General features: G+C 39.1%; 2 protein-coding genes and 1 pseudogene across 3 annotated transcripts; all 3 read left to right on the forward strand.

The window, feature by feature from the left end:
• Nucleotides 1-959: 959 nt before the first annotated feature.
• SLC38A2 (solute carrier family 38 member 2) lies at nucleotides 960-15330 on the forward strand. Its single transcript, XM_045553966.1, has 16 exons — nucleotides 960-1287; nucleotides 2364-2561; nucleotides 2850-2931; nucleotides 3080-3195; nucleotides 6145-6218; nucleotides 6318-6410; nucleotides 6541-6622; nucleotides 8331-8413; nucleotides 8841-8899; nucleotides 8996-9163; nucleotides 9563-9642; nucleotides 9744-9844; nucleotides 10401-10525; nucleotides 10877-11021; nucleotides 11136-11233; nucleotides 12301-15330. Exons 2-16 carry the CDS (start codon nucleotides 2446-2448, stop codon nucleotides 12397-12399), a joined length of 1521 nt encoding a protein of 506 aa, XP_045409922.1. The 5' UTR covers nucleotides 960-1287; nucleotides 2364-2445; the 3' UTR covers nucleotides 12400-15330.
• Nucleotides 15331-56299: 40969 nt separating this feature from the next.
• On the forward strand, nucleotides 56300-118698 carry SLC38A1 (solute carrier family 38 member 1). Of its 2 annotated transcripts, none has more exons than XM_045553967.1 (17): nucleotides 56300-57137; nucleotides 70332-70437; nucleotides 72894-73108; nucleotides 81395-81470; nucleotides 81761-81876; nucleotides 100091-100164; nucleotides 101597-101689; nucleotides 101975-102056; nucleotides 103111-103193; nucleotides 104719-104777; nucleotides 104896-105009; nucleotides 106266-106345; nucleotides 107967-108067; nucleotides 109994-110112; nucleotides 110674-110815; nucleotides 110918-111015; nucleotides 112670-118698. In XM_045553967.1, the coding sequence occupies exons 3-17, from the start codon at nucleotides 72987-72989 to the stop codon at nucleotides 112766-112768; spliced, it is 1458 nt and encodes a 485-aa protein (XP_045409923.1). In that variant the 5' UTR covers nucleotides 56300-57137; nucleotides 70332-70437; nucleotides 72894-72986; the 3' UTR covers nucleotides 112769-118698. The 2 variants fall into 2 exon arrangements, with proteins under 2 accessions (XP_045409923.1, XP_045409924.1); XM_045553968.1 differs by having other exon boundaries at nucleotides 56300-56795.
• Nucleotides 118699-138743: 20045 nt separating this feature from the next.
• LOC123640671 lies at nucleotides 138744-139482 on the forward strand (annotated as a pseudogene).
• Nucleotides 139483-144179: the final 4697 nt, after the last annotated feature.

The raw sequence follows: 144179 nt of genomic DNA on the forward strand, positions 1-144179 counted from the left end.
GGTCTTTGTTTCCAGCAAGGGAAGGACTCTTGCCTTTCCCGCAGCACCAAGTATTCCACAGCAAAGGGGCCCCCTAGTTGCATGGCTCAGCAAGACCACATCACCGCTGAAGGAAGGGCCAGGCTCGGTAGAAAGCATCTCAGGCCAGCATTCCAAGAAAGGCAGCGCCTGTGCAGAGGGGTGGCGGCGGGAATAAGTGAAACAATGTGTCAGCGAAGGGAAAACTGGGGACTGCTAAACGGCCTCAGAAGCGCCAGGCCCCCAATCGGGGCCTCCTTTCAAGAGGTCTGGCTTGCTGGACATGTGGCTTTCCTCCTAGTAGGGTTTTCCACGTCCATGCAAAAAGGATATCCTGAAACGGAGCTGCCAAGCGACCTAATCAGGCTAGTTTTGAAGAGTAAAAGCTGGTCGAGGTGGAGAAGAAAGAACGAGAACAGAAACCGACCATCAGGACAACGTTGCTGCCTTGGCCCACGTTGGCGAGCGAGAACCCCAACGTAAATCACAAAAACAACAATCAGGAAAGGGTTTGGTGGGCGGCATGTGTCCCCAAAGAGCCTTGATGTGTCCCCCAAAAGCAAGAACTGCTGGTGACTCGTACGAAAGAAAATTCGAGGGAGATGGCTCCTTAAAGACAATCGCATGTGTTGGGCACCAATTGGGGCTGAAATTAATATGTACAGGGAAGTGTCCGGGGGGTCGTTCAAGACTGTCCGGGAAGCTGGAGCGAGTGGGGTTTGGCTCAGCTGGAGGGTGGGGGGCGCCCGCGGGCGGGGCTGGGCCGCCGAGTCGGCCGCGGTGGGGGGGGGAGGAGGGCCGCGGAGCGCCGGGCCTTTGCGGGGGGAGGGAGAGGAGGGGGGAGGGAGGCGGGGCCTCGCGCTGGGCGGGCGGGGGGCGGAGCCCAGGTGGTGTTGATACACAAAGGGAAGGCACCCTGGCGCCCGGCCCCGCCCCCTGACGCGCCCGCCCGGATGCCGCTATAACCCGCAGCTCGCGGGGCTGCTCCAGAGCCTCGCGACGTAGCCGCACCGGAGCGCGTCTCCCGCACCGCCGCTGGCAGCCCGACCACGCGTTCCCTTACACTCGCACCTCTCCCTTGACACGGCGGACGCCGGAGGATTGGGGCGGCAATTTGCCATTTCCTTTTTTAATTAAAATTATATTTCTTGCCTATTGTTGGATTTGGGGGTTTTTTGGTTTGTTTTTTACGATTTTTATTTGACTGATAAAGACCCATTGAAGACGTGTGCGTGAGGTTTGCCGGATACAGGAGCGGAGACCACCGAGGTAACGCGTCCGGGGGACGTCTGTGCAAAGGGCGCGGGGCTCGGGTGGCAGTGGGGGAGGGGCGCTCGGGAGGGGCCGCAGCCCGAAGGCAGCTGCGGGGGCCGTTTCCTTTCGGGGCGGGCGTTTTGTTGGCCGGACCAGCCTTCGACCCTGGCTGGCTAGCAGACCCTGGCTAGCCACAAGGGGGTTGCCGCCCACGGGGCGGGGGGGCGTGCGGGGAAACGCGGGGCGAGGGCCGCGTGCCCGCCCGGTGCGGAGCCGCATCTTCCTGTTAGGGGGAGGGGAGCCAGCCCCGGTCCGCGGCTCTGCTGCGGCAAGTCTTATGACTGATTTGCATTAATAAAAAAATTATTAAGTTCTGGGGACTAGGACTCTGGGGGCGGCAGAAGTGGGCTTGGGTTCTTGTTATAGCAGAGGCCAAGATTAGGGAAGAAGGGTCGGGAACGTTTGACAACCGAGGATCGATATTGCATCAGTTTCCTTTCCCGGCATAGGAGGGGCGGGCCAGGCCAGGCACTCGCGGGCCAAATGCCGCGGACGGGTGTGCTCCAGGGCACGGGCGTGCGTGTGTAAACAAACCCTCGCCGCCGGGCGGGCTTTCGCCCCTTTTCGAGAGAACAGGGGTAGTGTCAGCACTTTCCGCGTCCTTGGGGGAGTGCTATCTACCTCAGAGGCATTTCCCCCTCTGGGGGCTCGGGGCAGTGCGAGGTTACGCGGCACTCTGTTCCCCACGCTAGCAACGGGGGCCGTGCGCCCCGCGTGCCCATGCACGGCCAGAGCGGCTGCGGGAAAGCCAAACAGAGCCCCCTCGCCCCCTCCGCCCAGGCTCGGGACAATGGAGAGGGTGCAATACTAAAACCACTGGAGAAGGGGCCGCAGTGGGATCATCTTTGTTCTCGGCGGCTCCGCCGTCTGTACTTTTCCGCCCCTCGGCGCGCCCCCGCCCCTCGCGCGCGGCTGGTACTTTTCCACTCGCCTGGCCGGGGATGAATCAGCCGCGCTGCGCCGCCCGGCGGCGTCACGTGACCGCGGCGGGCGGGCGCTGCGGTCCTGACGCGCCGCCTCTACCTTCGCAGGCGGCCGCGCGGCTCGGTGCACCGCCAAGGACAAAAGGAGCCCGGCGCTGTGAGCTGCACCCGAGCCCACCCAGTGCTCAGCATGAAGAAATCCGAAATGGGAAGGTTCAATATTTCTCCGGATGAGGACAGCAGCAGCTACAGTTCCAACAGCGACTTCAACTACTCCTACCCCAGCAAGCAAGCTGCTCTGAAAAGGTGGGAGAAGTTGTGCACTTTTTAAAAAAACGGCTTCTGCGGAGCGAGGGGCGGGGGGCGGTTACCTAGGACTCGACTTTTGTTGCTTTAATTTACTGTAGCATTTGGAGAGAGTGTGTAATCTCTAAAAGAGTATCCGGTTGTCTTGTAATGACAGTATCGTGGGAAAGTCGACTCCTAGCTAATGTTTATACATTTCAGTAAAGGTGTAACAGAATTACTGTGGGCGAGTGCTATTTTATATGAAGGCAACCAATTTACAATTACTTATGGGTATATTTTTTGCAGCCATTATGCAGATGTAGATCCTGAGAACCAGAACTTTTTACTTGAATCGAATTTGGGGAAGAAGAAGTATGAAACAGACTTTGTAAGTTTAAAATAATAACTTGTGTATCTGTGGCTTTATGGAGTAAAAGAATAGTTTTACTTTTAGATTTCAAATCTGACTTGCCCAAAGCTGGTTTTCTCCATTTAATTATTGTTATATGTTTGGTTATCGTTTTCCCTCTATGTAGCATCCAGGTACTACTTCCTTTGGAATGTCAGTATTTAATCTGAGCAATGCGATTGTGGGCAGTGGAATCCTTGGGCTTTCTTATGCCATGGCTAATACTGGAATTGCTCTTTTTATGTAAGTATGTGTAAGTAGTGAGTCTGCCATGCAGGGCAGTTAATATGATGGTAAAACATATTTTGGCTCCAGGAACTGAGTTTACAATTTAAGTAGTTGACTTAAAAATCATTTGCTTAAAAATAAAAGTACAAGAAACTGCAAAATCTCTTTATTCTACTACATGCTGCACAATATCAAGAAAGCCAATTTGATAGAAAAAAATAGGGTAACATTTAAAACTGACAAGCCAGAAATCTTTTAAGTCAATGGGAACACTGAAAACAAAGTTGTAACAGATAGTGAGTATTTAAAAAGAACTATTGATTAATCCAGGATACCTATAAATTTTCTTCTGGCAAAATCAGAAGCTAAAAATGTCAATAAGCATAGTGCCTCCAAATTGGTTTGGTAAATTAACAAAGTCTCTCCAAGGACCTGTGGCCCCTTACGTAAGGAAAAGAAAATTCTTATAAATATATAAGGTGTGGTGGTATTCACTTAGCTTGGAACATAAGCTTAAGTGTGTCATAATTTTCTAGACACTGAAAAGCAATCCGTATTGGGCTTTTTTTTAATGTTTGGGTTTGTTTTTTTTTCACATCTGTGTGATTGCCACATGCTGTGGCAAAAAAAAAAAAAGGAATATTTTAATAAATACATAAAACCCCCTAATTGCACAGTTAGAATTAGTTACTCCTGCGCTTTCCAGCATAAATACTTGAATAGGATTTTCGAGGTACAGAAGAAGCCTTTAGAGCAGTGGTTGTCAACGTTATGGGATCAGTGACCCTTGGAAAATATGATGGAAAAATATGTCTTATGACCTTATTTTGAGGAAAAATGCACAAAACAAAAATACATGCAGGTTTGAGCATGTATTTTTCAGGGATGTTTCTGTCATAGCCATTCAGTTTAAGCACCTGTGGACTCCTAGCTAGGGCAATATCTGTGTGGGATCGTGTAACTTAATACCTTCATTGCGCAGATGAAGAAACCACACGTACATAGCATGGAATTGTCCCTTTGTGACAGATGCGTTTTAGTTAGCTGACTGGTGCCTTCTACTCAAGTTATTTTTCTCTAGCACGATAGAATGTTCATGAAAAGAAAAGCAGACCTTTGCAAAGCTCTGCTTTGTGAAATTCCACACTGAGGTTAAGCCTGGCTTTGAGTAGTAGAAGCTAGGATTCAGTCTGGCTTGTTTCATTAGAATGAGGCTTTTTGAGACCTCTTGCTGCACAATATCAAGAAAGCCAATTAGATAGAAAAAAATAGGGTAACACTTAAAAATCCCTGAAGAACCAGACATTTACATAGAAAGAATCCTAGAATTTCAAAGTTTTTAGTGGGGAACTCGAATGGCATCACTGTTAAATGTTTGAAATCCTTCCTACCTCTTAGTATAAAAACTGGAGGTAGTTTTAATTAAAATACAACCAATGTGGTTATAGTACAGAATTCAAATGAGATAAAAATGGTACCTTTTGTTTCATAGTGAAAGCAAAATTCTGATATTACCGTTGTAGTCTTGGAATTATTTATACTTTAATAGGTGCTTATGTTTTTGATTAATTGTTTTAATAAATGGCTGAACAATATCAAGATTGCTAGTGAGTTTTTATTCATCAGTATTTTCATTATATTTAGAGGTATAGAGGTAAATGGGCCACAAGCCACATGGCTGCCACAGTTCACTTCACTGTGTGGCTAACCTTTTTAAGTAGATTCACTCTTGAGATTGAAAGTGACCTTAGAGGTTATAAAGTCCATTTATCCCTTGTCATTTCAGTGTAAGACATGGAGTACTTAATTTGGTTTAATTGTTCTTAATTAAACCAACAACTTTTTTCCCAATTAGTGGGGAGGCTGATACCTCACCTCAATCTAGACCCCATGAAACTTCTGGCATTAGAATGATAGCTTAATGTCACTCACTCAATTTAACTAATAGACCTTAGTTTCTTTGCTAGCACCTTTCTTGGTACTGTACGTAATTTGCCCATAGAGAATCAAAGTACATGTGACTGTCGCCTTGTTTGCTGGGTTTTCTGTGAGTTTCCCTGGTTCTTTTATTCCAGGGAATAAAAGTACTGTCTCTCTTGACTGTCCTGGGTAGAAGGAAAGTGAAGCTGGAAGAAAGGGAGAGAGAGAAAGGGTATGGGAGAGAGAACCCCTACCCTAAAGGAAAACTAGATGACTTTAGGTTCCCTTTAGTCCCTTTCTGTTATTCTAATTTTGTTTTTTCCTGCTCAGTCCAAGAGAAGGGGTTAAGGAAGGAGACAGACAGTTGTGCTAATAGCCTACTTGTTCTAGCACTGGCATTGTTTAACTTGTGACAATGCTGGGCCTGTATTCCTCACCACGGGGTTCGATGTAGTATATCATCACAGTGGTTAGTTCTCTGATTTGTGCCTACTTATTAGTAAAGCTTGTAGTGCCTGACACTTAAAAATGTTAGTATCGTTTCCCCCTTTCCATTCCTCTCCTTATCTGTATGGTCCATGCGGTCTCAAGACCTTTCCTGAGCCTATCTCAGTTGAACTTCACAAGAACCTTGTGGGCTGGGCTTAGTGGCGGGTATTACCAACATTTTACAGATAATGGAAACTATTAAAACGCAGAGAAATGGCAAGCATACAGCTAATTCTGTTGCCACCATCAAAATACAAGTCTCATAACTCCACCACTAGGTAGTTGGGCTTCCTGGCATCTCATGCTGTGTTTGGCTCAATGGGTATGTCCTTGCTCATAACTAATTATCACCAGAGACAATGCAAGTTTTTAGTGCCAGATGAGAGACAATGTTGACACTCCAGCTAGCAGGAGAGAAAATGACAGTTCTTGGGGGCATTTTGGCATAAATAGGACAAGTTCCGTATATAATGTTATTTAAACAACCAAAAAGTGTTGTCTTTGAGTAGAGCTGTGCTGGTTTATAACCCTGTGCCTTTTTCCTTCTCTCATCAGAATTCTCTTGACATTTGTGTCAATATTTTCCCTGTATTCTGTTCATCTCCTTTTGAAGACTGCCAATGAAGGAGGTATGTTAACATTCTTGATTTTTTTCTAAAACATTTTATACCTATTATGATTTTCTTCCTCTTATACTTGCTTCATGCTCCTGTGTTCTTCAATTGTAGGGTCTTTATTATATGAACAATTGGGACATAAGGCATTTGGATTGGTTGGAAAGCTTGCAGCCTCTGGATCAATTACAATGCAGAACATTGGAGGTAAGAATTTTTTAAAAGACAGTTTGGGTAGACTTATTGCTTATTTTGTAGCACACAGTGGTGACACGTGAGTTTTAGTGTCACATACCACATTTTGCACTTGTAATGGTATAATTTTGTTTTCCTCCAGCTATGTCAAGCTACCTCTTCATAGTGAAATATGAGTTACCTTTGGTGATCAAGGCATTAATGAACATTGAAGATACAACTGGGTAGGTGCTAAGTAAGGTTACTCCTAAGAAACAATTATAGTATAAAATGGTTTAGCTAAATTTTATCAAGGTTGGATACAAAATGATTACCAGTAGATTATGCGTAACTGTGTCTGTTGAAACTGACCAAGAAGTCCCCCATAAACTGATTTGAAGTTTTGAGAACAAAAGGCCAAAAGATACTAGCTAGCCCTGTAACTCTGGATATCTCATTTCTAAACTGTGTGAAAACAGGTTTTCTAGACCTTTTTGTCTTTATATTCACACTTAAGAAGAAATTATAGGTATTTAATATATAACCAACCTAAATTACAACTGAATCTTTGAATTACATTAAAAGTTAATCCCTGTCCGACTTTTGTAAGTTTGAAATTTTTAAAACTTAATCTGTTTAATGCAGAATATAGGTTGAGCATCCTTAATCCAAAATGCTTCAAAATCTGAAACTTTTTGAGTGCCAACATGATGCCACAAGTGGAAAACTACACACCTGACCTCATGTGACAGGTGCACAAAATTATTAAAAATATTGTGTAAAATTACCTTCAGGCCATGTGTTTAAAGGTGTACATAGAACAAATGAATTTCGTGTTTAGACTTAGGTCCCGCCCGCAAGATATCTTTTTATGTGTATGTAAATATTCTAAAATCTGAAACACTTCTGGGCGCAAGCATTTTGAATGAGAGATATTCAACCTGTGCCAAAAAATGTATGGCCATGTTGTGGAAACCTTATTCTTCTAGCACAATTATTCATCCCAATGGACTAACAGGTTTTATCTAAAACAAACATGGGGAGAGGGATAATTTACTTCCCAACTTGCATATAGTTCATTACCTCAAAATAGAAAGGTATGGTTATCTCTGGCGTGGCTTTAGAAGTTTAATTTAATAAGCTGATCTTTAAGTATTAGTTTTCTGTGGACTCTTGGTTGCCAAAGTGAATAGAAGGTAATTTACAGGGCAGTTAGTATTTGAAAATAGTAATTTAAAAGAGGGTCTAATTCATGATTACCTAAAAAGGAAAAGGCAGTGCTAGAACTCTCAGAGAACATAGGTAATATTTTCTGTCAAGTTCAAAAGGGATCTGTTGACTATTTTTTGAGTAAAGGGTGGTTCAAAGTGTCACAACATACTGTGGAAATCTGGAATAAGTCCTGGTTTAGGGGATTGAGTTTTGTATTTTTTGCCTATGCATTTTATCTAAGGATGAAAAAAATTTCGTTGTTGAAATGTTTAGTAAATATATTTGCTAACAAATTTCTGGGGAAAAAAACCTTGTTTTAAAATTTCCTTGTTTCTAGGATCAGAAATTGCATGCTAAAGCTATAACAGAGTTGGTGTACAATTTTTCTAAAAGTGCTTAAAGATAAGATTACTGGCTTTACAAAGCAGCTTTGTTCTCTATGTTAGTATCAACCCTTTAAGAAGCATTTTGTGTTATGAATCAGCTGGCAGCCTTCCCAGAGCGAACAGTAGGACAAAAGTTACACTGTTTCATACCCCATTTCTAACCTGAGTGAATATTCATCTAGCACATAAAGTTGAAAAGTTATTTCTGTCTTGAACAAGGGATACTTTTTCCAAATATGTCTTTTTTTGGTTTGTTTTCATATTTCTATAAAATGAGTCCTATTAGAACATGCGTATATTATTCTGAGGATATTTGTGATTGGTTTTCATCATGTTTCTCTTTTCTTTAATTCAGATTGTGGTATCTTAATGGTGACTATTTGGTCCTGTTGGTGTCACTGGTGCTCATTCTTCCTTTGTCGATGCTGCGAAATTTAGGTGAGCAAACCCATCTCTAAAGAGAATTGAAATGAACTTTTCACCAGCTAGTTGGTTTTCTCTTAATGGAAATTAATGAGAGATAAAAAGCCCTAAAAACATAGCTTTACAAGTTGCAGCTTGCAAGACCCTATAGTTCTTTCAAAATCCTAGCAGGATTGCTCCAAAGGAGCCAGAATATTTCATTGACATAATATCTTGTGCTTTGTAAGTAATAGTACAAATGATGGTTTTTATTATTTTGGTTATAACAAGTATATTTAAATTATTTCGTATCTTAGTGTTTAAGAATTAGAAATTTAATACTGCACCCACACTGTAGTGCCTAAACTCTTCCTAGCAGAATTGAGTGAGTTACTCAGTGAAGAAAATATATTTACCCTGAACCCATTTTATTAAACTAATACCGATATTTCCCCCCTTTTAGGATATTTGGGATATACCAGTGGCCTTTCCTTATTGTGTATGATGTTCTTTCTGATTGTGGTAGGTATTTTTGTTTTGTTTTGTTTTGTTTTTTTAGAAAATGATTTTTGTGTCATGTTATTCAGTTTTAACAAATGCAAAATAATATATTTTCAGGTGATTTGCAAGAAATTTCAGATTCCTTGTCCTGTAGAAGCTGCTTTGATAATTAATGAAACAATAAACAGCACCTTAACACAGCCAATATCTTTTCCATCTGATTTGGCATTTAACATGACTGAAGATGATTCTTGCAGACCACGCTATTTTATTTTCAACTCACAGGTAACTAAATATGTTTATTTTCACAAAGGAAGCTTTTTGGGAAGAGGGCAACCATTCACTGGAAATTTTAAAATAACTCCCAAGGGTAAAGGGAGGAGGGATAATAGGTGCTTTTTAGAAAGCATGTAATTAGTGAATTTTTGAAGACTGTGAAAAAGTTTTGGTTGTATCTTAAAATAGACTGAGAAGTGAGGTAATCATATGGTATTAATAATTGACACATTCAGAAGTTAGGATATTGATTATACTTGAACAGATTAGAAAAATGGAAGCTATTTATGTAAGGGAAACTATTTTAGACTTTGATTCTAAGATTTTATATACAATACAAGCTGTCGAACTGTGACACCACATGAATTTGTTACATCGGATATTAAATAGATCCTCACTTTTTTCCAGACTGTCTATGCTGTGCCAATTCTGACCTTTTCATTTGTCTGTCATCCTGCTATTCTTCCCATCTATGAAGAGCTGAAAGGGTGAGTACTTTATTTTTATATAGATTTGTTGGGGAAATTTTAGAGTACTGCTATAACTATTGCTAAAATACATATTTGAATTTTCTTTTGAATTTACATAGCCGCAGCCGTCGAAGAATGATGAATGTGTCCAAGATTTCATTTTTTGCTATGTTTCTCATGTATCTGCTTGCTGCCCTCTTTGGATACCTGACATTTTACGGTAAATAATACCTAGTTTATCCCCACAAAAATAAAAAACTGCTTTTCTATATAGAATTCCATAACTTTAAAAATTCAGTCTGTTTTGATATAGTTCATATTTGTGATGAGAAATTAAAATTAGAGCTTAGAATTCCCTGCATTGTATTTGATCAGTAACCTCCAGAATCCAGGTTCAAAAACACATCATTAGTCATCTGATGGCATATGTATGTGATGTTCTTGCCTTTAAATTCATCTTGCCTGTCCCCTCTCTCATCACTTTCACACTGTATTACACACACACAAACTGTAAGCCAAACCATGGGGTTTAGCTGATTAGCTCCTGTTGTTTTTAATGGGAATCATGTGGCTAAATCTCTATGTGGTATTTAGAAAAATTTTCCTTCAATGTTATTTTAATTGCATTAACCATAATTCCAAACTAATCTTATTAGCCTCTTAGTTTAGAATCATTTTGTGAGTAGCTAATAACTGTGGCACAAATTTCACTGAAAAATTTTCTACTTGATCGCCAGAGAAAACACACTTAAAGCTTTTTTGGTCTTTCCTCTTAGAACATGTTGAGTCAGAATTGCTTCATACCTACTCTGCTGTCGTGGGAACTGATATTCTTCTTCTCATTGTCCGTCTGGCTGTGCTAGTGGCTGTCACTCTGACAGTACCAGTAGTTATTTTCCCGGTAAGTAATCACCTGCCCTGCTTTCAGTAGAAGTGAGTTTTTAAATGTAAAGATTTGTGAGATTTTCATCATCTAGGGAAAGGGAAACACCAGTAGAGCAAAACCAAGTTGGTGATGGTTTTGAAGGGGCTTTTTAAAAATAAACTGTTGATTTTCAAAACATCCTGGGGCATTTTTGTGTCATTGAAGATACAGAATGATCTTTGTGTTCAGATGTTCAGAAAATGGCAGCAGAGGATTTTACTTTAGAAATAGTTGCTGTTTTAGATCTAGTCCCTATTACTTGGGCCTTCTTTTCATTAATTAAAGCTGGATTTTAAAAATTTATCATTTTATTTTATTTTTGTGCAGATCCGGAGTTCCATAACTCACTTGTTGTGTGCCTCAAAAGATTTCAGTTGGTGGCGTCATAGTCTCATTACAGTGGCTATCTTGGCATTTACCAATATGCTTGTCATCTTTGTCCCAACTATTAGAGATATCTTTGGTTTCATTGGTAAGTTTTAGAAAGTATCAAAGTTGATTCAAATACCAAGGATTTTAAGGTTTAAAAAAATTAATGACAAGTGATTCATTGAATTCTCAAGAAATGGTAAATGTTCTTTTCCAGGTGCATCTGCAGCTGCTATGTTGATTTTTATTCTTCCATCTGCCTTCTATATCAAGTTAGTGAAGAAAGAACCTATGAAATCTGTACAAAAGATTGGGGTGAGTGAAAGATTATGACTAGTAATATCAAAAATTCTCCCAGCTAATTTTAATTTTAGCCTTTTAGCTGTCACTTGATGTAGTTTTGCTGTTAAGTTCCTAGTAAACATACTTTACAGATGAAAGATTGGGGTGGGGAGGTGAAAGATAGCTTGTCATCTAAATAAATACTCAAGTTAATTACAAGAAAGTTATAAGATACTTTGGAGATAGGAATATAGATGATGAGCAGAGTAAGATGCTGACCCAGCTTTCAATATTTATTCAGCCAGTGTTTCTTGGACTGCCTACTGTGTGACAGGCACTAAAATGGGTACTGAGTGTATAAAAGAGAAAAAGATGGGCTGTTTAGTCGAATGAGGATATCTTCAAAGCAAAGCCGCAGCGGGCCTTCACTGCATCGTGTTCACTGTTATGTACTTATTCTAAAGTATAGTAACAGCTAATTACAAAGAATATGATGTGCTAACCACAAATAATATGATTCTGGTACCAGAATCCTGGTGGTGATACTTAGGAAAAAGACTGCTTTTCAGTCATTATTTTCCACCACCGTTCTGGTCTGATTAAAGAAGTAGAATTGTTTATAAACCAACAACTGTCATCTTGGTTTACTCAAAATTACATAGTGGCAGTAATGGAAGGGTAGGATTAGGAGTAAACTTACTCAGTGTCTCTTAGAAAGAGTTCTGGCTTTGACTCGGGCTGCATTTTAGGATGACTTGGGTTTGATTATGTGACTTAATTTGTGCTCTAAAAATTTGTTTAAAAAAACAGTCCAGCTCTATATGAAATACTTTATTCACCAAGAAAATTCCCTTTTCATTTGAGACAAAGGAATGAATGAAAGGGTGTGAAAGTTCAGAAGGCTTCAAAAGTACAGTTATTTTGCACTATAGCTAACTTGATTGCTTAAAACAGTTTATATTTAGCAAGTTGTAATTTTAGTTTAGTAGAACATTAGATAATAGAGGTAACTTCAGTAATTATGAGCCATTTCAAGAAGTAGAAAGAGGGATGTATGTTGTGTTGCTCGCTGACCAGTGTTCTCTGTGTGTTCGTTGCAGGCACTGTTCTTCCTGTTGAGTGGCATAGTGGTGATGATCGGAAGCATGGCCTTGATTGTTTTGGATTGGGTACACAATGCCTCTGCAGGCGGCCATTAACCTGCACCACTCACTCAGTCCCTCTGATGCCAGTGTTGAGTCAACTCAGCTACTATGAAATTTCACCTGTTTTCAGTTTCACTTCCTTTTGAAGTGCAGATTCCTCGCTGGTTCTTCTGAGTGCAGAATAAGTGAACTCTTTTTTTTTTTTAATTTTTTTTAAGAAACTTATATCTGTATGTTAGAAATGGATATGAACAACAAAACCACGAGTCTCGGGTTAAGGGAAGTGACAATTTTATTCCATTCCAGAGAATGGACGAACTCTTAACTTTTATGAAGCCACATGTTTGGCTGTATCATTGTTTAACTTGGATATTTTATGATTTTACTTGAATGTGCCTAATGGAACCATTCGATGTGAAAAACAATTCTTAATTTACAGCAAAGTATTGAAATAACCATTGAGAAAAACACTATTATTTTTTGTACCAAAAATACTTAAAGACCTCAGAAGCACTATTTTACTTTTAAGAAATTGCTTTTTTTGAACTTTATTCAGAAACAGTTGTCAATAAGTTCCGTAAAACAATTTCATTGGTATTTAAAAATGAATATTAGTATTATGAAATGATTTGCCTTTTTGTAGGCGTAATAAGCCAAATACTTTTTTACCCAAAATAATTTTTAGAGAAAACGATGTAATGAAAAATTGTACCGTGAATTAGGAGCATAGTTTTTTCATTTAAACTTCACCATTACTTAAAGGGTAATTGATTGTTGCTATACCAAATCAGATGAACTTGGTTCATCACTTTTCTTCTCTGTCCCCAAATAATTTGGTTCATTCAGACTGAAATGTTTATGTCTTCAACTTACTAGAATGGAAGCTAATGCAGATATTTCTGTGGGAAATAAAATAACTAATTTTGAGGTACCAAATAGTGCAATTGGGTAAAACAGGGTTTATTCAGTTGCATCTGTCTCCAGAGTTGTATTGACAACTCAGGATCTTTTTTTGGGCCAGCCCTTTTTTGGACATTGCTTCCAGTAGTGGAAAATGGGCATTTGATGGCAATAGGCCAAAACTATTCTATCCAGAGAGTACAACTTTTCAAAATGCTCATCTACTGGAAGTGTGAATTACTTGACAGTCTATGGCTTAGTTGTGTTCATGTTTGTCTACAGTAGAGGTCTAATTCACAAGTTACACCGATGTTTGGTATGATATAAGTTCTCTTTGTATAGGCCACTGGGTTTCTCGTGCAGGAAGTTTTTAAAAAACTCACTTGCACTGGATTGTCATCTCATTCTTGTACAACGTAGAATTATTTGTTTACATCCAACAGATGGTTAGCTTGGGAAAACAGTGCAACCTGAGTGTAAGTAGTTGTTTTGGTCCAACTGCATGTCAGCCCTTCCATTTCAATCCCATTTAGAAGTGAAAACATTACTTTGAAACTTGGCTTTAAGAGCACATTTATCGTACATTACAGTGTATGGTGAATATATTATTAAATAATGTGGTACTTTGCTCATCAGGCATAATGTCTAAGATCTAATATACATAATTCCATTAAGTGGTTGAGGGGAAGCAAATAATGGAATCATCAGTTGGTCATCTGGCTCTAAGGTTGTCTCTTAAACTAAACATTGTTAGGTAAGGGCCGGATATGTGGCAGACATGGTTTTTGTTACACATTCTTGTATTATATGTGACTAAATTTACAGACAAGATACATACGTAATTAAAGACCCTTATAGAACTGGAAGACGTCTTGTAGTGCTACATTGAGTGAAACCAATGGTCCATTTTTGTTTGTTTCTATGAAGATGAAATAGTTGGGGACCATCTAGAAATACGCAGTGAGAAGACAGATTCTACAGCACTGCTTTCATTTAATTGGGCTTTGGGCACTCCATTTGAATCCAGAACCTCACCGCTAGTTCAGACCAAGAATTGGCACTTACTTCTGCTTGAGTTCCTGGAAAGAGTTGGCTGACTTTGTACCTAAGACCTGCCAGGGAATACCAAGTAAAGACTTGTTTTCCACAGACTTTTTTTTTGGTATGGGAGAAAATACTGTGGCAACCAGGAAGGAATGAAAGAAAAAAAAGAATCCTCTTCTCACAGCAAGTCAATATGGGGAAGCTCCTTCAACCCTCGCATGTTTGAGGTTCAAAATCAACTGCCGAGTGGTAAATTCCAGTGCATGATTTTCTTGGAGCTACCTTGTCTGCCTTGAGGTTCCTGAACAGTGAATTCCCATTAATGAGCAGTCTTCAGTATTAAAACCACTGTCTTGTCACCTCATTTTGCATTACTGTCTTCCGTGGATGTTTCAGTTATAACTGTAATGTTATTTATAGAACAGCATTAATCCATTAAAGCTAACCTATTTTTCAATATTTATGATAATCTATGTACATATATTGTCTGTCCATATGTATTTGTAAATATATTGTATATAATGTCAGGTTTGGGTCTTGGGTTCAAGTGTATATATTCCTGTAAGTTTCTTAACTGCATTTTGATGAATTCATATTATGTATCTATAAAAATTGTCTCAAAAGTACCTACCTGTACAGAGAATTGAATATTAAAAAAATTGACCAATTATGTGTACAAACACTAAAAACAAAATATTTGTTTAACTTGTCCTTGCAATAAACCGAACATCAAATTTTTTCATGAAAACTTGGTGCAAGTTTAGATCTCTTATTTAAATTTTAAATAAGGTCTAAATTTTCAAAATGCAGTAGTTTCCAAAATGTGATCTAGTGTAATGAAATCAAATGTGATCTAATGTAATGAAAGACCTTTAAGAACCTGGGTATGTTAACTTTGTGTATATAGTGTAAATATCCCCACTGTACTGTTAGAGGCCAACAATTCTAGTATGGCTTGTTGGCAAAGAGTGCTACACCGTTTCAATGAAACAATGTATGTTTGTTTTAACTGAACTAAAATAAATACATGCTTAATCCTGAGTAGCATTCTTTTCTTTGAGGTAATGGGGTAAGCAGTATCTAAAGTAAGTTTGTATTATAAGAATAGTACCTTGCACTTAGGTATCCATATGTTAGTGATTATAACGATCAAGGAAAAAAATGGTCAGAAAAACAAGTTTGTTTTACTTGAAGTTCCTAAAGTTTCTAAGTACAAAAGTGAGAAGGAATGAAAAGTCTTGGAGAGTGGGGAGAAGATGCTTAAAGGCATCTCAAGGACCCAGACTCGGCCCTTCTGATGGAAATAAATAGACCAATAGTCATCAGAATCAACTGGACAGCTTTTTTAAAATGCAGCTTTCTAAAAAGCATGTACCTCCGTAGTCTGATGGCCTAAGTCTGGCTGGAGTGCAGCCCAAGGTCTGGTTTTTGTTTTGTTTCCAAAAGCTACTCAGGTGATTCTGATGCGTAGTTACAATTATGAGCATGAAATAGGCCTGGAAAAAAGTTGGATTAGTTCAGCTTTGGTGAACAACTCGTCACAGGAAATGAGGAGAGGAATTAATGGACAAGCTGATGCATGTATACCATGTAAGAGCATGGTTCACCTGAGTGACACCTGGAGTGGGGAGGGTTACTAAGAGACACAGGATAGTTCAGGTATGGCCTACTGATAGCTTGCAAAGGTTGGGGCTGTTCAAGTGAAATAACCAAAGCTGAAACAAAAAGAAGGAAAGGTACCTCAGGACAGCAGGTGTGCTCTGCAGTGTTTCCAAAGGCATGAAATTTCTCCAAGGCACTAATAGGCTGTTGCCAAAAATGGTCACATGAGAGAGAATTATTTGTGATTAGGAGATGCAGAATTTGCAACAAATCTAAATTGAAGAACGAAGGACTGTTGTGGAGTTTTCAGGTATTCACCTGACAAGCTTTAATTGAACATCTACCGTGTGTAACTTACATGTCCATGGGAAAGAGGGTGGGGTTATGTATCAGGTTCTAACAGAATCCATATACTTTGAATTAAGCTATTTAAAAAATGAACGGGAATGCCTATTTATTAATCTAAAATTACAAATATATGTGGTGGGTAGGTCCACTCAAGATAAAAATAATATAGTATGCTAACCAGGGAGCCATCTAGTCCCAAAAGATTTCCATTGAGCCTGAGGAACATTCTAGAAACATTTCTAAATGAAAAACCAGAGCTATTTGTCTTGACTTGGAAATTTACCTGGAGAGTTGGCTTAAGTTTCTAGCAATAAAGTATCCATTTAAATTAGTGTAAACAAAAATGGCATATGGATATAACTTATTAGAAGGAGCTTGGAATGCCTCAGAGAATCAAAAATTAAGCAGACTTCCAAAAGTCAAAAACTAGCTTTGTTTTAGAGAGCTCAATGACAGAAGTGTATGAAACTTCACGATAGAGCTGTGCAACTAGATTCTGAGCTTCCCATTTCTTCAGCATGCTTTCTCAAGAGAAACTGATTGGTCAGTAATAGGTCAGGCATCCACCCTGATCTATTCAAATGCAGTTGGGTGGGCAGGGCGACACAGTACAAACACAGATGCCAGGACCCACCCGTGTGGTTGAGAGAGTTCTCAGAGGAGGGCTACTATGGTCATGAGCTGGAAATAGGGTCACCAACTGTCCCGTAGCACTGAAAGTCATACATCGTGGGAAACCCTTTTGTCCCAGGAAAACTGGGATGCTTGGTAACCCTAGCTAGGAAGGTACCCAAAACATGTCTAATAAGCCCTGAGATGTTGATAAACTCGTTTTCTTTGGATTTCCTTTTTCTGGACTTCCATGCAGGACACCAACCTTCTTCTGTGACTTTGCCCCAACACGATGGATTATAGCTTCTTCGTGCAATGATTTTTCTAACTTCACCCCACAATAGTTACAAGCTTCATAGAAACAGATATCTGTCTTTTCATTAATTTATCTCCAACACTCAGTAGCAAATGGTACATAGGTACTCAATATAATTGTACATAGGTATTCAATATAATTGTTGAATGAATAAATATGCCCCTTATTTCATATAGTTTAGTTGAAGTGAGGCTCAAACTTTTAAGCAAGAATTTACTAAATGCTTGCAAGAGAAATACGGCATGTACCATGAAATGAGACATTTTGACTTAAAAGATACAGTGTCCTTACCTACAACCACAGGACTACAACAGGAAGGCTTTCCTAGCCAGCCCATAATCTGCCCTCCAGGTGGCAGAAGCCATCTTTAACCTCTACTACATAAGTGATTTTGTGGTGGCAAAGTCTAGTTTTCAAATCCTAGCCAGATTTGGTTGTCCCTCACATACTGCAAGAAGTAAGCAAGTCTGGTTGCTTACTCCTTATGTCTTCAAGGGAACCTTGGCCAACTCCTGGGAATGTGGCTCTTGTAATGTTCTTTATGTTAGTGGCTGTTGATTTTGTTATATTCGCCTGGAGCAATGGACCATGCTGTACTGGTTTGTTAGGTTGCTTTGCACAAACACTAAGATTAATGATGTGCACTTGGTTTTATTGTTGGGGTCCTGATTTTTGGTGGCCATGGATGGTTGCACAGCAGGGTATGCCTATGTAACCAACTCCCACCCCATAAAAGCCTTGGACCCTGAGACTCATTTGAGCTTCTCTGGGCAGAACCATTCCACACATGTCCCTATGGTTCACTGCCAGAAGCGAGTGCTCTTGTGTGGCCTTGGACAAGGAAGCTCTTGTCCTCTTGTGCTGGACCTCTCTAGACTCCACTGTTGCATATCCTTTTCTGAGCTTCTGTTCTGTATCCCTTTCTGTAATAAATGTTAGCAATAGATATTACCTGTAATTGAGCCTTGGGAGTCCTGGTGAATCAACAAATGAAACGTGTGTTCTCTTTTATTCTCTACACCATTCAGTTTATAAATCTCAGTGTCTCTTGGCTTCTTCAGGAAGAATCTATTCTCAATGAAAGCCCCAAAGCACTTTTACTATATAATGCTGGGGCTCAGGAGAATTAAATAGCAAAAGAGAGTTTTACATGGCACACCCTACTGCATGCAACTTTATAAAATCCCATTTATCATATTTTCTCCCGAGTACATCTGGCTGTGTTGTGAACCAGAGATCCTCTCTGTTGGCCCTTCCTCCCATACCATACACGGCCTGTCCCCTTTTCTCATGAGTAGTTCAACTCTGCCTTCACACCTTCCTATTCTTAGAAAAACAAAAGCCTTGAAGTTATCAGGGCGTACCTTCCTGAGATGACAGTTTACTGGCCATCTATTTTTATTTCCATTCTGCTCTTGAAGATCTCACTCCTACTCCCACCCTTTCTAAATGACTTCTCTAAGTATTCTTTCTAACTATTTACAGTACTTTCCCCGAAAGCAATTCTGGTAACTGAAACTTTTTTCATCTGATTATACTAAAAATATCTGCAGTAAAGCAGTAGATAAGTAGATAAAAGCAGAGCTGAGCTGGTTGAAACAGGGTCATGGGTGAGGTCTAGAGCCTGAGAGCTCAGCCTCCCAACCTCCTTCCACCTGCTTCATCCCTCCATTCATCCACAATGGCCCATGCGGTGCTGCTTTAACCTGGGGCCCTACAGAACATGGTTTGAAAAGTATGGCTCTAAATTCTTTCAGGAGAACAAGACCCCAAGATGACAAGATTCCTGCCAGCCTGAAGCTCAGCTATTGACTGAGTCCCCATTTTCTGAGAACAGCCTCTGTCCTTCTTGATAGGATGGCGGTCTTAGCCTCCTATCTACAACCCAATCATCTTTATCTCAGTACAACCCAATAACCTCAAGAGCAACACAAGGGTCACATGGAGGCTAGATCTCCTTGAATGTGAATGTGTTGCTGATACTCAAGTCCTCCAGGTATCTCTAAGGCAGAGCAGGTAAAGAAATCAGAGTGAATAATCCATCTCCTGTTCCCTAGTCAACAACAATGCCAGTACTCAGAACTGCCTTTGGATTGCTAAAAGAAAGCATAGTCTTTTTAAATAGGAAGGAAAAGACACCTTCAAGAAGAATGTGTTGACCTTAGGTTAGAAATAGTTCTGAAGTTCTTTAATTGTGTTTGACAAGTGATCCTAAACCAGTCCTCTGAATTATCTGTTTCTTGGGGATTTGCAGAATTATTCATGGATCCTAAATGTATAACTTAAACTTTCAAAGTTATGATATATTCTTACCAAAAATGTAGCAAAATCACACACCAATATCATTTTTTAAAGAGAGATATCCAGTCAATAATGCAATGCAAGGAACCAAAAATATCGAGGATGCCTATTTTAAGGATACAATTCCAACAACCAACTATTTATTTTTCTTAAGGGGAAATGTGCCCCTTAAGTTTTGGTAAATGATACATTTTCTTCCAGTGCCTCCAATTTATTATATCTTATCATGAAATCATGTTATGTTCCAAGCCAAAAATAAGCTGTATTTCTTTTTTATTTCCTTTCATTTTCTTTGTATTTCTCTTTAAAGTGACTAAAAGTCTCAAGAGACATGGAACTCATGGTTCACAACCCTTCTGCTTCAGATAGAGGAATTGTATTTTTAAACTGATCCCTAAATAGAAAGGTCCAAAGAAGGAAATATGCAGAATATGAAAATCTCTTCTCAAAACTCATGAGAGCTTCATAAATTTGGAAACATTCTTCTCTCATAAACTGCTCCCCAAAAAAAGGTTTAGTATTTACGGCCTGTGTTGAAGGCAATGAAGCAAGAGAATATTCCTTCTTTCTTGCTGAGGAGAGACTAGTGAATTATATTTTAAGCAAGCATACTTTCTTCTTTAAAAAACCACATACAAACAATGATACACCTAAAAGGTTATGGTTCCCAACAAGCAATCACAGATATGGCTGTAATATGTATGGCAGAAGAGTTAATAATCAACCACGCCAGTGATTGCTCCACACTGTCACTATGCCATACTGTTTCTGGGAAGTTCTCCCAGTCTCAGGGAAAGGGAATGACCTTGTAGTTGTGCAGAGATGGGTTCAAGTTCTGGTTTGCCATTACCAGCTGTGTGTTCTCCAGCAAGTTTCTTAACCTGTCTTTACCTCAGTTGGCTCACTTTTAACATAACAAATTTTTTTGACATAAAATTTAACATAACTCCCATGATTTAGTGCTTACCATGTGCTGGGTACTGCACTGAGGGTAATCACTACAATCTCCTGAGACAGGTACTTTTTTAAATCCACATTTTCCCAAAGAAGAAAGGAAGGCTCGTAGGTTAAGCCTCAAGTAACTTGCCTAGAAAGGGGAAGGAGGAAACTCAACACCCACTCCTGATCCTTTGCTATTATTGCATTCACTTTAAAACTAAGGATAAATATTAAACATCCATTTTCAGGGGTGTTTTGGATATTAAATGAAGTAACCAAGAAAGTACATTTCACTGTGTATATCACACAATGGAATATTATACAGCACTGAAAATGAATGAACCACAGTTCATTACTGCAATAAAAACTTGAACTAAAAAAAGCAAGCAAGTCCCAGAATATCACATACACTAGCATCATATCCTTTTTATAAAGTTCAATATCACATATACCTAGTATGATATCCTTTTTATAAAGTTCAAAACAACTAAAATGAAACAATGTCTTCATTAGCACATACATATTTGATACAGTAATTAAAGAAGGAAGCAAGGGAATGATATACATAACATTCAAGATAGTGGTTAGTTTGGGAAGAAGGGGTGAGGGGAGAATACATAGGCAGGTGCAAGTTACTGTCAATGTTCTAACGCTCTGGTGTTCATACAGGAAAGATGGAGAAATTGATAGACAAAAGAGGACTCACATGGATGAATGATGGCTTTGCCAGGAATGAGACTGATTACCCCAATTATGTACTTCTGAAGTCCATAAAAAAGTGACATTTACACAATCTGAACCATAGGAAATTGCCAATTTTCTATCTTTTTTTTTAACGTACAAAACTGGGAATTTCATATAGTTTGACCTAATACATATCCATAAATATTAATATCTTTTATTCACCCCTTCTTTAGCTTTCTTGGTATGATGAGGTGCCTGCATAATCCCACAGCACCCTGAACTCATCAGCTTTCCCCGGCCTGGGCTATGAGTCAGATAGGTGATTTCCAATCCCAATTATTGGCCCCTGTGTCCCAAGGACTCTATCAAAGTGACAGGTTCATCTAGGATGCTGAATAATTGTTGAATCAATGATCCTCAACATCTCAATGTGGTTCAATGGAAGAAGAAAAAGATTACATTTGGGTACAGAATAGGTCAGGAGACTAGGCACAGAGAGGTACATTAGAAAAGATCTCAGGCCCAAATGGTTGACTCTTTCTGGTGCTGTCCCTTGTAATAAGAGGGCATGTCAGAGGCAACTACTATCAGCAGTCTCTTGTGAATTCTTTGAGAGATACTAAGGTTCATGCTCAATTTTATATTATTTGCTGTGCTGCAATGCAACATGCTACTCGGTTTCCCTCCAGACTTGTGCAGCAATCCAGCCCCTTCAACTGCCTCATGCTGGTGATGCTTGCTGAAGTTAAAGGAAAGGCCTGTGTTCCAGTTTGATATAAAGCTGAGAGATGGCACAGTCAGGAGAAAAGACCCAAGTGAGATCAAGAATTCGGGAGGAACAGAAAAATAAAAGCAAAATAGAGACTATAAAAAGGAAAAAACCTTGGAAATGTGCAGAAATCTTGGGGAAGACAGTATTTATGGTAAGAGCTCAAGCTATTTTGACTTGCATACTAAAAGACAGAAAGATCCCAGAAGCCTGAAAACTTGAGGAGGCTTATTCAACCAATATTTGGGTTTAAAGGACCTAAAAATGATGTAGCAGGATTAAATGAGATTGTGTGAAGCATTTAGCTGAGCCCTGAAACATGGCAACCCTTCAATAAGTTACAGTTGTTGTCATTATTATTGATTGATTGCTTAGTATTTGCCAGAAGCTGGGAATACAAAGATATAGTGTCTTCAAAAAACTCAAATGCAGGGCCAGGCGTAGTGGCTCACGCCTGTAATCCTAGCACTCTGGGAGGCTGAGGCAGGCGGATGGTTTGAGCTCAGGAGTTCGAGACCAGCCTGAGCAAGAGCCAGACCCTGTCTCTACTGCAAATAGAAAGAAATTAGCTGGACAACTAAAAATATATAGAAAAAATTAGCCGGGCATGGTGGCACATGCCTGTAGTCCCAGCTACTCGGGAGGCTGAGGCAGAAGGATCACTTGAGCCCAGGAGTTTGAGGTTGCTGTGAGCTAGGCTGACGCCATGGCACTCTAACCCGGGCAAGAGTGTGAGACTCTGTCTCAAAAAAAATAAAAAAACTCAAATGCTGGTGAGGCTAACAGATAAGTGGACCATCAATTATCAAGCAGGGCAATTTGTGGAAACTGCAATAGAGGGACACGTAGGGTCTAAAGGAGTATGAAAGAAGGGTAGCTAACTCAGCAAGAGAGCTGGAGAGGTAACCCACAGATGTGTTTGAGCTGATAATCTGATGTGCTATGTATTCTTTTCCAAGAACAACCCAAATGCATTAAACTTCGCATATACTTTTATAACTGGATTGCAAACTGCAAAATCCTGTGCTACTAATAAAACACATCTTGCTGCATTACTTGGAACATCATCAAAAGGGTTGTTAAAAGAAAGTTGACAAGAATAGATTCATATTTAGAAAGATCTCTGGAGCAGCCTATATTACATGCTCAATAAATATTTATTGAATAAAAAGTATGAATTAATCTCCAGAAGTAAGTGATAAATAATTAAATCAATGCTTCATGCCCTGTCTTCACATTCAAAATTATGATGTACGAATGAATTCTATAGGCATTGGTGCAAATGGAGAGAGCATTTCTGGACTGCCCAAAGCCGGTCATATGGAAGAACAAGGAATCAAAGATTAATGAATCAAATGTTAACGAGTCTTTTTATGTATGCATATGAATAATTTTATGTGTATGAATGCCCTTCTCTCTACTAGTTCTACTTAGAGGGAAGCCTGGATGACTTTGTGGTGGAACAAAATGAAAGAAAAAAATAACCTCTCTTGGAAAGGCTTAATTATTGGTATCTAGGTAATAATATATGGTACCACTGGCAGCATATGCTTTGCTTACCTAAGACATTTGATCTTGTTATGTGTATCAAGACAGAATAAATTATGCTGTTTTAACAAAACATCCCAAATCTCAGTGGCTTAACACAACTACAGTTTCTTTCTCCTTCATATTATCTGTCCAATATGTGTCAGTAGGGTGGACCCCGGCCTACTGAAGCTCCATCTCAGCACATGCTTGGCACCTTAGCAGAAGAGAATAAGGTGAATTGTACTCTGGTTCTTAAAACTTCTGCTGGGAAGTACATGCATCTCTTCCATCCATATTTCATTGGTCAAAGTAAGTCACATCATTTTCTACCAGGTGGCAGAGAACTGTGATCCCAGCATGTGGCTAGAAGCAGGGAGAATCAGAATGTCTGTTGAAAATCTCTGATAACATCAAAGTCCACCCTTCAGTCATCAAATATTTGGTTCTCTCTCTCACCTGCATTCAAAATACACTCATCCTGAGGGAGATTACCCAAAAGTCTTCTCTGCAGCATCAAACTTAAAGTCAAGCATCTATGGGAGGTATGTGGTGGTTTCTGAATCTGGGGGTGATACCTCATTGTGTCTACATAAGGGCTGGATGTGACACCTTTTGTTCCAAATCCTGTGAACTAAAAAGACAAGTTATCCATTCCTGATATACTATACAATGGTGGGTCACAGGCGGGCTATGCCCTAAGAACTTCCATTCGTCATTCAGCAATTCTAAACTTCTGCTGGGCAACCTTAGGAGGACTTTCTACCTTGAGATGGGGTAAGTTCCTTCATTAGGCTCCAATTCTGCCCCCCTTGAAGGGATTCCTCAATCCACATACCTCCATAGCCTTTGAATGAACCCTCTATAGGATTCTTCTTTTTCTGATATCATTTTTAGCCTCATCAGAAGTGGGAATTAGTGCATGTGTCTTCCTTAGGGCTTAGGAAGATTTCTTAACCCACTGCCTACTCATAGAAGGTTGGGGCCAAGGCTTGATTTAAATTCTGAGCAGTCAGTTTCTCTTTTTCTAGGCTAGTGTTCCCTTTAGCAGTTTAACTGTCTCAAAAATCCAATATTCTTATCTGATTCCAGTCAGTTCCATGTGCCAATAGCCACATCCACAGTTCTTTTCCAGGCATATTTCTTCTTTTTATTCAAGCTTATTTTTTCAGATATAATTTGTAAACCATACAATCCATCCATTTAAAGATTACAATTCACTGTTTTTTAGTATTGTCATGCACCCCATATGACATTTCAGCCAACAACAGACCACATAGATGATGGTGGTCCTATAAGATTATAATGAAGTTGTAAAATTCCTATCACCTGCTGACATTGTAGCTGTCATAATGTTCTAGTGCAACACGTTATTCACATGTTTGTGGGATGCTGATGTAAAGAAACCTACTGTCCTGCCAGTCATATAAAAGTCTAGACGTGCACTTATGTACAGCACATAATACTTGATAATGATAACCAGTAACTATGTTACTGGTTTGTGCATTTACTATACTCTACTTTTTAATCATTATTTTAGACTGTACTTCTTATTAAAAAAAATAAGTTAACTATACAACAACCTCAGGCAGGTCCTTTAGGAGGTGTTCCAGAAAAAGGCATTGTTATAGGAGATGATGGCTCCATGCCTGTGACTGCCCCTGAAGACCCTCCAGTGGGACAAAATGTGGAGGTGGAAGACAGTGATAGTGATGATTCTGACCCTATGTGGGCCCAGGCTAATATGTTTTTGCTTTACTTTTTAACAAAAAAAGTTCAAAAAGTAAAACAAAAATAAAAATTTTTAAAATAGAAAAAAGATTATAGAATAAAAATATAAGGATATAAAGAAAGAAAATATTTTTGTATAGCTCTACAATGTGTTTGTGCTTTAAGCTAAGTGTTATTATAAAGGAATCAGAAAGTTAAAAAAAATTAAAAGGTTTGTAACATAAAAAATTACAGTAAGCTCATTTATTATTGAAGAAAGAAAATTTTTTTATAAATATAGTGTAGTCCAAGTGTACAATGTTTATAAAATCTACAGTAGTGTATGGTAATGAGCTAGGCCTTCACATTCACTCACCACTCACTCATGGACTCATCCAGAGCAATTTCCAGTCCTGCAAGTTCCATTCATGGGAAGTGCCCTATATAGGTGCACCATTTTTTATCTTTTATATTGTATTTTTATTATACATTTTCTATGTTTAGATACATAGATACTTGGCATTGTGTTCCAATTGCTTACAGTATTCCGTACAGTGACATGCTGTACAGGTTTGCAGCCTAGGAGCAATAGGCTACACCATACAGTCTAGGTGTGCAGGAGGCTATGCCCTCCAGGTTTGTGTAAGTGCACTCTGTGATGTTCCCACAATGATGAAATCACCTAAGGACGCATTTCTCAGAATGTATCCCCATCACTAAGCAATGGATGACTGTATATTCACAGAGCTGTGCAACCATCACCACTAATTACAGAACACTTTTCTCACCCCACAGAGAAACCCTTCAGCAGTCACTCTCGTTCCTCCTCACCTTTGCCCATCCCACCCCCTTCTATCCCAACCCCTGGCAACCACCAATCTACTTTTTGTCTCTATGGATTTTCCTATTTTTGACATTTCATATACATTGAATCATATAATACTGTCTATGGCCTTTGTGACTGGCTTCTTTCACTTGGCATAATATCATTAGTGTCCATTCATGTTGTAGCATACATCTGTACTTATTTTTTCCCATTTGTTTTTTATTTGTGTATATTCATGGGGTGTAAGTGCAATTTTGCTGCATCAATATATTTCATTGTGGCCTTCATTGCATATACATCACTGGAGCAACACACATTTGTACTTAATTTTTTTTTTGCTGCCAATTAATATTCCATTGTATGGATATAACACATTTTACTTATCCATCAGTTGATGGACAATTTGGGTTCTTTTTGTATGAACATATATTTTCATTTCTCTTTAGTCATACTCTTTTTTTCTTTTTTTGAAGTAGAGTTTCACTCGGTCACCCAGGCTAGAGTGCAGTGGCATCATCCATAGCTCACTGCAACATCAAACTCCTGGGTTCAAGTGATCCTCCTGCCTCAGCCTCCCGAGTAGCTGGGACTACAGGCATGCTCCACCACACTCGGTTAATTTTTCTATTTTTTATAGAGAAGCAGTCTCGCTCTTGCTCAGGCTGGTCTCAAACTCCTGACCTCAAGAGATCTTCCCACTCCTGCCTCCTAAAATGCTAGTTTTACAGGCATGAGCCACCACACCCAGGCTAATCATACTTCTTGAATTTACTATATTTCTTTGCTTTATTGTGCCTCTCTCTCTCTTCCCATTCCCTCTCTTAGTTGTAGTTACTTTGGGACTATCTTTGGTGAGAGGACTACATCTTTAGTTTTTTTTAACTTGAGCTATTTCAGCCAGTTAAAAAGATGTAGCAGGTGCCATCTTAACCCATAGAGAGGTTTTAACAATATGTCTGATGGATGTACCTTGATTTGGTCCTTGCTTTGGGGCTGAGTTGTTGTTGTTGCTGTTGTTGTTTTTTGTTTTTTGAGACAGAGTCTCACTCTGTCAGCCTGGCTAGAATGCAGTATCATCGTCATAGCTCACCACAACCTCGAACTCCTGGCTGGGCTCAAGCAATTCTCCCACCTCAGCCTCCCAGAGTGCTATGATTACAGGCATGAGCCACTGCTCTCAGCCAGGGCTGAGTTTTAATGGGAGCATTTCTTAATGCTACTTTTTCATGTTTGGGGCTCAGAAATGGTTGCCTCTTGCAATACCATAAATTCCCACATTTATGGAAATTCTCTATTCCCTTACCTGTTTTTAAATTGGCCAATTCTTTTTTTTTCTGAGTTCATCTATTTCTTATATTATCCCACCAAACATAGTCATTAGCAGCCAACACAGGTTATTAACATTCTATTTTTCAACCTCTTCTTCTAAGGCTACAGATTATTAGGAATGCGCTATGTCTTCCAAGTGTTCTCAATATTTTGCCACTGCATAATATGGATATATATCCTTTCATCCTCCAATAATAGTTTTCCACGCCACATGCTACCAGTCTCTAAGCCAGAGCTTCATTTTATGGAGATTCAATTAAAACAGAAATTTCTATGACATCCAAGATAGGCTTGGTTATGCTCTGATAAAACAAAACAAAAACAAATGAAAAAAAAACCCTCAGAATCTCATCATCTTAACTTTACAAAAATGTAATTCTTGCTTATGTTATGTGTCCAGTGCAATTCATCAGAGTAGTGAGAAAGTAAAAATTAGTTTGGACTGTACAAATCTGCCCCACCATTCATCAGATTAGAATAAAAGACACAGATAAAGCCAGCTGCAAAGTTAACAGGAAACAATATTTCCCCCCAAGGACACACTGCAGCTGTAAAGTGTCATAACAATCCACTTCTTTAAGAGGCTACTGCCTTATTCACTGAGCAACTTTGTTCTCTAAAATCGGAGACTTTCAGAAATTTAAATGATTTGATTAAAATTGTTGCTTAAAATTATATCAGTAAGAAGGAAACAATCCACTCCTCCTGAGGGATGAAAGTTACTCTAACACAGAGAAGCAATCTCCATTTACAGCCCAGGTGCAGAGCTTCAGATAAGGGGTTTCTTCTGCACACAACATTCCACATCTATCTTAACTTTCTTTTTTCCTGAAGAAAGAAGACCCTGGATCTAGTCTGCAGGTGGATGTGATGTGGACTCCTGTACACAGCCCTGTTTGGCTTTGAGCCTACCAAAACACTGCTCCATTGGAATTTCACCTAAACTCTACCCTTCACCCAAATTCTGTCTATTCTAGCTATCTTTCCTTTTGTTTGGTGAGCTCCCTCATGATTCTTTCAGTGTGTGTGTCTCCCTCATTGCCACGGGTCAACAAACATGATTTTGCCTGACAAAGGTTCATTTTTTAGTGGTCTTAGGTTGACGAGGGTGTTCAACTCATTATGAACTTTAGATGTCAGAGGTTCTATATTTCATATAACAAAATAATTACAGGTTCTTGTCAGGCACTGCCTTGACCCTAAACTATCCTAGCTTTCTGAAGTTGACTCCTTTCCTGGCAAAATGAAGCCAGCTGATCTAGGTAACACAAGCCCTCCCTCACAAAAGCCATGGGGTTTAGGAATAACAATGGCTAAAAGCTGAAATCTTAAATGCTTCAGGGTAACTTGGGTACCAGGCCATCCTTAAAAGTTCCACTGGTGCACAGCCAAGCTGTCCAAGGAGCCCCTTTCTGTCTCCGTCTCTCTAAGACACTACAACCCAGGATAGAGAGAGCCCTGCACTCTGTCCCAGATAGCTGCCATCTCTTAATAATATTTGAAGAATAAAATAGAAAGAAAGAAATTGTAAATATGTTGTCCTTTCCCCATTCCCCCATATTTCAGTGTGGTTACCCCTAGACAATAAAGAAGGAGTTCAGAAGTGGGTGCTGGGAGTTCACCTAAGAAGCCTTAGAGTTAGAGTCAGGGAGACACAAAGAGAAAGGGGTAGGGTATCAGCCACTGTCCCAGCAAGAACTGACAGGGGATAGTGAAGCATCTGGAACAAGCAATAGAAGGGAGCGTTATCACCTCTTGGTCTGAAAGAGCAAAAGGAGGGAAACGTAGAGCCTAGTGGAAGCTGGAGATGTGGAAGAGGGATCACTGGACAGGAGCTATGGCTGTAGAGGAAAGAAGCTACAGCCTGGATCACAAGAAGGCAAGGGTGAGGTGGGGGTGGAGATGGAGGGCGGGGTGCGGAGATCAGAAGAATAAATATCCCAGCCTCTTTGCTTTTACCCTCCAATCAAACTTCTGGTACTTCTCATCGGCCAAATCCAGCTGGGCTCCAAAAGGTAAGACAGCCCAGGAGATGCATTGGTGAAGGTCAACCTCTAGAATCACGGTTCAGAGTGGAAAAGAGAATATAATGGGCTATGGTTGGGGTGAGGCGAATGGGGACTAATCAGCACAGGTGGGCTGAGGAAACAAGGGGAAAGGTGGACTTGGGCAAACACATGAGATAGGAGCTACTGTCCACAGCTGACTTTTACGTGGATGCAACCCCTGCGCTGTCTGGGCTGGTACTTCTCTTGTTCATCAGGTCATGAATGGACTGATGCATTCTAAGACTTTCCTGGGGTGAAGGCAAGCCTCGTTTCTTCTTCTGGCCCATAGTCTTCTCAGTGAATCAGATGCTAGAGCTGAACAACACATCATCAGGAGTCTAGAATCTTTTTTTTAATTGAAATATAATTCACAAACCATAGATTCATTCTTTTAAAATATAAAATTATATGATTTTTAGCATATTCATAAGATTGTGCAGCCATCACCAGTATCCAATTTTAGAACATTTTCATCATATCTAAAAGAAACCCTATACCCTTAGCGGTCACTTCCCCTTCCTTCCTTTCCCCAGCTCTAGGCAATCACTAACCTAGTTTCTGTCTCTATGAATTTCCTGTTCGGGAAATTTCACATAAATGAAATCATACAATATGTGGCCTTTTGTTACTGGCATCTTTCATTTAACATAATGTTTTCAAGGTCCATCCATGTTGTAGCATGTCTTCATACTTCATTCCAAGACTGAATAATATTCCTTGAATGGATTTACTACATTTTGTTCATCCATTCATCAGCTAATAAATATTTGGATTGTTTTCGCTTTTTGGCTATTATGAATAATGCTGCTGTGAACATTCATGCACAAGTTTTTGTGTGCCATATGCATTCAATTCTTTGGGATATATATTAATACCTAGGAGTGGAATTTCCAGGTTATGTGGTGACTCTACTTTTAACTTTTTGAGGAACTGCCAAAACTGTTTTCCAAAGCGGCTGCACCATTTTACATTTCCACTAGCAATATTTGACAGTTCCAATTTCTTCATATCCTCACTAACACTTTTTATTGGCCATGTTTTTGATTACTAGCATCTTTTTTTTTTTTTTGAGACAGAGTGTCACTTTGTTTGCCTGGCTAGAGTGAGTGCCGTGGCGTCAGCCTAGCTCACAGCAACCTCAAACTCCTGGGCTTCAGCAATCCTACTGCCTCAGCCTCCTGAGTAGCTGGGACTACAGGCATGCACCACCATGCCCGGCTAATTTTTTTTTTCTATATATATTTTAGTTGGGCAGATAATTTCTATTTTTTTTTAGTAGAGACAGGGTCTCACTCTTGCTCAGGCTGGTCTCAAACTCCTGACCTCGAGCAATCCTCCCACCTCGGCCTCCCAGAGTGCTAGGATTACAGGCGTGAGCCACCGCGCCCGGCCAGCATCTTTTTTCTAATGTACTTGAGTTTCTACAATCAGATTATTGAGACCAGGCTCTGGAATATGCTAAGAATAGAGGTCTTGATGGAGTAAATGCATCCGACAGGGATTAGAGTCAGGGTAGCTGCACATATACTGGGCTTGCGAAGGTGATGAAGTTGATGACTTCTATACTTTGGGATGTATGCAGTGGCTATCTGTATTGGGAGGAGAGCCTATTAGCATCTCCCATTTCGATATTCTCAGTTATTTATTTTATGCCTTATGTTATTTGAACTAGTGGAAGTTCTTTTAGAAGTTCTCATGATTTGCCCCTCGTTCTTCCAGATACTTCTTAGGTGCTGGAGAAATTGGGGGTACTGGGAAATTCAGGAAAGTCATAAGGGAAAAAGATGTGGAAGCCAACGTACGGTGGGAAAAGTAGTATCTTATTGGCAAATCCCATATTGGCTCAGTACTCAGGCTGGCCCAGCTGTCTGTGAAATGTCTAGCAATGAATAGAGCTACTCTGCCAGGCCCATGCTAACATGCTCCATCAGTCTGCAAGTGGGAGGTGATTATTGAAGAGCTTTGAAAAATTTCTTCAAAACTGCATGCAAATGGGATAATGGAGAGATGAAGTCCATGGAGAGAAAAAGGATGCCTTGACAAGCTAAGTAGAGGTAGTGAAAATCAGGGCTGCTGTATGGAAGAACAGTCCATCATTTTGGTGAACTACAGATGTTAGAAGGATATGGGAGTGGCACTGTCAAAAATGAAATCTACCATGGAGAGTCCCAGGGTATCAGAAGCAAGTACACCTATTCCTTAGTTCCTGACCAGATGTCATGGGTGCTTACTCATTGGATGGGTTATATCAGAAGTGGGGCCACCAAGAGCGACTTCAGACTAAGGCAGAAGTTTTCAAGTGTGTCATGAAGACTCGTTGAGGGTATCCCTGGGTTCAGATGTCTCTAGTCAGAAAGGACAGGCAGCTGTCCCTGGAAAGTAGGGCCCTTTTGCCCTTCACTTCCACTACAGCCCTCAGGCATTGGTGGGCATGGAATTGTTTGGTGACACCAGATGGAAAGAGGGCTGTCTGGATCCAGGAAGGAATTATTTCATTTGACTTTACGGAGGTTGCCAAGGATTGACTCTGTCTCTCTATCTCTCTTAAATTAGTTTTCATTTTATTCTGGAGGTCATGTTCTTGGAGGAGCTAGCAATGGATTAGCTCATTATTACATATAATTTCTGATAATAACTGATAATAATACTGGTTGGCAGGCTAAGGAGATTTGTGCCATTATTTCTGATCTGTTTCGTAGATAAGAATTTATTTTTCTTAATAAGTATAATTAAATGTGTGATCCAAATAAGCTCTAAATCTAATCACACAATATGTATTTTCTGTGTAAGAATCTTATAATAGATTATTAAGAAATGATCCCTAACCCTAAAATACCAGTTTGCCATACCTGTGGAACTAAGAACATTGCAGAACTTAACGTCTGTCATATTACTTCAGTCTATTCTTTTACTTTAGCATATTGATGACATTGCTCATTTTAATCCTTAAAGAGGATCAGGTGGAAAAACAACCAAAAAACTCAAATTTGTTTTTAGAGTGGACTTTTATCACTGTCTGCCAGTTTCTCAATTTCTGGAAGAATATGTTGCTTAAATCAGTTGGGCACAGGAAAACAAGACTTATACACACTGGTATACACACTGGTAGAGAGCAGAGGTAGAATTTAGAAAGGGCTTTGCTTGAACTTCATTAGTCATTCTCTTTAATTCTTCATGTCAAATGTGTAATGCTGTTTTGGCATCACTCTTAATAATAAGAATTCTTCAACCTCTCCAGGAAGCTTTAAATGTTCAGAAAACAAACATTGCCTCCGAAGCTTCAACTGGCAAATGTAAATAGAGTGCAAACATTTTCATAATCCTCCAAGAGGGTTTGAGCAAATTTGTCATTAATGTTTTCCTGCTTTCCCTGGAAAACTCTGATTTCTAAGGTAAAGATGTTTTTAGAAAAAGTTGGCTGTATGCAAATAATCCTCAGGTTATTTATTAAAAGGCTATAACTCTTCTATGGAGAAATTATAGATAGATATGACGAAAAGAAAATTAGGATTGTTCTCTCAGAACCCAGTTGTGTTTTTCTTTTTCTTTTTTTTTAAACAGCTTCATTGAGATATGATCCACATACGATAAAAATTCACACTTATAAAGCATATAATTTGGTGGGTTAAAGTCACAGAGTTAAATACACTAAATATAAACATATTCCACTTTGCTTATTTATTCATAATGTCCAGGTGATGGACATTTGGGTTGTTTCCACTTTGGGGCTATTAAGAACAACGGTCCTGTGAACAATTCATGTACTAGTCTTTGGACATGTTTTCAATCTCAGTGATGCTTTAAATACACATTTGCATAGGTTGTTGACATGTGCTTTTTGCCTCTGTGTGCCTTCTTCTGAGGAAAAAATACTTTATAGTCATTTACATTCTCACATTCTGTCTTTAAGCCTGGATGAGCAAGATAGAAGGTAAGGGAGGTGAACGGGAGGTTGATCTGGAACCCCAAACACACTTTTTCTCATGCAGAATCAAGGGTGAGTTCACCAAGATTGTCTTGCAATTGCACATTTCTTTTTATTCTGTGAAAAAAATATATAATCAAGCAAACTAAGGATATATACACACATATATACCTTTGGATACATATGTACGTGTGTATATATACACATACACACGTAGAAATATACCTATGAATATATGTGTTGTATATATGTATATGTGTATATATAGGCTTTATCCAGACGCAAATAAAACATAATTGAGAAAAAAATTTTCAAATGTAAATATTAACTTTTTTTAAAGTAGTTCTTTTGAATATCTGATTTCCAAGTCTTTTAGAGAAAACCAGTTTCATACAACCAGGTCTTCAAAGGCTTTATTTTACCCTTGTTCTAAGAAGCCATATGCTCACTGAGGACAGTTTGTGGCTATAGGGTAAACTCAAGTGAAAGAAGGACATTTTCTGCTTGCCTATATTCTAAGTTTAATTGATGAATAATTTTTTCTTTTATAAAATATATAAATTCCTATTTTGCTGATACTGTCTAATAACCAATAAAACAATGCTCTGGGTGTCATTCTCACTTCCCATTGCAAAGTGAACTGTCTGTATTATGCTGATAAAGTCAACTCAGCAGCCGGCAGAATGGGAAAGAGTGAATACTCTGACTGTTCTGTGGGGCTTCTCAGCATAGTGACATGCATTGGCGCTTGTAGCTGTCAGACACCATGCACTGTATCCTTACATATGCATTTTGTCTTTAGTCTTCACAAGAGACCCCAGAGTTACTTATTATCTTCATTTCACAGATGAGTAAACTGAGGCTTAGAGAGGTGGAATAACTTCATAAAGTCACTCGTGGAGCTCGCATTCAAACCCAGGTCTTTCTGACTTTTTCAGATCTAACTCCAGAGCTTAAATCTCTATCCCTTCCCTTACAGTACCTTTATAAAGTTATGAACCTAAATAACGGCAAAAAAGAACCTATAAAACAATTTGCCAAAGGTCCTCACCTATTTAGAACTCAACTATTCGGCAAGCTCCTTTCCATAAAATAGAGCTGGGCATCAGGAAAGAAACAAAAAGGATGCGTTTTGTGCGTAAGTAGTTAAAATAGATTTTATAAACTCTATGCACTAAAATTCACATACATTGCTCATAGGATAATTCCTCAGGCTCTCTCTTTCAGTCCCTTTTTAAAAAATTGTGATAAAATACACAATACATAAAATTTACTATCTTAACCATTCAGTGTGCAATTAAGTACATTGAATACAGTGGTATTAAGTACATTTATATTGTTGTGCAACCATCGCCACCATCCATCTTGGGAACTCCTTTCATCTTGCAAAACTGAAACTCTATACCCAATAAACAATCATTCCCCATTCTATTCTCCCCTCAGCCCCCAACAATTACCATTATACTTTCTGTCTCTATGATTTTGACTGTTTTAAGTATCCCATAAAAGTGGAATCATACAGTATTTGTCTTTTTGTGATTGGCTTATTCCACTTAGCATAATATCCTCATGCTGATTGATTTCTCACGTGTTGAATGACCCTTGCATTCCTACAATAAATACCACTTGGTCATGGTGTATAATCCTTTTAATATGCTACAGAATTCAGTTTGCCAGTATTTTGGAAGGCAGCTATGCTTACCACTGTATCACCAACACCACCATTTGCCAGTATTTTGTTGAAGATTTTTGCATCTATGTTCATCTATGTTCATCAGTCTGTAGTTTTCTTGTAGTGTCTTTGGGTTTGACATCAGGGTGATACTGGTCTCAAAAATGCATTAGGAAGTGTTCCTTCCTCTTCAAATTTTGGAAAAGTTTGAGAAGTATTGGTGTTAGTTATTTTTTAAATGTTTGGTAGAACTCACTAGTGAAGCCATCAGGCCCACGGCTTTTCTTTGGCGGGAAATTTTTAATTAGTGATTCAATCTTCTTAGTACAGGTGGAACATCCTTAATCTGAAAATCCAAAATCCAAAATGCTCCAAAATTTGAAACTTTTTTTAACACTGACATGACACCACATGTTGAAAATTCCAGACCTGACCTCATGCAACGGGCTGTAGTCAAAACTCAGTCAAAACTTTGTTTCATACACAAAATTATTAAAAATATTGTACAAAATTACCTTCAGGCTATGTGTTTTTGGTGTACATGAAACATAAATTAATTTTGTGTTTAGACATAGATCCCATCCCAAAGATAGATCGTTATGTTTATGCAAATATTCCCAAATCCAAAATCTGAAATAATTCTTTCTGGTCCCAAGCATTTTGGATAAGGGATACTCAACTTGTAGTTATGAGTCTATTCAGATTTTATATTTTTTAGTGGTTTAATCTTAGAAGGTTTTGTGTTTCTAGGAATTTGTCTATTTCATCCAGGTTAACCAATTTTTTGTCATACAATTGCTCATGCTCTTATGATCCTCTTTATTTCTGTAGAATTGATAGTAATGTCCCCACTTTCATTGCTGAATTGAGTAATTTAAATATTCTCTCTCTTTTTCTTAGTCCATCTAGAACATGTGTTAATTTTGTTGACCTTTTAAAACAACTAACTTTTGGTTATGTTGATTTTCTCTGCTTTTTTTCTCCTCTCTATTTTGTTTGCTCTAATTGTTGCTATCTCCTTTCTTCTGTTAGCTTTGGGTTTAGTTTGTTTTTCTTTTTCTAGATCCTTAAGTTGTACAGTTATGTTGTTGATGTGAGATCTTTCTTGTTTTTCAATGCAAACATTTATAGCTATAATTGCCCCCTTGGCATTGCTTTCACTGCATATTATAAGTTTTGGTATGTTGCACTTTCGTTTTCATTTATGTCTAAGTATTAATACTTTCTAATGTCCCTTGTGATTTCTTCCTTGATCCATTGGTTGTTTAAGAATGTATTGTTTAATTTTCACAAATTTGTGAATTTTCCAGTTTTCCTTTTCTTATTTATTTCTAACTTCATTCTGTTGTGTTTGGAGTAGATATTTTGCATGGTATCTATTTTTTAAATCTATTAAAACTTAATTTATTGCCTAACATATGGTCCCATGTACATATGAGAAGAATGTGTATTCTGTTATTGGGTAGAGTGTTCAATTATGTCTGTTAAATCTAGCTAGTATATTCTGTTGTTTAAATCTTCTGTTTCCTTTCTTATCTTCTGTCTCATTATTCTCTCTTATCAAGAATGGGATACTGAAGCCCCAAATAATTATTGTAGAATTGTGTATTTATGCTTCAAATTCTGCAAATTCTTGCTTAACAAATTTTGATAGTCTGTTATTAGGTACACAAATGTTTATAGTTGTTATATCTTTTTGCTGTATTGACCCCTTTTGTCAACATACAATGTCCTTCTTTATCTCTTGTAAACTTTTTTGATTTAAAGTCTATTTTGTCCGATATTAGTGTAGCCACCCCTACTTTCTTTTAGTTACTACTTGCATCGGATATTATTTTCATCCTTTCACTTTCAACCTGTTTGTGCCTTGAATCTAAAAATGGGTCTCTTATAGACAGCATATAATTGGATCATCTTTTTTAATCCATTCTGCCAACCTCTGTTTTTTGATTAAAGAATTTAATTCATTTATATTTAAGTTAATTACTGATAAAAAAGGACTCACTTCTGTCATTTTGCTATTTGTTTTCTACATGCCTTATAGCTTTTATTGTTTTTTTATTTCAAAGTATTAAGGGGGTACAAATGTTTTTGGTTACATGGATACCTTTTGTAACACTTGAGTCACAGCTATAAATGTGCCCATCACACAAATAGTGTTCATTGTACACATTAGGTAGGTTTTTATCCTTCCTCTCCACCTCCTCCCCGCTGCTTGATTTCCACTAAGTTTTACATTCCTCTGCTCACGTGTGCTCATCTGCTAATTCCAGTTTAGGAGCGAGTACATGCAGTGTTTGTTTTTCCATTCTTTAGATACTTCACTTAGGATAATGGTCTCCAGTTCCATCCAAATTGTCGTGAAAGGCATTAAGTCATCTTTTTTTATGGCCGAGTAGTTCTCCATTGTATACATACACCACATTTTGTTAATCTACTCATGAATTAATGGGCACTTGGGTTGATTCCATGTCTCTGCAATTGTGAATTGTGCTGCAATAAACATTCAAGTGAAGGTGTCTTTTTGATAAAATGACTTTTTTTCTTTGTGTAAATACCCAGAAGTGGGATTGCTGGATTGAATTGTAGGTCTGTTTTTAGTTCTTTGAGGAATCTCCATACTGTTTTGCATAGAGGTTGTACTAATTTACAGTTCCACCAATAGTGTATTCATGTTTCTTTTTCTCTGCATCCATGCCAACATCTGTCGTTTTTAGACTTTTTAATAAAAGCCATCCAACAAGGGTAAGGTGATATCTCATTGTAGTTTTAATTTATATTTCCCTGATGATTAGTGACATTGAGCATATTTTCATGTGTTTATTGGCCATTTATCTATTTTCTTTTGAAAAGCTTCTGTTCATGTCTTTTGCCCACTTTTAAATGGGGCCATTTGTTTTTTTCTTGTTGATTTGCTTGAGTTCTTTGTAGATTCTGGATATTAGCCCTTTATCAGATGTATAGTTTGATAATATTTTCTCCCATTCTGTAGGTTGTCTATTTACTCTGTTGATTATTTCCTTAGCTGAGAAGCTTTTTAGTTTAATCAAATTCCATTTATTTATTTTTGGTTTTGCTGTGATTACCATTTGGTTCTTAGTCTAATTCTTTGCCTGGGCCAATATCTAGAAGAGTTCTTCCTACATTTTTCTTTAGAATTCTTATGGTTTCATGCCCTACATTTAAGTCTTTTATCCATCTTGAATTAATTTTTGTGAGTGGTAAGAGATAGGGGTCCTGCTTCATTCTTCTGCATGTGCTATCCAGTTTTCCCAGTACCATTTATTGAATAGGGTTTCATTTCCCCAGTGTGCATTGTTGTCTGTTTTGTTGAAGATCAGTTAGCTGTAGGTGGATGGGTTTATATCTGGATTCTCTATTCTGTTCTATTGGTCTATGTCTCTATTTTTGTACCAATATCATGTTTTGGTTATTGTAGCCTTATAGTATAGTTTGAAGTCTGGTAATGTGCTGCCCCCAGATTTGTTCCTTTTTCTTAGGATTGCTTTGACTACTCAGGCTCTTTTCTCATTCCTAATGAAGAGTAGAATTAATTGTGTAGGTCTGTGAAATATGATGGTATTTTGATGGGGATTGCATTGAATCTGTAAATCATTTTGGGTAGTATGGACATCCTTATAGCTTTTGAGTCCCTAATTTCCTGCATTACTATCTTCTTTTGTGGTTAGTTGTTTTTTTTTTTTGTAGTAAAACATTTAAATTCCTTTCTCATTTCCTTTTGTGTATATTCTATAGCTACTTTCTTTGTGGTTACCTGGGGATTACATTTAACATCCTAAAGTTATAACACTCTAATATGGATATATAACTTCAATAACATACAAAAACTCTCCTTTACATCTACATCACCCCTTTCAGTTGTTGATGTCACAAAGTTATGTCTTTATATATTTTGTGTCCAAAAACTAATAATTTTTTTAATGCACGAGAGTCTTACATTGTGTAGAAAACAAAATGTGGAGTCACAAACTGTTGTTACAATAATAATAGCTTTTATAATTATCTATGTATTTGTATTAATGGAGATTGTTATTTCTTCATATGACTTTAAGTTATTGTCCAGTGTCCTTTCATTTCAATCTACAGGACTCCTTTAGCATTTCTTGTAGAACAGGTCTAGTGGTAATAAATTCTTTTGGTTTTTGTTTATCTGGGAGTATCTTAATCTCTCCCTCACTTTTGAAGGACAATTTGATCTGATATAAAGTTTTTCATTGACAGGTTTTTCCTTTCAGCACTTTGAATATATCAGTTCACTTCCTTCTGACTTCCAAAATTTCTGATGAGAAATCTGCTAATAATCTTAATGAGTATCCCTTGTATGCAATGAGTGTGTTGCTTCTCTCTTGTTGCTTTCAAGATTCTCTTTTTGTCTTTGTCTTTCAACTGCTTGATTCTAATATATCTTGGTCTGGGTATCTTTGAGTTTATCTTCTTCAAAGTTTGTTGAGCTTCTTGGATGTTTATGTTTGTGTCTTTTACCAAATTTGGGATACTTTTTGCCATTATTTCTTCAAATATACTCTCTGCCCATTTCTTTCTCTCTTCTCCTTCTTGAATCTCCACAATGCATATGTTGGTCTGTTTGACGGTGTCCTACAGGTCCCTTACACTCTGTTCACTTTTCTTGTCTGTTTTCTTTCTGACCCTCAGACTAGATGATTTCCTTTGTTCTGTCTTCAAGTTCTCTGATCTTTTCTTCTGCCTACTCAAATCTGCTTTTGAATCCCTCTAGTGAATTTTTCATTTCAGTTATACTTTTCAGCTCCAGGGTTTCATTGGGGTTTACTTTTACATTTCTATCTCTTTATTGATATTTCCATTTTGTGAATGAATTATTTTTTTACTTTCCCTATGTATTCCTTTAGTTCTTTGAGCATCTTTTAGATATCTGTTTTAAATTCTTTGGATCTGATAGATCCACCATTGGGTGTTTTTCAGGGACAGTTTCTGTTTCTGTTGGTTCATTTTTTTTTCTTTTGAGTGAGCCTTAATTTCCTATTTCTTTGCATATCTAGTGTTTTGTTGTTGTTGTTTGAAAACTGGACATTTCAATTTAATAATGTGGTAATTTTGGAAATCAGATTCTCCCCCTTCCCTGGGGTTTGCTGTATTTTTGTTTTTTATTGTTGTAGGCTATCTCTGTGCTAAAGATAAGCCTGGGGTGTAAAGTTAAAGTATTCTCAGGTTTTTTCTGAACTATGACTTTCTAATTTTCCCTGCATATGCAGTTGCTTTTGAATGTTCTAGTCTTTAATAGCTGGTTCCAAGAGGGGAAAAAGAGAAAAATGAAGAAGAAAAAAGAAGGTGCCAGCCGTTTAAATACCCTGGAAGCCAGAAGGGAAGGGATTTGCCACAATAGAGAGAAATGCAGCAACGGTGGCTGCCTGACCCTTTGTCTGCCCTCCTGTGATCAGAAAAAGCAATCAGTGATCGGATCCCCAATATTTGGAGAACAGGGCCCTTTTTGCCCACCATGGCTCCCTCAAGCTGTATGCAAGCTGCTACAAGAACATGTGTACAGTCTCCTGCCAGGGGTGGAGATAGCTATTACTGCACTAAGAACTGAAATGGACCAAAATTAACTGCAATATACTTTCCAAGCCTTACCCTGGAAGTTGCAAGCCTTCAATGTACTCCAGAGTTCCAAAATAGTTACATCAGTCAGATTCTGCCATCGAAATTATTCTGTAGGTGGGGAGACAGATTCCTGGTGTTTCTTATTCTTCCATCTTCCCAGAATCTTCCATTCAGAGACTTTTATTATTATTTTACACACCATTCTGACAAGATTAAGCATCTGGTTTCCAAGCCCATAGTAAATCAGAAGAAGCAATTCAGAAAGAGGAAAGCAAGCAGCAACAGGCAGGCCCAATGCTTCACATATAATCAGTGGTGCCTAAAACATTGCTGTCCCTGCCACAGTGCCTGTGGTTTCAGCCATCCCTGCTCCACTTATGGCCGTTGCTCTGATGCACACAGACCACTGCCTGTCCCACCCACTCTAGGACTTTCTCACTCTCCAGCTGGTTGTAGACATCTGCTTCTCCTGACCAGATCTTTCAGAGAAAGGTTGCCCCAGCAGAGATGTTCCCCACGTGATACCTTTCTTCTCCTTCTCCTACTTCTTAATTACCACCTTCTCTTTCTAGAAGCACAGAAGAACACCAACTCCTCCCAGCAGGCAGACCCTGCTGTTGAGCCTGAACCACCCTGTCAGAATATATCCTTACTCAAACAGAATTCTTCCTCCAAGGCTCTCCTGAAATTTAATGTTTTTTTGTTTTTTTAGGGGAAGTTCTCTCTTTTACCATTAAAACTTTCTACACATCATGAGTGCTCTTTTTGAGCTGAATTCTAGTTTATTTCCACTGAGTTCCTGGGTCAATGCAAATGAAGAGATACAGTTGGGATCTAGACTGAACTTTCAAGGGAGTTAAATTTCTGGAACTTTCCAATACAGTTAGGAAGTCAGTTGGCCCAGATCATGCTGATGACCTCTAGGGGGCAGTGCTTCCTAATTCCACATGCCAGCCTATAAGAGACTTAGCTTTGGCTTAACAAGCATATTCTCACCTCATCATTAGCTTCTTAGCAAATTAGTGAGCCTTCACAAACACAGGCATACATGCACATGCATGTGTGTACATACACACACACACACACACACACGCACACACACAAATTAACTTTAATATTCAATCCTAGCAATGGTACAGTAAAACTATTACTTTCAAATGATGATGATATTGTAAATTGGAACATGTCTGGAAAGCAATATAGCAAAATGTTATAAGGAATCATCAAAATGTTCACTGACATAGTAATTCCACTAAATTATATAGTCTCAAGAGATAATCTAAAATGTGGGAAAAGCTATGTCCTGCATTATTTATAATACTGAAAAATAATAAGAAAATGAAAAGTCAACAATAGATTAAAGATATGATAGTACATTTATCTGATGGAATTATATATTAATATTAAAATAATTATTATAAAGTCTATGTAACAACATATGTGTGGTATAAGAGCTATGATTTATTAAATGCTTACTGTGTCCCAAACCATATATTGGATATGTTAATGGATATTATTTCATTCTGTTTCACAATAACCCTGTTAAGTAGGTGCTTTTCCTATTTAGGGCTCTCTTAAAACTTCTTCCTTCATGTCCCCAGCCCTCTTTCTCTCTCTCCTTCTGACCTCCATTTCCACTTACTAGGAAGAGAAATCCTCAAAGAAGCTCCTAGCTGACTCCAGAACTTGGGCTTTTAACCATTACCCTAAACTGTGTCCTAATTAATATGATATTAAACAGAAAAACAAAAAGAAACTAGATTTAAAAATTATTATACTCACTACAACTTAAACTTTAAAGATGTTGCCTCTAGAAAAAACTTAGAAGTGAATGCACAACATTGATGATGGTTGTCTTAGTGGAATTTTAAAGAGGTGATAATTTTTCTCTAAATTTTCTGTAATATAGTTTAATTATTCTTATAATATATGCATAAACATTTTAAGCTTCAAAATGAAAATAATTGGGTTCTCAAATAATGGATCATATTTTGCCTTGCTCTGAAACATTCCTTATGACGTTGTAATGTTTTCCCATTTTTAAAATAGGCTAAGCAATAAAAAATGTTGTGTGCAACATTTATGAAAGCAATGGTGATTAAACTTTAAACTTGTAGAGCTTAAGGAGAGAAATATTAGTAGTCTCACACAATCTCATCAATATGGTGCCTTATAGTTTCAATTTTATGTACATTGGCTCACTTGATTTTTCCAATGCCTGAAAGGTAGAACTTCAACTTTCTGAAAGTTGTCTAGACAGCAAATTCCCTAAAGGCTCAGTGCAGCCACAGCCATATTTATTGACTAGTCTATATGCCCCTGAAAAGGGCCACTAGGGTGCTTGACGTATGCATCATCTGACCCCTTGGCTCAGCTGGAAACACAGCTGCACACTGCAGCTGGCTGAGTCCCTCAAATAATCATCACTGAAAAATGCCGAAGAGGAAGCCTCTTCCAAAGATTTCTCCTTCCCCCCACCCCCTCTTTCTGTTCCTCTAGGCTGACTTCCCTTTTCCACTTAATAGGAAGAGCACTTCTATTTAATTGTTGCTGAACAATTAACAGCTGGTGAAAGATGAGGCACCTCACTTCTCTGCACTTAAGGCTCTCCCAAACGTACCAATAATATGGCAACTGTAGAAATCTTGGGGACTAATACTTCCCCTACTGGGCAAAAAACAAAAACAAAAACAAAAACAAAACAAAAACCTCAGCAGAAAGTGCAGCTTCAATTTAGACTTAAATATCTAACAGGAAAATCAGAAACTGTAAATGTCACTTTTCTTTATTAAAAGTATGAAATTTTTTCTGATTATAAAATTAATACTTAGTGTAGAAAAAAGTGAAAAAAATGTAAATGAGTTTAAAGAAGATCATAAAATCACTCTGAGTCCTTTCACCCAGGAATAGCCACTAATAGTATATTTTTTTAAATTCCTGGCCTTTAAAAAAAATCTGTGATATGTCTACTTTTTTCAAAATACATACATTTATATGCACTTTTTAATTCTGCCATTTGAGAATCAGACTGTATATACTAGTTTCCTGTTTTATTTTCAGTTAACATTACTTGCATCTTCCCATTTATTAAATATGCTATAAAATACATTTTTAATGTTTTATGCATAATATTATAACTTTAGAAACCATTCCCCTGCAGCTTTGTTGTAATATTAGCACCATCTGCCTCCTCTTCCTCTATTCCTTAGCTGCACTGCATCCTCATGGGCATTTAACACTCTATGGCTTCAATGAGAATTAAGCTCAGGAAGAGGAAAAGCAGGCCATCTGTGCAGGAAGGTAAACCAGTGTAAATTAAATGGGATGTGAAAAAAAGGCACTTATGCTCTTTAAATATGCGCTACTTGAGAGAAATGCTTACCTATGTACAGAACTAATCACTGAACACACAGGCTTCAGGTGAACGACCTGTTCTGAGTGTTCTTTGTTCAAAAAGCAACAGCCATCCTAATCTTCAAAATAATTTTTTATAGCTCCAAAATCACCCAAGAGATTTTGATCAAACCTTAAACATTTCAAGAATGTTAAGCCACACACAAAACAAACCTCCGTCTCTGGCTATGGTGCCATATTCCTCCCGGCTCTCTTGGACTTTTTGTATCCATCCAGAGCTGTTGGCTCACACATTGTCATCTCCTTCTCACTGGTGGGTTTTTGCTCCACCCTTTTTTCCCCCTCTTTCTCCCGTCACACATCTCTTCTTTGTCTTCACTGGAACACCTCTAGTGAAATAGTATAGTGATTGAGCATGTGGAATTTGAAGTCACCCTGAGCGCTGAACTCTGTACCAACCAATGCAAGTAACTTATCGTCTCTGTTTCTCGGTCTCCAATCTGACAAGGGGGAGGACAGTGCCTACCTCCAGCTCCCATCCATGTTGCCCTACCTCATGGGGCTGTTGTGAGGAGCACGTTGCTTTCCATAAAGCACTTTTAGGATAGTGTGCAGCACACAGTGAGCACTTGATCAATATTGCTATTATTATTTCTTCTGGAGGAAATCCCTAGATGTTTTCTCTGCTTTCATGCTCTCAATGCCCCCACAAGAATAATTATAGTTTCCTCTGTTGCCAGTTGAGTGCTTCCCATGTGCCAACTTTGGTCTATGCTCCTTGGTACATGTTTTATTTTTATTCCTCACAGCAATCTGCACACTAGACATTATCCTCCATTTTACAGATGGGAAAACTGAGGCTGGGAAAAGTTCCAGTCCATCTTTTACAATTTCTTTCAAAAATTGTAACATCCTTTTAAGTCACATTATTTCTTTGTTCAAATGTCTACAAGAGATTCTATTAACTGCCCCATCTTACTTCAGCTCTCCAGTCATGGTATTGGGTTAGTGCCTGTTAACCCATTCTCACTGCAACCCAACATGGCCATCCCAGCTCTATCCCCTGCCTTCTCAGCTCCAGCCCCGAAGTCCCCTTTTATTCTGCTCATGTGTCATCCTTTCCTCAATACTATTTATTTTTATTGTAAGACAAAGATTTTATCTTCACCTTCTCCCAGAAGTGACGTACTCTATTCTTGTTCATCACCCACATTGAACATCCATGAGTTTAACTATGCACACACCTTTAAAAAATCAGTGTATGGATAAATCAAGGATAAAATCAATCAATCAAGGATAAAATAATTGGTATATGCTGGTGGAATTTTGGAACAAACCATTATTATTTTAAGATTTTTTTCCAACAACTGACAAAGTTCAGAGGGCCGAGGTGGCCAAGCTGGCAGTGATGGTTTTAACATAGTGCTTCTCAGACTTCAATGTGCATAGCAATCCCTTAGGGAACTGGTTAAAAGGTTCCAGGTGATGTCAGTGCTGTTGATTCTTGAGTAGCAAGGGTTGAGCAGATATTCACAAGGAAGAAATAGAAGAATTAATTGAGGACCATAGAAAAATACTAACTAATAAAGAGGTAGAAAAACAAAAATAATCTACAGAAGACAAATATTTGTTAAGGAATAGGAAGATCCAAGGTTTTAAGGGATTTCAGGTATAAATTTGACAGGATATACTCTTCCTCTTTGATATTAACTCTAGACCCTAACTCTGCACTCCTCTCTTGCACCTCTCCACCAAAGAGTGTATCCCCTCCCCACACTTTCTGTTCACTTCTGTATTCCGTGTCCACTTTATGTTTAGTACTTTATGTTTAGCGTTCTTTAGAGGTCAGCAACTTTTACAGGTACCTGTGCAAAGTATTTAGGAAATGGTAATGAGTTGGAGAGGGAGGAAGAGAACAAGATCAGAAGTTAGAATTAGAGACTTTGGGGGAGTAGGATGGTCCAGAGCAACATCTTCTCCTAACAAAATCTGGGACAGATGGTCTGACAATAGAATGGCCAAAGTGAACACACATCACGTATCTGAAAATTGAAAGCACAGGGTGTATTGTCAAAACGCATACAGAGAATGGTTGAGGGCACTAGAAGTGCTTATGCTGAGAAGAGAAGACAAGACAGATGAGGGGTTGGGCAGTCGGGGGCTGGGGGCTACAGAGAGAATACAGGAGAAGCTGCTCTTGAATATCCAGAGCACATGTCACGTCGTGCAATAAACAGCCCCAAGAGGCTAGAAGACCCCTTATCAAGAAGTGATGATAGGAAATTATCATATGGAGGAATATTTTGTGGAGGATGATCATATAGAGAAATATGTTATGGAGGAAATTCCAGTGTTCCAGCTTGGACTGCTGAGTTTCTGTGATGCTTTCAAGATATGGCCTCCTGGTGAGGAGTGGGCTCTCAAAATGGTGCCATGCTGCAGCTGCTCGGGTTTTTGGAGGGTGTATTGGACCCAGCACAAACTCCCTGCTGAAAGCATACCATCACTTGGACTCTGAGGCAGCTCCCTATATTAGTCTCAGGGCCCATAAGGGCTGAGGGCCTCTCCCGTGGCTAGGACTGCAGGAGTCAACAGTGGGAACATGGACCTCTGGGGATCTCCCACTTACCCTTTCCCTGCACTAGGGAGCCTCTCCTGGCTCCTAGCCAATCCTGGCCGGACCAGCTGCCTTGCTTTCCTCTCCTTTCATACCTCAGATGTTCCCTGTCACTTCCCTGTTCCCTGCTGAGTTCTGGTGTTCTCTCTTAGATGTTCTATTTGATGTGTGATTATTTGTTTACTGTTTTAGTCCTTCTTTGGGGAGTGCCAGGTGCCTTTAGTCAGCCATCTTGAAGTGCCCCACACCCTGTATCAAGTACTTTAAAATGTTGCCATGTTTTCACCCTGTAATTCTACTTGTAGAAATTGATCATATGGAAATAATCAGAGATGGGGACAAAGTATTATACATACATATAAAGAAATGAAAATCTGAAATTAATGAGAATTGTAAAGCCATATGACAGAACATTTTGTGGTTATTAGAATTTATGTTTTGAAAAATTTTTAATGATATAATAAAATCACCATCATTTAATATCACATACAAATACAAAATCGGATATAATTTTGAATGTAAAAAACAACATGCACATAAACAAAATGATCTAAAAGTCAATAGTGTTTAACTATGGTCCATAAACATATAGATGGTTCTGGTTTTCTTCTTTAAATTCTTCATGTTAGCTACATTTTCCAAGTTTTCTACAGTGAGGGTAAATTAATTTTGCAAGTGTGTGTGTGTGTGTGTGTGTGTGTGTATTGAAAGAGTGAATGGGAGGTAAAGATTTATAAACATATATTATCTACTATTCTTTGGAGAAACCTGGCTCTTAAGCAGAAGAAAGATGAGAGCTATAGGTACAGAAATGTACAATCAAGGGAAATTTCCCCCCCTCTCTTTTCCCCGTCCCCATTTTCTCCTCTCCTCCCACCTTTATTTCTTTTTTTAATGATTGAATATTTTACAGCCAGTAAAGAAAAAAATGAAAACACAGAAGTAAAAATAAACTCAGGAGGAAGTTTCCAGAGGAGATGAGAATCAGACAAAGAATGCTACAAAAGGAATTAACATGGAATACATCCATTGGATGAATGAATAAACAAATGAACAAATGCCAAGCAGTAGGATGGTTTTCTAGCACTCTATTAGAAAGAAAGATCGGTGCATTTCTTTATTGATCAAAGGGACAATACAGGGAAAGAACTGTTGACTTCATTATTAAATTGATATTGTTACATGGTTCATGTCTGAACCACAGTATAATTCCTAAATAGTAGTTGTTATAAGAAGAGCAAGGAGAAACAACAGAACAAATTAACTTGTAACTCTTCTTTTAAAGCACAAAAGTTAATTAGACTCCATTTACAAATGTTCACTTCATACTGAGAATGTGCCTTGGAGAATGCCAGCACTTATCCAGATAATTCTAGAAGCAAAAACCATACTTGCTATAGGTGATTAGAGTTCTGAATTTTCCAGATAATTTGCATAAACTAGAAAACTGTTCAATTAAATATATTACTTTTAAAATACAGGCTGAGGTTCCTTTTTCTTTTTTTTTTTTTTTTTTTTGAGACAGAGTCTCGCTGTGTTCCCGGGCTAGAGTGAGTGCCGTGGCGTCAGCCTAGCTCACAGCAACTTCACACTCCTGGGCTTAATTGATCCTACTGCCTCAGCCTCCCGAGTAGCTGGGACTACAGGCATGTGCCACCATGCCCGGCTAATTTTTTCTATGTCTATATTTTAGTTGACCAGATAATTTCTTTCTATTTTTAGTAGAGACAGGGTCTTGCTCTTGCTGAGGCTGGTCTCGAACTCCTGATCTCGAGCAGTCCACCCACCTCGGCCCCCCAGAGTGCTAGGATTACAGGCGTGAGCCACTGCGCCCGGCCCTTTTTCCCTTTTAAAAATGACATTCAATAGGTACTTACTCTTCATGTTTTAAAATTGTAATTTGTTAACACAAGATTCCAAAAATAGCTATAGTTCCAAAAATTGCTATTCATTTGATTTATGTATATAGACCACTAAATTTTAAGAATTTAGCTAAATGTAAATTTGATATGTTGTATTTTTTTCAATTCTTTTTCCTTTTAAAGACCTGAAATTTAAGTTAAATATAAAAGAATTATAGCTACTTAACTGTAAAGACATTCTACTTAGTCATTCATTCAATGAATAATTATTGAACTTCTATTGCGTGCTAGGTGCTTGGAAACCATTAAGAACATGGCATCCACTCTTGTGAAGCTTTCAGACTGGTGAGGAAGACAGTCTCTAAATAAATCATTTTAATGTAGGGAAACATATAAGCTAGTTTGGGCTTCAGACATGGTCCCCTGAGGAAGTGATTTCTAAACTGTAGCAGAGAAATTAAGTGGCCAAGCGTGGATAGAGGGAGTCCAGTTAGGAGATGCTCATGGAAGACTCATGAAGGTGTATAAAGCAGACTGCAGTCAGAGAACATTGGAACTCTTGTTTAGATTAATAGATTGGTGGTGGCCCACACATCAGATGGCTTCCTGTCACTCACAGCACTCAGGTGTCTTTAAGAAGGTATGGAGGGATGACAATGGTGCCTTCATTGATTTGTCCCCTTTCAGCATATCTCAAGGTATTGCCATTTCTGTATGCTTAGTTGAGTGAATTTATAAATCATATCATCTGTTTTAACCTGTCCTCCCAAATGGACAATAGATTTAAAAGATTCCTCTAAATAAACTTCAGATTTAAAAAATAATAATAAGACAAGCATAAGGACACAGAAAAAGTAGAGCTGACACTTTCACTCCCAGTAAGAGCTCTTTGGTTGGCCACAACTTATGGTAAAGCAATGGCCATCTAATCAACTGTGAGAAGTCTGTCAGAACAAATTCGGAATTATGAAGTAGGGTTCCTGGGTTCACTACCATGAGCATTAATGACAACCCTCATCTAAGTGTACCTTTGTAGACTAACACTGAAAAGAAATAAATCTTTGTAAATTAGTGGACAGGACTGAGAAATGAATGGCTGGACTGGGAAGTGCAGCCAACGGGGCACTGCCTCCTTTAGGTCCCCATATCTCTGAGGGCTCTCTCCAGCTATGACAGCCACTAAATCCAAGAATCAAAATAACCCAAATTTGGAACCACACTTGTGAATTGCTGTATCGCAGAGTATTAAACTAAGATTTTAAAAAATCATAAAGTACATTGAATCAAATGTCTCCCACCAAAATGATAATATTTTAGTAATAATTAGGAATACATTTTTAGCAGTAAAATATTGTCAACAAATCTAAAATGTAAAATTCTACTTAAATTTTTAATATTTTGTGACTGCTTTTAATGCACCTATTAGGACAGTATATATATATATATTATTGTCAAATACATACATGTACATATTATGTTGGGTAGGTATAATCAAGATATTTTTAATGATGAGATCTGTTGCCCTTTGGAGAAAACTTCCCCAGGAGTGAACTGATGGAGGTTCATGCTCGTGATAGCAATGAGGATAGTGGAAAGCAAACAGACGCCAGAAGTATTTTGGAGGTAGAGTGATAGGACTGGCAATATTCCTTTGAAAATGCACATTGGATCATGTCCATTGCTCGTTCCTTTTTAAAACCCTCAGCATAAAAAAGATAGAATCCAAACAAGGGTCACGCCCTCAGGGAGCCTTCCATGACTCCCAGGTCAGCACACAGTCCTGTTACTCTCACAGTCATGCTCCTTTTCCTCAGAGCATTTATCTCCACCTGTAATTTCTTCATTCACTGGCAAGATCGTTTGAGTTCTATCGGTCTCTCACTCTAACTCCAAGCTTCATGAAAGACTAGCAGAATGCCTGGCACTCAGTAAATGTTAGTTGAAAGACTGAATTAATTAGATGTGAAGAGTGAAGGAAATGAGCCAAGATATCCCCATACTTTTAGCTTGAGCAACTGTGCCCGAGCTGGTGCCATTTCCCAAGATGGGGCTTACAGGAAGAGAAAAGGTTTTGGGTTGGGGAAAAAAAAACAATCAGTTCAATTTTGGACATGTTACATTTGAATCAAAATGTAACATTTTATTTTAGAAGCACATGCATGTGTGTATAAATTACTATACATATACATCAACAGAAGACTATCAGTTTTGAATCTTTGGTTAAAATTACCCACTTTGTGATTATGAAATAACTTTGTATGCCTCAAATACAACGAAATAAAGAGTCCTTTCAAATCAAGCGCACTGAATATTATTTGGTGTTTCTCATTTTAAAAACAATCCTTTAGAATGGAAGCCTGTTTTAGTAAAGCATGTTACTCTGAGTAATTCATAGGCTTCTTCCCCTTAAATACCATCAGTAGTAAAAACAAACAAATAAACATAAAAAAAAACCAGAAAAGAACCCCTTCCCCCTAAAAGCTACCTTTTCAGCAGAAAAGACAAAAACCATATCTCTGTTCAGCAAGACCTTTGAATCAAATAGCAACGCATCAAAGCACATCTCCAACATCCTAAGATGACCCAGCTCTAGTCCTGACCCGAGATAGCTCATGCTGTGCATTTGTGACTTGTTCCAGATATTCCTGTCTTCTGATCTTGTCATTTATTTTCTCTCATTTTCTTATCTATATTCTCACTTTCCTTGATGCCTTTCATCACTTCCCTGCTATCAATTTTGTTTCTCTTGGTCTTGGACGAAGATTCTTTTTCTGGCTGTATCACCATTGGATGCCCAAACTGATTAAGATAGAAAGTAGGAATTATCACCTTGGATCAGAACTGAGGAAAAGTCAGCCCTGCATCCTGTTTCTTAATGTATCTCTTAGGGCTTATGGAAGGTTTACAGCTTTCCTCAAGCCTACCCATCCGTGTATTTAATTTGGACTATCATTTATAAATTTATGGTATCACTGCTTTAAATGAATATTTTTAAACATGCCTTTTACCTTTACTTGACTGATTCCAAAGTCTGTGCCTGTAGCTTCTGTGCTATTAGGCAACTTTTTTATGTTTTCTTTTTAGGGTGCAGATTCCCAGAAGTGACACTAATAGTATCTAAGTGATTTCCTTATTGTCAAATTATTTTCCAGTAATAATTATTGATTGAATACTTAAGTTGTGAATTATTTTAAGTGCTTTACATGTATTAACATACATATTTCACATAATCTTATAAGGCAGGTATTATTATTTGCATTTTATTTATTTATTTATTTGATAAGGTCTCACTCTGTTGCCCAGGCTAGAGAGCAGTAGCATCATCATAGCTCACTGCAACCTCAAACTCCTGGGCTCAAGTGATCCTCCTGCCTCAGCCTCCCAAGCTGGGACTACAGGGGTGCACCATCATGCCCAACTGATTTTTCTATATTTTATAGAGACAGAGTCTTGTTATGTTGTTCAGGCTGGTCTCAAACTCCTAGCCTCAAGTGATCCTCCCACCTCAGCCCCCCAAGGTGCTAGGATTACAGGTGTGAGCCACCACACCCAGCCTATTTCCATTTTAAATATGAGGAAACTGTGGCACAGAGAATTTAAGTAACTTGCCCAAGGGCACAGAGCTCATAGGCTATGGAGCCAAGATGAGAACTCGGGAAATCTGGCCCCAGAGCCCACATTCTTCACCATTAAATTTGCTACCTCACAAACGTTTTACCAATTTACACTGGCACCATTAGTACGTACAGATGCTATACTCCATTCTAGAACAATTATATTTTTAATTAATATATTCTTATATATCCAAAACTTACCTTTCTTACTTAAAGTTAGGTTGAGAATTGAAGTGGAGGCCTAACTATTTTCCGATACCCTCTTTCTCCTCATTCCCACAGTGGGAAGAATGGGATTTGAAGAGTGGGCTTAACAGCTGCTTCAGTATGGAGTGAATATAATAAAATACTTTGTGCCTATAAACTCAGGCTTTGAAAATGCATTGCTCCATTCTTATTTCTGCAAATTGTGTAAAATAATAGCAGGTGTCATTTATTGAGCACTTATGCATAAAACCTTGTGCTTAAGAACGCTGTAGGCATTGAGTCATTTGATCATCAGATGGGTACCACTGCTCCATGTTGCAACAAGCTAGGGAGTTGCACTCACAGCTGACCCACATAATGATGCATGTCAGGCAAATTAGACATAAACTTCCAGGAGTGATCATTTGGCCATGGGTCCTTAGTTAATTTGAATGAATGTGACAGTATTGCCATATAGTTGTAGTACCTAATGAACTCCACTCCCAGCACTCCTAACAGATAAAAAATATATGTGACTTTACAAAGATGACCCAGGCCACAATCAGAGACAATAGACATTTTTAAAGAGGCTCATTCTGGGATTTCAATTTAAATTGTTTAGTGTTAGTAGGGGTTGTTGACCTCCTGACAGAACCAATTACAAATCTGGTGAGGTAGCATGTTCACCACGATGCTGGAAGAGGTGACAATAGCCCCTGTCACAGCGCTACCTACTGAGTAGGGTCAGGCCACATGGTGCCATGTATCTGCAGGAGGATGAACAAGACATCTGGGGACTCCTTTAACTGAAAATTTACTTTTTGTTGTCGCTGGTTCATTAACTTCCAGTGTCAAAATATTGTCATGTATGGATGAGATCCAAAGAACATCAAGGATGGTAAAAAAAGTTAATCAGGCAAAGAAATATGATTGCATCAGTCAAGAAAAACCAATAATTTTAAAGACCATTTGTTCTTTTAGGGCAGACCCTATAAATAGGAATAAATGACTGATTTCAGAATAAACGACTTATTTTCTAACAAGGTAGGGTTTGTTCATTTGATGGCTGTACTGCTTTTGTTACAAGTAGGAAATATGCAGGACACTTATTCTGAAATAACCCCACCTGCTGACTTTCCTACTTTTTTATCAATGTTAAAAATCAGATAGTCCTTTACAGATTAAAAAAAAAAACTATATTCAGGAAATAGTTGTGATTCTATTATTAAAAATTCTTGCACAAGAAGACTGCTGGTATCTGACCAGATGTATTTGGAAAGCTTTGAAACCCACAGAGGAAAGCCCATGTTCTCTGTAAGCACACAGCTGGTGGTGGCCCCTTCTGCAGCTGTCCTACTGGGCAACCCAGATGGGGAGCAAATGCAACCCAGGTGAGTACAGGGTGAAGCTGGGATGAGAGAAGATGTGGCTTAAGTTCAGGCTGACTCCTCTTTGGGGTACAATTGTTCTTTCTTTACAAAGCTGCCCCTCCTTCCTGGAACCACATAAAAAGAGCTTATGGGGCTACTAGGAAACTCCCAGGTGACCTAAAATTACCCAGTTCTCCTTTCACAGAATAAATCCTTTTCCTAACCTCAGAGTAGATACAGAAATTTTATTTTCTCAGTTCCCTAGAGCAGCCTATAATCAAACCTGCTTACATGTCCTGACTACCTTATTGCCATTTTAGAAATTTGCTCAATTGGAAAATGTCCACAAATAACATTAGATACTACCAACAAGGCCCTTGGACCTCACAAACCTATCACAGAGCAAATTGACTCTCTGTTATCTGGAAACAGGGCAGTGGTTCCCATCCGAAGGCTTGTGGCCTGAAACCCTTCCTACCTTCTAGCCCTCCAAAGAGGGTTATTCCAGAATTGGGGAACATTTTAGAGCCAGACAGAGAACCAGCTTTGGAGTCAGCTCTGGAGTCAAGATTTGGATGTACCAATTAGAGCTGTATAAACGTTGGATAAATTTCCTAACCTTTGAAACAGGGATTAGGAGTAAGAGACCATCTGCAAAGTGCTTAACCTTCTGCTTATCTCTCAGTAAGCACACAGCAAATTAGCGGAATCTACATCAGGATATCCCTGGCCCCCATATGAGACCAAAGCAATTGGGTTTAGGTGCCAAGCTACTGAAATGACCCCTGAAAGGAAGTTTCACCTATAAGCAGTCCCGGAGACAACTCACACTGAAGTTACGTGGCATTCTTCCTGAACACTGCCTCTTCCCCACCCCACCCTCCACACTAATCCTCCACACAGCAACAGTCCTTCATTACAGCATCTGTATCGATATTCACTCCAGTTCCAGGGTGTCAACTAAAATCCAGAGGAGGGGTGAAGATCCTTGCAAACTCTATTCCCAAGAATGTCTCATTGAAAATGGCTGCAGCACCATGGTTAAGGCTGAGCATGGGCTTTGAATTCAGACCTGAATGGGTATCATTCCCCCCTTCACTAATTACTGTCTTACGTGAACATGGCCAATTTAACCTCTTTGAACCTGCTTTTTTTGTCTATACAGAGAGAATAATACCTAATTGAGAGGTTGAAAGGATTCAATGAGATAACACTGACATGTAAAGTCCTTAGCTGGCATGTAATAGGAGCTCAATTCATAACTATTGATTCAATTCAAAAAGTGCTAGGTAACCACAGTCTTTTGGGTTTACCGAAAGTAGCAAGTAAGTTAAAACCAGCATCAAAAGATAAGCTTAAGGTCAGATTCTCTTTAAACAAACACTGATGAATAGACAGTCTGCCTTTAATAAACATTTTAACAGGCCTGTTGAGCTATGGCTCACAGTTTACTTACTTTACCCATTCAGATTTCTTACCTTATACACAAGAAGTTATTTGTGCCAGGCAAGGTGCACACTACTTAAAATCAGTAATCTTACACTAAATTAGCTTCCTCTGGTAAGTTAGGTAGAAAGAACCAGGTTTTTGTCGACCTAAAGAATATTACTACATTGTGTGTACTAGTATCCTCCTTTTTACAAATCGGGAAAACAGGACTAGGACAAAACTGAAGCAGGCAGGGGAGACGTAAGTGTCAGAAGCAGAAATGGAATGCAGGTCTGTCTTCCTGATCAGGCTGCCCATCCTTTTGCCCCTTGTTTGCACTGACCTTTCAGTTTCTCAGGTTTATTCAAGAGCATGCCTTCTAAATAGGGTTCCCAGGAAGCCATTGTTTAACTAATAGAGACCATTTACTGCCATTCGAAGGGACTAAGAATTTCAGTCAATTATGAGGAGTGTAAAATATGGTTGTCAGCTCGCTTTTCCAGAGGTGACAGCCACTCCGATAGTGACTACCCAGTCTGCCCGCTTGAAACACGCCAGGTGGATTAATTTTTGAATTATGATTCACCTCCCCTTTCCTGTTTTGATGAAACACGGAGTCTGAACCATCGCAGTTTCCACCCTGCAAATTCGCGCCATAATGAGTCTAATTGGCTGACGCGCAGGTGGGATTTCCTGTCGCCATTTTAAGGACACACAACTCCTCTGCAGGGAAGTGCCCAGTTAAAAGGGGCTGTGTCTGAAACAAAGAGTAAACACAAGGAGGGGAGACGGGCCGAGTTGCTCCAGCCCTCCTCTCCATCCTGCTCCCTCGCCCCCGCCGCCCCCCGGATCAGAGCGCCCCAGCTCGCTGGGCCCCGACGCGCGGGGTCCTGGCGGGAGTCACGTGGGGTCTTCTGGTCCCGCAAGAGCCGGCCCGGCCTCTTCGCGCCTAGGCAGGTGCGTGCTGGGAGCTCACCAAAGCCTTCTGGCCGCGTCACACCCAGGCCCCTCAAACCGAGTTCCAACAGGGCAGGTCTCAGGAAGGGCTGGCGAGGGCTGCGGGTGCGGGATCCGGAAGAGGGGAAGCGCCTCCCGCTGCGGGTTAGGGACAAAGGGTTTCCAAAGGTGCCCGCGCGCCCCGTTGCCCCGGCCACTTCGGCCCCCTTCCCGCCAACCCAGGCCGTTTGCGGGTGGTCCCCGGAGCCAACCCACCGCTCCGTCGCTGCTCGCGGGGCTGCGCTCCGACCAGCCACTCCCGCGGCCGTCCTCTCGCTGCGCCCTACCCACAATGCAACTCCCCTCGCTCCTCCGGCCCGGCGGGGCTCCGGCGCGCCCCAAAATGCAGCCCCTTCTCAAGCGCATTGTCCTTTCCGCCGCCGGTGCCCCTCTAGCCGCCCCCCCTCGATTCCTAAGGGTTCCCATTCCCCAGCTGGTGTCGCAGCTGGGTTCTAGGCACGCCGCCGGGCCCCGGGAGGGCGCCGGGCAGGTGCCCCGGCAGCGCGCAGCCTCCGCTCCCGGTGCCACCTCCAGTGCGCCCGGCACGCGCGCGCCCCGCAACCCCTCCCTCACCCCTTCCCGCTGCTCAATCCCCGCCAGCCGCGGTCGCTGCATCGTCCGGGAGCTGCGAGCGGGTGGCCGCAAGGCGCGGCCACCAGCAGTGACACCATGTGACGGGCACGGCTCAGTGACACGCAGCTTTGGTTAAAGAGCGGGCGCGCAAGAGGGGAGGAGACGCCGCGCGGGACGGGGAGGAATGGCCTGACTTTCCCCTTTAAACCATCACGAGCCATGGATACCGAAGGGCGACGCGGCCCCCAATAGGAGAATGAGTCGGCTTCGAGACCCTCAGCGCCCGCGCGTGTCGATGTAAGTGCGAGGCTGGTGAGCAGCGTGTGGGTGGGGGTTGGTGGTGGGGGGAGATTCTGATGCAATCGGCCCCGAAAGGAGGAGGAGAGCCAGGCGAGCGCGGGTTGGGGCAGCCACGCCACCCCGCCTGAAGGTCGCTGGGAACCTCCGCCCTTCACCTTCCTCGGAAATCCGCCACGCCACGCCAAGCCTCCCCGCCCAGCCCTCGCTAAAGGGGCCACCTTTTCCTGGCCGCCGCAGCCAGACCTTGACACAAAGGACATCAAACGGCCGGGGGTAAAAATCCCGGAAGGGCGGACACCTCAACGTCGCCTTTTGTCACCTTTCCCTTTATTTCCCGAGGTAAGGTGATTTTCCGTTCCAGGGAGGGTTGAAGGAACGGCAGCGGGGATGTTTTAGGTGTGAGAGGAGTCGGTAACGTAGAAATCTTCCCTGCGGGCGTGAAAGGAGGGAGAGCGCGGCCGTGTACGATGCGTTTGGATTTTGCTTTTAGGAAAGGAAAAGTCTGGGTCCCCTGTTCTTCCGCGAACGCACGCGGCAGCGCGAGGAAGCGCAAGGGCCCCCTGATTTCACCCTCGCGTGGGCTGTGGCTTACTTTTTTGGCCAGTTTTCATGGTGGCAGAGTGTGGTACTAAATTTAGTTACATTTTACAAGGGTCAGGGACCACCCAGGTCTGGAGGGAGAGTGCAGCAGACCTGAGTGCGCTACGACGTCCCTTTAGAGGGAATTTCCTGTGTCCGCAGGGCCCGGAGGAGAGCGTGTGATGTCCCCAGGGGTGCTGCGCGCGGCCGGCTAGGGAGCCCAGTCCGGGAGGATGAGTAAACAGGAGCGCATTTGCCTTCCCTGCCTCGCGCTCTGCCCTTCTGTGACACAGACGAGTAGGAGGATGCGGGCAGTGACTTACTGTCCTTTCCCACCCTGGAGAGGCTCTTTCCAAAATGAAGAGAGTGGCTAAGGAGGTAGTGCTTTTCCAAGAACCGGGGATCCACTTGAGCCGGCGAACAAAAGGCCACCGCTTGCGCGGACCTGGGCGCGGGTGGCACTCGCCTCCAGTCTCACCTCCTCCCCGCACCCCGCGACACCTCGGTCGCGTCGCTACACGTTGCCACAGGCGGCCTTAAAACTCGCTAGGTCTATGCCGGGAGGAAAGCGCGCCTTCGCCCTCGTGCGCGCCCTTCGCCCCCCAAATAATCCGTGGGCTTCTGAGTACCCACTGCGACCCCGCAGGTGACCGCGGCAGCCGTGGCGCGGCTTCTCTGCCAAATCGCCTGCCCTGGGTTTATGCGAGACTGTGGTCGGAGACTGCACAAGTGCATATGGCGGCAAAAGGAATTTCGCGGTAACCGCGTCACGCCATTCGCAGTGTCTTTCACAGGCTGCCTTGGGCTGGGGAAGGTGGTGCTACAATTGAGAGTCCTTTGTCTTGCTCTGCGGCGCGGACCTGGGGTTTTTACAACCCCGTTTCTCTGGGGAAACCTAACTGCCCCGTCAGGATCACGTACTTTCTCAGATGAGTCCATGGTGATGTATGTAGTAAGAGTGAAAGACGCCACCGCTAGGAAATGGTATTCATTTGCCCTGTGAAGGGGATTTGACATCTCTGCGCTAGGTTTTTACATTTTGCGATGTAAGGGGGAGAGGGGAATAAATTTATGGATTGCAGAATGCAGGGCCCAGCGAGGCTGTAATTTGTCACCTTGATAGAAGAAACTGTGCAGCAACTCGTGCTTTTTCTGACGTCAGAAGGACAACGGAAATAAAACCTGAGCTCGGTGGCTGGCTGGCCTCATTGTCAAACATCTCGAGCTGGGTGGGTACTCCTGAAATCTATGCACAACAGTAAAGTCGGGGCACTGATCTGGTATAGACCCCCTGGATTTTGGTTCCACCCCAGCGTCAAATGGTTTTGGTTTTCAGAGTCACTTGTATTCTCAGTGTGTCGCCCTAAGCAACCGGAAACCTGCCTGTTTGGGTTTGAGGTCTTAATTCGCTTTTATTTATTTATTTATTTATTTTTTCTAAATGTAGTCAATACATGTCTCCTACCCAGGGCTTACTGTGTGCCTGGTAGCAACTAACAAGATAAACTTCCAGCTTCTGTGAAGCTTCTGTTCTCAGGAGGGAAACAGACTGTATAAATGCAGGTGTATAAATTTCAGGTATTCTTAGTGCATTGAAGAAGTAAAATGGAATCATGTGATGGGGAGGACACTTGAAATAGAGTGTGACCCACTGGAAGGGCCCGTATGAGGGTGTGACATTTGTCCTGAGACCCAAATGATGAGAAGGAAACAGCTATTTGAATAATTGGGGTAAGAGATCCAGGGAAGGACAGCAAATATTAATATTATACTTACTTATTGCACTTTGCTTTGCCTATAATTCAGCAGATAAGATTAATATATTTTAAAGGTGCTTTGGAGTCTTTAAATGTATTCTCTTCCTTATGTATATTTTTATGTTGCTCCCAAAATTAAGGCTGTGTGATGAAAGGAGTACCCTGCTTAGGAGGCCTGGCATCTGGCTGTTGTTACTCTTGCCTTTTGTTTTCCCTGGGTGATACTTGAGAGAAAATCCTGAGCTTACTCCTTGTTCCCCCAATGTCCAGCACATAGTAGCTGCTTAATAAATACTTGTTGGATTGAAACCTTGGCCAAGCCATCGTGTTCACCTCTTTATGATGTTGTTGATCATCCCTTCTTTTCTGTATCTCATTATCTGTTCCCCTAAGTTTGAAATGTTATAGTCTTTTTCTACTCTGCCTCTCCTCTCTTACGACCCTCTCTACTTTTGAGCAGTGACCAGGCCTTTGCAAATACTCCTCACACCTGTCCCCTTGTCTCCATTCCCACTCCCCAAGTTAAGTCCCTGTCATCCAACCTAGACATGGCAATTCCAGTAGTGTGATGGGATACAAGATTCATGGAACAGATACAGAGAGGCCATGAAGAATCTAAGGGAAGAGGGTAGAGCACAAAACACGTGTTTAAGAGTAAAGTAGCCAATTAATGAGGTGTAACAGCTTTCCAGTTGGTAATTGGTCTCCTCCGTACCAAGCTCTGCTTCCCTAATTCTGTTTTTTTTGTTTTTTGTTTTTTGAGACAGGGTCTCACTCTGTTGCCAGGGCTAGAGTGCAGTGGTTTCATCATACCTCACTGCAACCTCAGACTGCTGGGCTCAAGCAATCCTCCTGCCTCAGCCTCCCGAGTAGCCAGGACTACAGGCTTGCACTACCACTCCTGGCTAATTTTTCTATTCTTTTTAGAGATGGGGTCTTGCTATGTTGCTCAGGCTGGTCTCGAACTCTTGGGCTCAAGTAATTCTTCTGCCTTGGCCTCCTAAAGTGCTAGGATTACAGGCATTAGCTATGGAACCTCACCCTGCTCCCTTAATTCAATCTTGACACTTCCATGAGATTTATATTTCTGAAACTCAGTTTGTATTTTCTAAGAACCTTGCTTCTAAAAACTTCTGGGGGTTTCTATTGCCTACAAAGAAAGTCTAAATTTCTTAGCTGGTCACTCAGGGCCCTTCACATTCTGACTCCTTGCCTCTTTACATCTTTTTCTGGTATTCCCATTCTCTCAATCCACCCTATGTCCTCCCTCTCACTTTTGAGCCTCAATACTTGTGTGGATTCTAGACTGGAATGCCTCCTGAAGTCCTCTATATTTGTGACGGCTTAATCCTGATGCAACTTTTCCACCTCTTGGAGGAAGTGTTGATGGATTATTTCATTGGCATTTTCATAAGGATTTGTTACTCCTTTACTTTTTGCTCTATTGTCACTCCAAATGGAGGAAGGCTAAGGGTTTAGGCTTTGAGTGAAATGTAAACATAAGATCTCCATTTAACCAAGGATCTTAGGCAAGGTGTTTAGCATCTCCAAGCCTAGTTTTTTTCATTTGTTAGATGGTAATGATGATGATAATGGCAGCGGTGGTGGTGGTACCCATTTTATTGCGTTATCCTAAAGATTTAATTTAGATAATGGATGTGAAGTGTTTGGCACAGTGTCAGCATTCCATATGTATTGAATTAAAAAGGACTTCAGGTTTCTAATCCCTCAGAGGAGGTGGAGAAAGTTGATCAGTAAAGTTCCCTTTACCTCTGAAATTCTATGACTATTTAATCTTTTAAAAATACTTTTCTGAAAATAATATCTTAATGCAAACTACCTAAATCTTTTTAGTTTCTGGGAAAATATGCATCTATAAAAGATGTTGTGGAGGTGGAGAAATGATGGGCATGGAAGTAAGCACATTCAAAATTGCCTTGATAGACCAGAAAAAGACACCTTGGTATGCTGACCCTAAATTGTCTTTTAAAACATTATTGAGCCAGATGTGGTGGCTAGTGCCCATAATCCCAGCTAATTGGGAGGCAGGCTGAGATGGGAGGATTACTTGAGGCCAGGAGTTTGAGACCAGCCTGGGCAACATGGCAAGACCTCTACTCTTAAAAAAAAAAAAAAAAAAATTTAATTAAAAAAATTAGCCAGGTGCAATGGCATGCGCCTGTAGTCCCAGCTACTCTGGAGGCTGAGCCCAGGAGTTTGAGCCCAGCCCAACAGTATAGTGAGATCACCATCTGGTGGGGGAGGAGGACTTATTTCTGAAATTTGATCACATATTCACTTATTTTCCAGTGATAACCCGTGTGTTAGGGTTACTTACTAATAGTGGAGAAGTTCAATGATTGGGGAAGGCAGCACAGTTTGGGGAGACTAGCATTGGACTTGCAATCAAGAAACTCTGTTTCAAATGAGGTTACTATGTCTCTTTGCCAAAAACTACCAACATACCCTTGGGCAGCTCATTTAATATTTTTATGCCTCATTGTCTCATCTGTCCAGTGCTAATAATAGTATCATACTGGAACTGCCTACCTTAGAGTTGTGAACCTACAGTGAGAACAGAGCCGAGACAATCCTTAAACAATAAAAAAAAAAACCAAAAAACTTTTCAAGATGATAGTTATCTGGTGTTAAGCACATTACTAATCTTCAGAGTTAGGGGATGGTTTTAGATTAGTGATTCTCAGAGCTGGCTTCACATTAGATTTACCTGGGGTCTTTTAAAAGCTGCCAATGCCCAGACTCCATCTCTAGAAATTCAGATTTAGTTGGCCTGGGTTGGAGCCCGGATATGGGAATTTAAAAAAACACAAAACCATGAGGGGTAATTCTGATAGCAGTGGTTTAGATTTAAAGCCAAGAAAACAAACAAAAGCAGAAATTAAATGAGACCTCTGTATGTTGCTTGATAGTCTTACCAATGCAAAATTATGAGCTTGACTGACTTTTCCCCCTGATTTTACTAAACCAACCAGTTGTTGACATCATGGAGCCACAGCCTCCGGTTACAATTTATAACCTGAATTTTCCCAGGCATAGAAGCCTGTCCAGTGATACAGCCAGAGACACATGAAGATTTAATGTGTGGATCTCAGTTTCAGTCTCTTAGCAGTGACGAAGATTGGAAAAGAAAGAGACAATGGAAAGGAAAAGGAAAGGAATAGGCTGTGGCTCAAGGTGTGGAAGGAAGAGGCTCTGAGGGGGAGGCAGAAAGGGCAAAGCACAGAGAAAACATTCTGTTTGATTTATTGAACTGGTTTTGTTTAGGTTGCAAATTGGTAGCTATAGGGCTAAATTAAGCCTGTGAGCATATTATATGTGATTTACGCTTTCTTTTAAAATTGTTTGGAGTTCATTTCCAACACTTAAATATCAGAATTTCACTTAAAATCTCAATTTCTGACATTTCTTGAAAGAAAACCAAAAGATCTGGCTCATTCCTACTGCTAGTTGGAAGGAAATAGATGGGACGTGTGTTCTCCAGTTCCCTGTGCCCAGTCTGCTTTGCTAATTCATCTTGCCTACCTGGACACTGGCTGCTTTTGTTTTTAAAGGTTAAGTAAATCTGTAGATCTTAACACTGGCTGCACATTAGAATGCCCGGGAGAGCGTTTAAATCATCCATGATTGGATCCTGTCCTAGACCAATTAAGTCAGAAACTGTTGAGTGTGGTGCCCCCCTTCTCTCTCTCTTTTTTCCAAAGCTCCCCAGGTGCTGCCTACGTTTAGTCAGAACTGAGGACTACTGGTCTACTAAGTCAACTATTCAAGAGATTTGCCTACCAGTCCATCTTCTTATCTTTGAAAATGATCCACTAAGAAATAGTGTGTGGAATCATTAATGCAGAGGACTTTAGAACTGGGAGGGATCTTTGAGAGAGCATCAGTTAACTCAACCTTCCTATGTCAAGGTGAGGAGGCAGAGATCCCAAGAGAAGAAAGGAATTGTTCAAGGACTGTAGCCATCATTTGGTATTGAATTATAAAATGTCTTTTATTACATTTTCTCCTTTCATATAAATGTACATTTTTACAGGTTTCTTTTTATAAATGATCTTCTCTACATGCACCACTTTATGGTGTTTTAAAATTCATATTGTTTCTGTTTTTCCTAGGGTATTTTGTTAAGAGTTAACTGTCATCATTTCCCTAGGGCTTCAAAACAAACCAACAAAACTGCTATCCGTCTCTTCTCCTTCTGGGATGAAAAATTAAAACAAAAAACCAACTGCCACCCATTGTTTTTAGTCCAACAGCAATCTTTGATCAGAAGCATCATTAGAACAAAAACATATACACACAAAGAAAAAGAATTTTATGAAAAGCTGGAATGTTCCAGGCTGTTTCCAACTCCATAAGTTTTCAGTAATTATTTAAATCCATTAATTTTTAATTGATGAGAAAGATTTTTAATTTTGTTGGTATTCACACTACTTTAATACACTCACTGTTCTAATTAAATTAAGCTTCAAATGTTTGTTGTTGTTTTTTAATGTAATATACAGCCTGTCCTACTATATCCAGAGTTACAGGTTGACTTCTTTAACTTCTGGAGTTTATTGGTATTTTCTGCCTTAAAAAAAAAATTCAGAGTAGTTTCAAAACATTTGAATATGGATAGGTTAATTCCAAGACATCATAGGCTAAGCATGTTGATAATAGCTATTTAAAAGATCATATAGCAGCCTGAAGAGAAAAGCCATTATGTTGTGGTGAGAGCAAGTGTTGGGGTACTGTGAACAAGATAGGACAAGATGGGCAATAGGAAGTTAGCGGCTTGTCTCCATGTCCCTTGCAGAAATGCCCATACTTATCCCCTGCTGAGCTTCCTTTAATGTAGGGCTTCTTCCTGGCACTGCTGACATGATGGGCCAGATAACCCCTTGTTGTGCATGGCTGTCCTGTGCATTGTATGATGTTTAACAGCATCCCTGGCCTTTCTCTACTAGATGCCTGCAGAACCCCCTCACTTGTGACAACTAAAAACGTCTCCAGACATTGTCAAATATCTCCTGGGGGGTGGGGAGGGAGCAAAATTGTCCCTAGTTGAGAATCACTTCTTTAATACAACTCTTTCTCTGGACTTGTAGAAATCATGCCAAGAATTCTTAAACATTCCAGGCATAGTGTCTGGGATATTAACGATAAGTACCTTCCATTTATATAGTACTTTGCAGTTTTAAACGTATTCTCACATAAATCTTACATGCCCAGATCAAATGTAAAGGAAATTAAGTGGCAGACTTAATGAAAACTCTGAGGTAGGACTATACGTGTTGCTTCATGTTCCCATTTTTGCTTTGTTTCCCCTAGAGACATTGTGTTTGTGAGAATATATTGTCTGCAGACAGGTGATCATAGCTTTCTCTTTAAATTTAGTCATCATTTTATTGTTAACACATATTTACTATCATCATGTGCTGGAGACCTCTAAGGTCTATGGTCCTTGTCCCCAAGAAGTTGAAATAGTAAATAAAAAGATTATTAAAATATAAAAGAGCCCTTGCCATAAGCCAATGAATAATCTATACAAAAATGCTGTAAGAATTCATCATAGGTAAATAATCAACCACGGGTTAGTCACTGGAGAAAGGCATCGCAAGAGGTTGGCTTGAAATTTTTTACAAAAGCAAGCAAGCTGGGCTCTGAAAGAAATGTGATACTTAACGTGGCACAGGCTCTATGGGAAGGAGGGGAGAGCATGTTCAGGATTAGGGGAACAGCGTGAACAAAGCAGAAAACTGCAAACAGTAGACTGTTGCAGGAAAGGAAGGTTCAGAAGGAATGCAGTGGGAGAGAAAATAAAAGACAGAGTTATGAACAATCTGGGCTTTGAATTCAAGGTTCTGGAGATTAGACTTCATCCTGCAGACATTAGAAACAGTTACGATTGGCAAGGTGGGAAGAGGAATGTGCGAGACACCTGCTTTCAGAAAGAATCTGCCTCTGTAGACAGGAGAGAGTAGGGGTCAGCGGTAGTGTGCAGAAGAGTGACTGGCAGTCAAGGTTGTGGAACTGTAAGGAACAAGAGAAAGGGAAGGGACATTGTGAGAGAATGTTGGCAGGACTTGGCGACTGATTAGATATGAGGTTGTATTTAAGTGACACTGGCTTTTTAAGTCTGGGCAACAGAAGAATGCACATTATCTTTAACAGAAATAGAAAAGCTAGCGTGTGAGGGTCAGGTGATGTGTTCAGTTTTAGGTATGTAGAGTTTGAGTAATGGCAAATATCTTAATGGAGCAGCCCAGCAGATAGCCAGAGTCTGAAAAAAATTAATGGAAATTTTTCTGACCAGGAAGGAACCTGATAGATCATCTGTCCTTCCTGCCCTCTCATTTTACAGATGATGAAACATGTGACATGTTAAGTGGCATGATCGTTATCAAGCAGTTCGTATGCAAAGGAATTCTAGCTTTATAAAATGAAAAAGACTAGGAAGAAAGATGCCGTTGTGGGATGAAACCTGACACTGCAGGCATGAAGCCCCCAAAAGGAAAGAATTTGGAATGTATGGAGCAGGAAGAGTCAGGGCCACAGAGCTACTTCTACACTGAAGGTGGGAGGGGAAGGAAGCTGGGAAAGGAGCCAAAAGCTGCACTTAGAGGGTACAGTGAGGCATCAGTTGGGAGAGGTCAGTAAACAGGAACAATAATCACAGCAGCTTACAGGACCCAGGCCAGGCACTGTTCTAGGTGCTGCATGTGGATGAAATAGTGGAATCTTTATGACTGTATGAGGTGGGTATTACTTTATCTCCATTTTACAGATGAGGAAACTGAGACAAAGAGAAGTTAGCCTACTTGCCTGGGGCCACACAGCTCCTAAGTGGTAGAGCCAGAATTTGCCAGTCAAGCATGATTTCAGGGGAGTGATGAACACAAGAGCAAGTAGTTCAGAGACTGTTGGCAGTAAAGAGAGAGAGAGAGAGGTGGTAGTTCAAGGTTCTAGGCAAAGTCACTTTCCAGATCATGAGCTCTGAGACTGATGGATGTCCAGAAGTCAGGGCAGCCAGAGAGGGGAAGTAGAGATACAAGGTCCTAGTGGAGAAGCTGAGACCTTGAGCACTGGGTAAGCCATCAGTCTTGGGCAAGAACAGAGAGAAAACATTTATTCTTCAAAGACTGCTTACTAGCTCCCAGCCTTTTCACTATTGAAGGCCATTTTTACTATTCCCCACCTTCTAAGGACCCCAAGTTTTCAAAGATTTTGATTATCAACTTTAAGCTTTTATTTTAAAGTTGTATGCAGTACAATGTGTAGATCTTAAGTTTACTGTTTAATGAGTTTTGACTAGTAACTTTAATATAGTCATTCATTTCCTATTTGTATGACTCAAAAATACATAAAATTGCTAATTAGAACTTGGATTATCAAGTTAATACAATCTAGCTAAAAGTAGGAATAGATTACAATATTAGTTACCCTGTTTAGTGTATTTGAGGCCTTTTGAAATATAGATTCATATTAGTTCATAGATCCATAGCATCATCATCTAAGACCCCTGAGATCCAGGAACCCCAGGTGAGTGAACAGGCTTAGTCAGTTATGGGAAGAGCTGGCCCAGAAGAATAGGAACATTGTTGGCCTTAGGGTTATTAGTTTCTTTCTCTTTCTTTAATATATATATATATATATATATATTTTATACATATCTATGTATATATACATAGTGAAATGGTTATTATAGTCAAGCAAATTGGCATATCCATGGTTACCCCTTTTTTGTGGCAAGAACACCTAAGATCTATTCATTTAGCAAAAATCCCAAATACAATATGATATTATAGATTGAGCATCCCTAATCTGAAAAAACAAAATGCTCTAAAATCCAAAACTTTTTGAACACTGACATGATGCTACAAGTGGAAAAATTCTACACTTGACCTCCTGTGACAGGTCACAGTCAAAATGCAGTCACATCTTTGTTTCATGCACAAAATTTTTAAAGGTATTGCATAAAGGCCAGGTGAGGTGGCTCCCACCTGTAATCCTAGCACTCTGGGAGGCTGAGGTGGAGGATTGCTTGAGGTCAGGAGTTCAAGACCAGCCTGAGCAAGAGCAAGACCCCATCTCTACTAAAAATAGAAAAATTACCTTGGCATCATGGCAAGTGTCCATAGTCCCAGCTACTCGGGTGGCTGAGGCAAGAGAATCACTTGAGCCCAGGAGTTTGAGGTTACAGTGAGCTACCATGATGCCATGGCACTCAACCCATGGTGACAAAGTGAGCCTCTGTATCCAAAAAAAAAAGTATTGTATAAAATTACCTTCAGGATATGTATTTAAGGTGGATATGAAGCATAAATGAATTTCATGTTTAGACTTGGGCCTTATCCCCAAGCTATCTCATTATGTGTATGCAAATACTCCAAAATATGAAAAAAAAAAAATCTGAACTCTGAAACATTCTGTTCCCAAGCATTTCAGATAAAGGACACTCAACCTATATTAACTACAGTCCTCATGGTGTACATTAGATCTCTGGACTTGTTAATCCTACATATCTGTAACTTTGATCTACATCTTCCCATTTCCTCTCCCATTACCTGTAACTGCTATTTTATTCTCTATGTCTGTGTATTTGACTTTTTTTTTTTTAAGATTCCACATATAAATGAGATCATGCAGTACTTTTCTTTGTCTCGGGCTTATTTCACTTAGTATAATGTCCTCTAGATTCATCCATGTTGTGGCAAGTGACAGGATCTCCCTCTTTTTTAAGACTGAATAATGTTTCATTGTATATGTATGTATGTTTACCAGAGTTTCTTTATCCATTTGTCCATGGATAGACACTTCAGTTGTTTCCATGTCTCAGCTATTGTGAATAGGGCTGCAATGAACTTGGGAGCTTTACAAGGTAATGATTTCATTTCCTTTGATATATACCCAGAAGAGGGATTGCTGGGTGATATGGTAGTTCTATTTTTGATTTCCTTAGGAACCTCCCTACTGTTTTCCACAATGGCTGTACCAATCTACTTTCCCACCAACAGAGTACGAGGACTCTCTTTTCTCCACACCCTTGCCAACACTTGTTATCTCCTGACTTTGTGATTCTAACAGGTGTGAGGTGTGGTTTTGATTTGTATTTCCCTGATGATTAGTGATGTTGAGCACCTTTTCATATTTCTGTTGGCCATTTTTATGTATTCTTCAGAGAAATGTCTATTAACACTTTCTCAAAACCACTGACCTAGCCATCATAATTGATTCTCAAGAGTTGAGCTAGGAGAGGTGTGACTGTATTAGTTCTTCATAATAAAAAATGAACAATGATTCATAACAAGTTTTAAAATGGAGTGTATGTGACTGAAAAAGTAGTGATATTAAGGAATTATTACTATTTGTTAGGTTTGATAGTGATGTGGTGGTATTGTTCAAGAAGAGAGTTCTTCCCTTTTAGAGATATATGGTGAAATATTTACAGATGATGTGATATCTGGGATCTACTACAAAATATTTCCATGTGATGGTAGGGGTAAAAAAAAAAATGCAACAACATAAGCCTGAATTGATAATTGTTGAAGTTGGTACGTGGGAATTCATTATACTATTTTGACTGCTTTTATATATGTTTTAAATTTTCCCATAATACAAAAATTTAAAAGAAAGGAATAAATAAAATTAAGGATGTCAGTCAGGGTTTAGTTGCATTTAACAGAGATCTTTCTATTTATGTTAAGCAAAAGGGATTTAGTACAAGGAATCAAGTGCCTATAAATTGGTTAAAATTGCTGGCAGAATACACTCTAGGCTGGGCCTCTAGGAATAATTACCATAACGACACCATTCAACTGGCCTGCTAAGGTTAACCACTATTTGTGCCTCCATCAGGAAGTCAGGAAACCAGGAAGCCATTATCTCAGCTGCCCGCTCCAGGAGCACATCACTTGAGCCAAATTTGATGATCAGGAATCATAGCTACAACTGTTGGCTCCAGTGCTACCTGCTGCACCTTCTGGAATTGTACCAGCAAAATGGATGCCTTGCTCTGGCCACCACTGCTCTCTGATAGGTGGAATCTAAATCATGTGTAGAACTCTAGCTGCAAGGGAGCATGGGAAATGTACTTTTCAATTTTCTATCCTTCACAGGACTGGACTAGAAAGAGGAGGGAATAAATATTGAGTGGGTTCGTCTCCCACAAAGTATTAGTGATTAGTATATCAGTACTGTTCCCAGTACAAGTAATGCCTTCCGTATCTTCCAATCTAATATTACCTATTTTTAGACACAGTTCAAGTCCTATCTCTTTATAAAACCTTAGCTGGTTTTACAGGCCTCATTTATTTCTCCCCCTTCCTGCCTTCCTTTCTTCTTTCCTTCATGCATACCTACATATATGTACTATGTATGTATGTATGTCTGAAATATTTCTGGACCTATTCTTTGTTCTGCCATGTAATGTGGTCTCTATCAGGCAAACATTTTGTGGTACACTGTCATTTTATATGGGAAGGTCTTGCTTGCTTAAATAGGCTTTAAGTGACTTAAGGCCAGACAAGTTTGTGTATACTGTCCTTTGATACATAACACCATGCAGAGTAAAGAGTAAGTTTAAGTAGTATACATTGGTACTAGTAATAAAATATACCAATAAGCATGCCAAGATGATAATATTTGCCTTAAGTACCTCACAAGATTGGAGCAAGGATCAGAAATGTTCTGTACTGAGTAAACTGTAATTTGTAACCTACTATAAATGTTACACGATAGTAATTATGGTTGGGTCAACATCAAGATCTTCACACCATGACCCTAGTCTGCCTTTTAATTAATTGTGTAGTCTGATGATTGCTTCTATCTTTCAGTGAAACTATAATTCTTTTTTTCTTGAACTCAACCTGCACTTCCTGACTCTGTGCCGTTGACCATGTTTTCCTTCCACCGAGAAGTTTCAACTCAGGCTCCATTGTCCCCCTGTCAATCTCCGCTCCACCTAGCACTCTGAATGTCCAGCAATAATGATGGGATGTCAGTTTCTGGCATAGTCAGGCAGTTAATCACACATTACCAGTAATGGTGTAGACCTGTGTTTAGTGACATAGCTCAGGATAGGAGGTGATTCCTTGTTAAGTGAAAAAAATGTTTTAAAAACTCATTGTTTGGTATGATTTCTGTTTTTATAAATGTACATCTGTTTTTTATTTGTACTGATTCTTTTATTTAACAGATATTTATTGAGTGTCTACTGCGCTATATCTATGTGCATAGAAAAACCCTGGAAGACCATACAGCAATATATATACAGTGATCATCTCTGCTTGCTGAGAAAACAGGTGAATTGTTTCTTTTAGCTTATTTTGCTACATTTGCAAAATTGTGTTTTCCAGTATTTCTACCCAAACCTGTATTTATTTATTTATTAATAAAAAATTCTGTTCTTCAGAATGCTTACAATATATTTACATTCCATGAAAAAAGTAGGTTAAAAACAATTTAAAATCCCCAATGTTAGAATAAAAAGGTGGGAGGGCAAAACACAGACAGAGCAAGAAGGAGAAAATACTTCAAAATTTTAACATTGGCCCATTCTGGAGTGCTGGAATTTCTTTTACAATGTCTATTCAAAAGATTCTATAGTGATGCTGCCTCAGATCCCTGAATTTGATATTTTTCAAACTTTTTTTAATCCCTTCACCACTTAGTACCCAATAAATACATGATAAATTGAATAAATAATATTTTCCAAGTATGGCCTGATCCTTGGTGATAGGTGTCGCTAACTTTGTTAATTTTCCCCTTTGTTTTCTGTTTTCATTTTCAAGAACAAGTTAGATTTCAGAGAGGTTATTTTATAACAATAAAAATTTATTCTGTATGGCATTTGCCTAATACTGACATAATTTTAGTGGCCAGGACTTCATCTATTCTTTTTATTCTTTTGCCTTTTATGTCCATTTCTTTAAAGAACTAGTTGCACACACACACACACATACACATATACATATACATATTTTTAATATGAAAGTTTAAATTTAAACAGTAGACTCCAGATCTATTATTAGTCAATCCTTTCTCTCCTCAGAAAATTTTTGTCTGGTGCCCTATTTCCTTCCAGTTTGTAGAGAAAAAAAAAGTCTTCTTAACCCAGATTGGAAATGCCATCCACTGAATAAACTTTCTATCAGACCTGTAATGTCACTTAAGTGGCCTTTGAGGTAGTCATACAAGAGAGAGTCAGTGTGACAAGACTCCTAGAAATTACCCAGGTGAGCCCTTTTGGACAACTTTCATCATTTGCTTCTAAGGGTGAGAGTGGGGTTCAGCCATTTTAATGCATTTCAGCTTTTGCGAAGTAAAGACAGACTGTAAACCATTGCTGCTGTGTGAAGACGCTAAAGGCGGAGATGTGCCCATCCCTAGAACTACCACTGTGGCTAGAAGAACGAGTCTTAGACCAGGGTTTAGGGGGCTCAATCTCCCTGTCCAGGCTCTCCACCTCCCAGGAAAGGCTTTGCAGGAAGGATGAGGTTCCTGGAACCTGAGATATTAGAAAGTACTCATGTTGTGGCGCATAACAGGATTCTGAAACCAGGGATCCCGAAACTTTTATTCTAGATAGGAGACTGTGAATTGAAAGGAATAAAGTGAGGCCTGGCTGTGAAAAGAGAAGAAGAGAATATCTGAAAAGGCATCATTCTAGGGTATTTTCTGTGGGTCTTTAAAATATTATAAATTAGTAAAATTCTTGGGATACTACTAGGATGCTTACTTAGAGCGGCTCATTGGAGTTTGACTCTTGACTAGGTTACAATCGTCTTGTAGAATTCAGGATCAGACAAAGTATCAAAATGTTGTCCAAGGGGATTTGCCAATGGACATATTAAAAAAAATTCACTGACATTCTGCTTTGTTCCATGGTCCCATCACCTCCCTGAGAGTGTCTCAGTGAGGCTCCCATGCATATACTGGCCTTGCTTTTGAAGTTGTGTTTGCTGTCTGCTTTTTGACTTGTGATGCTGCACCCCTGAAACTCTTTCCATCTCTTTTATAATATTGGTGATGTTGGTGACCACTCAGAAATTTAAACCACGGTCATCCATGTGGGAGGAAATGTGAACTCTGGAAGTCTTTTGTTTCTGATGAGGAAATACAGTAGCAGGTGGATTAACTCAAATCCCCTGAGTATGAGTTTTTAATTCCCTAATTCCATGACATGGAGTAATTTCATTGAAGAGATTGATTTAATCGCTTGCAGTTGATGGATAAACTGTTTGCAAAATTTCAAAATACAAATTTGTCCTTTGCTGGTTGACCACCAGGTTGGGTAGTTGATCCCTGGCAATGCCATTTATTGAGGATTTGCATTTTTATTAAGCTGGATTGCTAAATCAAAGGTGCTTTTGTGTCTGTATGGTCGGTACCCAGCTAGATGTATGGCTTGTGATCAGACACATTAAAATAACTGAATTGCTTTCATTTTAAACACGCTGTTTCATAAAAGGGCATCTATATTGCCTACAGCTAACATGTCATTCCTATAAACCTGAGCATTAAGATTATGAAACATGACTCATTTTATAGTTAAAAATGGAGGGAAATTTATAAAAGGCATAAAAGTTAGAGATGAGCCTCTATAACTTGGTGCACAAAGATTGCTTTGATACATCTAGTAGTGAAATGTAAAAGCTGTATTATCGGTAAATTAACTATGTATTTACTTGTGGTAGTTTATTTTTAATCAGTGATGTTTTTCATATGTTTAATTATTTTTTATTTTGCTATATTTTAGGTGTGTCAAGCTTATATTTTTGCTGCTGTCTACTGATACATTCAGAACAGGAGAAATTTGGACTAATTATTTGACTACAGATACCTTCTAATCATGATGCATTTCAAAAGTGGACTTGAATTAACCGAGTTGCAAAACATGACAGTGCCTGAGGACGATAACATTAGCAATGATTCCAATGATTTCACCGAAGTAGAAAATGGTCAGATAAATAGGTAAGTATTTTTGCACTTTCTATCATTGGATAAAAGAAATGGCTCAAAAAAATTATTCTGGATTTTAGTTATTCTCTTGAATTATTCATTACTAAAGTTATGTTCCATTTGAAGATGCAATTTGAATTTCTTATGTGACATCTGTTGGGCATAGTCTGGAATAACAGATGAAGCAAATAGGAAAGTAATTTATTCATCTTTTTTAATCTTTCAATTGAGTCTAATAAAAATGTATAAATACATTGGACCCCAACCAGGCTCTGTGTTATGAATTAGACAGACGATTGGAATTTCATGGCATCCCATATCCAAATGTGTACTATAGTCATCTGTACACATTTTAATCAAGACATGGTAAAAGTTGCATTTGCCAATGATCTTGTGTGAAAACTTCAAGTATGTCATCATTATGAGCATTATTTGTAGTGTGGATTTTAAATAAGAATAGTTGAGCCCAAATGCCTCTATGAGGAGCTATAATGCATGAAAGAGAAAGAAAGGAGAGATGCCATGAATCTGAAACACAGAGGGGAGGAGGGAGAGAGGCAAGGTGGGAAGAGTGCTGGCCTAGAATCTCCCTGCCACTAGCTGTGACCTTGGGCAAGCCCTTCTACCTCTTGGGTCTGTGTTTCTTAAGTTGCAAGAGTAGAACCGAGTGTCTTTAAAAAAAAAAAATGATTTGGGGCATTCTCTGACCTATTGATTTTATAGCTGGCTTGGGTAGATCCTTAGCAGGAAGCCCTCCGTCTGGGGAGTTAGAGGCACAGCCTTCTAAAAGGCTAGGAGAAGGGAGTGATGTATGTGGGACTATTAGAACACGAGCAGTGCTACACTTTGGGAAGGTCAACAGGAAATTGGGATGGGAGTGCGTATGTCAAATAACCAGGCATTTTTGTAGAAATCATTTCTGATTGCTCTGCATTCTGACAGAGTGTGTAATTGAAAGCCTGGCATTGGATTTAGCTGCCATCATTTACATATGCTCAGAAGTTCCCACCCTGTCTCTCTTTTCCTCCCTTAAATGTGCTTAGAGGTTAAGTCCCAACCCAGACACTTTTCCTCATTATCATCCAAGTATTGTGTACTGTGTTAGGTGATGTTTCTTATTACTGGGCTCAAGTGTTACTTCTTTTACCTTTTCTGAATGATGACTACTAATAACTACCATTTCTTGAGTGCCAGGTATTTCACATATTTAAATATATTAATATGTTAGTAGTTAATATGTTACATATCCTTATGACCACCATGCAAAGCAGATATGATTCTGCAAATGAAAAAAAGGTAAAAATTTAGTGTACAAATAAGGAAACTGAGGCACAGAGAAATAAAATAACTTGCCCAAGGGCACACACAGATTTGTCCGCAGTTCTTGTCTTTCTACCCTCTTGCCTCTGGTTATAATGCTTGGACATTAGTACAAAAGCTAGTCTTTAACATGTCTGTTAAATTCTACCAGTGCCATTTTATGTGCTGTACTCCTGGAGTATTCTGTAGTCACGACTGACCTCCACTGCATGGTACAAGGGATTCTTACCATTTCACAAGTAGAACATTTTGGTTTTATAACAAAGCTTCAGTCTCAAAGCAATCCAAATCTCGAGGGCCTTAAAGTGAGAGTCATTTATAATGTTCAGTTTAGAATCTGAACTCAATTTTAAAAAATGTTACTTACTAAAAATGTTAAGTTTTTGAGTCAATTACCACTTGCAGTAGATGGAAGGAATACCTGTGTTCACCCCAGACTTGGGCACCTTGCCCAGATGAGCTCCCTTTCCCGCAGCCTCTGAACAGGGCAGTGAACTGGTACAGAGCGAGACCTGTTGGTTTTTGGCCACTTGTTTCGTAGAATTTGGTTCCACAAATGCAGTGTGATGTGTTGATTTCTTTATTTTCCTTCCTTCACTGACTCAGTTCATGAATCTTGCTTCATTTCTGGCTTTAGGACAATTAAATTAAAAACAATATATTATAACATGAAGCTAATAAAGGTAAATAAAAATTTTAAAAGATCCCTGCCAATTTTATTTAAGGTCCCTATTGGTGACCTGGCTTACTGTATTGGCATATTTTAGTAGTCCATGATTCCTGCAAAAGCTATACCTAAATACCCCTCAAGACGGGGTGCAGTGGCTCATGCCTGTAATCCTTGCACTTTGGGAGGTTAAGGTGGGAGGATTGCTTGAGGTCAGGAGTTCGAGATCAGCCTGGGCAACAGCGAGACCCCCATCTCTACAAAAAATAGGAAAATTATCCAGGTGTGGTGGTGTGCACTTGTAGTCACAGCTACTTGGGCATCTGAGGCAGGAGGATTTCTTGAGCCCAGGAGTTCAAGGTTGCAGTGATCTATGATGACCCCACTGCGCTCTAGTCCCAGCAACAGAGTAAGACCCTGTCTATAAATAAATAAATACCCCTCACACTTCCTGCAGCTTTCTCATTTGTGGGAGAAAGGCAGGCCCAATTGTATAAGTCTAAGAGAACCATCCCTCCCCAAACAGTGAATTTCTAGGTAACAGTGCCTCTTTTTAGGAAGCCAGAGAGAATGTTGAAAACATTGATCTTAGATTACCTGGCATCTAGCTAATAGCTTTGCCTGGAAACTCCCCACTAGGATTAATATCATTTTTAAAATTTAGTTAAAAATACAGTAGAACCATTGGGCATTAGGACACCAGCCCTCATTCCAGTTCAGTTGTTTTATTGCATGCCCTAATTTTTGGGTTGTAGCTGTAGAAACCTATACCTGGAATGGCAAAACCGTTTATTATAAAATGTCCATTAGACTGGTGCTGCAGACACTTTAATATGCATATGAAACACTTGGATCCATGTGACTGGGTGGAGTCTGAATTACTGATTTCTAGCAAACTCCCAGGTGATGCCCATACTGCTGGTCCGTGGGCCACACTTGCAGTAGCAAGCTCTAGACTCTCCCTCTAGATGTGAACTTCTTGAGAGAATGATCTTTATATTATCCCTGGTACCTATCATCGTGCCTGCTACAGGGTGGACATTACAAAATACATGTTGATAGAGAGACTGAGAGAGAGTAGTTAAGTATGTGGCTTTGGATTTCGACTTGTAGTGAATCCTGGCTCAGTCATAGATTTTATGTAATCTTGTGTTCTGATCCTCAGTCTCATTCCTTTAACACAGGGATAATAATAATACTTTCCCTTATGGGATTGTTGGGGAATATTTAATGCAATACTGTTTGTAGGTTAAGAACTCAGGCTCTGTACTCAGCCGGCCTAGGTTCAAATCCTGCCACCACAGTGTAGTTATTAGTAATGTAACTTTGGTCAAGTTACTTAATTTCTCAAAAATGGGCTAAAAATAATACCAACTGCATGTAATTATAGTGAAAATAGATGAGAAAACCCATGTAAAACACTTGACACAGTGTCTGGCAGTAGTAAGCCTCTTAGTATGAGAAAAGTCCATATCAATAAAAATGCAATCCTCTTTCTTCGGCAAGCACTTTTCTTCTCCACCCAAGGAGCAGTAATATTGCTTTAGGTTTTGGATGATTGTAAGTTATTGCTACCTTCAATTTGTTGAATTATTAGTAGATTATCCTAGGTATATCCAGACAAATATTCATTTCTCATCTCCACATATAATTATTGTTGTTATGACCCAGGAACTATTGAACAAAATTTGAGAGTTTTTCATTAAGATTTGTTCTTAAAAGAATTTGAAGCAACTCTTACCACTTCACCCTGAATCAGCCTTTTGTTGTTGTTGTCATCCTATACATCTTTCAGAACTCAAGGACTAAATTTTTATCACTCGAGAGGACTCTTGAAAATTTCTCCCTTCTCTTTTTCTGTTTTCTATACCTTAGGGAAGAAGATTCCATACTTTCTTCCTGTATTCAATTTTCATGTCAGAAAATTCTTCCCTTGCTTTAATCATTCCTGTTACAATTAAAGCTTCTTTTCTCCTATTTTCAGTGCAGTTTGTCCACCAAATAATTCTTTGCTTACCTCTCCATCTCTTCTTCTCTTTAAATGCTTGTTTCATTAATTCCTTTTTTTAATACGTTTTCCAATCTCTTTGTTACTGCTTTCCTCCCACTTTCTTTTCCTTTTTTATAGGATGTTAGCGTTTCAGGGTAAGGTCATTTAAGTTCAACCACTCATCTCTTTTGTGTTATGAATCTTCAAAGAGACACTATAATCTAGTAAGAGTCTGATTGGTAGAGATTAAAGTAGGAAGATTATCTTTCTATTGTACAACTCATCCTTAACTGGATTGTTGTTGATTTCTTTTTAGTTTTAAATAGCAGCTTTACATTGCTGCTTCTCATCACACTGTACGATGTAACTGACGCCTACATCCTTTTTAAGGCCTTGTCTATAAAAAGTCACCAAATTTGTCTATTCAGGGTCACCATTATAGGGCCTATTTTGCTTTGTTTTGTTCACAGAGCAATTGGTTACCTAAAAGTTAATTAAACCTAAAGGTTAATTAAATTCTGCTTTATGGCTACAGACCCATCCAGTGCAATTTTTTTTTTTTTCAGTACTTCTGTCATCCTGAGACTACATGTCAAAGGCTCCTTCTCCTATAGCACATTTTTAGTCAGTTTTATTGCCAGAGGTCATGCTTTTTAACAAGCAATTACATTTTTAAAAGGGTGAGATAGGAGAAACTTGTGATAAGCTGCTTGACCTATTTATTTCTAATGGAATTTTCCATTACAAAAAGGTTGGTTTTATCCTTTAAAAATTTTCAGAAATACAAAGCAAAGATTTAAAGACTAATGAGAAGAAAAAGCTGAAATACCATGAAGAGAACAAAGAAGCTTTCTTTAAGCACTTCATTCTTACTTTCCCTGCAGCCTAAGGTACTCCCTAATTTCTAAATAGAAGATGCACGTTCAGTTTGTGGAGAGTTCCTCTGAGTTGCTGATCTGTGGGTAGGTACACGTTAGAGAGACAGCACTGCACAACCACTCTGGATGCAAGACGAGTTCAGTGACACAGCCTGTGCTACAGATGAAGTAGTAAGTAGGTCAAAGGCCAAAGATTCCAAACCAGAGTGGAAGAAGACTTGTGGAAGATGAGGGGTTTGAACTGGCAGGAGGGGATTGGCTGAGAGAAGGATGGAGGGCCTCCTCGGGGGAGAGTGGATTCCCACTGCCTTGTTTTTAGTCTCTACACTCAGAGTGCTCTGGTCTTGTGTCAGCCTTCATCCCTTCTCAGAAGGGGCAGGGGGAGGTATGACTGGAACATTGAGGCAAAATCAAATTAAGCAGGACCTGAAATTGCAGAGTGAGGAATTTGTGCTTGGAACCTATTCAATGAGGAAGCCAGTGGAGACTTTTGGGAAAACCTTTTAAATCTTGCTGCAGAAAGTGGACCAAAAGAGACAGAATCACTCGACAAGCAGTATGTTTTAATGTACTTTTTAAGGGTTAGTCATTAAAACAGCTCTGTTAGTCAGTATCATTATTCTCATTCTGCACATGTTCTGCAGGAAATAGCTGGCAATCATGCAGGGACCTTATTCTTCCTCCCTTCAATTGCACAGTGTTTGACCCTGCTGAGTGCCCCCTCGTGTCACGATGCCTGTGTCCCTTTCTTCTCTGCCCACTAGTCCTCTGCCACCAACACTGGGAACTGTTGCCAAGCCTGGAACTTAGATCTGCTGTAACAGGCAGTTTATTGGTACTTTGGTTTGCATGAAAACGTTCAGGCCTTTCCCTTAATTTAAAAATAATGGAAATTCTCTTTGTAAAACAACTTCCTCCACAAGAAAATTAAATGGGAGACCTGCTGGATAAAGATTTAGTAGGCTTGAGTTAGTTATTAAAATTAGCCTAATTAAATCCAGTTGGCCCTCTGTATCTGTGGGTTCTGTATCTCTGGATTTAACCGAGGATAGAAAATGTTCAGAAAAAAATAAAAATTAAAAAAAACAATAATACAAGGATAAAAAATAATACAAAAATACACTATAATGACTATTTACATAGCATTTAGATTGTATTAGGTATTGTAAGTAATCGAGAGATGACTTAAAGTACATGGGAGGATATGCATAGGTTATACACAAATACTACTTTAATTTGTATCAGGGAGTGGTATCTGTAGCAGGGAGAGGGGTGTCCTGGAACCAATCCCCCACCAATACCAAGGGACACTGTACAGTCTTTTATTAACAGCAACACTTAAATATGGGTCAATTTCATTTTGGAAAGCCCGTCACCCCTGTTTCCTTGGACTGCACATGTGAAAAGGGAAGGCTGCTTTTCCTCTGCCCCTCTGCAGCCGCATCTGTAAACCTCAATTCTGTGGAAAGATTTAAAATGTTAAGGTCAAAAGAAAGGCCAAACTAATCGTTAACAGCAATGCTATACAGCTGCCAGCGTTGGTCTCCAAAGATATTGCTTTCATTGTGTCATCTCTTGCTAAAAACGTGTAATGATGTTTCTTGGGCTTCTGCCTTCAAACTTTCCCTGGCTAATCCCCCTCAAAACTGGAGTTTTCTTTTCTGGATTCCTTATCTCATCTTAATCTCCACAGCCGGACATTCCTTCCTATACTGGCGTTAGCTGGTATGGTCTTCCCTCCTCTAGAGGGTCAGCTCTTGTGTTTCAGGAAACCAAGGTTTTTCTTCCACATCCTTTTGATCTCTCACAATGACTGGCAGATGCTAGGCAAAGGCAGGGTTTGCAAATTGTGCAGCTAAATACCAAGTGATGGTCTCAGAGTAAGTTTGTAGTATGTATATTGCCCATCTTTGGTTTATCCTGGTGAAATGACACAAACTTCGAGATGTAATGCCAGGGAGAACCAGATCCCTTGGATTTAAGATGAAAAAGGTAGATATAAATTAAATCAACTCAATGTATACATGTTTCATTTAAAGTTTTATTGTGAGATATAGTATCATTCAAAGAAGTGTATGGAAGTATAATGTATAGTTTAAAGATACATGCTTGTTTAAGATAGTCCAGTTCAAGTAGTTTTACATTTACTACAGAAAAATTCACTGTGATTAGTTCTTACCATGACCAGATAATTGAGTTTCCAGGCCTAGAACAGCCAAAAAGCATCCCTCACGTGTCTTACTAATACATGCAGCAGTTTTCCTATGTGGCAACTTTTCTTTGACAAAAGCATTTTTTTAATGGAGAATTTTCAAAAATTAGAAATTTAGGCCAGAAGCTTCTGATATCAACCCTGAATATATTTGATCGTTCTTAGAGCTTTTTCAATTACTTCTATTTATTTCTATTTAATACACAGTTTACCCCATTGTATCTATCTGAATCATTCCCATCCCAATTCAAGTCCCACTTCCCCCATGGAGAGGAATGACTAACATCAATTGCTCTTATTCCATGCCAGGTGAGGGACTGATGTTTAACATGTGCTGTTTCATTTAATTCTCCCAGTAATTTTGATGAGATAATGTAATAGTGTTACTCCCATTTCATAGATGAGGAAACTAAGGTCCATGCCCAGGCCCTCAGAGCTAGTGAGGATTTGAACTCATGTTCTAAATCCCATGCTTTCTTAAAGCCCTGGCTCTGACCCTAGACATGGACCAAATGCCTTGCCACCACCCCCACCCTGCACCATAATTTCCTAGTCTGAACATTTATAGCCTAGTGTCTGCATCACTTATTCCATACCCCCATGTCTCCCCATTGCTTCTTCCAGTCACTTACACGTAGCACATGCTGAAGGAATGTTTGATGGTGAAATAGTTATTTTCTTTTTTGCAGGGAGAGGGAATTTCTATTTAATACCTTTGTACTCTAAGAATGTGAGCTCAGAAGGAAACCTGCCTCCAGTATTCTTTTAAACACCAACTTTGTAGTCTTGATATTATCTAATTTTCCATTTAGAGAAAAATCTATGTAAAAATTAACTTATTGTGGATAGTATTTAAATTTATTATTAAAATGATTCAAAATGTATAGGTCTTTTTGATTTATGGTGATCTTTTATTTCATCTCAAGATGAGCACCTATTATTGGCATTATTTTGTACTGGGTAGAGTGAGGGATATAAACATGAATGAAGCAAAGTACCTGCCCTTGGGGCACTTATAGTTTATTTGGTAAAAACAAGAATGTAGACAACTAATACTGGCAAAAAAAGAGAAAGAGAGAGAGAAACACAGCAGTTGAATAGGGCTATAAGCTCTTGGAGAAGCAATTAGTAACTTTTCATGTGTAATATGCTTTGGTAAGTAATAAAACGTAGTCATGATGTTAAGCTTCAAATCATTATGAGGTTAAATGTATTATTCATGTCTTTACAGCAAGTTTATTTCTGATCGTGAAAGTAGAAGAAGTCTCACAAACAGCCATTTGGAAAAAAAGAAATGTGATGAATATGTAAGTATCATTATAATAAAATATGCATATTTATTATCACATAAATTGGGATAGATGTTTTGAATTCATGTGACAGTGCCAGAACCATAGCTACCTATATTCACCAGGATATTCCTCATAGCCTATGTATTTTCTCCTGAAATCCATTTTTAAAAACCCAGCTAGATCACTACAAAAGCATTTCTTGAATTTTATTTCTATCTTTACTCCTAGTAGTGCTTTAAAGGCTTTGGCTTGATGAACTTTCTTTGGAACTAGTTTGATTAGTGTGAATGTTTGTCTCTGTTCAGATTCCAGGAACAACCTCCTTGGGCATGTCTGTTTTTAACCTAAGCAATGCCATTATGGGCAGTGGGATTTTGGGACTTGCCTTTGCCCTGGCAAACACTGGAATCCTGCTTTTTCTGTGAGTATTGATATAACAGTATTTTCTACAGTAAAACTGTATTTTCTATATGTTTCTCTTATTACATAGGAGAAATTGGAAATATTTCTAAATAGTGTTTCTTTTGTTTATTAACTTGGCTAAGTTACCAGTACATACTTTTGTATGTATTGCTTGAATGATTTTCCAAAATGCACCTAATGCTTATGAGAAAAAGGAAGGAGAAAAATCTTTTTATTAATCAAAAATACTGAAATAAGCATATGTAAACAGGATTAAAACATTTGGAAATACCTTCTTTCTTTTCTTTTTTGTATTTTTGGATGCTTTATCTGTCACTTTAAATCTTAGCTAAACAGTCAAAATATTAAGAGATTTTTAATTCACCCAGTCACCACTTTGGCATTTGGATTGCTGTGGAGCATGTACTATGTCCAAAGGTAATAACAAATTTATTTGTAATAAATATTCAAGAAGCAAAGAAACGTTCATGTTTTGAAGATGAGAAATTAGTGTGTACTGTTCCCTCTGAGATTCACTGAAAAGAAAATGGGCAATTTTCTTTTTAAATAAGTTCATCTCAAACTGTTGGATGGGACTTTCTGCAAATGTAGAGAGGGCTTATTTTCAGTTGGAACAAGATTAAGACAGATCATAGAATTTGTACCAGGAAAATTCTCACCCAGCCTGATTCCCCTCTCGAACCTTACACGAGTATAGTGGTGAGGCAAGGGGACATCCTCCTCTCCCAGGATCTCGCCTTTCTTTCCTGACCCTACACTTCTGCTCTTTGTTGACCTTGCTTAATAGTCTTTTTTGTTGTATCCTCTTGACGGGAGCATCATTTCCTTGGAAGTGGTGACCAAAATGGCTACTCATCCTACAAACTGCGTATATTGCTTTAGAAAGACATAGAAAACTGAAATGAAAGAACATTACTACCCATACCATTACTCAGGGAACAGAAACATCCATGCATGCTGTGTCCTATTAGGGATTCGTATTCTTACTTTTGTGTGTAAACCTACTAAAGTGTCTTTCCTAGAATTAAAGAACTCTGAGTGGGACAGTGAATTCGATACATTTTCTTCTATATTGTCAACTTAACTCAGTGAACCCAACTCTAGCCTTCTTTCTTTGTCACCCTGGGTGGATCTTTCTAAGTTCCCTTTCTGCTTATATATATCTTGAGCCAAGTGCCAGGTTGTAGGATAAAATGACAGAATTGGATATGTTTCTATGGTGATTTTTTTTTTTTTTTGTATGTGTGAAACTCTGACCCTCTGAGGATACTGCAGACATAGTGGGAAGGTACACTTCTGATTTTCAGGGCATTGATGTGAGACACCTGAGTGCTAGTCCCAACTCCTCTTCTAAATGGCTATGTAGTCTTAAGCAAGTCACTTAGCCACTCTGAGCTTCAGTTTCTTCTTCTTTAAAATGAGGAAATTGTGCAAGAAAAATCTCAGAACTCTATGATTCTGTGTCATTCCAAAGCTGGAAATATATTCAGTTCAGAAAGGTGTAGTACATTGATCTCTCTCTATTTATTTATTTTTTTTAGCTATTGTAATATATGTTATATGTTAACATGGTGGAAAGAGTCGATTCTTGAATGATGGTAACCACTCCTGTAGCTCTTTCTTTGTTCCCAGTACTACTCTAAGTGTTCTATGCTGAATCCTTACAATTCTATGAAGTAGGTAGATTGTTACTTCCCTGTTTCACAGATAAGGGAACTGAGGCATACAGAGTAACTCTCATTTTAGAATCTCTTTGTCACCATTTTGGGAATTTCCTTCACCTCTCTTCTTGGCTAGATCCTTTGTTTCCTGCATTCCATTTCTTCCTCTTTCTGGATTTACTTCTTTGCTGTTATTGCTGAGAAAAGGTGAATGGAAATAAAATTTTTAAGACTTTGATGTCTGAAATATGTTTTTATTCTACTTTCACCTTTGATTGGTAGTTTGGCTGGATATAGAACTCTATATTGGCAACAATTTTCCTTCAGAACTTTGAAGGCATTACTCCATTGCCTTCTAGCTTTTTCTGTTGTGAAGTCCTATATGCTTCTGATTCCCGATCTTTCAAATATGGCCAGATTTGGGTTTTTGCTTTTTTTTCCTAGACACTTGTCAAATCTCTCTGTTCCCAATGTTCTACAGTTTCACAATGATGTGCCTTGCTGTGGGCCTGTTTTCATCAATTGTGTCAGGCAATGAGTGCATCCTTTTCTTTTAGAAATCCATAGCCTTCAGTTTGGGGAAATTTTCTTACATTATCGTGTTGATGAATTCCTTCCTTCTCTTTCTCTTTTCTCTCTGGAACAATTACCCACATTTTGGACCTCTGAACTAGTCCTCTAATTTTTTAATCTTTTCTTTATTTTCATTTCTATAATGTTTCATCGTACTTTTGGGGGATATATCCTCAATTTCCCCCTCAACTCTTTATTGAATGTTTTATTTCTGTTATTATTTTTTATTTATAGGGGCTTTTTAAAATTCTCTGAATGTTCCTTTTTTATATTATTTTGGTTCTGTTTTATGATCTCAGTGTCTTCTCTGAGGATTCTGATGATAGTTTTTTTCTCCTTTATGGAAAATTTCAAACATAAAGTAGAGAGAAAATAATAGAAAAAAGATTTTCATGTTCCCACCAATGTTTGTTTAGTCAACCCCTCACCGAGATTGTCTTAAAGCAAATCCCAACTACCATATCATTTCACCCATAAATATTTCAGTATATATCTCTAATATATAAGGACTCCTAAAATATAACCTTAATATGTCATACCTAAAAACAACAGTTAACAACACTACTTTAATATTATCAAATATACAACAATATTTAAATTGCTCTGATTATATATTTTTTTAAACAGTTGGGTTGTTCAAATCAATTCTGAAAGAAGGTCCATACAGTGCAATTGATTCATATGTGTTTTAAGACTCTTTTAATCTGTATTCTTCCATCTTTCTCCTTTTTTTCTGTGCAGTCTATTTATTTTAAGAGACTGGGCCATTTGTCCTATAGAGATTCCCACAATCTGGATTTTGCTGATTGTATTTCTGTGATACAAGCTGATTTTGTTGTTTTGTTTGTTTTGGACTCTGTCTTTTACTTTAGATACCTTCCTCAGATGTCAGATGCTTCTTCCCTGTCTGCTGTCTGTAAGAATGGGGAAGAACAAGGCTGACTTGAGCCTGGCACACATGAGTGGGGCTCACTGGCAATAGCTTCAGTTGAGATGCTCTCCCTTTACTTGGGAACCGCCAGTGTCAGTTTCTCCACGACTCTTGTCTGCAGTTGTGCAGATCACTCAGAGAAGAGCTTCTGATCCCCGCCTGGAGGGTCTGGGCCTGGCCACCATCCTTCTGGGAACCAAGTGGGAAAAGGGGCTGGGGAAGCATCCCAGCACACATATGTTCACCCAGTCCCCAGCTTCCATTAGAATACCCCTCTTCTCCACAGATTGTGCCTAGCGCCTCACCCAGAGACCTACATTTTATACTTTCCAGAGAATGTATCTTCAGACTTTTACCAGGGTAGGAAAGGGGCAACCCTTCAGCTGTGGAGTAGGAGTCTGGTCTGGGTAATGTAGGTATTTCTTGAAAGAAGTTCAACAGATCCTCTGTATTTTAGCTCATTCCTTTCATTGTCCCCGCCCCCTTCCAGTAATACCAACAGTGCGTTTCAGGAGATTCTGGGGTATAAATTGGGTTGATCTTGTATTTCTCCACTGCCAATTTAAGATTCAGTTCTGTCTACTTTCTAGCTTCCAAAATTTCATCATTTTTGTCTCCTCTCATGTTCTGACTATCCTAGCAGCTTTAGGCCTTTAAAAAATAAATAAATAAAAATTTAAAAAGTAAACAAAAACCCTTTACTGGGATATCAGGAGGGAGCAGGAATAAGTTCTTATATTCAATCTGCTATTCTTGGAATTCAGTTGCCTTTGAATTATACTGGCTGAGGGATAATTCATCTCCTATCTCATGACTATTTAGTTTCTGATTGAAGCAAAGAATTAGATAAACTTGAGTTTTATAGTTGAAGGAAGATTTCCAGGGATGAAGCTATTATAGATCTTTTAGTTATTTGCAAGACTCATGAATACCAAGCGCAACACACCAAATCTGCACGTTAAAGTTCACAAAGGTGGTTGTATAAAGACTCAAACTTTAAGTTTCTCACAAAACGTAGACCTCTCTTACCTCAGAGTAAGGGCTCACTCTGTGACTGCTGTAAAACCAGCTGCTCCCACAGCTGCTCAAAGCCAAAAAGCAGTTGGCAGGATCAAGATATTTCGTCTGGTACAGGGCCCTGTTCCAGACTCATATTGGCCAACACAGAAAAGGAGTCCAAGGCTGTCCGGACTTCTTTAGACAGGCAGCTGGGAAGGCTCCTCTGTGTCTCACTGAGGCTGGGTGTGGAGCCCTCTCTGGGGTCATCTGGAAACTTGTTAGTGTGATTCCTTTTTCTTGGATGAGTTTGGGGCACATTTTTTTGACCTAACCATAATGGCTGTCATCCCTGTTTAACACACATCTAATTCAATTAGATTCAGTGAGTCCTGCCCTATTGTAAGAATGTTAGATTTTTGTATTTTCCTGAATTCTATGGCTTTATAATGCTATCCAAGGAACAGAAAGTATGCTAGTGGGAATCTCCATTTACAATTGTTCTGAAGGTATATATTCTCTGTGGGAAACAAAAATACCCTGAGGCAGCAATTCAGGGGTGTATTGAGGCACAAGTACCTTAGGGTAAAGTGTACCTATGGAGTTGAGTTTTCCTAGGAGTGGGGAGTTCAAAGAAAAAGCAATAGATGTTAAAGAAATCTCCTACTGTAACTTCCTCTTTATCTCTAGTTTTTTTGTACAGCTTCTCCATTAACTCCATCATAGCAGAAGTAGGGATTAGAAATCAATATTGACGTGAAAGAATGGTGGGTTTTGTTTTGTTACATTTTTAAAAGATTTCCGTTAAAGGCATACATTTTATAGAAAATCTCTTTAGGACATATTTCCTCGTAGTGCTAGGTAAGTAAGATGTTTATTACACTCTACAGAATCTGCTAAAGTAATAAATGCTTTATATTTTTCCATAACTTCTTAGCATTTGTATGATTATTATTTATTATTTTAATAATGTAGCCCTTAAGTTGAAAACCGTGAAAAGGAAAGTATAATTCATGACATTTCTGAGATATCAGAGTTTATTGTAAACACTAAGTTTGTAAACAATCTATTTGAAATGTTAATTGTGAAACATTACAAACCATGTAAAACAATAGTTTAAATTTTATCTTGGTTGATTATAATTCCAGACCTTTTAGGGTCTTGTTTTCTATTTTCTATCTTACTTGTGTAAGTAGTTGTGGGAATAAAAACGATAATGTATCCAAAAATACACTTTGAAAAGTGGCACGCAGGAAGACTTTTATTAATTAGTGCCAAACCATAGGGCTCCTATGAGGAGTAAGTGAGTGTGGTGTGGGGGGGGTGAAAGAAGTTCTTGGTACATAGTAAATACTGTATAGTAAGTATTTATGAAAGTATTAATATTACAGTTAGTAGTCACTAAATAATGGTTAACATTTACTGAACAGTAACTGTATATGCCATAGCTACATATGCCACATTATCTTATTCAATACTCACCAACAACACTATGAGGTAGGTATTAGCTCCATTTTACAGATGAAGTAACTGAGGCTTAATAACTCACCTATGATCACAGGTTAGAAAAGAAGGGAGCTGGTGTTCCATCCAGGCTTGCTTGACTCTAAAACTAGCCTGACCTGAAACACTATACTGCCTTTTAAAGATATCTTCTTCAGAAACCAAACTTGCGTTATTAATGTACAATATGAGAGAAATTTTCTTATTAATAATGCTTACAAATTAATACTTACTAAATATATTTTACTTTCCGATATAATTTATCTTTAAAATCACCTTGTAAAATTAGTCAGGGTTCCTGAATTATCTTGCTCATGTTCCACCAACAGCTGTCTCCTTTATTGTAATGAAAAATAGCCTGGCAATGTCAAGTCTGCCAAATCGTAGATCAGAAGTGGTCAGGTTCCTGGTCACAGCAAGTAAGATATATGCCTAAAGTATATTACAAAACCATTAAGCCTTCTGAACTGCTTCATATTTGTCATGTGGATTGCCTGACTTCTCCTCATGTGCAATTTAAGATTTCCCACTGCCTTTAGGAGCCCCTGAACTTCATTCCTTTCAAAGAGGTAAACTAAACTTTTTGTTATTAAGAATTAAACACCAAATAATAGCAAAGTCAAATAATATTAAGTCTATCATTAGGAAATTGGTTGGATAACCATGGTAGTAGTTTCATAAAATAGAATATTAGACTACTACTTAAAAGTGTAAAATAGAGTTATATGGACCCGTGTGGAAAAATTTCCCATGAGTACCATTACTATGTGACATAGTATTATTACAAGAAAACAAACTGAATCTCGTGTGGAAGTGAGCATGGGGGGAGATGGTGTTTATATGTGTGTATTGCCCAGAATATTTGGGAAGGATACGCAAGAAGACTGTTGACAGTGGTTATTTCTGGAGAGTGAGAGAGGGTCTGGGAGTGGAGTGGAGATGGAAAGTTTATACTCTTTAAATGTATTTTCACCATGAGCTTTGAGGATAGAAAGGCTAATTGAAAAAACAAACTGATTTTTAGAGAACTAAAAGCCAGTACAGTAAGATGTTTTCCTTTTTCTCTTGCCTAGAGAAAACTTGAGAAAGAAAGTATTTTTGGTGTAGATAGTTACACCAGGAGAGCTAGAATGAGGGTCAATCAAGGCTTTGCCACCTGTTCCAAACTGTAATATATTTTCAACCTCATCTCCATTCCGATTGTGCTTCCGCCACACCAACCTCCCCTTTTCTGTAGAGGCTGCCTTCACCGAGCATTGCCTTAGCCTTTCCAATGACTTTTACTGAAATGAAAGAATGCTTATGTAAGAATTAGATTTTGCAAAACCTAAAAGAAGGCTTTAGGGCAAAACAATGGCTTTCATTATGGTTGCAAACTTATGGGAGGTGGGGAATCAACTGTGAAAGGTTTAGTTCACCCTCAGATTTTTAGTAGGCTGTGGAGATGCAAGATAATAATCACAAGGTTAGCATGGGACTCACTGCTCATTGTTTACTTTCCTTGGAATGCCTCCTTCATTTGAAAATTTGAAATAGTTCAGAGACTGTTAAGAAATACTAAATGAGGTTTGTATTGTAAAAGGGCATTTGTTGTTAAATTGCTGTTTGCAAAAAGGGCAGTAATTGTCATTGTCGGTTTATGGCAATTACCTTCACTTCATGGGAGATTAATTGTAGATGAATTCTATTCTCTCTCTCTCCCTATATATATATATATATATATATATATATATATATATGCTTTTGTAGACCATTTGTAATTATCTTACCACCAAAATGGTGCAATATTATATTGTCTATGATTGGTAGTTACAAACAAGCCAGTAAATAGCCATGCCAGTAAGGATAAATCTAAAAATATAAGGGTCTCTGTAAACTGAGATCAGACTATCAGGTCCTTTCTCTCTTTAAATGCAGTGTTTTACAATTTAGCCTACATAAGGGGTAGACAGAAGTAGAATTAGAACTATAGGCTCATTAACACATTGCCCGAAGTCACTGTTCATACGTTATAGGTATTTTATCATTATTATGTCATCACAAAAGTGGTTTTCTCATTCTATCAGAAGGGTTATATTCTTAAACAACTGCCCCAGTGTTGCTTTCTGATTTCTCTAAATATTTTTCAGCAAATTCTAAGTTGGAGTGAAATTGCAGCATACCTTTGCACATACTCTGCCTGTTCTTGAACTGTCATTGCTTTATTACTTTATGTATTGCAAAAAACTGGAACGACACCTACTAGAATGATAATTTTGCTCTTAGTGGCAACAAAGATGGTCTGTGTGATATTTATCAAGTTATTCCTTGTAAATGGTAAGTTGTCTTCTCTGTGCACTCCTAAGCAGGCAGTTCTTTGCCTCCTAAGGAAAGACCAAATGGGATCTTGTGATATAAAAATGGGGTGGTTATGAGGAAGTCAATAAGGAAACCCTGCTCTTCCGGATGATCCTAGGAGGTCCATGGATATAGTCACATTCATCTTTCATCTTGCCATTCAGTTACTTGTTTTTAAAATTCTTTGAGTTATAGTCACGGTTCCTTAGAAATGATCTGAAGAGAAAACTGTTGTCCTTCAGCTGGCAGCAAGACTCACTGGCATCAGAGCCTCTTGTTTGGGACTAGTAATACTGGAAGGGGAGAAATGGCACATTCAGGCTTGCCAGCATCTGAAGCACATGGGAAAGGGACAGCGGCAGTGCCATTGAACTCTATTGAAATTCATCGGATTAAGAAGCTTTTCAGAAATAGGGAAATGGGAAAGTGGTTAGTGTTGTACTAATAGTCAGTGCCTATTTTGTAAACAGAAAGAGTTGGCATGTGTAGGAGATGAGTCCCACCCATTGTTTTTAAAAGTTGAGCAGCTATTACTTAGTTTGTGAGTCATCTATGATGCCTCTGATAAGAGGTTCCAAGAATTCAATTCTCTTAGCCCCAGAAAGAGAGAGAGAGTGTGTGTGTGTGTGTGTGTGTGTGTGTGTGTGTGTGTGTACACAAGCTAGGGTGTATACACTGAGTTCACTGCATCCTATTTATGCTGAGTTTCATCAGGCACCTCGGTGCTATCCAAGGACAGAAGTGTGACCTCTGTTTGGTGTACTGTCTTCGTCTTAGCCTGCAAGAGACAGCTTAGCCATACTGTCCACGGTCTTAACAGCATTATGGACCACCATGGTGCATAGAATGCCTTGTCTGTTCACTCGTTTGGTTTACAGGAGACCAGGTATGTCTCAGCACAGTGGGACAGGTTAAGTATAGTCCAGAGAGTTGGATTTTTAAGGTTAGCTTGAATTTTATTATTCACAGTGTGGTAGTTGGTTTAATTGGAAAACTGCTCCTGTGTGGGCCAGTGAGTTTTGCTTTGTTCTATGACCACAGACTTCACCTTATGTCAGGCACATGGTATCAAAGATCTACATCTATATCGGGGGTCAGCAAGCGACAGCCTGCAGACCACAGCCACTTGCAGCCTCTTTTTGTGTGGCCTGCTAGCTAAGAATGGCTTTTACTTTTTAAAAGGAGTTTTTTAAAAAGATAGTTATGAAGTTTGCATTGTTTCATGGGATCTTTATAACAACACTATTTGTAGGGTATTTTATAGGTAAAGAAAGTAGAATTCAGAGAGGCTAAGTATCTTGCTCAGGGTGACACTAATGGGTGGGGAGGAGGGCAGCAAGTCCATTGGGTGCTCCCCTTAAACCAACCACATCTCCTTAAATGTGCATTGTGATCATGAAAATGAAGTGGGAAAATATGAATGAAGCCCTAAAGCTGCCAGTCTACTAGAATGGAAGTCCTAAATACCCACTGGGAACAGCATGTTCCTGTATATCAAAGGTTACATGGGATTTTTCTGTCACTTAGGAGTTATATCTTTAGAGTGTTACAAGGCGGCAAGGATCTAGGTTTGAGAAGGGAAGCCAGTTGTCCTTGTGGAGTGGAAGAAGAGGAACAAGGACGTGTCAAGAGTTAAAAATGGAGCACCCACAAAACCCACAACCCTCTATGAACTATAGGCAAAAACAGGAAGTGGTAGTATGTGCTACATGGCTTTCTTACTGATACAACTTCCTCATTAAAGCTCAGACCTCCTCCTCACTTTTTTACAAAGCACCGACTAAACTGATAAATTCTATTTTTGTCAGCATACCTCTTTTAAATTCCTCTTTCTTTTGGGGATTATATTAGAGATTGTTTGACTTGGCCATCAGAGATGCATATTTCTTTTTCTAGACAAAACAAAATACCTAACTAACAGTGAGGCTAATTTTAAGAGAAGCTTTACACCAAAGAATTTAGATTTACCTACAAGGAAAGAAATGGAAGGAATCCTACAAATAATCAGTCTCCACCTGCTCCCTGCCCAGCCTTTTAAAACTACTCCTTCCATTCCCTAGTCCAATTTGTAAGTACTACACATAGTCACATGCTACCAGATCCTAGTGTGATAGTCTCTGACCCTCAGAATTTTGAAATTTAATCAGAAGTTAGTGACTCAGAAGGCTACTTTGGAACGGAATAATTACATGTTTCTGCTCCTTCCTGTAAGTATTTTGTGAGCTCCTTAATGAAATAGAGCTTGGGACTTAAACAAATGCAACTCCCCCATGCCCCCCCCCCAAAAAGAGTTGAAACAATAATACTGTTTGTTTTGAAAGGTCCTTTATATTTTTTATTTTAATGTCTTTATTATAAAATTAAGATAATCATTAAAGACCATTTTGAAAATGCATGAAACAAAGTATAAAGAAATCACTCAAAGTCTCACTGTTTTAACACAAGTTCTGTTAACATTTTGATGTATTTCATTCTAAGTTTTTTGCCCTCTGCTTAGGTCTTATTTTTTACACTGTCATTCTTCTGTGGACATTTGACTTTGACAGACAATGTAGCATGGTGGATAAGGACTTTGGAGTGAGACTACCAGGGTTGGAGTGCTCCAACACTAGCTGTGAGACCTCAGACAAAATACTTAACCCCTCTCTAGGCTTCAATTACCTTATCTGTAAAATAGGGATAGTAATAGTACGACTTATAAGTGAAATATTTTTTAAAAATGCTTAGCACGGGCCTGACATATAGTGAATACCCCAAAATCTGTTATTACCAATGATCAACAAAGTATTTTATTAATTATATTGAATCCCCATTAAGGTAAATTAAACCTCTAAGAAACTCATTTTCATGTAAAAGATAATTTTGAATTTTTTTAAATATTTAAAATTTGCATATGAATTAGGGACACCTGTCTCTCCCTCTTTGCTTTCAGGCAGGTCTCCTTCCATCTGAGCTTTCATTAAATAAAAGGTTCTTTCTCTGTGTCCCTTTCTCTGTGTCTTCTCCACTTAAGCTTCCCACTGGCGTGGCTTCTCCAGGCCAGGAACCACTATACCTGTCCAAACCTCACTGAGAACCTCTGGTTCCTCCTCTGTCCAGCTTATATGTCACAGTCCCCCACTTCTCTTGCCCATACCCTAGATCCTTTTTCCTCTAGCTTTCTGTCATACTAGCCCGGAAAACCCCTGAATCTGAGCTTTCCAACAACACAGACGGGTGACACCTTAAATTCCCGGTCTTCATCCTCAGTTGGGTCCACCAGGCTGCTCTAGTCTCCTCAACAGTGCGTTCAGACCTTCCCTCACTTTATACAGGTGTTTCCCTTAGGAATAATTGGGGGTGGGATGCAAGAGCAGGGAGAGTTAGTGGAGATAAAAGATGAATACAAAAGAGCAGGAGGACAGTGTAGGAGGGTAGCGCCAGTTGGGCAATGTAGACAGGACAAAAGAAGTAGAAGAGGGCGAGGGAGAGGCCCAGCAGGGAGGGACCAGAGAAAAATGGTTGGCCAGAAATAATACATTTCCTACAGTCTGTCTGATTTCCTTGTACTGGATTTTAAATTTCTCTTGTAAATGTTCTGCCTCAGCCAACAGTATGTCTATGAGCTTTGGACGGAGGGCTGTGGGTTGGTGGGGACAGTGATAGATCAAAGCCTGATTAATAATAAAGAACACTTTAACTCCAGCTCGGGGAGTTTCTCTGTGGACTGTCCTCCTCATTTAATTAAGGATGGTAAAAGGTTTATACTTTTAAATGGATTTAAAAGAGGGAGAATTATATAGTGTGGTGAGCCTCGGATCCCTTTTGGAAGGAGAGAGACACAGGGGAGGAGAGTTTGAAAATAATGTTTAAATATATGTCCTGGTGAAATAAGTAATGCTTGAGGAAGTTGACCTAAAGGAAATAGACAAGACCTCGCTTTTCACTCTGAAAGCCGGTCAGCATCCTACGGGAATGAGAATGATTCAGCCATAAATACTTCCCGTCATTGCCACCTTACCTGGCAGCTATGGGTCATGCACGACAGGTAACCGAGCTGTAATGCTGTCCTGACACCCCCCTGTAGACAGTGTGGCTGGTGATGCTGCATTGGTAGGTGTTTATGAGAAACAGAAACAACTGCCATGGACGTGACATGGGCCAGAGCTTGAGGCTTTCAATCTTGCTGCTCCAGGAGTGGTCCACGTGTCAGGTTTTAGTCTGAAATGTTGGTTCTTGGCGCGCTCATGGCCAAAGAATGACCGGTTAGGCAAGCATGAAAATGAAGTTTATTGAGGAAAGAAAGATAGGATTATAAGGCAAGAACAACATATAGGTTTACAGAGCATGATACATATGCCATTGTCGCAGCAAAGGAAGAGCAAAAGGAAGGATGCAAAAAGGGCCTGGTTATGGTCTGCGTCTTGTTTTATAGTGTCTGGATTGGGACCTCCCTCGTGGTCCAGAGGTCACCATGGAACCACTTTGATTGGACAGTAGGGAGTTGTATGACCTGACTGTTACTGCGCGTGCGGATCTCCCATGAGCCTCTCTGGAAGCCCATTGTGCAGGGGTGCATCGCAGTAGCACCCACTTTCATCCCTAGGAGACCCGGAATCCATCACTGTCTACCTAACACATGGCCCAGGAGCAGCAGCAGCACCTGAGAGCTTGTTAGAAATGCTGAATCTCAGGTCCTGCACCAGACCTGCTGAATTAGAATATTCATTTTAACAAGATTGCATGTACATTAAAAGTTTGAGAATAGCTGCTTTCAACTTGGGCAAGTGAGAGTCCTGCTAGGGAGGGTTGGTTAGGGTTCTCTAACCTTTTGAGAGGAATGGGCCCTGGAGGAGTCAAAAGCACTCAGCTGCAAGGCAGCCCCGCACACCCCCACCTGAGCTATTTCTGGATCCCAAGCAGTGACGGCTGCGTTACCTCCACCCCTTCCAAGGGCTCTGATGCTGGGTTGGGAGGATGTCAGACGATTTCTTGTTATATAGCTAGGCTTTTAAAATATAGGCTCATCTTTCTTAAAGTGTTGTGAGGTGGTTTTTTGTGTTTTTTCGGTTTTGAGGTATACTTTATATAATAAAATCCACCAACTTAAAGGGTAGGATTTGATAAGTTTATCCAAATTTGGTTGTGGAGTCATTGCTGCAATCATGGTATAGAGCATTTCAATCACCTTAATTGTGACTGTTGCATTTGTTGCCACAGCTTTCCATTTTATTAGCACATAGTACTTTTAAAAATGAAATTTATTATAACATTATTCATATAATCTTTGGATAAATTATGGAAGACCAAAGAATTACAGTCCTGTCAGTATGATTCAAAACAATGACAAATAAATGTTTTTAAAATAGATGTTTGGATGTTCATTGTTTAAGAGATGAATAAAAATTGTTTTGCAGCAAATAGAGTAAATATATCTAGGACCACTATCAGAAATCTTAAAAAATCATGAAAAGCAAGAGTATCCCAGAGGACTGGAAGTGGCCTATTTCATTCCAGCTTTCAAACGTGGCAAAAAGTAAATCCCAAGCAATATTATAGAGCAAATTATTAAATAGCTTGTTTATATGCAATTGCTGCAGAAAATACTGCTCTGTAGAGGCCAAAAGAGTTTTCCTAAATAGTCACTAAACTAATGTTATCTTTTGAGATAAGGGTGAATTAGTAGGTCACAGGATTATCCTAGGTTAGGGGGAATCTTCAATTTATTAAACAGCAGGATATTTGGCATAGTCTCACATAACTTGCAAATGAGATTCCAATATTTGTGAATCCATTAACTCTCAGCTAAAAGTCTGTTATGTGTGTGTTTGATGTTCATTGTAAGGAGGTAAATAGTTAAATTAAACTGTCATGGCCTGTCCTACAGTCCAGTATTGGAAGACATATGATAAAGTAATAAAATAAAAAGATTACTCTGGCTGCTGGGTGAAAGATGGATCTGAGGAGGCAAGGGAAGGGAGGTAGGTAAAGATTATCGCAGCTGCCTAGAGGTCGAAGATGATGGTGGCTTGGACTAGAGTGGTATCAGTGGAGATGGGGAAAAAGTACATATGGATTTGGGATAAATTTTGGAGGTAGAAATGGTAAGACACTTGCCAGTGAATTAGAGATGAGGGATGAGAGAGTAGGTGAGAGATCAAGGAGATCAAGATGACTTCCAGGCTTCAGGCGGTCAGCTGGTCAGTGGGCCATTTCCAGATGATCTTGTTCTATTCAAAGGCAGTACCAGTGGCTTGGATGAAGGCACACTTAAGATAAGAAGCTAGAGGAGGTGGTTAATACATAAGTAAAAAGGATCAACAATGTAAAAAGATATCACAAGACTAGAAAGATGAAGTATAATAGAAATAAATGTCCTGCACTTAGCTTCAATAAAACAAGTACATGGGACAGAACCAGGAAGACTTAGCCTAGTAATAGTTCATATTGGAAGCTCAAAAACAATGAAAAGTGTGATGTGGCTGCCATAAAAATGAATTCCAAAATCAATTGCCTTAAAAGAAACATGATGTCCGACTCAAATTAAAGCTCCTATCATGCTTTGCACTTTTAGGACCAAATCTGGAATAGCATTGTTTTTGCCTCAGCACACAGCCTTTAGGAAGGGTGGTTGAAAAACTGGACCATGACTGAGATGTAAACAGCCCAAACGCTCCATCACAAGATGCACAGTTGAAAGAATTGCAGATGTTTAAGTCAAAGCGTGCAATCTTAAAATGAGCACCATCAGGACTGTTAAGTAGATTCAAATAGGTCCAGAGTGTAAAATGAGGACCCAAGGATAGAAGGAGGAGCAGTGATTTCAGCTCAGCCAAACACAGAACTTTCCAGAAACAGAATGGGCTGCATAATGTGTTCCTGTCAGAAGACACTTTGCAGAACTATGTGTTGGTGTGGAGCATAGAGGCTTCCTGTCTAGGGTGCAAACCCATCCTGGACAGAGTACTCTCTGAAGGTCTGTCCCGGATTCAGGAGTCTAGAATTCCAAGTTTCTCCTCAGGGGATGCAGAAATCTCCTGGGATGTCCTTGCACCACATCTTTCAAAGTGTCATTGACACAAGGACTCTCAAAAGTTCCTGACCCCATTCTTTACAAGTCTAACTCTCCCGCCACCCCCTTCCCCATGGGCTATGTACGATTACATGTTCTAGATCTTCTTTTCTCCAAGGCTGAACATAAGTCTGAAATACCACCTTGGCGACCCAATTGTAAATTGCTAAGCTTTCGTTCCGCGTAAGTATGCCTTTTTCAGCCTCCGGTTTTTGCCTGAGCCATATTCAAACTTTGGGTCAGTGGTTAGCAGTGTGAAGGCTTAAATTATATCCAGATGAAATAAAAAAAGGAATCACCTGTGTTCCTCTTTGTTAGCACAGGAATTCAGTGTGTGTTACTCTTTCAGGAGACTGTAATCATATGTACAGATATCTATTTGGACAAATAAGGGTATAATCATGCTCAAAACAGAAGTGTTCAAATAAGTCATTAGATTCTCTCCAGTTATTCCCCTTTGCTCTTGCTTTTAGATGTCATAGTTTCTGTGTCTCGAGCCATCTCTGGCTTGTCTTAAATTATTTTAGTATCTATTAGAGTCAATTAAACAACATATTGCTTCTTTCTAAGAATCTAAACAAGAAGGTGTACTTTTTCTAGATTTTAATACCATTAATGCCATAATCTGGTATAGCCTAAAGCATTCTTAGAATTTTACTTAAATACTTTGCCTCTTAGTGACCTGATAGAAAAATTTTTTTGTTTTATATCAGTTTTCAGTCTTGGAAGAGAAGATCTATATTTTGGGAGAGAGAAAGAGAAGAGAGTCTTCAGAGATTCAAGGCAAAGGCTGTTTGTTGGACTCCCACTCTAGGTCCTTCCCTCTGGGGTGCAATGTTATATCCCTTAAACACGGGAGCCAGGGGGTGGATTTCATCACTGTGGGGGCACCTCATTCTGCTGTGTTTAATTAATTGTGAGGTGGAAGACAGATGAATACCCTACTAAAATCTTCCCTGATCCACACTTTTCTCCCACTTGAGAAGGGAAAAGGAGTGGTGGGAATTTGTGAAGAAATCCCTCACCTTTTGCAAAGGCCAGAGCCCAACTGAGCATCATCTACAAAGAGATCTAACCCATAGCACATGTTTAGAGGCAGCGGTGGGCAAGAGCCGTGTGGTTCCAGCTGCTACTAGATGAGGGAACAAATGTTTCCTTCCAATGTTTCTTCTGCTAATAAACACCCAGTTCTCCCAGGGTTAGGGCCTTTGGTAAATCATTATGTAGATATTAGTAATTATCCCCTCTTGCTAGGTGCATAGTTCCTATAGGTCATACTCTTTATTGATTAGCCTTGGGCCTGTAGTAATATCCCCCACTCTCCTGGTCAGTCCCAGCAGAGGTGACCCAACAAGACACATGGTCACTACTGAACACATGTGGCTTGTCCTAAGATGGCACCCATGCTGTCCCCACCAGGAAGCCGATGCCATTCGGTGCCATACAGAAATCCTTTAGGGCTTGTCACATGCACAGGCAGAAGTGGCCACTTAATGCTCAGTGTCCCTAAAAACATGAGTCAACTCTGAGTGAAACTCAAAGTTTGTTTCTTCAACATAAATAAATATTGCTTATCTTATAAGATGGGGAAAAATCATGCCACAATTAGGTTCTGATTCTCTCACAGAGCACATTAATCATGTTTCATGACACATCTCAAAACTACTAGATTGGTTCATAAATGCTTGGTCTCAAGTCCTCGTGTCCCTCAACCAAAATAGGTAACAAGGGACTTACCCTCTTAATCACCTTCCTCACTCAAGGATCCTAGTGAAATGAATATATATCTTATATATCTTATAATCATATCTTAACTTAAATTCCCCTTTATCGGCACGTCAGCTTGGCCTTTACCCAAAGTGTTGGGTTTTCGATTCTTTCTCCCAGTGTTTATTTTGCCTCTGCTGAGCTCTGCCCCTCTTCTGTTTTCTGGCCAGTTTCTGACAGTCCATCTGTTCTGCTGTTGACCATTCTGTACTCCCTGTTTATCTCCCCTTGGCGCTTTACAGGCAGGAGAAACAAATGCTACAGGACCAGGGAGACCTGAGGAGCAGTCATCCTGCCTGGGGCCAGGGAAGGCACCTGAGGAGGTGGCATCTGAGCTGGGGCCTAGAGCAGGGGTTCAACAGGTGTGCGGGGAGGGGGAGGAGTGGGGAGGAGGCAGCCCAGGCAGAGAGAACAGCACGATGTACCAAGTGCTTCTCAACAGCACTTGCTGGAAGAATAATTGCCTTTAATTACCCAAGCGTGGAATCAGTTGCAGTGATGTATTGTTCTGGGGATATATTTTCTTACATAAGGAAGTGAACGGTTTCATCGGGGACTGAATTTTTTTTCTTTCTAATAAATAGAGTTTATTTTCAATTATCATATCTATTGTAACAAAATGGTTCAGAAATAGTCTATGTAATCTCCCACATCATTTTAACTGTGCTTTTTTTTTTTCTTGAGAAGGGTTTAATAAGGATCCAGATGTACTAAAACAAAAACATGAGTTTGTCATTCAAGAAAATCTTTTCATTATACTTGCTTGTCAGAATTTTCCCACTAGCTAAAAGAGGTGCTTATTCAACTAAAAGGAACCAGGTGCAGAAAAAACAAGTTATATTGGTGGGCCAATGTATAGATGCAAAAACAGCCATAGAGTGACAGATGAAAAGAACCCTAGACATCATTTGTCTTGTCTTCATCTTGTAGCTGAGGAATCTGGAGATGGGAAAAGCTAAGCACATTGCCCAAAGTCACATGGTCACCCTTCTAGGGTCACAGCCAGCCTTTCTCTTCACTGCTCCCATATACACCCTTCCTCACACTTTCTCGCCCCGATATAACAGAGAGTACACCACAGACAACAACAGCTTTCTTTCATAATGTTGTTTTAAAATCATCTCAACTGAAATGTTCCCAGAGAGATATTTGGGCTTTGAATTACGTAAAGGATTTGAACTGTTAGAGTTACTCAGATTCTAATGAGCACTTCTTTATTTGGTAGGACATTTTTATTGAGGATTTTAAAGCAGTGATGACTAATACGTTCCAAAATTTGGGTACTATTAACAAATAGTGTTAACCATATAAATAAATCTTTGCCCTTCTAAAACGTAAGGTCAGAATTATTTTTTTGTGGTTATTACAACAAGTTTTGTTTTCTTTGATTTAGGATACTTTTGACTTCTGTGACATTGCTGTCTATATATTCAATAAACCTTCTACTGATCTGTTCAAAAGAAACAGGTAAGCTGAGAATATGTCTGATTTTGTTAAAGCCAGGGTGAGTGGTTTCCCTGGTGATATTGTGAACAAATGACGCTCTCTCTGTACAACAATTTGGTTATTGAAAAGAAAGACTACTTTGACCTACGGTAATTGGAAAACTGATGGTGGTGTTTATCTAGAGAAACAGTTGCAGCAAAATATAAATTAAATTGTCATGGACAATGAACAACTAATGTTGTCATTTAAAATGAACTCTCAATTATAACTGTTTTTCTAGTTTAAGATGATTTCATTTTAAAGGCTTCAGTTTTTCCTTAGGTCTTTATAAATCTCGAACAAAGATCTCATGTTTTTGTATTATAGCTTCCAAGGCTTTAAAAGTAAACAGACCTTTCATTCTCTTTTGTGCATATTCCAAAGAGGAAATGTTCCTCCTGAGGCAATGTGGGAGTGAGTGAACTATGAAGAGACTTCAAATACTCTGGGCAGTGTCATACCTGAAGTGTTTATTTTCTATTTCTAGGACACTGGATTATGTTTGTAATACTTTGACTTTTACATTCGCTAAAACCACATTGGCCAGCTATTATTGTATATAGATGACTCCATTTAACTGGAACGTTTTGTAATAAGTTGAGGATCTAGCCATTGTCTAGTTTAAACACCAGCCCTGTGAGAAATTAAACAAAGGTTTAATTATAGCCAACCCATATCGCTTTCTGTGAACCTTTCAAAAACATGAACTAAGTTGTTATAAAGAAATATAAATACTTTTTTTAAAAATGATGAGTTTGAATTTTAGTATTTATTGAGATGAGCTAGTTGAACACTTTTGAATTTTCCTGCTTCCAAATTATTCTTTTAACAGATTTGTCTGTTGCTGTCTTTTGTGAGTTGCACGTCTTTGAACTAAATTTTACAAATGATCAGAATTATTATGTCATAACTATTAAGATGTTTCTAAGCTTGTGATTATATTTAGAACGCAGAGGCATTGATGTGATGTTATTAAGATAATTCTTTGTTAGCCTAATCAGTTTAGGTAATTAATTCAAAAGGAATCTTTTTGTCTCAACCATCAGGACTTTTTTTTCATCGATTCTTTATTTTAATGGTAGATTCCAGACCTGAGAAAAAGATCACTGGGAATTTCCCCCTCAGTAAGGTAGAGATAGTTAAAAATAAGTCTTATGACCTAATAGTTTAATAGTCATGGTTTGGTAGCCAACCTGAAAAAGGAGAAATGGTGGTCATGTCTGACATTTTAAAAAGTCAAGAGGTTGTTATTACGAGAATGCCTTAACCCTTGCAAAGCCAAGGCGGCTATTTGTGTCAATTAAGAAAGGGACAAAATAACTTGGGGGATGGTCCATAGAAGGATGAAATTTTGGCTATTTTAATTTTTAGAACCCTGTCATTTCTTGTGTTCTCAAATCTGATTTTTACATAGGCTGCATGGTTTATGAAAAGCTGGGAGAACAAGTCTTTGGCACCACGGGGAAGCTCGTAATCTTTGGGGCTACCTCTCTACAGAACACTGGAGGTAAGAAGAACATGCTTTTCTACACATAACTTTAATACTGGTGGTTGGGTGGCCACATGAATTTTAACATAATTCAAGCAGTTATCATCCTTATTGCCAAAATGGCACGTGGAAAGTCAAGCAGACAGCAGTCGCTTTATTTAAAGCCAAGTATCCCGCAAGAGTGGCTAAAACTGCCTTTGTGTCTTGCTGAAGGTTAGTCTAAGAACGGCTGGTAGCTTTTTATATAGCTGGTAACGTGAGCCTTAGTATCTTCTTTCTAAAAATGTTCTCATTTTCCTCTAGCAATGCTGAGCTACCTCTTCATAGTAAAAAATGAACTACCTTCTGCCATAAAGTTTCTGATGGGAAAGGAAGAGGCATTTTCGTAAGTTTTTTGTGGTGTAACTAAAATGTTTTTAATTTAAATTTGGACTAACCAAAGTTTTTGCTTTATGAAAATTAGAGAAAGTTTTCCCTGGGCTGTTTTTTTTTTCCCCTTTGTTTGTTGTTTCAACAATAAATTTCTTTGGGGTTATAAAAATGAAAGAAGAAGGGAGAGCCATTTGAATATGAATATTTGAAAGGTAGTTTCATCTGACATGCTGTAAACAGTAGATACTGAATTTTCTCAAGAGCCTGAAATCTGTATCTAGTTTCTGTGAAATAGAACAGATAGGAAGTATTTTTAACACAGAAGTGGAATATGGAAAAAATAGATAAATAAATAAGTGAAGACCCTGGCCTGTTTCTTAAAGAAGGGATATTGCATTTTGGGAGCAAAATGTACATGGGCCAACCTCATTAAAGGTGTAGCTAATCTTGGAAAATGTTGCAGCTACATTTGGCACTACAATTATGTGTGACTGCCTCTTGTTTAACAGTTCTTGTCAGCCTTAGTTTCTCTGTTTTCTTTCAAGGTAGAATCACAGAAGCCAAAATTCCTAGTGTTCCATCCTCAGGATTCAAGGTCAAATCCAAGGGATCAGGGAGAGAGAAATGCCTACCTGTGATGACTTGTTTCTTGCTGACATTAGACGAGCAAAACAAAAAGGAACTTTCTCTTTAAATAATTGATAGGACAAGTTGTAATCCGACAGAATGCAATGTATGCATTCAGCTTTGAAACCACGTAAATAATTCAAAGGAATGCCACATTTAGCCAATGGGGGAGGGAAAAAAACCAATATCCCTTCTTCCGTTACACGGGAGTGAGGCTGTAGTAAATGAGTAGTGGTTGGGTTAAAGTGTTTGGATAAAGCTTGAATAATGATTTTTAAAATAAACAGTAAACTGAAATTAAAAAATAAATTAATTAAAAAATTAATGGTAAAAATTGGTAGTAGTAAAAAATTAATTAAAATATATCATGAAATTTTACATTTGAGGACAAAAGTCACTTTCTAAAAAAAATATAACCTAACTACTGAAATGTCTTTCAGAGCCTGGTATGTGGATGGCCGCGTTCTGGTGGTGGTAGTTACCTTTGGCATAATTCTCCCTCTCTGTCTCTTGAAGAACCTAGGTAAGGAAAGATCTTGCTTTTATCACAGTCTACGGTGCCCAGATGAATCTGAAACAGAATAAAATTGAACAACTTTGCCCTCTGCTTCCACTTGTAGGGTAAAGATTAAGTGAATGATTCATTGCAAATATTAATCAGGCCCAATTTTAATATGGTATAACAGCATTGGTCAGTATGTGACTTCCCCAATCTTTCTACTAAGCTGTGGACAAGAGAAGAGAGGTTCTGGAGCCAAAATAGACAGGGCTATTTTCTTTTCTTTTTCTTTTTCTTTCTTTATGTCTATCTATCTATCTAGTTAGTTATTTTTGGAGACAGGCTACTCTAAGTCCAGAAGTCCAGAAAATGAAATTCTCCTTATATAAAGTCTTAAATAATCTGATCATTTAGACAAAGAGATTTTCAAATCTAATATCAAGTCAGAAAGTTGCTTATATTTATACCCCAAAGTATTAGGAATCACTATTAAATTTATAGAGTCTAACCAATCTCAATTATTGGTCTCACTGAAAGTGGGAAAGAGAAGTCAGAAGTCAAAAGTCAAAAACAGATAATCTCCAAGTCATATCCATTTGATTTTGACATTTGTTTTGTTTTTATGCTTATATTTGGATACAAGTATGCCTGATATTATGGGAATTTCATACACTGAATAATGTGGCCAGACTGCCATCCATGTCAAAAACCTCTAAAATACATATCCTTTAATTCTGGGCTAACTCGAAGTAGAAGTTTGGATTAAAGTTCTTCCAAAAATAATTATGAGCTGCAGCAGTTTTTTTGTTTTGTGTTGGATAGAAAATATCAGACCTCTGTAGCTATTCTGTGAGATTTATAAGTAGATTTTTTAAAAAAAAAACAAAACAATTTTCTGGTTTCTGGGTCTATGTTTAGGCTGTTCTATACCTATAGAGGGAGCTCTTTTCAGTTAGGCAGAGAAGGGTTCTTCCTTAGGGATGAGAGTAATGCAGTCCCGAGAGACCAGTTAACTCTGCCTTTCTGGAAATAACGGTGGCACTTGGAGATCTGCCATGCATTCTAAGGGGAGCTAGGTAGAGTTCCCCAGATATTCAATTTATCACTCGAAATTCACTTTATCTGTTCTCTCTCATCTGGGGAGAGAAGTATTATAACTGGCACTCAGTATGTACACAATAAGTGCATAATAAAGAGCTATCAAGGGGATCGAGGAGTAAATGGATTTGCCTGTGGAACTCCATCAGAGTACACCCCCACAGACGTAGGGCCAATATTGGGAGGCTCTTTCCCTGGATTCTGGGAATCTACGTTTCTTGTGTGCCAGGGAGAACTGGAGTCAAAACACGTAATATAATGTTCTCATTCAAAGCTCCATTTTTTGCCAAATAAAGTAGCACTGTCAAGTCATAAATCTTGTATTCACATCAGCATGTATGTATGTTATTGGAGCCCCAAACCATGCTTGAAATAATGCATTGAAACAAATGAGGTGATGAACAAAATAATAATAACAATTTATTTTTCCCTTTTTTTTTTTTCCCGAAAGGGTATCTTGGCTATACTAGTGGATTTTCCTTGAGCTGTATGGTTTTTTTCCTAATAGTGGTAAGTCCTGATTGAAATGGTTAGTTTGGTTTTGTCATAGTACAATGCTATGTAATAGTTATTCATTATCTGGCTTTACTAAATTCTACATTGTTTCTACTATATTTTTTAATACTAGGTTATTTATAAGAAATTTCAAATTCCCTGCATTGTTTCATCACTAAACCAAACAAGTCCTAATTCAACAATCTCTGAGACGTGTATGCCAAGATATGTTACCTTCAATTCAAAGGTAAGTTTCCCTATCCTTTACAGATAAAAACAAGCATTTTTATTAAAGGCATTATATTTGTCATACTTGCTGTAATTACAGTTTTGAATGTATTCATTCATAAAAGAACACATGGAACCATTGTTTCCATGTTCCAAAATTCATTTAGAGACCTTTGAGAAAGATACAAATGTTTTATTTTATACTCTCTCTTACCCATTCACATGCAGGATAGCTATGAGCGTGAACTATGAGAATCCCATTGTGGACAATTGTCTCAGTTCCTCTTTTCCTGTGTAGAGTGCTGGGTGATGCTTTAAAAACAGGTTAATAACATCCTTAGCCCACTGCATCTTCTATGGCAGTGACAGAAACGAATAACAGACTTCCTGAGCTTGCACAGCTGAAATATAGATACCACCACAAACTGGCACTTAAAACGCTTCTATACTATTATGATATTGTTGATACTGTGGGGGACAGTGGACCAGGGAGTCAGGCATGCTTGGATTTGAATCCTCAGGCAAGTCACCCAACCCCTTGAGTATAAATGAGGATCTATTCTGTGTCTTCCAGGGTCTTGTTAGATTGTGCCTGGTACAGTGCCTCAGCGGAGTTAGGGCATAAGATAGGTTACTTTTCCTTCTTTCTCTGCCAGCTTCTTTTTACATAGATTGAGTTTGAGGGTTTTAAAAGCCTTATCTAAGAAAACTAAATAGATATCCCTGCCCCGCCCCATACTCTTCTTTTAACTCTAAGGATACAGCCAAAGTAGTGCAACATGGAGCCAATTTTCTTTTCAGAGAGCATCTTTTAAGTCTGACTTGATACACCTGATAGGGGACAAAGAGCAGTAAAACACAGGTAGACGTCCTGGGCAAGTCACCTCACCTGTTGGAGCGAGTCAGGAGAAGACCAATGATCTGTTTCCTGCCCAGGGTTCTTGTGGGGACCCAGCAAGATGATGTAGGAAAAATGCCATGTGACTGGCTAGTGCCACGTAAACATGGGATGTCGCTGTGCCTGCAGTAGATGAAATACATGTAGGTGGGCCAGATCTAAAGTCCCTCTGTGACAAGTGCCTAATGGCGCGAGCTAGATAAGCTCTCTTAGAAAAGCTGCTTCTATTTTAGAGATCAAAACCCTCCTAATAATCAAATAATCCAGGGATTCTGAAGAGCTGTCAGATAAAAAGACAGCTCCAGAAATACTGGCACGGTATCATTTTTATGGTAAAAATGTCTTTTCCTAATGTCTATTTTTTTTCTTTCAAATAGACCGTGTATGCGTTACCAACCATTGCATTTGCATTTGTCTGCCACCCGTCAGTCCTGCCAATTTACAGTGAGCTTAAAGAGTAAGAGATTTATTTAATTCGTATATCTTAATCATTTTACATCCCGTCATTAATAGGCAAGTACTGTGTTAAAGTAAACGGATTGGTATAATTAACCACTGAGGATTCACCACCCAGCTTCAACATTTACCAACATTCTGCCATTCTTGAGCAAGTACTATATTTTAAGAAACAAGAAAGCAAGAAAAATCAGAAACCTGCAGTACTTTTTGGCCATAAACATAGAAAGTGGCCAACCATGTTAGTTAATTTAATTCTTAAATTAAATTTTTAGTTAGTTTGATTTTTCAAAACTGTATTACTTAGGAGAGTTCAAATATTTGTGTTGCTTTCCATTACTTATGCTTATAAGTGGATGATAATCTTCAGATTTATTTGTAAGCTGCTAAATATGTTGTCTCTGATTTGCCTGTTGGTTTGGGTGGAAAAGCTGATAAATCGGACAATAAGAAAGTAATGTTAAGACTACAAACTAGAAAAAAAGAATATTGTTATTCATTTTAAACTATTAAGATGATTCTATAGATTTATTTCTGATTGCTGTTTTAGAGAAAACTAAAAGCCTGCTTATAAACTTCCTTATGTGTTCTCTTTTTAACCTACTATTGTCAGACTTATTCTATGTAAAAGTAGTCATCATGACATAACCTTAAACTCAGAAAAGATATACAATATAGCTATTTATTTCCATTTTGACAAAAATGAAGTCGATGTCATTTAGCACTGAATTCACTCATGATTCTTCCTCTTTCATATGTAATTGATACATGACTAAATTTTAAAATATCTACATCTATCTACATAAATATCATTTCTACTTTATAGTCCTCTATTTAGGTAATTTAAATATGTCTTTGGCATCTTTTAAGAGTCCAGCTTTTAGTTTATAATTTTCTTAAGTTATGCTTCTCACTTTTTATTGTTTTCCATATTCCCATTATATCCCAGGTTTCTTATTATGACACAACAAAATGTTATGACTATCTATGGTCTGTATTGAGTACAAGTCCTGTAGATTTTCTGGGGCAGCTGAAGAATCTTGAAGGGTTATCTCAACCCCAGAGTAAACTTGACCTAAGGGGCAGAGCCCTCCATCATCGCAGCTGTGGTCTCCTGGGTACTTGTTGCTCTGGTGACACACAGACTTCCAGGTGTGTGCCTGGGGCTATGCGATGGGGAAACCAGAACCTAAACTGCAGCTTTGGAGACAGAACACCTGAAGTCAAGTTCCGGCTCTGCCACTGATCAATGGGGCTCGGAGAACAGCACTTGAATCTTTTCTGCCTTTTTTCCCATGCCCAGCCAGTGTGGAGATAATATCAAACACAAATACTAAAAAAAATGCTATCTGCCCTTCAGATGAGAACTTGATATTCTTTCAAAAGAATGGGGAAGAACGCTCAAGGGAGTGCAGTTCCATGAATCTCTCCCTCACAATAACCAATCCACACGGAAGAGGTTGTTCTAAACTGGCATAATTGCCAGGGGAAATTTCAGCTGGTCAGATCTGCCCTCACCTGGTAGCAAGAAAGATAAGGTAGTATTGTTCAGTGTTAACACTGGTGCTTAAATTCAGGAAGAGGATTTTTAACTTTTCAAATTCTTTTATCTTTGTTTTTAGCCGATCACAGAAAAAAATGCAGATGGTTTCAAATATCTCCTTTTTTGCCATGTTTGTTATGTACTTCTTGACTGCCATTTTTGGCTACTTGACATTCTACGGTAAGTCATTTCTGCTGGTACATAAATATAAGTATTTTTAAATAAATTAGTAAAAGTCAGTATCGAAATAACTTTTAACATGGAAGCCAAAGAAAGCAACAAAACTATCCATTGGTTTTGCTGGTTTCTTCCTTCTATGTAAAGCAAATGGTGATGGTCCCTTTACATAGTCATGCAGACTGAAGAATACAATAATTACTGAAACAATATACTGTAATTTTTTCTCCTAGTGGTGTCCTCAAAAGAAATTGCGTTTTAGAAGTGTGCCGTGCCACCTTTACTGAGGAAAGTTTAAAACTACATCAGAGGAGCCTTTCCTAATTGACATTGCAAATTGGGTCAGATTCCATTAATAGAAAAGAGAGACAGAGACAGATGTGGAAAGTGAGAAAGAGCACAGTGCTACACTCATGACACTCTGTGTTAATTAAAAATAAAATGCCTAATTGTTCACCAAAGTTGGAGCCTTACAAAGATTTGAAGGAATGACATAGAAAGTTAAAAGAAATGAAATCTGAAGAGGAGAACAAACCTTTATTTATAACTTCTGCTGACTCTATGAACAGTTTACCTGTTTTTGCTACTACTTGATCCTTTCCTGTTCAAATTATCCTGTAGCTTTATTTAAAAGATCTTTCATTATCATTATAATTGGGAACCTAATTTAAAAACATATATTTCACAATCTTCTCTATTAAATAATATTTCTTTGGGGTATTTTTTTGCATAAACACAAATGTCTCAAAATTTAAACACATTTAAAGACTATTAATTCAGCTTGGAGAGAAAGGCTACTCTGTTTATACAGTTAGTATTATCATCCTTTTCACCAGGAATAGAGAATAACATTATCTAATGAATTCATAAATACCATATTTAATTTTTTGCATAAAAATGGTGTTTCTAGGGTTCACGCAGAGTTCTAGGGCTGGGGGTGGGTAAAGGGAGGAAGAGAGGGAGAACGTAATGTTATTAATAGTTGAACACTCACACTGTTATCTTGTTCAAGGTATGATTTTTCTTTGTAAATCCCATTTCTTTTCACATTGAATAGAATACCAAACTCTTTTATTACTCTTAGGTTAAAGGGAAAGGCTCAGCTATTTTTAATTGGTTATGGATTTTGAATCAGGGAAATTGGAACTAATGAGATTTTTATTATAACTTATGGTCCTTTCTCAGAAACTGAGACCAAGCTCTATGGTACAGATTAGCGTTTGAATTCCATGCCCAGAACCTTGAGACTGGTGCAGTGAGAAGCCCTCGAAAGACACAGGAGAGGAGATGACAAAACAGTGAGCATTTTCCTGCTCTCTGTGACTGCCATTCTAGCTATGGCAGTCTCTGAAATAACACTTCCTGCAGTTCCGAGTTGAGAAAACATTCAAAGTATTACGTAAACTAATTTTTTTTAACAAGAAAAACATACATGGAAGAGAAGAATTATTTCCTAAGTGGTTAAGTTCAGCTCAGACCTCTGCTGCTGGGCCACCAGAAGTTGGGTTATAGGAAGAGTTTGAAAGACGCCCCATGTGGCCTGCAGTTCCTCCCGCAAGACTGTGACTGTTTGGTGTGGTTTGAAGATTAGCCCGCCCCAAGTGGGGGAAAGGCTAGCTTATGCGGAGCTTTGTGCTCCAACCGTATGTTTCATTTTTAATACCATTGCACTCCTAGGTTTAGTTTAGTATAAATTAAGCATTCCCACTCTGTGCAGCTTTAAATTCCTTTTAGCTAAAGTTATATATGCACAATGGGGCATGTCTCACACAGGGATTTTTCTTCTCAACTTCGTTAATTGTTTTCATAGGCCCTTCAACGCGTTGCTTTCCTTGCCTTTTACTTTACAAATTATTGTTCAGGAAAACCCAACTGTCATTCAGTCACATACTTTTGTCTCCTTTCAAAACCCTCTTTTCCCTTGTTCAGAAACTGTGCAGTCAGACCTCCTTCACAAGTACCAGAATAAAGACGACATTCTCATCCTGACCGTGCGGCTAGCTGTCATCGTCGCTGTGATCCTCACGGTGCCCGTGTTGTTTTTCACGGTGAGTAAAGGCCTCCGTGCAATCTGAGAAAAGCCGAGGTCTCGGCTTCCCTCCTGCTTTCTGGAGCCTGTTGCAGAGAAAGCTTCCCCCGGGTAACTCTCCTGGGTTATTGAAACTGCATCCAGGAAGGATCCTAAGACGGAGTTCAGGCTGTTTGGAGAACAAGTGGCATCAGTGAGTCCGGGTAGCCTCTGATGGAATGAATCTCTATTTTAATTAATTTGTCCCTCTTCTTTATGGAGAAACATAGATAGAATGTTTGGATCTCAGTCATTCATGACAGGAAAATACAGAAGGACCAGAAGGGAACACTCAATTCTTAGATGAAACAGAGACAAATTACCCCTCCCAAAAGAAAACTCAGACTATTCATAAATAAAAATACTTTGCATCTTAAGTCAAGCCCCCATACTTCCAAAACTGTTAAGCTACCTGTAAATTCACTAGACATTACAAAACATTTTACAAATTCCTGTGCACCAGTAAATCAATTTCTCTGCTGAGCAATGTGGAGGTGGGCATGCTATAGGTCCTCACGGAATCTGTTTTCTTTTCCTACAGGTTCGTTCATCTTTATTTGAACTGGCTAAAAAAACAAAGTTTAATTTATGTCGTCACACTGTGGTTACCTTCATACTATTGGTTATTATCAACTTGTTGGTGATCTTCATACCCTCCATGAAGGATATTTTTGGGGTCGTAGGTATGGCTTTATGACTTTGCTCTTGTCATTCTACAGCAGCTGTTTCAAGCTAAAATGTCACAATGATAACTCTAAACTTTCTCTCCTTTTTTTATTTTACAGGAGTTACATCTGCTAATATGCTCATTTTCATTCTTCCTTCATCTCTTTATTTAAAAATCACAAACCAGGATGGAGATAAAGGAACTGAAAGAATTTGGGTATGTCTTTTGCCAGCCACTCTTTTCTGATTAGTTTTCCATTTAAATTTACCAAATAGAGTCCATCTCTCTACTATCTAAAACTACTTTCAATTGCCTTGAAGGGAAGCAGCAGCCCTGTAGCTTTCCCACTTAGGAGATTTAAAATATCACATCAAAATCTTCTCCATTCCCTCAAAATACCTCTTCTGGTTTTTCTCTTACTGTGCCTCGGCTTTTGTTCTGCTCTAGAGCACGGCCAGCCAGGAGAATGGACTTTCATCCTCCTGTGTCTCTAGAGGGCGATGCCTTGTCGTTAGCAAGATCTGAAGTGGAGAGGGACTCCAAGATTTTATGCAGTGCACTATTTCTGTACGATTTCTAGTCATGTAACTTCTCCCGACAGCCCAGGGAACATGCAGTGCCTTAATGAAAATGTCTGAGTTAGCTTAAAGAGTCTTGTTATGATTTGACAGAAATGCTTTGGAGCAACAGACCTGGATTCAAAAACTACCTTTCTATATTGGGATTCTTGTTTCCAGGTCTGGTGAAGTTCAAGGGCATCTTGAACGTGGTGCACTTGGAGACAGTGAGGGAAGCAGGGGTGAAGTGGCTGCTACCTGAGTCCCTTCTGGAGCACCATTTTGCTCGGCCTCGGAGAAGGCTTCTCAGCTGCCCTCCCAGCTAGTGTAAGCACCATAATTGAACCTGTTACCTGAGTCGACAGATCCAGATGAGAGACCATAGGCAGAAGGGACCATCCTGCGCATTTCAGGGAAGCAGCATTAATGCCAGTAGAGCATCCTGTTCCCTAGAATCCCTCTGTGCCCTACCTGTAGGGACCTCATGAAGACAGAGAGCAAGGAGCATTCACTCGAGCACAGCAGAAAAATATATTCCAATTAAATCTGAAAATGGAGGAGGCCTGTTGCCTATGAATCCTCTGGGCCTCTTCAACCCTGCTCCCGTAATAAAACTGGTAGTGGGGTCTACCGAACGGCATTAGACAAGGGCCTGTCATGTAGGGACCACTGGGTGTTAGGCCGGACCCACAGTGGTGCTGTATCCTTCTACCCGCAGACTCTCACTGGATATGCTCAAGGCTAAGCAATTTATCATCTCATGTTCTCCAGGTTTTGGATTTAGTAATCCGTCCCCTGTGGCCTTTACCAGCCCTTCGAGTGCCTTAGTTTTTGGTAGCCATTTCCTATTTCACTTGCCCAAATCTACTTTGCTTTGCATGTCTTTTTTTCACTTTTTCAAACAGAAACATTTGCCTGCCCGTGCTAAGCTAGGTTGGTAGAGAGCGAGATAACAAAATGACCTGGATATTTTCCAAGGCCTGTTTTTTATTTGTTTGTTTGTTTTTTGTAATCTTAATTTGAAAGAAGCTGTAAAGACACCCTGTCATTTGTGGAATGTATACACTAGTGGTGACCATGAAGTCAAAGAACAAAATGTAGATAGAGGACGATATATTTAGCTTGTTTTTCTTCTTTTCCTATCTGTGCGGGATCAGATTCGCACAATTTTAGAAAGATTCTCGTAGTTCAGCACTGGTTGTGACAAACTCCAAACACAAGGGGACACAAAGAGGGAAAACATTTCTATTTTTTTTCCAGGTGCAGGTGGAAAATATTTGCTGCACTGAAAATAACCCTTTCTATTGTTCCAGGCTGCCCTTTTCTTGGGTCTGGGGGTGTTGTTCTCCTTGGTCAGCATTCCCTTGGTCATCTATGACTGGGCCTGCTCGGGTGGTGACGAAGGCCACTGAGACCAGCCGAGGAAAGAAAACATTCCTGTCATCTGCTCAATCAAGTCCCCACACATCAGCAACGTCTCATCACTTCTTTTTCAAGTTTACAGAAGCAAACAGAAATTTATAGGATACTTTAAATGGAATAACACTTCGATCAAAAAATAGAGACCTGTTTCTCTAATGGGTCAAGTCCCTCCAAGATTTGGGATCAATTTAGGGATTATGGGATTTTTTTTTCTTTTTTTTTTTTTTTTTTTTTTTCAAATTTCATGCAATCGTATTTCCCAGTACTTTTCACAGTCAATTATTTTTCACTCTCCTAACTCTATGTTTTGTGGCTTCATAGTCTCTTAGAACTTTGAAAACATGATCATCAATCATGTTTATTTATTATACATCCAGATTCTGAAATAATTTTCCTACTGATGTTCAGACTCACACTATCTGTACCTTTTTAGAAGAGAAAAGAATCTTGAATTGTATATATTTATTTTGCTTTACAGAAAAAAAAATGGTTTCGTAAATAATTTGCCTATTTTGGTTAACATAGCACACAGGGATAATCATCTGAGAGTCACAGGGCACGTGCCACTGCGGGATCAGAGCATGCCCAATATTTGAGGTGGCTCCGATCGATCGCCTGGCGGCTGAGCGTGGGCAGCCCAGTGGCCTTGCTGGTACTACAACCCACCCCGTGCAGAGACATTCTCTAGCCAGTGTTCTCAGCTGGGAAGGGGGTGGGAATGATTCTTACCTTGGTAATTAAATTAAGCCACACGTTTGAGCAATCTAGCAATTGAAGTTTTGTTTCCCTCTTGGCAACTTGTGTCAAAGTTACTCTAATCTGGTTGACTTTTGCTGGGAAAGACCCATGGCACCTGCTCTGAAAAGATCCTCCAAAATGCCTAAGAAAATATTCCTCTGATGCAGATAGCCTTCAACCCTCCACCTGTATTGCTGAAGGGAGAAAAAAAAATGTTTTAGTAAATTATAAGCCCTGCAGCTTTTAGTCATGTCCACCAGCTGTTTGCACAGAGAATAATGTATACCTAACTAAGGATGATCTAAGATAAGTAATTCCTGTTTTATATTGGGTACTTTAGGGAAGTCTTTAAAAGACTTGTTTTATATCTATAAATCTAGGTTATTACAAATATAAGATTTTTGTACCTTAAATAAGCCTCATTTCTATTTCTTCTCCATTAACTCTCCAGAGTCTTGGGAAAAAACCCTCAGACATAGTCTTTGTGAAGAGCCTCTGACAAAATCAGTGTGTACCTCCCTTCCCCCAGAGGGGGAAGACAAGAGGGCCTTAGTGTCTGCGCTGTCACTTCTTCTCGTCCCCAACCAAGGGGTGGGCCATAACCGCCTGCCCCAGCTGACCCATGCAGGAGGACAGAGTTGCCTCGTACTCTCATCTCTCCTAAAGGGAGCAGAAGGAAACTACAAAGAGACTGAAAGAGAAGACAGTTTGGGACAAGGTAGCTGGGAAAGGAATGAGGGACAGCAACCAGAGCTGCATTCACCTAAGCTGAGCCATCACCTGTCATTGGATTGTCTGTAGCTTGCATATGGCAAGAACTGTGCATGTTCCATGAGCTGGTCTCTTAAAGCAGGACTTGTGTTTTATCTACATTCTGGTTGAATTTTCCAAGCACATAAGTTCACCGAGCACAGATTTCTTATCTGGTGATAGGTAAAATCTAACCACAGATGTTGGCAGAGCTTCCAAGCACTTCGCTCTGTTCCTTCCCAATTCAAATCCCAAAGGGACTTCCTTCTCACCAAGAATAACAAGGAACTGTCCCCTCCCTTTACAGACCAATGTCCTATAGATGAGGCAGGAATGGAAGCACCTGTCATGATCCTCTTGGGGGAGAAAGAAAGGTTATTTCCTGCATTGCATCATCATAGAGCTTTTAATACAATGCTACAGAATTACATCCATATTAGGTTGGAGTTCAGATATTTAGATGTGAATACCTAACCTCATAAATTCCACAGCCATCTCTGTCCGTTTCAGAAATGTTTTCCATATTATATGAGCAGTGGTAGAAATCAAGCAAAATGAGATTCAGTCAGCCTTTACAGGCTTGTCTAGAGCACCAGATTGTGGGCTGACCCTACATGTAAAAATACATAATTTAGTTGTCAACTGTATCATGCTACTTTCTGTTTTCCTCATTACTTTATAACAAATCATTTTATACTCACAAAGTCAACCTAGAAAACTTTCATTAACTCTGGGACGTGCAGTGATATTTTTGGATCTCTGGGTTTTATGTGTCAGTACAAGGAATTTTTTATTTAAAATATATTTATTTAGAGGAGGCACATTGTTGTTGATGTCTGTTAAGACCACATATTTTTAAAACTTTCTTTGTATGTTTATCTGAGTTTGTTGTTGACTGAATATAACAGACCCTATTGTAATTTGTCAAATATCGCTGACTACATCATCTGTGTGGGATTAGTTGTAAAGTATACTGCTCTTATTCTTGTTCAGAATAGTGAACTGGTAGCCAAAAATACGTGTATTACAGGTGTTAGGTAGAATTTAAACAGCGCAGTCAAGTGCTATAGAAATTTTTCTGCTAAATTAGTAGACTAAAGGATACTATACCTTAGCCAGGGGGGAGTAGCACGTTTTCCTTTGGTAGATAGGATCTCTACACTAGTGAACAGTGCCAGTTTCAGACTTTGGATTTAGAACTGTTCCCTAGTTATTGTAACACAGAATACTGTCAATCCCTATTTTACTGACTATTGCTTATTGGAAGTGGGGGGTAGTGGAAAATGCACAGGAAGGAAATCTATTCTTTTTAGGCACCGGCAGTCCCCAATTTATAAGGAGGCCATATTCTAAAATGTTGAAAGTTGGTTGTTTGCAACCTAGAATGTATTTTCCTTTAGAGACCAGGTGATTCATGGTGGTTAAGGCCCCAGACCAGTTAGAAAAGATTATAAAACCCATAGTTTAGCTGAAATAGAATAATGTAAGAGGCTTGCTAAGGAACCTAACCACCAAATACAATATGATTTCTAGGGGATATTTGTTCAGAGTTGCCAGCCAACATTGCCTGTTAGAGTCTGGACTGTCCATCTCCATCCTAGCTACATACCGCCTGCTGGATGGTGGGGGTAGTAGCATTGCCGCCAGAGTAGAGGTGATCAGAGTGGCCTGAAGCAGGGTCTCCAGCGAAGGTGGGGAGGGATAAGTCCAGGGCCACCAGAGAGCCTGGTGGTGGGAGGAGGGAGGAGGGTGAGGAGGCCTCTTGTGGGCTGTAAACTGCCAGGGACATTCTTCAGCTGGTACCTTTTCTTTTCTCTGGAGGTCTCAGGCTTGGCCTACCTGCTTCTATTTGTCTGACCTTTGTTCCTGTAGCTCTTCTCCTTCCCTGCCCACGACAGAAAAGGATGCTGCTGCATAGCTTCTCCCAGATGCCAGTCGAGGCCAGTACACAGCACTTTTAATGGTTTTAATGCTAGTAACCACAGTCTAACTGCCCAGTAATCAGATGGGGAGCAAAAAGGTCTCTACCCACTTTCCTTTTTCACATTTATAGACCCTGTTGAGAAAAAAGCACAGATGGGTGATGGTGGTGGCTTTGGGGTGGACACAGGACTGTGGTGAGAGTCCTCAGTGTTTCCGAGGGCACCTCAGACCCCAGGCCTGACTTCTTTCTGGAGTTGGACTCAAACCTCTAAGCCAGTGGTTCTCACAGCGTGGTCCCCTGAGCAGCAGCATCTGGGAGCTTGTTAGAAAGCAAATTCTCAGCCCCAACCCCAGCCACGGTGGAATCAGAAGCTGTCAGGGTGGGGGCCCAGCAATCTGGTTTTAACGAGACCTCCAGGTGATCCTGACACACAGCAAGTCTGGGCACCACTGCAAGCCCAGTGATCTCTCTCTTTTCTCCCCATTAGTCCTACCTCAGAAGATGGTTCCTAGGATTCATGAGGCAAGAAATGGGAACCAGGACTTAGGGAGGGAAGGAAAGGGCCTTGGCAGCGGAGTTCTCTGCCATGGCAGACAGTGGGGGACCCTGGTGCTGCCACCTGGTTGCCCCCCTCCCGCTGGAAATGCCGGCACAGGTGTACAGTCGAAAATGAAGGCTGCCCACACTCGGGTGTTCCTTTGGGCCGAGGCACAAAAATATTATATTTTTTAAAGCTGTGAAGAAATGAAAGTGAGGCTTCTTTTATGTTGAGGGAAATTAAAAGAAAATACCCTTTGTAAATGCAACCTTAGAGGAAACACTGAATTCCTGGCAGGAGTGAGTTCTCCAGAGGGTCTATGTCCCTTGTGTGGCAATAATCCTGTCCTCTGTTTAAAGTGAATCCTCTGCTGAAAGGTCTGCACTGCTTAAGGAGCAACAAACTGCTCTGAAAAGAATGAGGAGCTCAGTTCCGTTTCTGGGGGCACAATGTTGGACGGGCACATTTAGTTGGAGTGGGGAGGAGGTCAGAGATATGATCGTATACTTGATATTATGCCTGAGAGCAAAACCTATTAGTTAGTCTCCCTCGGTTTATCAATTTTAATGGCTTGAGGCTTAGAAAGGGTATAATCTTTAAAAAAATAATTCCCCTATTCAAGTTCACAGTAAGTGTCTAGCCACTTTCAAAACAAAGAAGATAGAGACTATATCATTTAGCAATAGTAATGATTTTCCTTAGGGAAGGCAGATCTGAGACTCCTTTAGCAACAGAATATACTTCCTCTAAAATACAGTGAATTATTTATAACAATATAAGGCTTTGGGGTACATATTGGGGGTGGGGTGGCTAACAACTGAAAAATATCACTAAATCTGAAAGAGAAAGTTCTTGGAAAACATGTAAAATTCACAAGGCACAGACATTCTCCTTAAGGGTTTTCGCTGAGGAAGGGCTGTGAAACTGGCCCATCTGTATACAAATTCAAATTTATGTTTTTAAAGGAAGAATCTATGCAGCTGAGGCTTATTGTAGGAAATACTTCATTTGTATGTAAATATATTGTAAATAAATAGGAGGCTGTATATTTTTGCAGTTGTTGATCCACACTGAAATAGAAGTCTCTAGTATCCACATATAAAGAATAAATGTTTCATATTAGTGGTTTTGTTTGGGAATTAGAAAAATTTCCATTCTCTCCCAGGTAACATAGTTCTCTCAATATAAACTTGGAACCTTAAAACATTACTTAATTGTTTAGAAAAAGAAATGTTTGAGAAATAGTTGCATTGATTTCTTATGCTGGTATTAAGATCAATTATTTAAAAGGTAGTCCTCTGAGCTACAAATAAGGAATATTTAGACCCAAATCATTGTCATATAGAAACAGATATACCCAAAGGGACAAATCGTTTCTTGGTAATGTTCATTCACTGTTGACATTGATACCACTACACAGTATTTATGAAAACAGAAGTTGGGGAGAAGAATGTTTTTGTGTTTTTTTTTTCCAAAATTGAATTGCTGCATTTCCCAAACTTTGGGATTTTTGAGAAGGGAGGAAAACCCTGAATATTAACTATGAGCACAAATTTGAAGGAAAGAAAACAAAGAACCGTTATTTTATCAAGCTTTGAAAGTCTTGCATGTTTGCCTTTTATTTTAGTGTTGACGCCAACATAGACTGTCTTACATAATTTTTTTCCCAAACACTTGAATCTTAATCTCTGGTACATAATTCACTCTCTAGAGTCCAGTGTGCTTCAGACTTTATCTGAGTCCAGTACATGTAGCACACCACTGTTTTATTGATGTAAAAACCTTGTAAATGAATTTCGGATGGGTGATTTAAGTGAGTCACAAGTCACAAAACTTTGCTATTCATAGTTAATCAAATAGAGTTGGGGTTTTTTTCAGGGTGTGGTGTAAATAAAGAAATGTAAGAAGTTCTGTTCTATAACTGCTCTGTTAACATAGTTTTTAAACATTAAAAATGTGAACTGAAAGTATTTATGAATTTTGTGTTTATTTTGGGGGGGATGCAATGCTAAAATGGGGCAGTTGAGTACTATATACACTATTCAGGATTGCTAGAAAAAGGTTTGTACATACTTGTCAGCGTTCTAGATCCTGAAAGCTTATATTTAAGTTCCCAAATTTAAATATAAAAAAATATTTCTGCTAGAAATCTATCTGGTCTGAAACATATTCCGTATTTCTCCATTCTTCACAATCAGAGTAGGTTGAACATAATCTTTTTCAGGTTCATCTTAACTCAAGTATTCATTTCTGCCCAATGTTATAGGAGGGAATCTAGTCTTCCTCTTAGACTTAGAAAAGTTTTACGAGATGAACAAGATGGCCAGAGTCTGATATCCAAGTTCTTCTTGTGAACAGGCGCAGAAATAGCCTGGGCCTTGCACGGTGTGTCTGGGTGTGAGGCCCACCTGGATTCTCCCTGGGCTGCCCAGGTCATGGCAGCCCATTCTGTGGGGCCATGTTGGCACACATGTGAAACTCAAGGTAGAAACTTGGGGTACAGGAGTCTAAGTCGTGTACTCCAGTCTAGCTTCATTAGGAATAAAGCTGGTATTTTTATCCTTACGTGCCTCCTTGTCTACTTCTTAAATGATCAGAACCCCAAGGGCCAAGGGTGTGAGTGAGTAATCATCACTTTCAAACCCAAGCAGTGGCAGAAGTTCGGGTAATCAAAAGGCTATTGAGACTATGAACAGATTTTATTTTAAATCAAAAGGACCAGTCCTGCAGTGCCTTTGATAGTTCTGACTTCTTCCTTCCACAGTCGCTCTGTGTGTGCTAATACTGTTCTGTTCCACCCTATGTTACACATAATTGTCGGGGTACGGTTATTCTCTGTCTTTCCTATGGAATAAGCTATGGGCTTAATGATAGCTTTGCAACTCAGAGGTCCTGTTTACTTACCGTCTACATTCATAAATGTGTTCTGCCTGGGTAGCATAGTCTGGAAGGAATGGATTAGGCCCAAATAACTAGGCCAACTTTTGTATATAATTTTTTAGACTTTTATTAGTTTAAATTTCAGATCAATCCAAATTGTTAGAACATTCTGCTCTTATGTAGAGTCAGTACAACACCAAAATAACCTGCCAAATTACCAAAATGTACTATAAAGCTATAGTGCTTAAAACAGATTTGTACTGGTATGGAAGTAAATAAATAGATCATAATAGAGAACAAACACATAAATGGCCCAAATTATACCAGAAAGGTAGCCTTTCAAATCAATGGGGAAAAATGAAAATTACTCCATAAATGATGGAAAAATGGCTAGTTTTTGAAGAAAATAAAGCTGGATCACTATATTACCCCTTATATCTAAATAGAACTCAAATATACTTAAGACTTTAAATAACACGTGGGTTAATATATCTATCTTTTACAAGTGTAAAACCGTGACTCCAATATACAGTAATCATGTCAAAAATTTTATTTAGCTCATTATGAATGAAAGAATAAGTAAAATATTTTTTTTTAAATGGTTCAAAAGAGAATTTAAAGAACAGACACATATATCAGCAATCAGGAATGTTGAAATGAATTTGCAAATAGCTGCAAAACTGGCCATGTCCACAGGGGGAGTCAATTGCATCTCAACCAGACAGAATTCATTTATATCTCTGGACAAAAATCATTTTCATCCTCATCAGTTTTCTATAATTTGTAGAGTTATAAAGTAGCTCAAAGACCAAAAGAAAAAAAAGACAAAATGTGTACAGAATCAGGTAACCCAGATGGAACACCTAATATTCTATTGAAATTACACCCAGTAATCTTTTTTGCCCCTCTTAAAGTCTTTCCAATTTTCCTAACAACTTCCCCCTTTGTGACCACAAGAATCTCAAAAATTACTCTTGATCATAAAAAGGATGGTCTCATCAGGTTTGGCCTGCTTATTTGCATAGGTGCAGCAAGAATGTTAATTAACCGTACAGGCTTCCTTGAGTTTGCTTTGCAAATCTAGAGCTGTGCAATATTGAACAGCTACGGGAGCCACAGAATTGTACTTTTAAAAGTCTCCATAATTTGCTCAAGGCTTGGAAAGCAAGCCCAAGAAACTCTATCACATTTCACCTGTACTATCTATAAATTTGGGTGAATTCCTCTCTACATGAGTTGCCCAAAATTTGCTAAGGTTCCTGGCTTGCTGGGAAGCATCCTTTCTTACCACCCAATGGATGGGACCCTATAAACCAGTTTTGGTACTCGCCTATAGTTTACGACCTTAGAAGGCTGGTAGTAGGCCAGGTTTTCTGGGAGGGTTTTATGGGCATTAGCTCCATAAATCAAACTTTGTTCCTTAGAGTTGTTTGACATACCTGTTAAATGAGCATCATTCTCAAATAGGACATCCCAAGGAAGGCCATGGCTACACAACCAATTTTGTCTTTATATACTGGGATGGAAGAGACTCTTGTTGAACCTATGCTAATAACTATATTGCCATGAAAAAGCCAGGGGACTCAGTCACAGGTTTTAAATTCAGGGGTGGGAGAGGGTTCCGTGAGAAGCAGAAAAAAATGTGTTTAGTTTCCCTTTAAAAAGGCAGAGTCTACTGAATCGTTGTAGACTAAAGATAGCTTAAGAAAGAAACATGGCTTCCTCATACATCCAGAAAATAGAGCGTTAAAACAGCATCAGCCACAACCACAGTAAACATTTTCCTCCTCAGTTCATTCTGCTCTTTGTAATTTTGCTCTGCTGAGTCTTGGATCAGCATTCTGCTTTCACAAAGTTGTCAGCTTCTGTATTAAAAAAAGTCCTGTAAATTCTAACTTACCCCATAGGTACAGACTGAAAGTTGTCTAAGTAACGTTAACTCAGAAGTTTGTACCCAAGAGTCTATTCTTTGAGACACCGATAGTTTAATGTACTTGGCACAGTTCTTTTCCCTGAGACTCTGGGGCCACCTTTCTTTGCTAAAGAACCAGATTTTGGGAGCCGGGCGCGGTGGCTCACGCCTGTAATCCTAGCACTCTGGGAGGCCGAGGCAAGTGGATCGCTCGAGGTCAGGAGTTCGAGACCAGCCTCAGCAAGAGCGAGACCCTCGTCTCTACTAAAAATAGAAAGAAATTATCTGGCCAACTAAAATATATATATAGAAAAAATTAGCCGGGCATGGTGGCGCATGCCTGTAGTCCCAGCTACTCGGGAGGCTGAGGCAGGAGGATTGCTTAAGCCCAGGAGTTTGAGGTTGCTGTGAGCTAGGCTGATGCCATGGCACTCACTCTAGCCCGGGCAACAAAGTGAGACTCTGTCTCAAAAAAAAAAAAAAAAAAATGAACCAGATTTTGGCCTCGGGCAAGTTTATAGTTAATAGCAGAACCTTGGGCAACTTTCAGGAAACAGAAACCTATTTGATAACACTGGAAGGCTGTAGTTAATTTACTATACTAACTAATGATTACCCATTATATCTTAGGTATCCTTCCAGATAACCCTGTAGGGCTGTGTCGTATTACACTGAAGGGTCACCTAGCAATCCTTTTTTTTTTTTTTTGCTCATTTCAAAGTTCTTCACAATTTTTCTGTCAAAATATGCATATCTATAGCTTATATATATATAGTATCTTGCAGTGGGGAAGGCCTTTCTTGGTACAAAACATAGGAGCCACAAAGAAAGTAATTGATCAATGAATATTTTAAAACCGTATATGACATACAAAAATGTTAAAGTTCAAAAAATCTGAAAATCCAAATAGGAGACAAAACTAACAGTTGTCAGGCACACGTTGCAACTGATGGAACCCGCCTCTCAAGTTTGAAATTCAAATTATTCAAAATATACCCCTGGCCAAATTACCAGGACGCCCAACATCTCTTTCTTTCCCACCTCCAAATTGTCCCAGAACCCTAGAGACATTTGACTCCAGAGGCATCAGCTTCTAAACTCCAGGCAAACCGAGAACTGGTGAATTGAATCAGTTCACAGCAGGCTTCTTTCCCACCTTAGTTGCTTCTGCTGATGCCACACGGTGTCCCCGTTGAACTCCAGCAAGCAAATTTGTTACACCTGTGTCTGCTGCTGCCCTCGTGCCCTCACAGGTCCACAAATCTAGCAGGGCCAAAGCAATGGAGGAAGGAGGAATCCAATCCACGAGGCACTATGGTGGCTGTCACTTTCAGAACCCAAGCAAGGAGTAGCTCCTCAGTTTGCCACCAGCTGGCTCCCAATCCTTGCCCTCCAGGCTGTCTGGTGTGGGAAGGGCTTCCGTTTATACCTGCGCCCTGTGTTAGCACCAACCCTCTCCTTTACCCCACACCCATGGGATTTAAAACCTGTTCTTGGTTCCACTCAGGTTCTCCTCCTGATGTCCACCCCTTTGGACCTTTTAGGACTGTTTCCTGCCCCCTCCAAGTCATCTCAGTCCACAAAAGAGGTTCCACAAATAGTAAAACTCAAAAGAGAAGGAATTGGGTAGGAGACAATATTATCCTCCCAAGAGGCTTCCCAATGCCTCTGCAAATTTCCCTGACCCGTTCAACAGTCTCAGGTGCGACACATCAGGGAACATTTGACTTGGGGCAGTCATGTTAAACCCCAGACATGTTCTTGTTATAACACATCCTTCCCTTGCAGGGATGCCTGCCTGCTTTGCTCCCATTTAGAGCTTAGGAGAGGCCATTCGATTTATTTTTTTCTTATTTAAAAGTAACTAATGTCTTCACAAAGAAGCACCTAGAAGCTTCTTAACGTTCTTCCCAAGCACCCCTTCACTATATAACATAGAGCTAACCTCCTTAATATCAAGAGCTTCTAAAAATCACTAAGAAAAAAGAAGCTCAATTAAAAAATAGGCTGCAGAAATATAAAAGGAGCTACCAGAAAAAGAAATACAATAAACACTTGAAGAGATATTCAATCTAACACTCTAACCCTTAATTAAATAAGTGCAAATTAGAATGTCCATATGACACCTTTTTTTCCCCTTTTCATGATGGCAAAGAATCTAAAACAGTTGCTATTATAGTTCTGGTAAGAGTGTAAGAAACAGGAATTTTTCACATGCAGTTGGTGAGAGTGTAAACTGTTGCAACCTTTTTGGAGAGCAATTTGGCAGTATCTGTTAATACTGCAAATGCTCTTAACCTTTGTCCCATCAATTCCATGTCTGTGAATTTTTCTAACTCACAAGAAGGTGTAAGAATACATGAGCGATATAGCATCAGATTGTTGTCTTCTCTCCTCATCTGGATTCATAGTCCAGTCTCTCTTCTTTTACTATTTCTGTTGTCCCTCTAGCTGTTTCTTCATCTCTTCCCTTTTCTTAGTAAGCTCTTGAACAGTCCTTACGTTTACACTCCTCCCAACCAAACCCCGTCCCCAGGGCCTATTTTCCATATTCAGGCTCCCAGCTAGCTTGGCTCCCTACCACAGATAGAAACTAGAGATATTACTTGATCACATGCATCAGAAAATATTAACTGGTAGATCCCTGTTCAACCACAGTTTAGTTCTTCATAGCTACCTTCAAAATGGTAGTGGGTAGCTTTTACAAATTTTATGAATTTAGGACAGCCTGAAAAACTAATTTTGCCAAGACCCTATCTCAGACCAATTAAATCATAATTTCTGGTGGCATAGTGAAAGGTGTTTTAAAAATTATCCAAAACTTAAGATGAAGAGAGGACATAATATTAGACTGGGCCATTATTTATCAGTCCCAGCTGAGGATGATTTAATTATCTAACGGAATGTGCTTTTGTTTGCTGTGTTATCTACCATTGACTAAGGCCTAGATTTTGTGATGTTACATACTACATGTTATTTGTTAACTTACAGATTTTTTTTTCTGGTACAGATGCAAGTGATTTCTGCCCAGTAGAAAAATCATCTCAAAGGTTTTGTATCTAATTTAGCAATTTATTCTAGCATTCTAGCATTCCTACGTGCCTATAAATACCCAGTTCCTCAAAATGCTTTTTCAACCAGTTTTTCCATCTTACTTTAGATTGGCTGTGTGTGGCCTTTGGCTTATTATTTTTGTTAAGAAAACTATCCATAGGATGTAAAGTTCCATTCTCTGTTGTGATATTTTATGTTCCCATCCTTACTGTCTCCCTAGTATGTTATTATTTTTGATTTTCAGCCTTTTATTCATAATATGGGCACCCTGGACGCTGGGTAATTTTTTGATACATTCTTGATGGGCAAAATATATCTTAATTGAAGACAAATATTGCAATTCCAATTTTTAAAAAACATCATGCAGGCCAAACAAAGCACGTTTGAGAGCAGGGTGGGCCCCTGACCACCAGTGGGTGACACTTTCCTCAGTCAGGCACATTGGAAAAAACTAGATCTGTATGAACAGCTTGGCATTTGGAAATTGAGCATCAGAGAAAGCGTTATGTACTGTCCCTACCTTTTAAAAGGATGCTTCTAGGGAGTTCAGAAGCAGTCTTTTCTGCCTGAGGAAGCAGCTTGCTCTTACTTTTCAAACATCAAAGTTTTTACTTGAGGTGAAGGTTTGTTTTCCTGTGGAATCCTGACAGTTTGGAACAGCAGGAAGGAAAAGTTAGATCTACTTTCCATTCATAGTTTCAAAAGACCTCTTTGACCGTCAAACGATGTCCTTATTCCTGGATCTTTTCCCTCAGAGACTTTCAGCAGCACTTGCTCTGTGATCTGCATACCTGGGCATTTAGCATTCCCCACCAGGCCCTGGGAATGGACTAGTGATTGACTGACAGGTGTGTCCTATAAGTGACACAGCAACTTTAACCCCTGCAGGGGATGGCATGCAGATAAGCGCACAGCCTCCCCCACCCCCTTGGCCTTCCTTGCTTGACTCCTTCCCTTCCCTTCCTGATAAATCACTTTCACATAAATTCTGTCTTGGGATTTGCTTCTGGAAAACCCAACCAAACACATTAAATTTGCCTCAGCCCACAGTATCTATAGGTTATATTTGAAATGATTGTTTTTCCCTCTATAGTTTGGAGCTTTCTTGACAAAACAAAATCCTATGGGCCTTTTTCCCCGTGCTCAAAATTAAACAAATAAAAAACACCCATTTTGGAATAAAATGTCCCTATCAATCTTCCAAGGTTCTTTCTCTGAATGACATCACCTCATAAGAAACCACATAAACAGCACATTCTAGCTGCATGGTCTACTCAACTGGGGCTAGGATGGGATTCCCAGACTGTTCTTAGGAATGCCATGTGGTTCCCCTCTCACACTTCTCTGAGAACTCTCCCCAGCCACATCCTCTTTTCAAAAAATGCCCTCAGGGGCACGTACTGCAGTGTTTCTGTGTGCCGTGTGAAGTGGACGGCAAATACTGTACTAGCTTCAAATTTGAAATGACCAACTAATCCATTCTTCAAGTAGTAGGTTAATAAATCATATTGTGTCATTGTCTGTTCAAAATTTCCCAAGGGCTTCCCGTATCACTCAGAGAAAAAGCTAAAACTCTTCTCTACATGGTCTTCCCACGATCTCTTCTTCCCCACCACACCCACCCCAAACTGGCCTTCTTCCTTCAACACACCGAGCACAGTATGACCTCAGGGCCTTTGCACTTGCTGCTCCCGCTGCTATCCTGCTCTTTCCACAGTGATCCGCAATGCTCGTCCACATGGCAGTTAACCTCTTTGCTGTCAGGTTTCTTCTCAAATGTCACCCTGTCACTAAGAGCCTCTCTGACCATTCTATAACAAATGACAACTCATCTACCCATCTCACTCATAGCTCACTCCCTATATCCTTCACCTTGCTTTGTTTTTCAGTCAGCCCTTGTCTCCATCTGAAATGCTTTAGTTTGCTTGTCTGCTTGCTTATGGTCTGTCTAGAATGTAAACTCCATGAAGGCAGGGTCTGTCTATTTTGTTCACTGCTGTCTCCCCAGCACCTGGAACAGGGTAGGTGTTCAATAACTATTTGTTGAATGAGTGAACAGATAAACGAAGGAGTTTACGCTATGTCACTTTTCCTCTTTAAAGCGGAGTAATTAGACGCAGGATTCAACATCATGTTCCCAGATGTGTTTTTCACCCTTTTTCCAATTTCTTAATTTTTAAATATTTTTCTTTATAGGTGCTTTAAAAATTATAGGCTCCCGCTCGCAACAGTCAAACATTACAGATATGTATTACGAAAGGGCAAACAATCTTTTCATTTATAATCCCAACTTCTGCGGTAACCAAAATTAATGCCTTTTCTCCCTATGTTTACACAGATAGATACACACAGATGTCGGGCTGGCTTTGTTTGTTTGTTTTTAGAAGCTTAGACTGATACTAAATATCAGAAATAGGACTTTCAGCATGGGAGTTACATAAATGGATTCCAAAACCAGACTGTTTGGATTTGAATTTCTTGGCTCAGCAACCTCAGACACGTTCCTTAATGCCTAGTTTTGCCTTTGTAAGATGTAAGTATTAATAATAAAAGAAGATTTCCATAAAATTGCTGTGAGGATTAAATGACTTAATTAAACCAAAACCAACTTAGACTAGTATATATTATGTTGTAAGCACAAAATAAATTATCTATTTTTTTTCACTTAACAATAGATCTCAGATATTCCTCTAAAACAGTATCTATAGATTAAACTCATTCTATGAATACTCGTATATAATTGCCTGGTGTGGATCCATCAGCAATATAATTTTTTTCAAGCTTTCCGCTAGTGATAAACATAGAGATTTTTATAGTTTTTGCCAGTATACACAGTGCTACAATAAATACCCTTGACCGTAAGTGCTTATAAATTGGTACATTATTTCTCTAGGATAGAATCCCAAAAAATCAGGTTGCTGGACCAAAAGGTCTGTGTTTATTTAACTTTAATGGAATTACCAGCTTACTTTTTAAAACTATTAGTAATAATCCACACACCCACAAATCATATATATTTGTCCCTTTTTCTGCATCCTCACGAGAACTAGATGGTATGACACTTCTAAAGTTTTGCCAAGTGACAACAAAAATATGGAATCTTTTTATTTATTTTATTTTAAATTTCCAAATTATTAATGATGTTGATCATTTTTTCATATGCCTCCTATTGGCAATTTTTACGTCCTTTCTTATGAGATGCCTGAACATATTCTTTATCCATAGTTTAGTAGGATTGTCTTTTTCTTATCAATTTGTGTAAGAGGGACAAAGGAACACCTTTTTACATGTGTGGCAAAATATTTTTTCCCAGTTTAGTGTGTTTGTTTTTGGACTTTGTGATACCTTTTGCATGCTTTTATTTTATGTTTTAATTTAGTCAAATACATCTACTTCTACTTTATGATTTAGGTTTTTTTGCATTTCTAATTTTTATAAAGAAATTCTAAGTATCAAGTAAAAACATCTTCCTAAAATTCATATAATGAATTTATTATGATTTTATTTATAATATTTAACATAACATCTTCAATCCCTCAGAAGTATATTTGTGTATGTATGTGAGGTGAGGGCATAACTTTTCTTATAGATGGATGGATAATTGAGTTAGCACCATTTATTATATAAACCACTCTTTGCCTATTTATTTATTAAGTTCTCAAGCATATTTGGATCTTTTTCTTAGCTTTCTATTCTATCTTTCCTATCAATTTTTCTAGTCCTATGCTAAAACTGTCTGGATTGCAGTCATTTTATATTATGTTTCAATAATTAGTAAGACAAGGCTCTTTCAACCCTTCTTTTGAAAACATTATTGGCCACTTTTAGATATCTAAGCTTCTATCTTGATGCTATAATAACTTTGCACAGGTTTTTAAAGCCTATTGGGATTCAAGCAAGAATGGAAGCACATTAATCTTATTTATTTGGGAAGAATAGTCATTTTTCTTACATTGAGTCTTTTCCCATCCAAAACATGGCATGTCTCTCAATTTATGTAGACCTAGTTTTATATCTTGCAGAAAGATTTTACAGTCTGCTTCACTTAGGTCTTATACCTTTCTTTTAAAATATATTACTAAGGACTTTATAGTTGTTGCCACAATTACAGACTGACAGCTCCATTACTAACTGATTGCCACCAGATCCCAGATGCTTTATTTTATTATGCCAGGTGGGAGAAGCACCTCATTGCTAGCATTGTCAAATTATCACTGACATTTTTTTCCTTTAAAATTTACCACTATTCTAGCTCTAAAGTTTAAAAAGCTATATCTGCTTTATATTATATTCTTTATATATAACTCATATGATTTTTCCCTTGCCAGAAAGTTTATCATAGTGCTTAGGTTTTTATCTATGAATCAAAAAGGTATTTTACAAATACTTATGAGAAGAAACTGTAGGTATGCAGGATTTGAAGTTGGACATAGAATTACTTTACGTTCACACATGGTTGAAAAGACTGTTATGTGACTAGTTCCTGCAATGTTTACTGTGTTTGTTTATAGATCCTCCCTTCAGTAGTATTTTCATGACCCAGTCCTCTGATTCAAACCGTAATGGCCCCGGGAGTGTGAGCAGCTGGGGAAGTAGAGAGATTCAGGGTGAGCACAGGCCCCTGGGGGAATCCACCCAGCTGCCAAGGCTGACTCTGAACTTGCGGAGAGGTGCCGGGGGCCCAGAGGGAGTGTCACACCAGCTTTAGTGGTGACAGCCATCTGTCCAAGCTGCAGAGTCCAGGAGGAAGTGGCCACATTCCTCCTAGCTGTGAAACTCTGAAATGGAAAGTGAAAAGCAATTCCTGGGTCGGCCTAACCATAAGCGTCAGCCGGGAAACTTCTCCAAAGACAGTGGGGCCACAGTCAACCGTACCGGACTGACCTCAGGGCAAGTCTCCAGTCCACAGTAGTCAGCCGGGTACTGGTTGGAACTTAGGAACCAAAGCTGAGGCAAAAGCCAGTGTGTCCAATCGAGGCAGCAAGTGGGCAGAGCAATGCCAGGATCTGATAACACTAATGGTGGTCTGGGAGTGACTGAGCACAAAGCCTACCAGTATGCATCAGACCCTGGGCCTGGTCTCTTAGTTCCTTCACCTCCCCTCCTTCAGTGACTTTGTCCTCTACTCTGACGCAGCTACTCACTCGCATAGCAATATCTAGACCTAGTCATCACCAATAACTGCAATTCCTCCATAATCTCAATTCCATGCACCCCATTTTCTGACCACACTTCCTGTCTGTACAGCTGACTCCCCCTTTTACCTGAAGGCCAGCTAACTTTCACTCTTACCAGATGGTGATCCCTTTGTATTCTCACTGTCCCTTATGCCCTTGATGTTCTCATCTACCTCTTGGCCCACCTTAAAGTCCACAGACAATCATTGTACAAGCATATCTCATTTTATTGTGCTTTTGTGTTTTTCAAAAATGGCAACCCTGCATCAAACAAGTCCATTGGAACCATTTTTCCAACAGCATAGGCTCACTTCATGTGTCTGTGTCAAATGTTGGTAATTCTCCTAATATTTCATACTTTTTCTTTATGATTATAACTGTTATGGTGAACTGTGATCAGTGATCTTTGATCTTACTATTGTAATTGCTTGGGGGCACCACAAATTGTACCCGTTTAAAACCACGAACTTAATCAACAAATGCATGTGTGTTCTGACTACTCCATAGATCAGCCATTTACTCATCCCTCTCCCTCTCCTCAGGCCTCTATATTCCCTGGGACACAACAATATTGAAATGAGGTCAATTAATAGGTGTTCAAGTGAGAGGAATTGTACACATCTCATTTTAAATCAAAAGCTAAAAATGATTAAACTTAATAAGGAAGGCATGTCCAAAGAAGATACACCAAGAGCTATGCCTCTTGTACCAAACAGCCAAGTTGTGAATGCAAAGGAAAAGTTCTTGAAGGAAATTAAAGGTGCTACTCCAGTGAATACATGAATGATAAGAAAGTGAGACAGCTTTATTGCTGATATGGAGAAGGTTAAAGTGGTCTGGATAGAAGATCAAATCAGGCATAACATTCCCTTACACCAAAGCCTAATCCAGACCAAGATCCTAACTCTGTTCAAGTCTATGAAGGCTGAGAGAAATGAGAAGGGGGCAAAGGAGTCAAGCACATACACAAGGACATGAATACAAGCATTCCTAGGAGACATTGCAGGTTCAGTTACAGACCATGGCAATAAAGCGAATCATACAAATTTTTTGGTTTCCCAATACATATAAAAGTATGCAATAGCATTTTGTCTTAAAAAAAAAACAATGTACATACCTTAATTAAAAATACTTTATTGCTAAAAAAAAATACTGTCATCTGCGCCTTCAGCGAGTCATACTCTTTTGCTGGTGGAGGGTCTTGCCTTGCTGTTGATGACTGCTGACTCATCAGCGTGGCGGTTGCTGAAGGTTGGGGTGGCTCTGGCAACTTCTTAAAGTAAGACAACACTGAAGTTTGCTGCATTGACGGACTCCTCCTTTCACAAAAGATGTCTCTGTAGCATGTTGTGCTATTTGATAGTATTTTACTCACAGCAGAACTTCTTTCAAAATTGGATTCAATCCTCTCAAACCCCGCCACTCCTTTATCAACTGAGTTTGCGTAATATTCTAAATACTTCCGTATCATTCCAACAATGTTCACAGCAGTGAACAGAGATCTTTCTGTTTTGTTCACTGATGTACCCTAAGTGCCTAGAACAGTGCCTGGCACACAGGAGGCACTCAAATACGTAATGAGCACTCAAATGTTGTGAATGAATGACAGATGATTTAAATGTTAAATCCTGCTGGTTTGCAGGGGAGGAATCTAAGTCCATTCATACCCTGTTTATCTCAGACAAAATGGGATCCAGAAGCAGGTCAGAACTTACAGAGTCTACCTCCATAGGTAGGCCAGGACAGGAAAGCCTAGTCAAGGTAGAGGTAGGTTCAGGGAAAGGAAAAAAAGGTCAGCAGATCCTCCCAATCTTGAAGCAGGTGGAGTCTGGAGAGTTCTACAAGTTCCAGATGTGGAGAAGATACTAAAGGCCAAGGGTTTATTCATTGACATGACTAGAGAAAGCCTTTGCCAATGATGAAATAAGCATCTCAGTATATATCTGTAGAAGATATTCAGGAGTACAGAAATTATCGATGTGTGGGTATAGGGTGTTTTTCTCTCCACCTTTTCCTGGATGTATCTTATACAATCCAGAAGGAATGAGACAACATGCAAGCCCTAGACCAAAGATGGGTTCCAGAGATTTCCTGTTCAGGCTTGTCTGCCCAACCCTTCATGAAGTTTCTCTCTCTGAGGAAATCCAGCCTGCTATACTTGCATCTACAGACTTTAATCTCTTCTACTACAGCTCCGTGTCTTTCAAAGTATGGCCTGTGGATCACCTGAATAAGGACAGCTGGCTGTCTCTTAAAAATGTAAGTTCCTGGATCGTCCTCAGACCTGTTAGATCATGTGGCAGGGCCAGGAGTCTGCACACTCGATAAGCTCACTACCCGGAGAACTACTGCCATAGATGAAGGGACTTGTTTTGCCATACTTTTAATTTGTCTATACTAGTTTACCTTTTACCCTGTGTCTCATTCTTTTTACTTCACTTTTTAAAAGTATAAAAAGAAGAGTTTATTCTGAAAATAATCCATGTTTGAGGTTGATTGGGAAATTACTTGATTCATCTATTCATTCCTGTGACCTATTTATTCTACTTCACGTACTTTCAGGCGGGAGGTAAGAAGCACCAATCCGTATCCTACCCAGGCACACAAATTGCCCTTTTCTCCCTGTTAGGCTTTGGTTGGACTTTTAAACTGCCTTGTCCCCAGTTCCAGACCAATAATTCCTTCTAATCTAAAGATTATCTTCTAGAGAAAGTGGACACTTTCACACCAAATATAGGAACTCAGCAGAATTTGTGTCTAAAATATCCCCTCCAAATATTGATTAACCCAAGACCAAATTCCTGTAGGCAGACTCTGTAACATCATCCATTATTTAGAACAGCACATTCATAAACCGCAATCTGTGGCTATGCTTCCCTGGAAGACCAACCCATTGACTGAGCGCCAAACAAGAATAAGGTCATACCTAAGGAAGTTCCCCCCAAAATTATTACTCAATTAATTTTAGCAAATAATTGGATGACCTTAAGATCTTCCAGACTGTTTCTTAAAGGGAAATTCAATAGAGGAAATTTAGCTAATAGGATTCCTATCATCTCAGCTTCTCTCTAACAAAAAATTATTCAGCTTTTATCAAAGGGGCCTTCAAAGCAATCTGTTTTTGCCCAGTTCACTCCTGTTATCATTGATGCTAAAGAGAATTCAGCTGGGATAAATCCAAAAGACCCTTTTTGGACATTGGGTTATTTCGCTTTCCAAATGATATCCCAACTCCCCTTGACAACCAAGCAGAATTCTAAAACCCTTTGAGAGAACAGGAAACTTTCCATATACCCTGTCTCTACAGAACACAGTTGCTTTTACACAGAAGAATTTTCTTTATCATCATTTTAGAAGGGTATACTGAAATAGCTGCAATTTTGGAATTTTTATTTATTCTGGTTTTGTTTTGTTTTGTTTTTCTGAGACAGGATCTTGCTCTGTCGTCTGGGCTAGAGTGCAATGGTGTCATCGTAGCTCACAACAACCTCAAACTTCTGGACTCAAGCAATCCTCCTGCCTCAGCCTCCCAAATAGCTGGGACTACAGGTGGCGCCATGACACCCAGCTAATTTTTTTATTTTTAGTAGAGACGAGGTCTTGCTCTTGCTCAGGCTAGTTGGGAACTCCTGGCCTCAAGCGATCCTCCCACCTCAGCCTCCCAGAGTGCTAGGATTATAGGTGTGAGCCACTGTACCTGGCCTATTCTGTATTATTTTTTAGTTTTCACTGCTCAAAGTAATACTGTGAAAAACATTTCCAATTTTCCCAACTTTGAGGGGTAGAGGGCAGACATACTTTGCAAATTTATTAAATCTAGGCTAGAACCTCATAACACCATTTCCTACAGGGAGGAATTTGGTAAGGAGGGCCATTGCATATGGCCAGTGAGTGAAGGGAAGTGCTAATTGACAAAGCAGCTGTCCCCGTACGGCAGTTTCACCCGTACACCAGTGCTACAACACTGCCTCCAAGCAAAGCCATACATCAAACTTCCACATAAAATGGGAATAAGATGGGAAACAGGTCTTACATCCTGCCCAAAGCGGCATCCAGCATGCCCTGTCTTTTAGTGAACTGGTTTGGGCCTCCCTTTTGGAGAATAGTCCTTAGGTGGCTGGGATGAGGCAAAGCTCCATTTGTTCAGGGTGGAGAACCAGCCTAAACAGAACAGTATGTCAGGACCTCCCACCACTAGATGAAACATTTAGGAGAAATTTGGCATCCCAGACAGGTAGAGAGCTCCCCAGACAGCTCCACAAGCACTAATCCCATTTGGGAGCAAAGCTAGACTCTGGAGAGAGAGAGAGTGTATGTGTTGTGTGTGTGTGTGTGTGTGTGTGTGTGTGTGTGTGTGTTATGCCTGTTCTCTTCCAGGATTCCCCACAAGGCCCAAGGACAAATGTCCTCTCTAGGAGAAGGGACATGTAAGGAGGTAGAACATGACTTTGGACTCAAACTAACCTTGGTTGGAATCCTGCCTCTGCTACTTAAAAGCCAAGTGACAATGGTCAGATTTCCTTAATCTTTCTCAGTCTCAGTTTCCTCAACTGTAAAATGGGAATAGTAACAATAGCTATTCCATACAGTAGTTGTAAGAAATAAATTCGATTGGATAGTATATTGTCAATTGCCTAGCACAGTATCTACTACATAGCAAGCCCACCACAAAGGTCTCCCGATATCATTGTGATGATCTGATCTGTGGGCCCATATTCCATGTTTCCTTTGAGCTCATGGAAGAAAATAGTGAGAAAACTCTACTCAGCAAATACAAAATCAGTGTTTAGACCAGATTTAAGGCCAGCATAAAAGCCAAAAGAATGCTGTAGTTAGAGAGTCCAAACACAACCCTGGCTCTTCAGAATTCCCAGAGGGGCTTCTCAAGGTAGAGCTGTCACAGAGAGTTTGTGATTAAACCATTGGATAAATGCCAAACACACTGCATGCTTTAAAAAGGAGTTATTTTCACAAGGGTAATCGCCAGAGACTGATGCAGTCAAGAGTCAGAGCAGGGTAGATTCTCATCAGGAAAGTGTGCCCACAGCAGACTCTTGGCAGGGAACAGAGAGCGTTAGGCTGTGACATCAGATTTTTGGTCCACTGAGCCACATAAACAGGACCAGCACAGTGAAAACTCACCAGTAAAAATTAATGTTCAGTTAAGAACGCCAAGCCCCAAGAAGCATGAAAAATCACATTGCTGTGGAACAGCTGGTTCCTTCAGTGTCTCAGATCATTGCCAGATTCGATCTTTTCCCATAATAATATATTACCTCTATTAATTTGCAGATTCCGGGGCAAGATAATATGAAAAGCACTAGATGCTGTGCAAATGGTCCCTTATCCATAACTAGAAATTATGTATGTTATAATTAGTTTGCTATCACTAAAACTGCCAGCCCCGACATGTCACTCTTGTTCTTCATGGCATTAGACGCTTGAGCGGTTTTATTTCATTTTATCTTTTCAACTGTCTTTGGCAGCTGCCCAACAATACTTGGAGAGAAGCAGTCCTTTGCCCCCCAGCCACCCCCACCCCGCTTCCATTTAGCCTGTTGAACACGCTTGTTGAGCAATTAGGGCAGGAACATTGAAACCTTACTCACCTTCAGTCAACCTTTCCGTAATTGGGCAATCATTTGCGTACTTCCAGTCTTGACAAAAGAGAAATGCAGTTTTGGCTTTCCAGGAGCACGCTATTAAGACTGCTATTTATTTAGCTCAGTTCTGGCTTCTTGGTTACCCATACGTAACACCAAAGAAAGACAGATCTACTTTACTCTTCTTCATACGTCACCTTTCTTGATTTTTCAGCAAGAGGAAGTTTAAAATCATCAGCTTAAAATACAAAACACTCTTGATGTTTACATAGCATCCTTTCACTTATCTCGGGGTCTTTCAGATTTGTGATTGAAAAAATAGCCCCCTGAAATGGCTATTTGAATGATTATGATTGCACAAATACATCTTTTATTTGGAAGAATTTCAAACTGAAGTAGGACATAATTGGTGGCTTGTTCAGAACAATGCATTACACAAGTGTATTTAAAATGGAGAGCTTTTGTTGACTTTTGTATTTCCACATAGTAGGTACTCTCTAAATATTGGAACTGAATTTGCAGATTGAAAAGTTACAGACTACTTCATAGACTGGCAACAGTGGTTCTCAAACATCCATGTTTGCCTGGTGCTGATCCAATAGTTTTCATTAGTCAGGAGAAAATGAGAAAATTAAGGACAAGGAAGTGAATTTTCTTCATAAATTTGAAATTCTTCCATTTAAAGGGCTGACCTTTTTTCTAAGACTTTTTGGCTTCTCCCTATCTTCATACTTCTTTTATTTTTTTTATTGTACTTTTCCATGAAATCTAAATTTTGGGAACCACTGTTGGTATGTCTACAGATACGAGAGCCTGTCCACTGAGAATTGGCTGAGCTTACTATTAATATACTCATATTGTGCAGCCACAGGAAAGCTGTCAGCTTAGGTCAATAACAATCTGGCTCAACTAGCTGAAAACAGCCCCAGATGGTGTCCAGTCTCTTACCCTTTTTCTGGTCTAATTAGGTCCGCTCCCTCCCCAACTCCTGATCATCACAAGCTGGCTCCATTTTAAAATGTGGGAAAGGTTGGCCCAAACTCTTTTATTTGAACCCAAGCAGAGTGAGAGATTGCTGGATAAACTATGCTGAATCCTGTCTCTGAAAATAGAGGGAAATAAATATTCTCGCCTCTCTGAAAAACAGTAGTGATCACCCACATACGAAATCCATAGGCAGGCAGAACATTTTGATTCAACTCGATGGCCTCACACTAGTGAAGAAAATATTTTGTCAAAGAATCATTTTAACCAAAAAGCAAAACACAGAATTCCAGTCTTAGCTAAGACCACCTGGTATAACCTAAGTGGAAGCACTTTGGAAGGAAACCTCCCTTCCTCCGCTGTGTTGTACTTTTACTGCTACTCCTTGACCTCTTACCATGAAGTCTCAAAGTGAGCACATGTAACTGCCGCACCTCTTGGGCTAAGTGGCTGGGAAACTTTATTCCCCAAGGAAAGGAAGAGCCCGAAAATCCTCTGAGGAAAGTGATCCTGGCGGGGACTCTGGCTGGGACTCCAGCCCATCTGGATTTCAGATCCTCTGATGTGTTTAGGGTTCTATCCAGTTTTCCATTACTGAGAGAGGAAAAAAAAAAAAAAAACACCTACAAAGTCCTCTTTTTTACAGAAATATTTTCAGATTTTAGCTACCTTCAAGTTCTTGTACACAGAGGACAGGATACACATAAAACTGTCACTTTGATAAAGTTCTAGAGAAAGTTAATGTAATTTTAGAATCCTATCTACTGAGTAACAAAAGCCATCCCTCGCCCTCCATAACCAATTATCCGCTCTGGTTAAACGGGAACCTTTTCAGTGATTCTTCTGGTTAGCTTTTATGCCATAGGAAAACGGAGTTTCTGGGTGTGACATGCATAAAATCTTGGTTTTAGAAATTCTAAGGAATTGAGAGCAATAATTACAAAACAGAAATCTGGTTCAAGAGCTGCAGCAATCTCTTCTTCTTCCCCCATCTTGGTCACCTCAGTCTTTTCTTATGTTCTACTGCTAAGGGTCTGATGGAGGCATTATTTAGCGTGATGAATAATGAATTTTTAGTAGCTCTTTGATACTCACAAAGTACGTTCACTTTACTGTTATATTTCATCATTGTTGAACATATGCGGTAGCTATTCTTATCATCTTTAACTTATTGATGAGGAAATTGAGGTTCATAGATGGATCACACCACCTAAAAAAAGTGGCAGAACTGGAACTCAAAAGTCAGTTTTCCTAATTTCATACCCTGTGTTTTAAGTAGCATTTGAAGCTAAAGAAATTAGCAGTATAAGGTCTAAGTTAGAGATCTAAATTTTTTAGTTAAATATACTTTTTTTTTTCACTCAAAATTTGTAATTTTCTGAGTTCCTAAAACAGGGTTAAAAACAAAACAAAACTGAAAGTAACACAGGCTTCACCATCCAATTCTACCCTTCTCTCAGGAAATTGCAGCCAACGACAGGAAGGGGCAGTGGGCAAGCCAAGTAAGGCTCTGAAAGATACAGGGAGATAGAGAAAAGCAAGACGGAAGTATCTGCTACAGGCCTTGGGGCTGGGGAAACAGGGCAAGAAACCAAGAAGAGCGCCCTCTAGGGGTCGGAGAAGCTACACTAGAAAAAGACAAAGTACCAGTAGCAAGCTGAACCACTAGCGTCACCTCTCCCACATAAACAGAGGTTTTTAAACAGGGCAGACAAACTTACCGATTCTCAAATACAAAGATGGAAAAAAAAAATAAAGACTCCTGAAACATCTGGAGAAAACTAGTATATTTAAATAAGACAAAAACTCAGCAAATAAAATGTCTTGAACGTTCAGATGCAGTAGCTTACACCTGTAATCCCAGGACTTTGGGAGGCAGAGGCGGGAGCATCGCTTGAGGCCAGGAGTTTGAGACCAACCTGAGCAACAAAATGAGACCGTGTCTCTACAAAAAACTAGCTGGGCATTGTGGTGTGCACTTGTAGTCCTAGATACTCGGAAGGCTGAGGCAGGAGGACCGCTTGAGCCCAGGAGTTCGAGGTTACAATGACATGTGATTGCATCGCTGTGCTCCAGCTTGGGTGACAGAGCGAGACCTTGTCTCTAAAAAAAAAAATAAATAAACACACATCTTGAGGAATCAGAGTTAAAAGAGCTCACCAGGTTTTAGAAGAAGTATTAAAAATATCTCTGGAGAAATGTAGGAGGATACTATAACTAAAACATTAAATGAATATCGTAGAAATTAAAAATTTGAAAATCAAAATAAAAAGATTGATTTGAGGGATAAATAGTAGAGTAGACACCGAAAAACAGCATTTTGAGAATTCTCTCTAAATAGAGTGAAAAAACACAAAAGAATATAAAAGAAAAGTTAAGCTCTCTTTTCCCGCTGGAACCTTGAATGTGCCAAAGAGAAGAAAACGACGGTTCCCGCTGTGCCAGAAGCCCTTAAGAAAAAGTGAAGGAATTTTGCAGAGCTGAAGGTCTAGTGCCTGAGAAAGAACTTTGCCCAAAAGATGCTTCGAAACACAAGGAAGAAGCTTATCTATGAAAAAGCTAAGCACTGTCAGATGTACAGGCAGACGTACAGAACTGAGATTTGAATGACTAGTATGCAAAGAAAAGCTGGCAACATCTATGTACCTGCAGAACCCAGATTGGCATTTGTCATCAGGATCCGAGTTATCAGTGGTGTGAGCCCAGAGGTCCGAAAGGTGTTGCAGCTTCTTCACCTTCTCCAGATCTTTAGTGAAACCTTTGTTAAGCCCAGCAAGGCTTCAGTTAACATCCTGAGGACTGTAGAACCACATATTGCATGGGGGTACCCAAACCTGAAGTCAGTAAATGAGCTGATCTGCAAGCATGGTTATGGCAAAATCAGTAAGAATTGAGTTGCCTTGACAGATAACACTGATTACTAGCTCTCTTGGTAAATATGGCATCATCTGCATGGGGGATCTGATTCGTGAGATTTATACTGTTGGAAAACACTTCAAAGAAGCAAACAACCTCTGGTAGTCCTTCAAATTATCTTCTCCACTACTAGGTGGAATGAAGAAAAAGACCACCCATTTTGTAGAAGGTAGAGATGTTGGCAACAGGAAAGATCAGATCAATGTGATTATCAGAAGGATGAACTAAATTGTCATGTCTACATGTGACACCTGGAATAGCAGCAGTCATCTTGCAACCATGAGGACACAAACCAGGCTGGGCATGGTGGCTCACGCCTGTACTCCTAGCACTCTGGAAGGCTGAGGCGGGAGGATCGCTTGAGGCCAGGAGTTCAAGACCAGCGTGAGCCGGAGCAAAACCCCGTCTCTACTAAAAATAGAAAAACTTAGCCTGGTGTGGTAGTGAGCGCCTGTAGTCCCAGCTACTCTGGAGGCTGAGGCAAGAGAATAGCTTGAGCCCAGGAGTTTGAGGTTGCTGTGAGCTAGGCTGATGCCATGGCGCTGTAGCCCGGGCAACAGACTGAGACTCTGTCTCAAAAAAAAAAAAAAAAGCCAAGACAATGAAGATTAAGATGACAGAGAAGAAAGAAGAAAAAAAAAATCTGCACTGTTGATAACATCATTGAGCTCCTCGATTAACCTCCCCTGTAACTACCCTGTCCCCTGCCTGTTATGTGAGATAATGCATTTTATTAATACTTATTGTTTAAATATACATATGTATTATTGTGTGTGTATATATATTTTTAAATCTTTATTAATATCTTTGATTTAGAATCATAGTTATAGATTTGGAAGTGGCCTTAGAGGTTATCTATATTCTAGTCCAACCTTTTCATTTATTTATAAGGAACAGCTTAGACAAGTGAACACCTCTAAGTGCCTAAGGTCAAAAGTCGGTGGTTGTGGATTCTTTCTGAGTCCACTGTGCCATCTACTCCGCTAAGAAAATAGTTCAAAAACTTTAAAGACATTTGATTGAGGAAAGGGGACATGAGATGTCTAATTTCCTGACAGAGAATGACTGATTTTCACACCGTGGAAGATTCATTCAATCATTTTAATATGGATGGGCCTCTGGCAGGGGAACAAATGCCACACTAGCGATTCCACTGCCCAAGTTCACGGAACTGATGTAGGCCTTTCAGGGGAAGCATTTGGGTTTTATCTAATTTAAATAAATATGTGGTATTATTTTCCCTTAAGTATTCACAGATATTCAGAGAGCCCCATACAGATATTTGAGCATTATTTCATAAAGGAAATTTTATTAAAAAAAAGAAAGACATTTTCATCTCAGAAAATGATTGTTGGGAATAAAAATATGTAAGCATTTACTTTTCTGTTTACGACTTTTATACCAAACAAGGCCAAACTGAAAAAAAACAAACAACAACAAAATGTTGTCTAAAGTAAAATCAAAGCTGTTGGCATTATATATTGTGTGGCTTTAACAGTCTTCTTCCTTGTTTGAATTTGAATAGCATTTCCATCTCAACCACCTTAGCAATGGTTTGTCTTGAAATTTTGCAACTTTTCTGCAGGTTTTTATATCTTCATAAATACAGCACTATGTTTTACAAAGATAAGGGCATTCTCTGGACATTTTGATTTTCAAATACAAAGAATAGTGATGTACGCTTTTACATCACTATCCACCATAAATAAATATACCGTGGTACTATCTTTTTGCTAAGTACATTGCCGATAAGTCACTATAGATTAAATAATACCAAATATAAAAACAATAGTTTTTTAAAAGCTCATAGAAATTCCATTTATATTGTATTAACAACTTAATTTACAAATAAAAGAGTAATCATAAAAATTTACCTCAAAAAAATTTATAGGATGTTTTTCTTCATGAGAACAGCGCCACCATCTGGAATTTAATAGTTTGGGCAATGAAAGAATTTACAAGGGTTTTGTTTTGCTTTGTTTTAGGTGGTAGAAAACTAATTTGTTTCTTCCATACAGGTTTTACAGGTAAAAATAATGCAGAAATAACATGTTATTGTCAAGCTAAAAATAGCTGTATTCTTCCTTTCCGGCAGGGCTTCATGTAGTTTGTGTCCAACAAAAATCAACTGATTTTAATGGTATCAGATGTTTATATGATTTCTTTTATAGTTCATGTTATTATAAAATTAACATTTCAACAGATATTAATTTTATATACCCTTCCTGCCTATGCATTTTCTGTATAATAAAAAAACACTTTCTTCTTTAACCTGATACTAAGTTTGATTTTCCAATTTTGTACTTTTTATTTCAAGAGCAGTGATTAATCAGGGAACATGATGGAAAAATGGAACTAGTCTTCTAAAAAGTGAAAAATTATAAAACAATTTTAAGCACTATACAAGTGTATAGAATTATTCTTGCCATTATTATATAAATTCAACCAATCTCTAATAGTATAGCATATATAGATATACACATGTGGATCAAATATAGCTCTGTTTAATAGTTCTATTTGAAAGTATATAAAATTATGCAAACATTAAGCTCTTCAAAAATTGAAAACACTATATAATGTTTGTTAAAATACCTGCTATTCTCATGAATGAAACAAAGCAATTTATTCAAGAGTCAAAAATCACATCCAACTCTCCAAACAATCATTTCGTTTTATCAGCATGTTTTAATCAATTACTGTATTGCCATTGTTTTTCATGAATCAGCCTTTAAACTGAACACTCCAATGTTCCATTCAGTTGCCAAAATCAATCTCATCCTTAACCATGTGCATCCTCTAAAGTGGAGCCAAGAACAATTGTGTTTCCTGAAAAACAAAGGCAAAGATTCTTTGCTATGTCAAATGAACACTATGAATAAACATCCTTTTATATCTAGTCCTAATGTCACTTTTGCATTTCAGTTCTCTAGTCTGTGATTATGTTACCAATCAGTTCATTTAATGTCTTCTCTCCGTTACCTCTATCATTCTAGTGCTACTTAACCTAGTGGCTAACACTGAGCACTTAGAGTGTACCAATACTGCCCTAAGTGCTTCATACAGTCATTCATTCTCATTACAATCCTATGCAGTAGGCACTATTACTTCCCCATTTTTATAGATGTGGAGGCTGAGGTTCAGAGAATTTAAATAAATTCACTCACGGTCACACAGCTAATAAGGGGCGTACTATGGATTCCAACACAGGTAGTCTGATTCTCTTGCGTAAGGTTTAACCTCTCTGATGCTGCTTCTGAACCAGTGTATAATGACAGCGTCATCAGTGACCTTTGACTTTGGGTTCCACTTTATATTTTATTATTGTTTTAATACAAGCTTACCTTTTTTTTCAAATCTTTGGAATAAATAACAAATCAATTTGTAAGCCTCTTTCCCATACTTATTAGAATTTGTTTTTGTCTACACATATTTAAATTGCTCTCTTCAAAAATCATTTAGTATTCATAACCATTTATTAAAAAGCAGCTATGTAATTTCTAAAATATTATCTAACTTTAAAATAAATGCCTCAAGAGGAGACCAGACCAGATGAGGAAGAGGAGACCAGACTGGAAGAGGAAGGGAATGCTAAGTTCTTAATATGCAATACCTCAATCAGACCTCATGAACCATCCTGTAAGACAGGTATTGTTCTTTTCCTTGTTTATAGATGAGGAAACTAAGGCTTAGAGAAGTTATATAATCTGCCCAAGGTAATACCTTAACTCATGAAACTGAGAATCAAAACCAAAAAATAAAAAATAAAATAAAATATATGGCTCAACATGGCATTTTCAAAATGTATGATGTGCATACACTTTGAACTAGCAATTCCACTGCTGTAATTCTCCTTACATATGTTCTCCCATACTTCCTTAAAGACAAATGTACAAGGATGCTCATTTCATCATTGTTTATAAAAGCAAAAGACAGGAAACAAACGAAATACCCATCCCTATGGGACTGGCTAAATAAATTATGGCATATCCTTACAATGGGATGGGATACTCTACAGTTATTAAAAAGAATGAGCTAGATCCATACATATACATATGGAACTGAGTTCAAGATATATGAATTGAACAAAGCAAGGTGCAGAAAACATACTTGGAATATTCCTATTTATGTAAAACGAAAAGTATACATATATACCTCTATATAAATAGAAAAATTTCTAGTAAATACCTCTGGAGAGAAGCCAGAGAAACACGGACATATTTCAGTGGTTACTCTAATGCTACATAAATGTTTACTACATTCATATATAATTTTTCAATTAAAACAGAAACTAATGATAGAAAAAGGAAGAATGTGTGCTTCTATGAGTAAAGCACTGCTTTTGGAGCAAATGTACTTAATTTCCTGTTCCTGTCATCAAGGAAATTGTCATTTGGTGTGAAAGATGAGCCACATGTACATGCAACCTTCCTGCTAAGTAGGAATTTTAGTGCTGTTGGTAGGAGAGCTTCAAGTGAAAGGAGGGAAAGCTCGTCTCCCTGGGGTGAGTAGAGAAGACGATGTAGGGAGGAAGAGAGGGTGTAGGTAAGAAGCAGCTTTAGAACTGGACCTTGAAGTACTTCACCAAGAGGCAGCATATCGCAGGATGTAGGAGAATGGATTCTGGACTTGAACTCCTTGGGTTGCTACCCGGCTCCAGCACTGATTTGCCGCATGATCTTGGGCAAGTTACTTAGCTTCTCCATCCTTGGTTTCCTTATGAATAAACTGGAGATAACAATAATACCTATTTCATAGTGTGGAGGCAAAGTCTGAATGAATTCATATACATAAAGAACTTGGAATAGTGCCTAGCACACAAACCACTATTTAAGTATTTGCTATTACAATTCATTTAAACAGGGAAGGGTAAGGTATTTTGAAAAGGAAGTGTGATAACCAATTTAAATTGAAGAGAAATTATATTA

Source organism: Lemur catta, chromosome 6 (genome assembly GCF_020740605.2).
Source record: "Lemur catta isolate mLemCat1 chromosome 6, mLemCat1.pri, whole genome shotgun sequence".
In the NCBI taxonomy this organism is placed as follows: Eukaryota; Metazoa; Chordata; class Mammalia; order Primates; family Lemuridae; genus Lemur; species Lemur catta.

Bases quoted from the DNA above. Each gene is read 5' to 3' on its own strand.
- SLC38A2 (XM_045553966.1), top strand. From the start codon at position 2,446: ATGAAGAAATCCGAAATGGGAAGGTTCAATATTTCTCCGGATGAGGAC. The intron at 2,562-2,849 runs GTGGGAGAAGTT...TATTTTTTGCAG, and splicing joins AAGCAAGCTGCTCTGAAAAG to CCATTATGCAGATGTAGATC. The intron at 9,643-9,743 runs GTGAGTACTTTA...GAATTTACATAG, and splicing joins ATCTATGAAGAGCTGAAAGG to CCGCAGCCGTCGAAGAATGA.
- SLC38A1 (XM_045553967.1), top strand. From the start codon at position 72,987: ATGATGCATTTCAAAAGTGGACTTGAATTAACCGAGTTGCAAAACATG. The intron at 102,057-103,110 runs GTAAGTTTTTTG...AATGTCTTTCAG, and splicing joins GGAAAGGAAGAGGCATTTTC to AGCCTGGTATGTGGATGGCC. The intron at 108,068-109,993 runs GTAAGTCATTTC...TCCCTTGTTCAG, and splicing joins TGGCTACTTGACATTCTACG to AAACTGTGCAGTCAGACCTC.